We start from the raw sequence: 144,179 nt of genomic DNA on the forward strand, positions 1-144,179 counted from the left end.
CTCCATGTTGCAGCAATGCAACTCTTCCCTCTGCTCCGAAGTGAGGGCTTGATGTTCATACTCGTCATGAATGTACGACGGGCCATCACCGCCGCCACCACCATTGCGACTTAACCCAGGCGGACTATGAGGCGTGTCGACCATGAGCACTTCTGCTGCGGGGTCGCTGCTTCCGCACTCTGAAAGAGTGTCCGCGGAGCAAGTCGAATGGATCGTAGAGAGATTCGTCGGGCTCGATTGCCGTGACCTGAGGGGTGACCGACTGGCGGGCCACCGCATGCTTCACCCACTGCTAGAGCCGCAATCGACCAGATCGCTTGCGACGGCGTACAGCTGGACGAGTGGTCGAGGCGAGAACCGACCGATACTGGGTCGATGGCTGCCGCAGGAGGACACCACAGGCACTCGCATGGAAGTGCGCCGCCCCGCGGATGGGAAGGGCCTCAACGTCGAGGGGGGCCTCTTGGAGCCAGGTAGAGTCGTCGGTGATGAAAATGAGCGCGCCGAGACGGATCTCGTGACTCAAAGCCAAACCACCGCCGGAAACCATGTTGATGGAGATGGGAAAAACCGCAACCTCACGGGAAATCGCTAAGACGCCTGCCCCACGGTGGGCGCCAACTGTTGTGGGAGCAAGTCTGACAGTAAGAATAGGGGTTACGTAGGAGAAGGCAAGGCCCTAGCTATGGCGAGGTTGTGCACGCAAGGTTTACGAGTTCAGGCCCTTCTCAAAGGAAGTAATAGCCCTACGTCTTGGTGCCCAGAGGATTAGTCAATTGGATTATGCGCGAGAGTTACAGGGGGTGCGAACCCTTGTGCCAGAGGAGGGGGTGGCTTATATAGATTGTGCCGGACCCCTCCAGCACTCAGTTACACAGGGTTCAATGTACGTTAAGACAGGGCGTTACTGGTAACGCTAGATATAAATCACTATTAATGATCTTTAAGACTACTGAGTGAACGCCTGATCGTTGCCATCCTGGGGTGGCTTTAGATCTTCTGTAATCCGAGTGATTCTTTGTGTGGTTGAGTGACTCTATCTTGGTCAAGTGGAATTGGGATATCCGAGTGGCATTGCTGGTCAAGTGGATTGCACTCCAAGGTGATTTCAGTCGGTATCTTCTGTTGTTCTTTGAATGTTCTCGACTCTAGGGTAATGTCCTTGGGTAGGACGCCTAGGTCAGGCCTATGACCCTACCCTAGGTACATGTCATCGTCACACGCCCTCCTCGCCCTCCCCCTCCCTCAGCATTCTATCCATGCGCACATTCATTGTTTTTCTTTAGGTCGTTCTCCCACAGTCTCTACAACTCCTTTCCGACACACACCAATCGATAAACCTCTCCAGCGATGTCTGCCTACAACATACACACGCACCTTCCATCTCCTCCTTTATGTGTCCATACCTCGTGTCTCTCATACGGTCCCACACACGTGTAAACTCTCGCCCCTCTTTTCATCGATCTCACAATCGCACACTCCTCCCCCTATCTATCTAGTAGCTAGGCCTCTCACACCACCTCCTAGCTCCATTCTCTCTGTCTATCCGTCTCGCTAGGCCTTATTTGCCTCTAACAAATGGATGTACACCGACCGATCTCCCGCTATACATATAGCTAGCTAGGTCATTATAACTCGTTTTTTCCCACGCGTCGATCGATCTACCTAATTAGTTATGTCTCTCCCTTCCTCCGACAAAAAACAATTGATCTACCGATCTAGTTAGGTTTGCTTACCAAACACATGGTTCCCCTTCATCAACCATGCATGCGTCCCGACACATGTATCACGCACAGGCACACACAGAAACACATCCCCACTCTTATTGATAATATTGCAGTTCTACCCTCAGTTTGTCTAGTAGGCCTCTCCCACCATCTTCGAGAAGCAACTCCATCACCCATCCAGCACTCTACCCCTCTCCCTCCATCTCTCTCCTCTCTCTCTCTCTCTCTGTCCCAACCTATTTCCCGTCCTTCAGTTATGTATGGATGTCGACCGATCTCCCTCAAGACATAGCTGGGTCTCTCCTTCTTAACACATATACGAGTCATTCTACCTCTCTAGTTAGGTCTCTACCTCCCCCCACCCCCCACACACACACACTGATACATCGAGCGCTCTAGTCATGTCTCCCTGCCACACACAAACTTGGCATGTGCCCTCTGACGTTCCGGTAGGTCAGTCCCCCTATATCTTTGACTTGCACACACACCATTTCGATGGCTCTCTTCATCGATCTCGCACCCACCCACTTGTCGACTCTATCAATATCTATGACCCCTCCCTCTCTTCTCGTGGATCGCCCCCTCTATATATGATATATATAGGCCTCTATTTCACACACATTGCATGTGTCAAATTTTTGTTCGAGATATCATCGACACATATTCCCACAAATACATCCACGAAATCCCCCCCAACAAAAAACACTCACGAACGCACACGACATCTTTCTAGGTTTGAATCTCTCTCACACACACACCCACGTAGGTGGGGGACGTGCACGAAGAGAAGAGGTGGACGCACGACGCACGTACTCCCGTCTCTTTCCCAACCACACCCCCGTGGGTACACGGTGGAGCTCATTTCTGTACGAAAAGGCAGCCCACGTGGTAATTTGACACGTGTACTTGTTGTCCACTTGATGGAGGATCATCTACCACGGGTAAACAAACAAATTGCGACTTGACGTGTTATGTTAAAAAAGAGGCAAACCATGTGGGGCCTACGTTAGAGGCAAGGCTCTATACACTGGAGATGGTGTGTACGCATTACTTTTGATGTGTCCCGTCAACTCGTAGAAGGAGGAGAAGCTTGCTTAGTACGCCGTCTTCTCCGCCCACGGGCGCGGTGGCTCGCAGGATGAGGTGAAGCCCGCTCCCTCGCCCACGCGCGCGGTGGCTCGCAGGACGAGGAGAAAATTTTACTACTCCCTCCGTTTATTCCTCCTCCCTACCTTGGTTAGAGAGATTATCATATTGTTTGAAATATATGTCCTTTAGTAGATTTCAATATGAACTACTAGTACATACTCCAAACACTGATGTATATAGACTTATTTTAGAGTGTACATTCACTCATTTTGCTCCGTATGTAGTCCATATTGAAACGGACGTAATAGTAAGCACTCTCCCTCACCCCTCGACCCTCGCCCACATGGTGGACGTGCAGCAATACATTCGGTATCAGATAGCAAGAACGATATATACTACAGTACCATTATTGCTCGACTTCCTGAAGAGGCGAAGAGCCAATCGCAAGGTTAATATTTTGGAGATGCCAAGCGCAAGGTTTATAGGAGAACGAGTAGTAGTAGTACTAGTAGTACGTACCAGTGGTACATACTGTGAGGAAGAAGGCAACAAGATGTATGTTTTGCGTGATAGTCTCTTCTTACAGGATGTGCTAGACCTAGTGGACCTCATTTTTGCAATGGGACTACTCCCTATCATAGATGGCACGATTCAGAGTGGTGGGTAGCGGGCATAATTCAGAGCTGCTTAGTCTTAATCCCCATGAAGAAGTACCATCGAAAGGAATAGCCATCTGCTACAAGTGCTCCTATGTAAAATGAATAAATGAGACAAAAAGAGGAAGAGACAAAGTAAAAAAAATCACCAGCCTTAGATCCAGCCCTATTGTATCAGTGAATGATATTTCTACGTCGTGATTGACATGGCTATATTACTAACCATGCTACGGAGGTAGAAGCGGATTTTTATTTATTCACGGAGGTAGCGGCGGATGGATATTCAACGAGGAGTAAAATGATGGTTGCTTCCTCGGTCAAACATAGAGAAAGGTGGGCCTCGTGGTTTCACGGCTTATTAGTCATTATTACTGCTTATACTCTTTGCCCATATATAATAACCGCGTGGTAGTACAGTAGTGGGTTATACTTTTAATAACCATACTCGAAGAGAAGAGGTGCACGCACCCACACACATAGTGTACTAGAAGCACTCTTTGCGTCTTTTGCGTCTTCCCCAACCACACACGTGACAAGGTGGAGCTCATTTATGTAAGATAATGCAGCCCACGTGATAATTTGACGCGTCTAGTAGTAGTTACTCACTTATAAATAATGGAGGGTCGGGAACCACGCATGATCGGTGCCGTGTCCTTTAGAAATAAAGTTTTTTTGTCTTCAGTGGCACGTACGCAATATAAATAGGTTCATATGGAGAGAAAAGGAAACCGCTCCACTATATACATAGCCAGGACGAGCCTACACGGTTGCTTGCTGGGGTTGCTCTCTTCACACTCTCTCGCACAAAACAATGGTGGCCACATCTCTAACATCTGGGCGGATCACGTCCACCGGGGGAAGGGGTGGATGCTTAGTGTAGATGTGGTCGCCGTCACCGACGGCGAAAACCCACTGTCGGCACGTCCCGATTAGGGGTCCCCGCCATTCTCTCTCACAAAGCTGGTGAGGTTGCCTTCGTCCCTTGCTCACTGCCGCGACATGGGCAGTTGCCACCTCCCGCCGCCCTCCTCTAGGTTGAGCTCCGTCCCGACATCCCTCAGGTACAATTTCCTTTACAGCCGGCTTGCACCACTGCCCCAGCTACCCACATCACTCCATGTGCATATTTCTCTACTTCTTTGCCCCGCACATACCTCTACTGGCTTATACGTACTATATTTGTGATGAGTTTATGTCTCATCAACTAGTCCCAGTAATCTTATTCTAATCACGCTTCTTCAATTTCTTTGCCACAGGGATGCTCATCTCGATTTGGGTGAAACTGCACAAAATGATCTGATAGTCAAAGGGTTGCAAACTCCATTTCTTGGGAAGGTCCAATGTTGCCAGCAAATTAAAGCCTGGTTAGGGTTTACGGTTCACGGGCTAGGGACTGCATGGATCGTTTTTTTCTTTAGCTGCCTCTGTTCCAAAATAAGTGTCAACTTTAGTAGTAGTACAACTTTGTACTAAAGTTTGCATAAAGTTGAGAAACTTATTTTGGAACGGAAGGAGTACATATTGGCTATGATCTGTCAATCATTGAGATGCAATAGCATGCATGTTAGTCTCCTTCGTATTCGATGAAATGTTGTAACAGGCAACCTTGGACGCAAGATACATGAAACAGAAGCTGGAAGCTTCATAGCACTGTACAAATTTATCTCGCTGAGAAATTACAGTACGTACTATACTAGTACTATGTAAAGAGTTAGGTGTCGCACGGTGTCCAGAAAATATGGTGATAGTGTGAGGTGGGCCATGTAATCACTGAGCCTGCATGTTTTCACTGCTTTCGCACTCCTCCGATGTAAGAATGGAGAAAATTGTAATCTAGTACCTCCTTTCACCGAAAGCGTGGGACATCCAGTAGTCGTACCACCTCAATAATAATGACCAATGAGCCGTCAAATCACATAGACCCGGCAGTAAGTTGGACAGACGAAGCAACCATCACTCTTGAATCTGATTCTCCCTTCAACGCAGGCGCCAGTGAGAGGTCGCGTCCGCTCTGCCTGGGAATGAATGCGGCACCGATTCTTTGGAGCAGTGCAGATTGTTTCGGGCGGGAAGCACACGCGGGCAATGGAGGGGCTTTGGGTGGGCCAGGTTGGTCAGGAGCGGCCGTGGCAGCTGTCCGCCTGTCCCGACCGGACGCCCGGAAACGGGAGGATGCACCGACTCTCGTGGCTAAATCGTACACTACACACCATCTCTCTATAGGAGTAGGTAGATGTGTCCGCCCACGCACACAGGTTCATAGAATAGGAATATCATGCGAGTGTGAAGCCACAGGACGTGAGATACAAATGGAGTACGTACAAGAAGAGAAGAGCTGACGAATATTCCATCAAACCTAGACTGAGGAGTAGTACTCCCCCCGTCTAGGTGTTAAGTCATCTTATGAAAATCAGATATTCCCAAAATGTTTACGTGTCGTCCACTAACTTCTCATCTCAATCCCCTCCTGGCCTCGTTGCTAGCGAGCGTTGTTACTTAGGGAGTGTTTGGATCCTTAGCAAGAACAGTTTATAGCCTAGCCGGGCAAGGTTAGGCGTTTGGAACTATTAAAATATGTTAGCTTTTGTGGGCCAGCTAGCTTGGGTGTGCTAGAAAAACCTTGCTAGCTCAGGAGAGCCAGATCTGCTCGCTTCCGACAGCAAACTTCGCTCATGGAAAAATCGGCGACCCACTAATGACAACAATTTTCACGGGGTAAGTCTGGTAAGAAAAAGAACTAAACCGTTTGACCAGGCAAGGTTGGCAAAGCGAAAGCTGGCTAGCTAGGCTAGCCGAGCAATTTCCTTACTAAGGCAGCCATAGTGGGAGTAACTTAGGTAGTAACATAGCACATGCCAAAAAATTGCTTATGTGGCATGGAGTTAATGAGGAAAGAGATGCTTGTGGTAACATAATATGTTACTATAACATAACACACCCCGAGGTAACATGAGTCTATATCTCAATTAATGAACACTTGCATGTTACCATCCATATGTGACTACTCACTATGAAGGTAGTAACATAGACTAGTAACATATGCATGTTACTAGTCCAAGTTACTCACCACTATGACCAGCCTAAGCAATGTAACCAAATGCTCCTTACTCTGCCTTGTTATCTCCCCCGGAAACCCAATGCATGGAGCGCAACTACGCGTTGATCAGTCGAGATATCAAAGTCGGCTTGCATGCGAGTTAATACGTGGCCCAGCACGGTAGCTAAAACGGCATCTCTTACTCCCTCCGTTCCAAAATATAGTGTGTCCTCGGTTTTCATGCTTCAACTTTGACCATAAATTTAACCAACGAGACCGACTGCGGCAGGAGTAAAAGTTATACCAATGAATTCGTATTCAAAAGAACTTTTCAATTATATAATTTTTGCTCCTGCCGCAGTTGGTCTCGTTGGTTAAATTTATGGTCAAAGTTGAACCTCAGGAAGCGTGGGCGCACTATATTTTGGAACGGAGGGAGTGTGATTAATTGTTGTGTTTAGAGATAGAAATGAGGGCTTTGATTGGAGGAAGGACCGATCAAGTTTCTCCTTCTCCTCCAATCTGCTTGCACCTTGGTCCTGCTGCACCTTCTAACGTGACTTATTACACCTAGACGGAGGGAGTAGTACGAGATACGGTGGCACACTGCACTACAAAAAAATACACTTCCGTGATGATACGTGTTTGTCACAGTAGGTCGCGTTTTTTGTCATGCATGTACATTGCTACCTCTTGAGCACTGCGTTGGTTTTCCCTTGAAGAGGAAAGGGTGATGCAGCAAAGTAGCGTAAGTATTTCCCTCAGTTTTTCGGAACCAAGGTATCAATCCAGTAGGAGGCTACGCGCGAGTCCCTCGCACCTACACAAACAAATAAATCCTCGCAACCAACGCGATAAGGGGTTGTCAATCCCTACACGGTCACTTACGAGAGTGAGATAATATTTTTGGTATTTTTGTGATAAAGATGCAAAGTAAAGTAAACAAAATAAAAATGGTAAAAGAAATAGCTAAGTGTTGGAAGATTAATATGATGGAAAATAGACCCGGGGGCCATAGGTTTCACTAGTGGCTTCTCTCAAGAGCATAAGTATTTTACGGTGGGTGAACAAATTACTGTTGAGCAATTGACAGAATTGAGCATAGTTATGATAATATCTAGGTATGATCATGTATATAGGCATCACATCCGAGACAAGTAGACCGACTCCTGCCTGCGTCTACTACTATTACTCCACACATCGACCGCTATCCAGCATGCATCTAGAGTATTAAGTTCATAAGAACATAGTAATGTTTTAAGCAAGATGACATGATGTAGAGGGATAAATTCATGCAATATGATAAAAAAACCATCTTGTTATCCTCGATGGCAACAATACAATACGTGCCTTGCTTCCCCTACTGTCACTGGGAAAGGACACCGCAAGATTGAACCCAAAGCTAAGCACTTCTCCCATTGCAAGAAAGATCAATCTAGTAGGCCAAACCAAACTGATAATTCGAAGAGACTTGCAAAGATAACCAATCATACATAAAAGAATTCAGAAGATTCAAATATTGTTCATAGATAAACTTAATCATAAACCCACAATTCATCGGTCTCAGCAAACACACCGGAAAAGAAGATTACATCGAATAGATCTCCACGAGAGAGGGGGAGAACATTGTCTTGAGATCCAAAAAGAGAGAAGAAGCCATCTAGCTAATAACTATGGACCCGAAGGTCTGAGGTAAACTACTCACACTTCATCGGAGAGGCTATGGTGTTGATGTAGAAGCCCTCCGTGATCGATACCCCTTCCGGCGGAGCTCCGGAACAGGCCCCAAGATGGGATCTCGTAGGTACAGAAGGTTGCGGCAGTGGAATTAGGTTTTTCGCTCCGTATCTGATTGTTTGGGGGTACGTAGGTATATATAGGAGGAAGGAGTACGTCGGTGGAGCAACATGGGGCCCACAAGGGTGGAGGGCGCGCCCAGGGGGTAGGCGCCCCTCTACCTCGTGGCTTCCTGCTTGATTTCTTGACGTAGGGTCCAAGTCCTCTGGATCACGTTCGTTCCGAAAATCACGTTTCCGAAGGTTTCATTCCGTTTGGACTCCGTTTGATATTCTTTTTCTGCGAAACTCTGAAATAGGCAAAAAACATCAATTCTGGGTTGGGCCTCCGGTTAATAGGTTAGTCCCAAAAATAATATAAAAGTGAATAATAAAGCCCAATAATGTCCAAAACAGAAGATAATATAGCATGGAGCAATCAAAAAATTTAGATACGTTGGAGACGTATCAAGCATCCCCAAGCTTAATTCATGCTCGTCCTCGAGTAGGTAAATGATAAAAACAGAATTTTTGGTGCGGAATGCTACTTGGCAAAATTTCAATGTAATTCTTCTTAATTGTGGTATGAATATTCAGATCCGAAAGATTCAAGACATGAAGGAAATATGCCCTAGAGGCAATAATAAAGTTATTATTTATTTCCTTATATCATGATAAATGTTTATTATTCATGCTAGAATTGTATTAACCGGAAACGTAATACTTGTGTGAATACATAGACAAACAGAGTGTCACTAGTATGCCTCTACTTGACTAGCTCGTTGATCAAAGATGGTTATGTTTCCTAGCCATTGACATGGGTTGTCATTTGATTAACGGGATCACATCATAAGGAGAATGATGTGATTGACTTGACCCATTTCGTTAGCTTAGCACTCGATCGTATAGTATGTTGATATTGCTTTCTTCATGACTTATACATGTTCCTATGACTATGAGATTATGCAACTCCCGTTTACCGGAGGAACACTTTTTGTCCTTCCAAACATCACAATGTAACTGGGTGATTATAAAGGTGCTCTACAGGTGTTTCCAAAGGTACTTGTTGGGTTGGCGTATTTCGAGATTAGGATTTGTCACTCCGATTGTCGGAGAGGTATCTCTGGGCCCACTCGGTAATGCACATCACTTAAGCCTTGCAAGCATTGCAACTAATGAGTTAGTTGTGGGATGATGTACTACGGAACGAGTAAAGAGACTTGCCGGTAACGAGATTGAACTAGGTATTGAGATACCGACGATCGAATCTTGGGAAAGTAACATACCGATGACAAAGGGAACAACGTATGTTGTTATGCGGTCTGACCGATAAAGATCTTCGTAGAATATGTGGGAGCCAATATGAGCATCCAGGTCATGTCTACATAGTTCTCGAACTCGTAGGGTCCGCACACTTAACGTTTCGATGACAGTTATATTATGAGTTTATTTGTTTTGATGTACCGAAGATTTTTCGGAGTCCCGGATGTGATCACGGACATGACGAGGAGTCTCGAAATGGTCGAGACATGAAGATTGATATATTGGAAGCCTATATTTGGATATCGGAAGTGTTCTGGGTGAAATCGGGATTTTACCGGAGTACCGGAGGGGTTACCGGAACCCCCGGGGGTTAATGGGCCATAGTGGGCCTTAGTGGAGAAGAGGAGAGGCGGCCAGGGCAAGAGCCGCGCGCCCCTCCCCCCTAGTCCGAATAGGACAAGGAGAGGGGGGCGGCGCCCCCCTTTCCTTCTTCTCCTCCACCTCTTTCCCCCTCTTCTCCTAATCCAACAAGGAAAAGGGAGGGAGTCCTACTCCCGGTGGGAGTAGGACTCCTCCTGGCGCGCTCCCTCCTGGCCGGCCGCACCTCCCCTACAGATACAACAATTGATTGTTTGATCTTTTAGCCGTGTGCGGTGCCCCCTCCACCAGAGTCCACCTCGATAATACTGTAGTGGTGCTTAGGCGAAGCCCTGCATCGGTAGAACATCATCATCGTCACCACGCCGTCGTGCTGACGAAACTCTCCCTCAACACTCGGCTGGATCGGAGTTCGAGGGACATCATCGAGCTGAACATGTGCTTAACTCGGAGGTGCCGTGCGTTCGGTACTTGATCGGTCGGATCCTTAAGACGTACGACTACATCAACCGCGTTGTGCTAACGCTTCAGCTTTCGGTCTACGAGGGTACGTGGACAACACTCTCCCCTCTCGTTGCTATGCATAACCATGATCTTGCGTGTGCGTAAGAAATATTTTCAAATTACTACGTTCCCCAACAAGACAAAAGTTCAATATTGACATAAAAATAATAATACTTCAAGCATACTAACTAAGCAATTATGTCTTCTCAAAATAACATGGCCAAAGAAAGTTATCCCTACAAAATCATATAGTCTGGCTATGCTCTATCTTCACCACACAAAATATTTAAATCATGCACAACCCCGATGACAAGCCAATCAATTGTTTCATACTTTTGACGTTCTCAAACTTTTTCAATCTTCACGCAATACATGAGCGTGAGCCATGGACATAGCACTATATGTGGAATAGAATGGTGGTTGTGGAGAAGACAAAAAGGAGAAGATAGTCTCACATCAACTAGGCGTATCAACGGGCTATGGAGATGCCCATCAATTGATATCAATGTGAGTGAGTAGGGATTGCCATGCAACGGATGCGCTAGAGCTATGAGTATATGAAAGCTCAACAAAAGAAACTAAGTGGGTGTGCATCCAACTCGCTTGCTCACGAAGACGTAGGGCATTTTGAGGAAGCCCATCATTGGAATATACAAGCGAAGTTCTATAATGAAAAATTCCGACTAGTATATGAAAGTGATATCATAGGAGACTCTCTATCATGAAGATCATGGTGCTACTTTGAAGCACAAGTGTGGTAAAAGGATAGTAACATTGTCCCTTCTCTCTTTTTCTCTCATTTTTTTATTTGGGCCTTTTCTTCTTCTTCTTTTATGGCCTCTTTTTTTTCGTCCGGAGTCTCATCCCGACTTGTGGGGGAATCATAGTATCCATCATCCTTTCCTCACTTGGGACAATTGTAACACTCCAAAAAATTTGATTTGGCTTTTTCTTTATTTGATTTAAAGGATGTTATTTGAATTTTTCTAAAAGAGGGACTCTCCTTCTCAAATTTTTTTATGACAGATATTTTCTTTAAAAGGGTCCTTCTCAATATTAATTTGTGGTCTTGAGGGTTTTACATCTGGTGTTGACTCAACACAAATATTTTATTTGGGAAAGTTTTTTGAAATCCTTTCTTTTAAAAATAACCCTATGACTTATGGATTGATTCTTCCTCATTCAAAAATTTTCTTGCCATGACCTAGGTTGAACATTTTATTCCAAAACCCCTCCCTCCACTTTGGGTCAAGCCAAGCATCCTATTCCAGCAAGTCTCAAACTCTTTTAAATTTTATTCCTATTTATTTTATCCTCAAAACAATTTCTGACTTTTATTTTGGGCCTTGATGAGTTACAAAGGAACCACCAGATCCCTTTTGAGTTTTGATTCCAAACAAACTCCTATGCCTAGTCCTTAGAACCCTCAACCAAGATCCATGAAGATCCACTGGTCCACAGTTCAAAATTTTCAAAATTTGCTTACTGCAAGTTTGGATCAGATTTGCCATTTTTGGTGAAATTCATTATTTTTCTTCCCCAAAAATTCTGAGAAAAATCATGAGGCCTCCAGATGCAACAAGAGACCTCTCCACCAAAGATCAGCTCAAGGAAAATTTTCCACATGCCAGAATCATTTCATCGAACAGTTTGCATGCACTATTTCTGTGCAGATTCAGAGTTTAGTGTTCGGTTTCAGTCATCGGTGTCGTTTTCTTCAGAACCACGGCGTCCATCTCGCCAGTGCTCGCGCTGGCCTCTTGCTCACCACTCCTTCTTCTTATCCATCGTGCCGCACGGTCGTCTGGACGGGCGTGAGCGTCGGCGGTGAGCTGGCAGGAGGAACACCGCCCCCGTGAGCGGCGACAGCCACGTCCGCTGCGGCTGTCAGAGAAGCTCAGTAGGGAACGGCGCCGTCCAGCACCGCCCACACCACCAGGAGCCTCCGCGTGGCCGTCCTCTTCTCTGGACGCCCTGCAGCACCGTCGCCGTGGCCTGAGTGGCGCAGAGCGCGCCCACTGTCGCCGACGAGCCTGTGAGGCCGTTCCGTCGAGGGCTGGAGTATCGCCCATGTCCGACCGAGTTTAACTGTGAAACGGAGTCAGTGAACCAATCCGCTGCTACCCAGCCCCCTAAACCTCTCGTCCGACCACTGCCTCGCCGTAATCATCACCGGAGAAATCACGGTCATGGCAACTGCCTCGGATTGGCTATAAAAGGAAGCCCCGAGCTCGATCTCGACCAAGCACCATCACTCCACCTCACCAGAACCACGCCCAGCCACTGGGGAGACCTCGGGGAGGCCTTCTTCCCCGACTCCGGCCGCCCCGACCCGCTTTGGGATCGGGCAAGATTTGCTCAAGTGCGTGCACCCCCGCCTCTCAAACCATGCCAGTAGCCTCCTAGTGCAACCACTTCTCTAACCCGCACCCTAACTTGAAGGTTGCAGCTCCCGTCGGAGAGTATCATACTCGCCCGAACCACCGTCCGCCGGAGTTGAGGCCACCGTCAACGTGGTGCTCGCCGACGACCAAGTCCACCACCCACCGACGCGGAAGGACACCGTGAACCCGTAGGTACCCTCCGATCCCCCTGCCTCGCCGTGGATCAACGCCCGCGACCACCGCGAGCCTTGAGCGTCGGTGAGCTCTGTTTCAAAGTTTGAACCTGACGGGTGGGAACCCCTCGTCAGCCTCTTCTCTTCTGTTTTGAAACGTTTTCTGAAAACGCCTTCGGGCAAAGTACGCTTTCCTTCTGGGCTGGCGTATTTCCAACCAAAACGTTTTCTGCTTTTTCAAACTAGCCCCTGGGTCTTTTCTGTTTCATCACACATTAGTCCTTGGACTAAAACCTTTATATCTTTTAAACAAAAGATGCTTTTTAGTTGATTCTTTTTCTGTCAGTTTTATATTTTTGTCTAGTTTTTTATAATATTTATTTGAAAAATATTTCGAACAACTTTTATGCACACTTAGTATTTACGTTAGTACGCGTTCTCTTTATACCGTAGATACCGGAGGAGGTGACGGAGCCGCGAACTTCGCCGAGCTAGACTCCGACTACTCCGAACCAGGCAAGCATGTTTGAACCTTTGATATGATGACTGTATTGCATGTTTGCTTGAATAGTTAGTGCATGGCATGTTTATATGAGCATCAGTGAGTGTTATATTACATGCAAGGCAACTACCAGTATGCTTCGAAACTTGATGTGATCATTTGATGGGAGATAGCATGGTCATGTGGTGACATGAAAGGTGGTAAGCTGGTATTGTGGAAGCATGCCAGTCTTATGTCAACCGTTAAACTCCAGTGTTAACGTGGATCAAGCCACGTTACCGTCCATCCCCTTTTCGTGCTGCCACATGTTTTCTGCAAAGAATACGGTTTAGTAAGTTGCAAACCTCTTTCCTTGTACACACCAAATAGAGGGGTCGGGATGAGGGTTCCATGGCCCTGGATTAAAGCCCGTCATCCGGTCAGGGGGCATGGGTGTTTCCGGTTGGGACCGAGAGGGGGGCACCCCTTAGAGCGCGCGATATAAATTTGATCCCATGCTACGCGAGGTTGTAGCCTCCCTGTCTTAAGGTTTTTCTTGAACGTTGCCTAGGGTGATTCCTGGCAGCGGAATGTGGAATGGGTGTGTACTGGTTAGATGTGTTTCTCCTAAAATACCGTAAACAGAACTAGTCCTTGTGACTACTGAAATCCGTTGGGTGTGGTTAAAAAGTACAAACTCTGCAGAGTCAAAACCCATCCGAGTAACCGTGTCCATGGTCAAGGATCTTGGTCAACATATCCATATCAGTATCAGTCTCAACGTCCGTCTCAGCGTCTGTCTCTGTGTCAGTCTCAGTGAAAATCCCCGGCGAACAAACATGAGTGGTAAACCAGGTTGAATGTTATTCCTATGAATGGACTAACCAGTTTATTATTACGTACGTGAGCATTTCCTTGAGATGATTTAAATTCATGAGCTACTTGAATTCGAATAATGAAATATAAGCCCTTTATGTGATGTCGCTCAGACGTCCGACTGTGGCACTCTTGTTATTTACTTTTGATATAAGCCCTTTAAGTGATGTCGCTGAGACGTCCGACTGTAGCACGCACTGTCGTTTATATTCCAATATGTGCCCTTTATGTGGTGTCGCCCTGACGCCCGACTGCGGCATTGTTAATTTATTTTACCTTTCGAGGCGTCGCTTCAGACACTCGATTGGTCTTCAGTTATTTCATTGGGATTTCGGGAGGACTACCTCCTGACTTCCTTTTTATTTATCATGCAGTGCAATTTTATTATCTGAGTGCGCATTACTAATCTGCTCATGTGCATCATGTTTGCATTTGTTATATCTTATGTCCAAACTGTCTTGCGAGTACTTTCAAAGTACTCACCTGGCTTGTTGATTTGGCCAGATATTGACGAAGGCGATCTTATGGATGAAGAGTTCGATAGCGAGTCCGACGCCTAGAGGAGTCCCAGTCAGTCCCGTGCGATCCTGGAATTGGTCACTTGTATTATATACGCTTCCGCTACCCAGAATAAAAGTCATCGAGCCTCACTCCGGCGCTCGATGAGTTGTGGGATTTAGGAGTCATGTCACCCACTTCACTGTGACATATCCACCACCACTTTTATTACGAGTCAGTAGTTATGCCACCATACTCCTTGTGTCATATCCGCCCTTATGTATAATATCGGCGTGCTTGTAATAAATTATTGAGCAGCCTCAGCTCAACCTTGTATAATATTTAGTACTTCTGGATTTCTGTATCAAGGATTTGTCTACCAGTAAGAAGGATTCTTCTATACTGGTCCGATAAAAGGGTCGGTTTCTCAATAAATATTTTATTGGAAAACCGGTCCTGACAACAATGCTCTAAAAAAATGATGATCATCACACTTTTATTTACTTACAACTCAACAATTACAACTCGATACTTAGAACAAAATATGACTCTATATGAATGCCTCCGGCAGTGTACCGGGATATGCAATGAATCAAGAGTGACATGTATGAAAGAATTATGAATGGTGGCTTTGCCACAAATACAATGTCAACTACATGATCACAATATGACAATGATGAAGTGTGTCATAATAAATAAAACGGTGGTAAGTTGCATGGCAATATATCTCGGAATGGCTATGGAAATGCCATGATAGGTAGGTATGGTGGCTGTTTTGAGGAAGGTATATGGTGGGTGTATGATACCGGCGAAAAGTGCGCGGTATTAGAGAGGCTAGCAATGGTGGAAGGAAGAAGGGTGCGTATAATCCATGGACTCAACATTAGTCATAAAGAACTCATATACTTATTGCAAAAATCTACAAGTTATCAAAGCAAAGTATTACGCGCATGCTCCTAGGGGGATAGATTGGTAGGAAAAGACCATCGCTCGTCCCTGACCGCCACTCATAAGGAAGACAATCAATAAATAAATCATGCTCCGACTTCATCACATAACGGTTCACCATACGTGCATGCTATGGGAATCACAAACTTTAACACAAGTATTTCTCAAATTCAAAACTACTCAACTAGCATGACTCTAGTATCACCATCTTCATATCTCAAAACAATTATCAAGCATCAAACACACTCATAAGAAATTTTGTTTTACTAATCTTGTATGCCTATTATTGTTAAAGAAAACTACCATGCTGTTTTGTAGGATTCTAAAAATAATCTAAGTGAAGCATGAGAGAACAATAGTTTCTATAAAACAAAAATCACCACCGTGCTCTAAAAGATATAAGTGAAGCACTAGAGCAAAAACTATATAACTCAAAAGATATAAGTGAAGCGCATAGAGTATTCTAATAATTTCCAAATCATGTGTGTCTCTCTCAAAAGGTGTGTACAGCAAGGATGATTGTGGTAAACTAAAAAGCAAAGACTCAAATCATACAAGACGCTCCAAGAAAAACACATATCATGTGGTGAATAAAAATATAGCTCCAAGTAAAGTTACCGATGGAAGTAGACGAAAGAGGGGATGCCTTCCGGGGCATCCCCAAGCTTTGGATTTTTGGTGTCCTTAGATTATCTTGGGGGTGCCATGGGCATCCCCAAGCTTAGGCTCTTGCCACTCCTTGTTCCATAATCCATCAAATCTTTCACCCAAAACTTGAAAACTTCACAACACAAAACTCAGCAGAAAATCTCGTGAGCTCCGTTAGCGAAAGAAAACAAAAGACCACTTCAAGGTACTGTAATTAACTCATTCTTTATTTATATTGGTGTTAAACCTACTGTATTCCAACTTCTCTATGGTTTATAAACTATTTTACTAGCCATAGATTCATCAAAATAAGCAAACAACACACGAAAAACAGAATCTGTCAAAAACAGAACAGTCTGTGGTAATCTGTAACTAACGCAAACTTCTGGGACTCCAAACAATCAGCCAAAATAGGAAGACCTAGACAATTTTTTCATTGATCAGCAGCAATTGGAATAAATATTTTATCACGTTCTGGTGATTTTTAACAATTATTTTCGTGAACAGAAAGTTTCTGGAATTTTCTGCAAGATCAAATAACTATCATCCAAGAAGATCCTATAGGTTTAACTTGGCACAAACACTAATTAAAACATAAAAACACATCTAACAAGAGGATAGAACAAATATTTATTCCTAAACAGAAGAAAAAAGAAAGAAAAAAGAAAAAAAATTGGGTTGCCTCCCAACAAGCGCTATCGTTTAACGCCCCTAGCTAGGCATAAAAGCAAGGATAGATCTAGGTATTGCCATCTTTGGTAGGCAATCCATAAGTGGATCTCATGATAGATTCATATGGTAATTTTATTTTCTTCCTAGGGAAGTGGTCCATGCCTTTCTTTAATGGAAATTGGAGTCTAATATTCCCTTCCTTCATATCAATAATTGCACCAATCGTTCTAAGGAAAGGTCTACCAAGAATAATAGGACATGAAGGATTGCAATCTATATCAAGAACGATAAAATCTACGGGCACATAGTTCCTATTTGCAACAATAAGAACATCATTAATTCTTCCCATAGGTTTCTTAATAGTGGAATCCGCAAGGTGCAAGTTTAAAGAGTAATCATCAAAATCACGGAAACCTAACAAATCGCACAAAGTTTTTGGAATCGTGGAAACACTAGCACCCAAATCACACAATAGCATTCATGATATTTAATCTTAATTTTAATAGTAGTTTCCCACTCATCATAAAGTTTTCTAGGGATAGAGACTTCCAACTCAAGCTTTTCTTCATAAGATTGCATCAAGGCATCAACGATATGTTTGGTAAAAGCTTTATTTTGACTATAAGCATGAGGAGAATTTAGCACGGATTGCAACAAGGAAATACAATCTATCAAAGAGCTGTTATCATAATTAAATTCCTTGAAATCCAAAATAGTGGGTTTATTAATATCTAGGGTTTTGATCTCTTCAATCCCACTTTTATCAAATTTAGCATCAAGATCTAAAAACTCCGAATTTTTAGAACGCCTTCTAGGTAAAGGTGGATCATATTCAGTCCCATCATTATCAAGATTCATATTTCAAAACAAAGATTTAATAGGGACACATCAATAACTTTTAGATCTTCATGTTTATTTTCATAGAAATTTGAAGAACACGCTTTCATAGAGCAATCTTTCTTAGCACGCATCCTAGCGGTTCTTTCTTTGCACTCATCAATGGAAATTCTCATGGCTTTGAGAGACTCATTGATATCATGCTTAGGAGGAATAAATCTCAGTTTCAAAGAATCAACATCAAGAGAAATTCTATCGACGTTCCTAGCCAATTCATCGACTTTAAGCAATTTCTCTTCAAGCAAAGCATTGAAATTCTTTTGCGAATTCATAAACTCTTTAACACTAGTCTCAAATTAAGAGGGCATCTTATTAAAATTTCCATAAGAATTGTTGTAGGAATTACCATAATTATTAGAGGAATTGCTAGGATAAGGCCTAGGATTAAAGTTTCCTCTATACGCGTTGTTACCAAAATTATTCCTACCAACAAAATTCACATCCATAGATTCATTATTATTCTCAATCAAAGAAGACAAAGGCATATCATTAGGATCAGAAGAAACATTCTTACTAGCAAATAATTTCATAAGTTCATCCATCTTTCCACCCAAAACATTAATTTCTTCTATCGCATGCACTTTTTTATTAGTAGATCTTTCAGTGTGCCATTGAGAATAATTAACGATAATATTATCTAGGAGTTTAGTAGCTTCTCCTAAAGTGATTTCCATAAAAGTGCCTCCCGCGGCTGAATCTAAAAGATTTCTAGAAGCAAAATTCAATCTAGCATAAAAATTTTGTATAATCATCCACAAATTCAAACCATGAGTAGGGCAATTACGTATCATTAATTTCATTCTCTCCCAAGCTTGTGCAACATGTTCATGATCAAGTTGCTTAAAATTCATGATGTCGTTTCTAAGAGAGATGATCCTAGCGGGAGGAGAATATTTAGAGATAAAAGCATCTTTGCACTTATTCCAAGAATCAATACTATTTTTAGGCAAAGACGAAAACCAAGCTTTAGCACGATCTCTAAGCAAAAAAGGAAATAGCTTCAATTTAACAATATCATTGTCAACATCTTTCTTCTTTTGCATATCACACAAATCAACGAAGCTATTTAGATGGGTAGCGGCATCTTCACTAGGAAGGCCGGCGAATTGATCTTTCATGACAAGATTCAGCAAAGCAGCATTGATTTCACAAGATTCAGTATCAGTAAGAGGAGCAATCGGAGTGCTAAGGAAATCATTATTGTTGGTATTGGTAAAGTCACACAATTTGGTATTATCTTGAGCCATCGTGACAAACAAGCAATCCAACACATGAGCAAACAAGAGAAGGGCAAAAAGAGGCGATCGAAAAAGAGAGGGCGAATAAAACGGCAAGGGTGAAGTGGGGGAGAGGAAAACGAGAGGCAAATAGCAAATAATGTAATGCGGGAGATAAGGGTTTGTGATGGGTACTTGGTATGTTGACTTTTGCGTAGACCTCCCCGGCAACGGCGCCAGAAATCCTTCTTGCTACCTCTTGAGCACTGCGTTGGTTTTCCCTTGAAGAGGAAAGGGTGATGCAGCAAAGTAGCGTAAGTATTTCCCTCAGTTTTTGAGAACCAAGGTATCAATCCAGTAGGAGGCTACGCGTGAGTCCCTCGCACCTACACAAACAAATAAATCCTCGCAACCAACGTGATAAGGGGTTGTCAATCCCTACACGGGCACTTACGAGAGTGAGATCTGATAGATATGATAGGATAATATTTTTGGTATTTTTGTGATAAAGATGCAAAGTAAAGTAAACAAAATAAAAACGGTAAAAGAAATAGCTAAGTGTTGGAAGATTAATATGATGGAAAATAGACCCGGGGGCCATAGGTTTCACTAGTGGCTTCTCTCAAGAGCATAAGTATTTTACGGTGGGTGAACAAATTACTGTTGAGCAATTGACAGAATTGAGCATAGTTATGATAATATCTAGGTATGATCATGTATATAGGCATCACGTCCGAGACAAGTAGACCGACTCCTGCCTGCGTCTACTACTATTACTCCACACATCGACCGCTATCCAGCATGCATCTAGAGTATTAAGTTCATAAGAACAGAGTAACGCTTTAAGCAAGATGACATGATGTAGAGGGATAAATTCATGCAATATGATAAAAACCCAATCTTGTTATCCTCGATGGCAACAATACAAAACGTGTCTTGCTGCCCCTACTGTCACTGGGAAAGGACACCGCAAGATTGAACCCAAAGCTAAGCACTTCTCCAGTGTAAGAAAGATCAATCTAGTAGGCCAAACTAAACTGATAATTCGAAGAGACTTGCAAAGATAACCAATCATACATAAAAGAATTCAGAAGATTCAAATATTGTTCATAGATAAACTTGATCATAAAACCACAATTCATCGGTCTCAGCAAACACACCGCAAAAGAAGATTACATCAAATAGATCTCCACGAGAGAGGGGGAGAACATTGTATTGAGGTCCAAAAAGAGAGAAGAAGCCATCAAGCTAATAACTATGGACCCGAAGGTCTGAGGTAAACTACTCACACTTCATCGGAGAGGCTATGGTGTTGATGTAGAAGCCCTCCGTGATCGATGCCCCTTCCGGCGGAGCTCCGGAACAGGCCCCAAGATGGGATCTCGTAGGTACAGAAGGTTGCGGCGGTGGAATTAGGTTTTTGGCTCCGTATCTGATCGTTTGGGGGTACGTAGGTATATATAGGAGGAAGGAGTACGTCGGTGGAGCAACGTGGGGCCCACGAGGGTGGAAGGCGCGCCCAGGGGGTAGGCGCGCCCCCTACCTCGTGGCTTTCTGCTTGATTTCTTGACGTAGGTTCCAAGTCCTCTGGATCACGTTCGTTCCGAAAATCACGTCCCGAAGGTTTCATTCCGTTTGGACTCCGTTTGATATTCTTTTTCTGCGAAACTCTGAAATAGGCAAAAAACAACAACTCTGGGCTGGGCCTCGGGTTAACAGGTTAGTCCCAAAAATAATATAAAAGTGAATAATAAAGCCCAATAATGTCCAAAATAGAAGATAATATAGCATGGAGCAATCAAAAATTATAGATACGTTGGAGACGTATCATACATCCATGACAAATTTATGACATAATCAAGATAGTCATACCTGTGCTGTCGTAGAAGTGTTCCATGACATTACCAAAATTATCATCACAGAAGTGTCCACTTCGATGACGATAAATTGCGCGTCACAGAAGTGCCTTCGTCAAGGGTGACCGACACGTGGCATCCACCGTAACGGAACGCCGTTAAGCTATCGGGTCCGGTTTTGGATCCGATAACCCGTTAACAACCCCGACCAATGGGGATTTTCCACGCATAAAATCATCATTGGCTCGAGGAAACACATGTCGGCTCACCGTTGGGATAGATGTCATCCACTCATTGGACCCAAAGCGCCTATGATACATCGACACGTGGCACGGCCCAACACTGGCCCATAAAGTTTAAATGGGCCGGCCCAACTAAAGGCCCAAAAGATTTTGCGGACCATAATGGGACGGCCCAGCTAAAGGCCCACAAGATTTTGCGGGTCATAATGGGCCGGCCAAGGTAAAGGCCCACAAGATTTTTGCGTGCCATAATGGGCCGGCCCATTTGAAGGCCCACAAGATTTTTGTGGACCATAATGGACCGGCCCAGCTAAAGGCCCACGAGATTTCGCCGACATTAATGGGCCGGCCCAGCTGTAGGCCCACAAGATTTTGAGGACCCTAGTAGGCCAGCCCATTAACTGGCTGCCATGTTTTGGGCCAAATGCCGGCCCATATTTGATCCGGTCCATTAATGGCCTGCCACGTTCCGGGCCTAATAATGGCCCATATGAGATCCGGCCCGTTAAAATCCTACCATGTTCTGGGCCAAATTACGGCCCAAATCAGTTCTGGCCCTTTAAGAGGCTTTGGGCTAAATTATGGCCCATATCAGATTCGGTCCGTCAACTGGACGCTACGCTTTTGGGCCCATTTGCTAAAGGCCCATTTAGTAATTCGGCCTGATATTAGTTTCGGCCTGTTAAGGGACCGTTTAACATTTCGGCGCTATATTAATTATGGCCTGTTAAAAGCCCGTCATATAGTTGGGCCTAACTACGTCACGGTTTGCATCCGGCCTCCTCGCAGCCGATAATCTGATTGGGCCAAACAAGGACCGAGACAATTTTGGCCTGTTATAAGCCCAGGATTTGATTGTCACATTCATGGGTCGGGGTCTATTTCGGCATGCTGCCGGCCCGTGAGCTGTTTGGCACGTTTCAGGCCCAACCTACTTTTCAGCCTCCTAAAGGCCCATTGAGTTTTCTTGGGAAAATAGGGCCGGCGGTTTACTCGGACTATTAAAGGCCTGAATATACTAGTGGACCAGTTTACATTTAGGCCTGTTAACAGACCAAGATGAAGGGGCCCATGATGCGGATCATACTTTGTGATTTGCATGACGGCCCGATTATGTACCGTAATTTTACGGTTTGCTCGGTTTACTGCGAAGACAGGATATATATACAGTAAAATAACTAAAGCATCGTGAATAAGAAAAAAACCTAGACTATACAATAAAGAAATTACGGCATATTACATCCACTGGGCATCAAAGTTCGCCACTATGATAATAAAGCACAAGCAGACAGCAGATTACATACACTGGGCATCAAAGGTCGCCACCGGTGCAACTAAACACGCCGACAAAATAATATACAAAACCGACAGCCCTTCAATAGAGTTCAAGAAAGGATAGCCCTGCTCGGGAGCTGCAGCGCAAGTAGCTGAGCAAGCTGGTGAGACTGCACTTGTTTGACACTTATATCCTCCTCACTCTGAAAGATAAACAAGCAGACAGATGACAGGTTTTGCACATACAAGTATCAGTGCTGACAATTCATCACATTTCTTACTGACAAATAAAGTGACACAGTTTAAAATAGCATTAACACAATATGGTATTGTTCAGGTCAATACATGGCAGGAAATGACATTGTGAAGGAGTTGGCAGCTTCACGACACCACTGGATTACAGATCAAGAACTCATAAGTATCAATGGTTAGTGTGCTGTCAATTTATCCCATTTCAGATTGGCAAAATAAGATCACTTGCTCTGTATAGTTTAATTTACATGGTATGATGAAGGAACTTGGTTGTACAACTAAAAACTTAAATTGAGAAGGACAAACTTTTGTTTATGAACTGGAGTACATAATAAACTTTAAACATGCAATTTGATGCAAACACCAAAAATAAACAGCTGTTGCAGTCATGCCTAACCAAATATACACAACAAAGTTTGAAGGCTTGAGAAGGACAAACTTACATTATTGGTGAAAGCAGGCTCTATAAAGCCCTTGTCCATGCTGATGGGGGGCAATTCAAGAAGTTTACAACAGAATCTTCTTCATAAGCATTGCCTTTATTCTACATTTTGTTAAGAGTAAATATAGATGTGACAATATAAGAAAAAATGGAGAATATTTAAGATAAGATGAAGAGTGATGCTACATAACCAAGTAGCTATAAATGTAAGTACAGCGATACAGGCAAAAGGTACAGCCAAGAGCAATGCAGACTTCTTCAGTACCATCGGTGTTATCCAACCTTATGGTAAGAGTAAATATAGATCTTATGTGTAGAAAATGGAGGGCAAAGGAAAATAAGCTGCAGAGTGATGGTACATGAACAACTACCTGTCAATATAAGTACACTGATAAAGGATAGCAGGTACTTACAAGAACAATGCAGAGCCAAAAAAATTCAATGGCATTGGATATATTCTACACTAATGTAACCATTCATACAGATCAGATAATTTGGAGCGAACAATTGATAAGCAAGCTATCATGCATACTGCTGTCACATAATGAACCAGGTATGTATGCAAGTACAGTGATACAGGACAACAGTTACTAACAAGAGCAAAGCAGCGGGCAGCATATTTGCGATATCCTGTCGTTCTTTTCAAACCGGAATTCTTTTTCGAGCAGATTTCCTGCAAAAAAGATCCGTAAGGCACATGCGAAAAAGTAGAAGTTCAAATTATCATGCGATATCATAGACAGTACCTCATCCTCGGAACGAGACCAGTGCATAACAAGGTTTTTCCATTCAATGTCTTCTAAATTTAGCACAGGAGACTTCACCAGAAATTCGTATATAGACTTGCCATCAAAGTGTGATTTCCTCAGGTAACACCAATACTGCTGCAATGCTTCCTTGAAAAGCGCAAGCAAGCTTTGCTCGTCATGACTATCCAGATTGACCGTCGCCTACTTACAACAATGTAATGTAAATCATTGATGTGTTCAATCAGCAGAAAACAGGAAAATAATCACCATGAATAATAGCACCTACACGTAAGTGGGACAGGAAGATGTGAAAATGGTGTTTGTCTTCACTATAATCTTCCAATGATGGGAATATATGCACGTAGTCCCTAACAACATTGAAAGCATTGTCTTTTAAACTGGGAATAACTGGAATGGGGTTCCAATCTGCAGGAATTGGCCGTCTCTGCAGTTGGGATAGGTCTTCGGCCGGTGGACTTGTTGTACTGTTTGCTGGAGTGGGATTTTTCTGTGGTACGGCTAGTGCTATGGCAACTGAAATCGGCATACCTTTTGCTGGAGTGCAGGTCATGTGTGGTGGGGCTAGTGGTGTGGCCAGTGAATTATGGGTACACTCTGCTGGAGTCGGTCCTACGTTTTGTGTCACTGGTTGTACAGCCAATATAAGTGGGTGCTGTCTGATTTCTCTGGCACAACCATGTTTTTCAAGGACTTTGCTGGTGCTCCTTCAGGTTCGGCAATCACCCTCTTTCTTTTTGATGTTTGATGCACAAGAACAGCATTTGAGTGGAAAAACATGGTACGATGACAGATGGAATATGTATTGATAATGGATGGGCATGGCATCTCGACATATATGATGAGTAAACTAAGCAGATGGCGGTGCAACAAAGTAGAAGAAATGCAAGACAACATATGCAAGATACGCGCAATCAATAAAACCTTGCCAAATTAGAGCAGGCACCTTGATGGGTGAACATGATAGGCCATCTGCCATTGACTCCTCGAGGTTAGAATAGTCATTAGGATCATATTCTGAACAAGAATCTACAGGTGGGGAGCGTATGAGTTTCATTGCATCCAGAATGGCACTCAATGCCTTGGTGCCAATTTTGTAAGTCATTGCAGTGTTCCACAATATTCTTCTGATGCGCGGATTCTGATATTCACTGTAATTACGTATAATATCTGAGAACCATGAAAACATAAATAGTTGTGAGATTATCTTTGTAATGCAGAGGATATTCTAATATAGGGGCGCCCCTGTAAACACTTGTGTGCTATCACTGGATTCTGATGAGAGAGCTCATGTGTGCTGTAATATGGTGCGTGCATTTATATAATCTGGCACAAGTACACAAAAAAATAGGCTCCAGAAGTAAGGATACTTGGCAGATGATAGGTTCAAAATATACTGTATACAGAGTTTATTGCCAAACCATGATAACAAGAGCACACAGCAACTAGGCAGATCATAGTGTACATAAAAGGGGTACACCATAACCACGATATATAAATCGGGAAAGTGGAACTGGCTTGAAAATACGGTGTTGTATTGCCACTAGTAATTGAAAGCCTATCGATCAAGTACATGCCAGCTCTATCAGCTGTTGACTGCAGATGTCCCTGCTCCCCTTCCTGATAAGGAACATACTGTACGTACTAAATACTCCCTCGGTCCCATAATGTAATACGTTTTTTTACACTACAATAGAGTCAAAAAAACTTCTTACATTATGGGACGGAGGGAGTACAGAATAACAAAAGAGGAACATGTTAAAGAACAGAAGAGGAAGCATATTCTTGAGGTTCCGCTTAATTGCATACAATGTTGGTTGCCCACTCATGATGAATCACAGCGCCCAAAGAAATGCAATTCCATGTTGTCTCTCTATATGTGGCAATTTTGAACAAGAGTCATTAGGATCATATTCTGAACAAGAGTCAACAGGTGGGGAGCGTATGAGTTTCATTGCATCCAGAATGGCACTCAATGCCTTGGTGCCAATTTTGTAAGTCATTGCGGTGTTTAGCTTCAAGAGTGGACTGCTGCTAGTGCGACACAAAGCAGCTACATAGATCATAGTGTAGATATAATGGGAAAACCATAACCAGCAGAGTAAAATCAGCAAAGTGGAACTTGCTGGAATATATGTGCTAGTATTGCCGGTACGGCTAGAAAGGCTTCGGATACCAGCTCTCTTCAACTGAAGGTGCGGTACTGTTAATATCAGTGTAACTCTCAAAGGCGACACAGCTCCCCGCATTTTCTTGCTATTCTTATAGGATTCAAGTGGACAGGCCACTACAAATCCTATTCCCATGTTTACAAAATCCTACGACTCAAAGAGGCCCGACGAGTTCAAAGTGTCCATACCAACCGACCGTATAGACCTCTACACTGCAAATGTCCCTGCTCACTACAAGGAACATACTGTACTACTATCATACTCCCTTTGTTCCAAAATATAAGTTTTGGTAGAGATTTCCACTATGGATCACATATAGATATATCCAGATACATTTTAGAGTGTAGATTCACTCATTTTGCTCCATATGTAGTCCATGGTGGAATCTATACAAAGACTTGTATTTAGGAATGGAGAGTATACTTATTAAAGAAGAACGGAAGAGGAACATGGTAAAGAAGAGCAAGCAGATTTTGGATAATAAAATGTTCGTTGCGCAGTGCCCACACATGATGAACCAGAGCGCATTAAGAAAGCAACTCCCTGCTGTCTCTCTATATGTGGTGCACGTGCTTTTTCGAATGTAAAGTAGGAACATTAGCTGACCAATTAAATGTTATCTATTTTAGTAATATCAGCATCATATCAGATTCGTACTTGAGCAACAAGTTTGGAATTATGAGTGGCACGTTGTTTAGCTTGATGGATTCAGGAGCGGTGCTAACAGGTACGACGATGGTACTGAATATAAAGGCATGTCTGCATTTGGGTCAGTCGACCATTTCAGGTGGTTGGATGAAGATCCTATGTCTCCTAACCCTTCTTCTTCCTCGTCTCTGATTCTTCCCATATAGAACACCGCACGGGCCGCCGGCCGGACCATCGGCCCCCACCGCATGTGTTCCTCCGCCACCCCCACCCCCCACCCCCACCCCCACCCGCGTCGAGTTTTCTTCGTTCGGCGAGGCCCCACCCCCCACCCCCCACAACAACCAAAGTCCCCACCCGAGCCCCTTCATTCGCACCGGCGAACTCTGGCGAGCTCTGAAAAATCGACTGACACAATTTTGAAATTTAGTCTACTGTGATTTAACTAGTGTGGAATATAAAAGGGGAAACCCATAAGCATTGGGAGTATAGTGTTGAGCGTGCCATGGCGGATCTGGAGGTGCAAACCGGACAAAGGCAACTTCGCAACCAATGTTTGCTCTCAACTAGCAAGTAAGTGATGGAGGCGATATATTTTCTTGCTGCGATAAATAAGTTGAGCAGATACGAAAGAGTACCGCCTCTGGTGCGGCGCCGTGTATGCATCTGCTGAGAATTTGATGGTGTCACGGTAGCGATGGCTGTCGGTGGCGTGGAAGCAGATCTAGGAGGGTAGACGGTGGCGGCGGGGCGTGGTGGACGAGACGGTCGTAGGAGCGGCGCCGGCAAGGTGGACGACGGCGGGGATGAAGCGAGAGGACGGGATGCAAGGATCCCGGTCCGAAGCCGTGGATGACAGAGGTCGATCTCTTGTAATGGACGGCGGCGTCGGGGTATCAGCTCCGGCATGGTGGAGGAGGACGGCGGTGGATGGGGTGGCGGACGGAGGAGGCTGGGGTGGAGAGGGAGTTTTGGCGCCCACGGAGTACGAATGGAGAAATGGAGGTGGAGAGGAAGGGGGGAACCATGTCTTCAGGGCACGCTTGTCTCAAATGCGAGGAAATTTACAAACTTAGCCCCTGCTTTAAATTTTCTAGATCACATCAATAGTAGTCGGTTGGGGATAGGACGGTAATCTCGCATACACCGAATATTTGCCGACGAGAGTTTGTTTTTGGCGCCCACCGTGTATGAATCGGGGAGGGAGTCGATTTCGGCCAAGGACACACTGTGTTTTGTCGCCTACCGTGTATGAATCCGGGTGAGAGGCGGTTATTTCACGTTCGAGTGAAATTACAAACCTACCCCTATCAAAACCTATAGAAATCGAGCAGATAGGCTTTGCGTGGCAGGGATAGGCAGTAGTAATTTCCATCTCGCAGATTTTGGTTTCGGGCGGTTACTGCAACTTTCCCCGCTTCGTTCAAATTTTGCAGAGTGCACGTTTACCGTGCCAACTCAATTCGAATCCCGTTTGTATTATATGTTTTTCGGGCGGGGTCCATTTTCGATTGGAATAAAATTCTATATACATCAATTTTTTTATATATACTTTCAAAAGCACAACACCCTTTATACATAAATATGGTTTACAAATGGCATGATCTCAGATTCATAAGGTTGTATCCATCAATTTGGATTTTCAAATATTTGAAACCACTTTATGTTGAAATCCAATGTATGCATTCCTCGCTAACTGTCTCCAATTAATGTGTGTTTCATGCAGGGTTTTTTTTACTTCTCAAACATGTATTATGTGTTTCACACACACAACATATAGTGTATCCCGTTTAGACATTAATTGCACATAAACCATGCATTGTTTCTAATTAAAGAATCTATGGATCACCAATATTAATAAACTATATAACATTACACGTGTCCCGAAATTCAAATGAATATGCATGTTTGATACACCAATTTGCGTTATGATATTATCGATGTCGTGATCTCCAGTTTAAATATTTGAATCCCATTTAATCCAGATATTCATCTCATATAACTATCACTCATGCTTATATAGGACTATCTCTCTAGACCTATACGCGTTCATCGTCTCTCGGGTATCTCTCGTGCTACCTGTATGTCGACAATGATCTTTTATCTTCGTAACACACTGACGGTACTCTCTCCCTCGACCTTCATCACTCTATCTATCTCTAAGTATATCTCGCTCCCTGCTATGTGTCTCTAACTATGATTCTCCATGTGGAATCTCTTTCTCTCACACAAACACAAAACTTTGTCTTCTGGGGTCTCATTTCTCTCTACTATTCCCCTATGTGCAACTCGCACACCCCTAATACAGAGATGTCTTTCGCTCCTTAGGTATGAGAACCTACGACTCTTCCTCTTAAATATCTCTTTCTCACACACAAACACAAACTCTGTCTCCCAGGGTCTCATATTTCTCCACTGTTCTCTTGCATGTCGCTCTCACACACTGTCTCTCCCTAGAGATATCTTGCGTTCCCTCATATGTTTCTCTAGCTATCACTCTCGTTTTGAAATATCTTTCTCTCTCGCAGACACAAAACTCCGTCTCTCAGGATCTCATTTCTCTCTGATGTTTGTTTGTATGTGAGTCACATGCACCCTTTCTTCATCTCTCTCACACCCACACCCATAACTCAGCCTTCTGATCCACTCGACTCCTATCTCTAACGCACACTAGCTAGCATCTTCATCTTTCTATTTATCTGTTTCTCCATCAACCTTCTTTCATTTATAGATTGATCTCTTTTGCACAATCGTTGTGCCTCACTCCCTCTGCTCGCCATAGATGCATGCTCCAGCCCATGCCACTATCTCTTAAAGACAAAAACACATGCTCAATTGTCGGGCCTTCTTCCCTGCATTCTCGCATGCATGCATATTGTCATACCGATCCGTCTCTCCCATGTCGTTGATCTTAGCTTATGACTTATGTCTTCTTTCTTTTATCTTGATCATGCGCGCGCGCACACACACACATCCCACGCATACATCTATACCTCTCACACATGCACGTTGAAGGTCTCTATGTCTCCATACGTAGTTAATTACCCTCAACCCTAGTGCCACATCGAATCGCTCTCTTCTTGTGTGCACATAACTTCCGCCTAGATGGGTAAAACACACACTCACACTTAGCAATCTTCTTGTAGCTACCCCCTCCCCCCCTCTCACTCTTCCACTATATCCCCGAAACCAATAAGACCATCCCTTCATTTAATTCCCGCCTACATGAACCATCGATATTGTTGGAAATATGCCCTAGAGGCAATAATAAATGGTTATTATTATATTTCTTTGTTCATGCTATAATTGTCTATTGTTCATGCTATAATTGTGTTATCCGGAAATCGTAATACATGTGTGAATACATAGACCACAACGTGTCCCTAGTAAGCCTCTAGTTGACTAGCTCGTTGATCAACAGATAGTCATGGTTCCTTTGGATGTCATTGATAACGGGATCACATCATTAGGAGAATGATGTGATGGACAAGACCCAATCCTAAGCATAGCTCAAAGATCGTGTAGTTCGTTTGCTAGAGATTTTCCAATGTCAAGTATCTTCTCCTTAGACCATGAGATCGTGCAACTCCCGGATACCGTAGGAGTACTTTGGCTGTGCCAAACGTCACAACGTAACTGGGTGACTATAAAGGTACACTACGGGTATCTCCGAAAGTGTCTGTTGGGTTGGCACGGATCGAGACTGGGATTTGTCACTCCGTATGACGGAGAGGTATCTCTGGGCCCACTCGGTAATGCATCATCATAATGAGCTCAATGTGACTAAGGCGTTAGTCACGGGATCATGCATTACGGTACGAGTAAAGAGACTTGCCGGTAACGAGATTGAACAACGTATTGGGATACCGACGATCGAATCTCGGGCAAGTAACATACCGTTTGACAAAGGGAATGTATACTGGATTGATTGAATCCTCGACATTGTGGTTCATTCGATGAGATCATCGTGGAACATGTGGGAGCCAACATGGGTATCCAGATCCCGCTGTTGGTTATTGACCGGAGAGGCGTCCCAGTCATGTCTGCATGTCTCCCGAACCCGTAGGGTCTACACACTTAAGGTTCGGTGACGCTAGGGTTGTAGAGATATGAGTATGCGGAAACCCGAAAGTTGTTCGGAGTCCCGGATGAGATCTCGGACGTCACGAGGAGTTCCGGAATGGTCCGGAGGTAAAGAATTATATATAGGAAGTCAAGTTTCGGCCACCGGGAAAGTTTCGGGGGTCACCGGTATTGTACCGGGACCACCGGAAGGGTCCCGGGGGTCCACCGGGTGGGGCCACCTATTCCGGAGGGCCCCATGGGCTGAAGTGGGAAGGGAACCAGCCCTTAGTGGGCTGGGGCGCCCCCCATGGGCCTCCCCCCTGCGCCTAGGGTTGGAAACCCTAGGGTGGGGGGGCGCCCCACTTGCCTTGGGGGGCAAGTCTCCCCCTGGCCGCCGCCCCCCCCCATCCAGATGGGTTCCTAGCCGGCGCCCCCCCTCCCAGGGGGCCTATATAAAGGGGGGGAGGGAGGGCAGCAACAACAACAGCCTTTGGCGCCTCCCTCCTCCCCTGCAACACCTCTCCCTCTCGCAGAAGCTCGGCGAAGCCCTGCCGAGATCCCGCTACATCCACCACCACGCCGTCGTACTGCTGGATCTCCATCAACCTCTCCTTCCCCCTTGCTGGATCAAGAAGGAGGAGACGTCGCTGCTCCGTACGTGTGTTGAACGCGGAGGTGCCGTCCGTTCGGCACTCGGTCATCGGTGATTTGGATCACGGCGAGTACGACTCCATCAACCTCGTTCATTGGAACGCTTCCGCTCGCGATCTACAAGGGTATGTGGATGCACTCCTTTCCCCTCGTTGCTAGTATACTCCATAGATGGATCTTGGTGAGCGTAGGAAATTTTTAAAATTCTGCTACGATCCCCAACAGTGGCATCATGAGCCAGGCCTATGCGTAGTTACTATGCACGAGTAGAACACAAAGCAGTTGTGGGCGTAGATGTTGCCAATTCTTCTTGCCGCTACTAGTCTTATCTTGTTTCGGCGGTATTGTGGGATGAAGTGGCCCGGACCGACCTTACACGTACGCTTACGTGAGACATGTTCCACCGACTGACATGCACTAGTTGCATAAGGTGGCTAGCGGGTGTCTGTCTCTCCCACTTTAGTCGGAATGGATTCGATGAAAAGGGTCCTTATGAATGGTAAATAGAAATTGGCACATCACGTTGTGGTTTTACGTAGGTAAGAAACGTTCTTGCTAGAAACCTATTCAAGCCACGTAAAAACTTGCAACAACAATTAGAGGACGTCTAACTTGTTTTTGCAGCATGTGCTATGTGATGTGATATGGCCAGAAGATGTGATGAATGATATATGTGATGTATGAGATTGATCATATTCTTGTAATAGGAATCACGACTTGCATGTCGATGAGTATGACAACCGGCAGGAGCCATAGGAGTTGTCTTTATTTTTTGTATGACCTGCGTGTCATTGAATAACGCCATGTAAATTACTTTACTTTATTGCTAAGCGTGTTAGCCATAGAAGTAGAAGTAATCGTTGGTGTGACAACTTCATGAAGACACAATGATGGAGATCATGATGATGGAGATCATGGTGTCATGCCGGTGACGAAGATGATCATGGTGCCCCGAAGATGGAGATCAAAGGAGCAAAATGATATTGGCCATATCATGTCACTATTTGATTGCAAGTGATGTTTATCATGTTTTGCATCTTATTTTCTTAGAATGACGGTAGTAAGTAAGATGATCCCTTATAATAATTTCAAGAAAGTGTTCACCCTAACTGTGCACCGTTGCGAAGGTTCGTTGTTTCGAAGCACCACGTGATGATCGGGTGTGATAGATTCTAATGTTCACATACAACAGGTGTTGACGAGCCTAGCATGTACAGACATGGCCTCGGAACACATGCAATACACTTAGGTTGACTTGACGAGCCTAGCATGTACAGACATGGCCTCGGAACACGGAGGACCGAAAGGTCGAGCATGAGTCGTATAGAAGATACGATCAACATGAAGATGTTCACCGATCTTGACTAGTCTGTCTCACGTGATGATCGGACACGGCCTAGTTAACTCGGATCATGTTTCACTTAGATGACTAGAGGGATGTCTATCTGAGTGGGAGTTCATTGAATAATTTGATTATATGAACTTAATTATCATGAACTTAGTCTAAAATCTTTACAATATGTCTTGTAGATCAAATGGCCCACGTTGTCCTCAACTTCAACGCGTTCCTAGAGAAAACCAAGCTAAAAGATGATGGCAGCAACTATACGGACTGGGTTCGGAACCTGAGGATCATCCTCATAGCAGCCAAGAAAGATTATGTCCTAGAAGCACCGCTAGGTGAAGCACCAATCCCAGAGAACCAAGACGTTATGAACGCTTGGCAATCACATGCTGATGATTACTCCCTCGTTCAGTGCGGCATGCTTTACAGCTTAGAACCGGGTCTACAAAAGCGTTTTGAGAAACATGGAGCATACGAGATGTTCGAAGAGCTGAAAATGGTTTTCCAAGCTCATGCTCGGGTCGAGAGATATGAAGTCTCCGACAAATTCTTCAGCTGTAAAATGGAGGAGAATAGTTCTGTTAGTGAGCACATACTCAGAATGTCTGGGTTACACAACCGCTTGTCTCAGCTGGGAGTTAATCTCCCGGATGACGCGGTCATTGACAGAATCCTTCAGTCGCTTCCACCAAGCTACAAGAGCTTTGTGATGAACTTCAATATGCAGGGGATGGAAAAGACCATTCCTGAGGTATATCCGATGCTGAAATCAGTGGAGCTGGAGATCAGAAAAGAACATCAAGTGTTGATGGTGAATAAAACCACTAAGTTCAAGAAGGGCAAGGGTAAGAAGAACTTCAAGAAGGACGGCAAGGGAGTTGCCGCGCCCGGTAAGCCAGTTACTGGGAAGAAGTCAAAGAATGGACCCAAGCCTGAGACTGAGTGCTTTTATTGCAAGGGAAGTGGTCACTGGAAGCGGAACTGCCCCAAATACTTAGCGGACAAGAAGGCCGGCAACACCAAAGGTATATGTGATATACATGTAATTGATGTGTACCTTACCAGTACTCGTAGTAGCTCCTGGGTATTTGATACCGGTGCGGTTGCTCATATTTGTAACTCAAAACAGGAACTGCGGAATAAACAGAGACTGGCAAAGGACGAGGTGACGATGCGCGTCGGGAATGGTTCCAAGGTCGATGTGATCGCCGTCGGCACGCTACCTCTGCATCTACCTACGGGATTAGTTTTAAACCTCAATAATTGTTATTTAGTGCCAGCTTTGAGCATGAACATTGTATCTGGATCTCATTTAATTCGAGATGGCTACTCATTTAAATCCGAGAATAATGGTTGTTCTATTTATTTGAGAGATATGTTTTATGGTCATGCCCCGCTGGTCAACGGTTTATTCTTGATGAATCTCGAACGTGATGTTACACATATTCATAGTGTGAATACCAAAATATGTAAAGTTGATAACGATAGTCCCACATACTTGTGGCACTGCCGCCTTGGTCACATTGGTGTCAAGCGCATGAAGAAGCTCCATGCAGATGGACTTTTGGAGTCTCTTGATTACGAATCATTTGACACGTGCGAACCATGCCTCATGGGTAAGATGACCAAGACTCCGTTCTCCGGAACAATGGAGCGAGCAACCAACTTATTGGAAATCATACATACCGATGTGTGCGGTCCAATGAGTGTTGAGGCTCGCGGAGGATATCGTTATGTTCTCACTCTCACTGATGATTTAAGTAGATATGGGTATGTCTACCTAATGAAACACAAGTCTGAAACCTTTGAAAGATGACATACTATTGATGGGAAATGATATAGAATTCTTGGAAAGTATAAAGGCCTATTTGAATAAGTGTTTTTCAATGAAGGACCTTGGAGAAGCTGCTTATATATTAGGCATCAAGATCTATAGAGATAGATCAAGACGCCTCGTTGGTCTTTCACAGAGTACGTACCTTGACAAGATATTGAAAAAGTTCAATATGGATCAGTCCAAGAAGGGGTTCTTGCCTGTATTGCAAGGTGTGCAATTGAGCACGGCTCAATGCCCGACCATGGCAGAAGATAGAGAAAAGATGAGTGCCATCCCCTATGCCTCGGCCATAGGGTCTATTATGTATGCCATGCTGTATACCAGACCTGATGTAAACCTTGCCGTAAGTTTGGTAGGAAGGTACCAAAGTAATCCCGGCATGGAACACTGGACAGCGGTCAAGAATATCCTGAAGTACCTGAAGAGGACTAAGGAAATGTTTCTCGTTTATGGAGGTGACGAAGAGCTTGTCGTAAAGGGTTACGTCGACGCTAGCATCGACACAGATCTGGATGACTCGAAGTCACAAACCGGATACGTGTATATTTTGAATGGAGGAGCAGTAAGCTGGTGCAGTTGCAAGCAAAGCGTCGTGGCGGGATCTACATGTGAAGCGGAGTACATGGCAGCCTCGGAGGCAGCACAGGAAGCAGTCTGGATGAAGGAGTTCATTACCGACCTAGGGGTGATTCCCAATGCGTCAGGCCCGATGACTCTCTTCTGTGACAACACTGGAGCTATTGCCCTTGCGAAGGAGCCCAGGTTTCACAGGAAGACCACGCATATCAAGCGTCGCTTCAACTCCATTCGTGAAAGTGTTCAAAATGGAGACATAGATATTTGTAAAGTACATACGGACCTGAATGTAGCAGAACCGTTGACTAAACCTCTCCCTAGAGCAAAACATGATCAACACCAGGACGCAATGGGTGTTCGATTCATCACAATGTAACTAGATTATTGACTCTAGTGCAAGTGGGAGACTGTTGGAAATATGCCCTAGAGGCAATAATAAATGGTTATTATTATATTTCTTTGTTCATGATAATTGTCTATTGTTCATGCTATAATTGTGTTATCCGGAAATCGTAATACATGTGTGAATACATAGACCACAACGTGTCCCTAGTAAGCCTCTAGTTGATTAGCTCGTTGATCAACAGATAGTCATGGTTTCCTGACTATGGACATTGGATGTCATTGATAACGGGATCACATCATTAGGAGAATGATGTGATGGACAAGACCCAATCCTAAGCATAGCTCAAAGATCGTGCAGTTCGTTTGCTAGAGCTTTTCCAATGTCAAGTATCTTCTCCTTAGACCATGAGATCGTGCAACTCCCGGATACTGTAGGAGTACTTTGGGTGTGCCAAACGTCACAATGTAACTGGGTGACTATAAAGGTACACTACGGGTATCTCCGAAAGTGTCTGTTGGGTTGGCACGGATCGAGACTGGGATTTGTCACTCTGTATGATGGAGAGGTATCTCTGGGCCCGCTCGGTAATTCATCATCATAATGAGCTCAATGTGACTAAGGCGTTAGTCACGGGATCATGAATTACGGTACGAGTAAAGAGACTTGCCGGTAACGAGATTGAACAACGTATTGGGATACCGACGATCGAGTCTCGGGCAAGTAACATACCGTTTGACAAAGGGAATTGTATACGGGATTGATTGAATCCTCGACATCGTGGTTCATCCGATGAGATCATCGTGGAACATGTGGGAGCCAACATGGGTATCCAGATCCCGCTGTTGGTTATTGACTGGAGAGGCGTCTCGGTCATGTCTGCATGTCTCCCGAACCCGTAGGGTCTACACACTTAAGGTTCGGTGACGCTAGGGTTGTAGAGATATGAGTATGCGGAAACCTGAAAGTTTTTCGGAGTCCCGGATGAGATCTCGGACGTCACGAGGAGTTCCGGAATGGTCCGGAGGTAAAGAATTATATATAGGAAGTCAAGTTTCGGCCACCGGGAAAGTTTCGGGGGTCACCGGTATTGTACCGGGACCACCGGAAGGGTACCGGGGGTCCACCGGGTGGGGCCACCTATTCCGGAGGGCCCCATGGGCTGAAGTGGGAAGGGAACCAGCCCTTAGTGGGCTGGGGCGCCCCCCATGGGCCTCCCCCCTGCGCCTAGGGTTGGAAACCCTAGGGTGGGGGGGCGCGCCACTTGCCTTGGGGGGCAAGTCTCCCCCCTGGCCGCCGCCCCCCCATCCAGATGGGTTCCTGGCCGGCGCCCCCCCTCCCAGGGGGCCTATATAAAGGGGGGAGGGAGGGCAGCAACAACAACAGCCTTTGGCGCCTCCCTCCTCCCCTGCAACACCTCTCCCTCTCGCAGAAGCTCGGCGAAGCCCTGCCGAGATCCCGCTACATCCACCACCACGCCGTCGTGCTGCTGGATCTCCATCAACCTCTCCTTCCCCCTTGCTGGATCAAGAAGGAGGAGACGTCACTGCTCCGTACGTGTGTTGAACGCGGAGGTGCCGTACGTTCGACACTCGGTCATCAATGATTTGGATCACGGCGAGTACGACTCCATCAACCTCGTTCATTGGAACGCTTCCGCTCGCGATCTACAAGGGTATGTAGATGCACTCCTTTCCCCTCGTTGCTAGTATACTCCATAGATGGATCTTGGTGAGCGTAGGAAATTTTTAAAATTCTGCTATGATCCCCAACAGATATATAGTAGTCTTCCTTGGTGTCTCTCGAACAAACACGTTCTCTCGATGTCGACTACTCTCACGCGCACACACCTTCTCTTCCCTCCCTACGAGCATTTTCTCTCTCGCACCCCATCGTTGGTGGCCTCTGCCATACACATCACCTCTGTATGATGAAGCCATGCACACTTAAATTACATCCGCCACCGAAGACCCCGCGACACACACACACACGCACACACGCACGCACGCACCCTCCCACCCACCCACACGCACACACACACAGTAAGACTCCATTACACAGACACGCACACACACACGCACACACACTAAGACTCCATCTCTCTCTCTCTCCCACACACACACACACACACTGAGACTCCATCTCACACACACATGCTCTAGGCGGAGCATTTGTTCCTACCACCCTTCATCCACCCTTACCCGTATGATAAACAATCACCTTAATTTACTTGTATAACATGGACAAATTCCACTTTACTTTAGTAGTTAGCAAACTAATCATTTGTACCCTTATAAAACACCGAGTTGGCGATGATGGTGTGCCTGCCATCTTGTAATATAGACCGTCTGATCTATATCTGACGGATAGAAAGCAAACTATGATAATTTTACAAAAGATAGCCGCACCTCTCTCCACATCCTTATCTCCCACACCTCATTGCTGAGCAATTAAAAAAGAAAGTCTCCAGAACAATCAAGCATGGTGGCCGCTGCCGCTTGCCGACGCCGTCCATCCCCATGCCTCCGCCCATTCTGACCACCAGTCACCACCACGCTCCACTCCTCCTCACCTTATCTCTCATCTTTCATTTTTTTGATGTCATACTCGAGATACCAGTTTTCCGATAAAATTCTCGAAATATCATTAGTTTTTACACATGGGATTACTCCTGCATGGGTAAATCACAACATGTGTTTTGTAAAAACATGCATATTGATGTTCCGTGCAATGCACGAGCATCTTGCTCGTAATTATATAACGCAAATCACGAGCAGGAAGTGACATTTTTTTTACACAACCACGTTAACATGGCCACGTAAATCACTAGCTAAAGTAAATACCATTATACTTATATCCCAATGCAAAAGGTTGAGTACATGTCCGAAGAGTAGAGTCGCACACACGCACTCTGTCTCTCAGAATCTCACACACACACACACACCAGTTACGTGACGCCCACTTAAGTAGACACGTATGTTACAATTTGTGCACCCGCAGGTACACGTGATGCTGCGCATTTATTTAAGCCGGACGTTGAACCCAAACAGTAGCTGCATTTATTCCCCTCCCGCCGCCTCTTCTCTGGTCGCCGTCGCCCGGTAGCCATGGCCCAGCCAAAGGTAACAACATACGCCATACTCCCGCTAGAGCGGCTGTTTAATCTGGAAATTTTAGTGGTCATGCATGCATCTTTTTGTGCTAGCACTCCTATATAAGGGTTGACCGGTCGCTTCCCGCAGACGTGCGCGGGCGGTGGAAGAGGAAGGAGAAGGGAAGCGGGCTGTGGAGTAACGTTTTTTACAACAATTTCTTAGGAAACTGAGTGCAATAATTGATTAGTTTTGCAAACTACCAGTACTACACATGAAACGGTTCAAAACCTATACTCCCTTGCCAGCGCGCGCTTCCCGCATGAAACAGTCAGCGTCGCCCTGGAGCGTCAGTGCCGCATTAATGCCCGGCCAGAGCGGAGGCGACCTCTCACTGGCGCCAGCTTTGAACTGGCGCGACGGCCGAGAGAGCGCCGCTTCCCGGTGCACCGACTGCTCCGCGTCGAGGCTGGCCATCGACCGGGGTGATACCCTCCTTCCCTTCCGCACTCTAATCTGGTGCATGACACGTATTACGTCGTCCCGGATGCTGCTGGCTGTCCCACATGTCGGCGAGGTAGTACGTAGTAGTAAGAAGAAGCAAAGAATCATGGGGTATAAGTCTTTCTAGAGATTCCAACAAGTGACTAGACTACACTGCATGCAGTATCTCAAATCTCAAATCTCAAATCTCCCTTCTGGTTTATAGGGCTCAAATCTCAAATCTCATCAACCAAGGCATTTTGCGATTGGAGGAATGTATCTCGTACTTTACAAAACTACCCTAATTAAACTCATGCATTAATTACGTAGTTTTCTCGTTTTCCTCTCCGCCTTGGTCGCGGTGCACAATATTGACCACTCCTATATGACTAGCCGCTCTATCTACATGCGGGACATCAAAGCATCCGGGCCCGCATGCCATGCACCAAATCACAGCGAGGTGCTACAGTCGAAACTCACCGGTCACCCCGGTGTGGCCATCATGACCCGTCATATCACAAAACCCACACCTTTACCAGCAGTGGTGAAGTGGCCTCGAAGTTGGACTGGACGAAGCAACCATAATTTCACTGGAACGCTCATTGAAGCCCTTTCTCCCCTTTCTTGCAGAAAACCTCACTCCAGGCTACTCACTTCTGCCATTTTTCTTCTGTACCGACGAAGGAAAGGTGGGCGAATCAGCGATGCTGCTATATTTTCATTCCAAGAATCTTCTTTTTGCGAAGCACCGACCGATTCTCACAGCCTATTCTTTTCCCGTTTTCATTGCAATTGTGGTTTCCTTTCGATTGAGTTTTGTTTGTCAGTTCATTAATGGATCCTGGAGCACTAGGCAAAGAGTTGCCGGCGGACAACCCACTGGAGACAGCGATCTCCAGGAAGCGAGCACCGACCAACGAGTTGAGCATGTTGGCGGGCCAACCCATGGAGACGAAGAACTCCAAGAAACAAGTACTGGCCAATGAGTTGACGACGCTGGCGGACGAACTCCTCAAAGAAAGTTGGAAGAACAGCAAGGGCCCCACCGTGCCTACCCCAGAAACTCTGATGGCCAGCTTTGCGCGGCTCAAGGCCGAGTTTGAGAAGATAGTCGCCGTTGAGAAGCAGTATTCCCCTGGCAAGGTGATGGCCCCCATCGAGGACGAGGAGATGGCCCCGGAGGGATGGGATCCCCCGGTGAGCTGCACAAGGTAAAAAATGAAAGTTGTGGTTTTTGATTATTTGCAATGTGCTTGCTAATATGTTAGGGTTGTGCAGGTGCCGGTGGACGTCCTTGATGATTCCGATGTCGCGGCCCGTCCTGTGGACAACGCCCCAGAGATCGTTTTCGATGTCGCGGTCCGTCCTGTTGGCATCGCCCCGGAGATCGATTCCGATGCCACTGTCCATCCTATGGACATCGCCCCAGAGATCGATTCCGATGTCGCGATCAGTCCTGTGCGCATCGCCCCAGAGATTGATTCCCATGCCGCTGTCCGTGCTGTGGTCATTGCCCGAGAGATCGATGACAAGAAATAGTTGGTCGCGCTAATCCTTCAGGGTAGTTTGCATTGGCCCGTGTTTAATTACCAGAACGATGCGTGTTATCAAACCACCTTAGGGCTAGTGCACTGTCTTGTGTGGGCGGTACTTGCTACTTTTGTTTGATAGTGAATCATGCGAACCCTCTCCGAGTTATGGAAATAGATGTATCCTCACCATATTTTGATGTAATATATGGCATGCTTAGATGTAAGTTTGAACTTTTTATCATATCAGCAGGGCTTATTTGATGATTCTTGGTGTTAGTAGGCTAGCTACTGTGCGAGCTATAGTACATGCAAAACACTCACCGAAGAGAAATTTTGGGGCTGATGAGCTCGTGGTACGCTTATATTGATCCGTCGTCGATCGGCCAATAGCCCAAGCTCCTAAAATTGTAGGCTTAGCGACCGATCAGACAATAGTCGACACGGATACATTCAGGCCTCATTTGGTTCATAGGTTAGGAAAATTGTAGCAAAAGTACATAGACGTACAACACAAAATCATAGCAGTACAGAGATGTCCCTCCGTTTCAAAATAGATGAGTCAACTTTGTACTACTAACTTTGAAACGGAGGGAGTACAGATCCTAGGCGGGCTAGTTTGGCCTAGTGGGTTTTAGTGATATGACGTGGTACAGTGTCGTCCAGTCTTCGCGTGTGGTAGCAGTACTGTGGGTAGAGTAAGTTTTCTTAAAGAAGAAGAATTCAACGTAGTCATGATGGTTCCTTCGTCCGACTAACTTACAGTGGGAAAGGCTGAGCCTGCGCTACGACCAGGGTGGACCAGGATAATTTTGTGCATGGCAGGTGGACCAGGATGGTCGACGTCCCACATGTCGGCGAATGAAAGTATTCTTTCCGATATAGTGGACGAGCAACGAGTATTCATTGTTTATTTTTGATGAAACCTATTGTCTCCACTGCTACGACGGAGGAGTGTGAAACACGGCAGCCCAGTGAACTTGGAGCACCACTCCCTCCTTCCTCATGTAATACCACCATAGTGTTGACTATGAGGTTACAACTTTTTCTCACTTTCTCTCTATCTATTTCCTCTCAAATGTTTTTTACCTTCCTTTTCTTAGACACAATTGTTTTTTATGCCTATTTTTTAGAATTAGTTTTTTATACCTAGGAGCACGTGTAGAGATGAGCTCCTGCAGATCCCACTCCTTGACTTTGTCAATGCCTCTCTCTCCTCCACATAAGCGGGCTTGTCGAGAAGAAGAGAGATGATCTCTTAGCACAATATGTTTCACCATGTTTTTAGGAATAACTAGTTATTGAAGATAAGGCTAAGTGATGATCCATTGTACACATGTTTTTTTGCCATCTCTAAATTACATGCAAGACTTATGATAAGACTATCTTATCAACCATTGTAAATGCCCTTTATAGCCCAGAATTTTACTGGTAGTGCTTGCTATGAATGCGGGCAGCTGGCCTCTGAGGGGGGAGCGCGCGCGGGGAGGTGGTGGGGTGGGGGAGGGGTTCTGGTGGGCCAGGGCGGTAAGAAGCGGGCTTGGAAGCGGTGCGGACTCCCGCATGGCCCACCTCACATTATCACCACATATTTCTTGGAGTCCGTGCACGGCGGGCAGGCGATCTCTTCTCCCTCCACCGTCTCTCTCCTCTCAGCCGACGCCCGCCGAGCGATTAGATTTCAGCTATCGACGGTTTATTCAATTGCAGTCCCACATGTCAGAGAAAATGCAAGACAACGTGTGTCCCCTCTGGTGAGCGGCATGCGAGCCGGACTGTCGGGGGTGCGACGTGAACGCGACGCGTACGAGTTGTAAGTGTGCCGCCTTAGACGTGAACATTTTCGTGCGATCGATTGATAGAAATCCAGAACAAAATGACAAGGGCGGTGCTTTCCCGCGCGTTAGGCAGGCTAGTTTGAGTGATATGACGTGCTACAGTACCGTCCACTTGCTCCATTTTTATGTAAGCAAGAGTCTACACTCTTACGAGGGAGGAGTGCGAAACACGGCGGATCTGATTTTGATCGAGGGATAACGGTTCTCTGTGAAATAATGGAGCACTGTTAGCAATTATAGCATGATAGTTAGGGCATCTCCAGTGCTGGCCCTCAAATTTACACCGACATCTGTCCGAGGACACTGGTGGATGCCATGCAATGCTGCCCGCATACCTTTCGACAACTATATGAACTAACCAAACAAAATTCGTGCAAACAAAGCAAATTTCAAATTGACCGGATGAAATTCATTACATTTCGAGAACTTTTCCTATAAACTGGACGAAATTCATTACATATTTCGCACAAACCGTACTAAAACCTACTGTAAACCTAATCTAAACGATCGTCGGACCCCGACCATCATGTCCGGCTCTGAACCCGAGAAAGCCGGCCTCTGCCTCCTCCTTATCCGCCTCGATAACCTCCTCCTCCGGAGCACAAGGTTATGTAGATTTCCGCCTCCACGTCACCGTCAAGCGGCTAATCAGCCGCCGATTTTTATCACACCAAGCTTGGCGTCGACTGAGTGGAGGAGCGGTGGCCTTCCTGGTACCAGAGCGGTGGCGACCTACCGTGTACTACTCTTCCTTGCTGCCGGCTGCACCCGTGCATGCGCGCCGGCTTCGTGGTCGTGGCGGCGGAGGGCGGCCGGGGGGAGCCGGCGATCTCCTTCGTCTGCTCCTGCGAGAGTACGTCCAAGAGAGCTTTGGTGCGCGCCCGGAGCGGAGCCACCGATGTCCTTCATCTGCTCCTGTGACAGTACGTCCAAGAGAGCTTTGGAGTGACCAGAGGCCATGGTTGGAGTGGTGCCAACAGAAGGAAGGGACCGGAGGAGAATGAGTGTGGGTCTTTGGCTATGGCTGGGAGCTGGGGCTCAAGTTAATATAGCGGGCGAATGGCAATGAGCCGCGGCAGACGGATGGACGGCTGGCACCGGAGTAGGTTCATCGGTAGCCGTGGTGTCATTAACCCGGAGCAGTCGCTTGCACTGGGATGCCGCGCGGGTGGCGCTCTCTCAGCCGTCGCACTGCTGCAATGCCGGCGCCAGTGAGAGGTCGCATCGGGCATGAATGCGGACGCTGCTTCAATGACTTAACCGCAGGTGCTTTGTCTCACTGACATGTGGGCCCAACGGGCATCAGGCCTGCATGTCAGTGACACACCAACTGCACCTGCAGTTAAGGGCGGTGAATGCGGCATTGACGTTCTGGAGAGACGATGATCGTTTTAGGCGGGAAGCGCGCGCTGGCGATGGAAGGGGTTTCGGTAGGCCAGGGCGGTCAGACGCTGGCGTGCTGGTAAAATGTGAACTCATGGATGACGAGCCTTTGAAGCGTATGTGGCACGTATTGACAACCAGGCGTCCATGCAACCGCTCTTGTCGCCAGCTAGCATTCGACAACCACCATTAGACACCACACAACCATACATAACTTACGAATAATTGACGAATCGATCAGACACACACTCGTGTGCGGTGGCACTATGATCGGTTGCTCACGATAGTACATACTCTGCACCATAGTACCCTCTCTAGCTAGGCTGTTTTATACATTGTCGTTGTGATGGACGATATACATGAGCAAGGCACCGAGTCACGAGTATGATCGTTGGTGTTGAGCCAGGTGAATACATGCTCGGTTTTCACGGAGGCCTCCAGCAAACGTCTAAACAGTAATGTCACATACGCATAATTTTGGTTTTTATTTCTTTCTCCACTGACAGGTAGGCCCGCACAGATAGATAGATAAAGAACACGAGCTGATGAGGCGCATGCGGACTGTTTGACTGGTCAACCAGACAAATACGGAGCTATACGCTGAGCCAGTGACCATATAATCACCATATCTCGTATACAATGATCAAAGTGAGCTATCAAGACAAGTTCAATGACCGCCAATGCATTTTACTCGGTAATAAATGGCCAGGATTGAAGGGGAATCCAAATTTCCTTCGTCTTCTGTCCTTGAGCTCTTGACAAACTAATGCACTTTACGGTTGTCCGGCCACTCCACCCCAGAGCTGTCACCAAGTGTCGTTCATGCCACCGCACCGCACACTAACCGGTAAGGAAGTGATGGCATCCCGACGTGCCGAGTTCCTCGCCGCCCACGACCGCACACAGAATGGTAGGCAAGCGGTGGCATCCTGTCGTGCCGAGTTCATCGCCGCTCGCGACCTCACACCTATGTGGGCGGAATTTGAAGCTGCCCAGGCCGAATGGGCGGTAGAGCAAGAGGCGGCCAAAGCCGCACAGAGGGAGCGGAAAAGTCATAAAGCACTCAAGAAAAGAAAGGCCCGCCGCCGCAAGAAAGAAGAGGACGCACGCGCTGCTGCGGAGAGGTCGGCAGAGATCCAAGCATGGTGGGGTGTCGCCAACAAAGCCGGGAAGGAGAACGACGGCGTCTGGCCAGCATGTGAGAAGTAGTAGTACTAGTAGTTAGTGTGTGTATATGTGTCACCCGTACGTTTCTTTAATTAATTACGAGCATGTAACAGTACTACTAGTTACTACTGTAGTTTTTAGAGCAAATTACCAGTACATTAGGCTAGACTCAATGGAAAAAATTCCTAACCTATGCATCAAATGGCATATCTTTCTCTATAGGAATTGAAATGCATGTCATCTCACTTTCTATGATTTTCATATTCCTATAAAATTCCTATCCTATGAACCAAAGGAGGCCTCTGCTGGAATAACTACTGTAGCTAGCAGTACTACTGGTACAGTAGTTTTCTTCAAGAAGCGGAATTCAAAGTCATGATGGTTCCTTCGTCTGAGCAACTTCACAGTGGGTAAGGTTGGGCCTGTGATTTGACGGCTCATTAGTAATTACTGCGGCGCGACAACCGGGGTGAGTCTCCCTTGGAGTTCTGCGGGCATGGCAAGTGGACCAGCATGGTCGACATCCCACATGTCGCCGAGCGAAAGTATTCTTTCCGATATCGAGGAGCAAGGAAACCGCGTGGTATAGTATCACTGGTGATTTATATTTATTTTTTATTTCTAATGAATGCTAGAGTTTCAACCCTTACGACGAAGGAGAGTGGGACATGAACAGCGTGGTAGAGCGTCTCCACTTCTGGGTCGGAGACCACACGTAGTAGTACTACTGTACTAGTGGTATGAACGATACAAAGTGCGACCTGGAGAGAAAGACACATCTAGTTGGAAGGTCTCGGGGCATACACGTAAAAAATATAAAACCTAATATGTGCCTCCAATTAATATAGTAGTAGTAGAGTACTTAGCCACGTACTCAAAAACATCACCGGACATTGCACGTACAACATTTAGTGGTAGTAAGAGACAAATGCCTATATGTCACGCATGTTCATACTATTTGTGCCTTTCTACTTCACTTACTGCGCTACGTTACACAGGTTCGCACGTCCACTCCTGGGTACAAATCCATCTCGTAGTTCCAGTCCCACATGTTTTTCATATAGATGGAACGATCCTTGCATGACACGTGCACCTTGATGCTAGATGTGTCGCGTGTTGGCAAAAGGATGAACAAAGCTCACGTAAAAAAATAGAGTGGAAGAACATAGATTCCCGATGATCGAGAAGGAGCAAGGAACCTCGGGGTGGAGCGTCTGCACTCATAATATTTTATATTATTCAGCAATATAAAATCAACCAATCATCTCCACAGTGGAATGGAAGAGTACGAAACACGGCAGCCTAGTGTAGTTACATCATACTAGTACATGGCTAACCCACGCTATCACCATATTTCTTGGCTTCTGTGTGACACCTATCTCTAGTAATCCAGCAGCCCGTATCGCTTCTCCCTCCTCGTCTCTCTCAAAGGCCCTTGTCGGTGTCAAAACCGGCGGATCTCGGGTAGGGGGTCCCGAACTGTGCGTACAAGGCGGATGGTAACAGGAGGCGGGGGACACAATGTTTACCCAGGTTCAGGCCCTCTAGATGGAGGTAATACCCTACTTCCTGCTTGATTGATCTTGATGATATGAGTATTACAAGAGTAGATCTACCACAAGATCGTAGAGGCTAAACCCTAGAAGCTAGCCTATGATTATGATTGTTGTTGTCCTACGGACTATACCCTCCGGTTTATATAGACACCGGAGGAGGCTAGGGTTACACAGAGTCGGTTACAAGGGAGGAGATCTACATATCCTAATTGCCAAGCTTGCCTTCCACGCCAAGGAGAGTCCCATCCGGACACGGGACGAAGTCTTCAATCTTGTATCTTCATAGTCCAACAGTCCGGCCAAAGTATATAGTCCGGCTGTCCGAGGACCCCCTAATCCAGGTCTCCCTCAGTAGCCCCTGAACCAGGCTTCAATGACGATGAGTCCGGCATGCAGATTGTCTTCGGCATTGCAAGGCGGGCTCTTCTCCAAATTCTGAGTACCTATCGAGTAGTGTCCGGCTTACCATGAATGTTGCACTACTTGGCTTCTGCGCCTAATAATGGCTATCCTCCACGTGTCGAGCGAATGCAAGAAGTCGAGGCATTTTTACACTTGCCACCCTAACCATGTAAGTAAATCGTCTATTTAAAGAGGCGGGGATCCCCAGATCCAGATCACATCGTCCTCCCACAGCGAGTATCCATCGGAGCGCGCCCGGAAAAGTCCATCCCATCATGGCCGGCCACCGCAGCTCCTCCTCTCGCTCCCGTAGCCCTAAGCCAGGCGATTGGAAGAAGTGTTCCATCCCTCACAGCCAATTAGTAGAGTTACGGACCCAGGGATTCCTCCCTCCAGCGTATATGGTCCACGTTCGAGCCGGACTCGCCACCTACAACGGCGGGGAGCAAGCGGAGAGCTTACCCAACCCATCCATGGGGGAGCGGGTATGCCTTGTCCCTTACTTATTAAGGGGGCTCGGATTTCCAATCCATCTGTTCCTCCACGGGCTCCTGGAGTTCTATGGCCTCCAGCTGCATAACTTTACTCCCGCCTCCATATTACACATCGTTGGCTACGTCGCCCTTTGCGAGCTGTTTTTGGGCTGCGAAGCTCATTTCGAGCTATGGAAGAGGCTATTCTGCCTCATACCCCATACACAGGAGGGGTCAATATATCAAGTGGGAAGAGCCGAGATATGGCGCATCGCCGGGACCGGATACCTGTCCGGTACTCCGAAGAAAACCTCAGAAGACTGGCCTTCGGAGTGGTTTTATATGGAGGACGTCCCCCTTCCGGAACCTATTCGGATGGGCCTTCCTAAGTTCGACAACGCTCCCTTGAAGAAACACCGCAGCTGGCACCCTCGGAGCCCCCAGGAGGAAGATAACGGAGAAGTCCTTTACCTGATGGGCCGGATAAAGACGCTGGCCAAATCAGGATTGACAATAAATCGAGGTTACGTCAATATGTATAATGCGGGGGCTGCAGCCACTTCAATATCGGGGACAACCCATGTGGCACTTCAATGGAGAAGACGATGCCACCCGCTGCGGTCGTAAGGGACCGGACTCAGTCACTGCTCTAGCGAAAATTCTGTCTGATTTGTACAAAGGAGAGGAAGAGGAGTTCATCCGCATTAAGCCACAGGATGGATTCTCCATGTACAACCCCCCAAGCTGGGTGAGCTGCTACTTTTTACTCCAAACCTTCCCGCATTCTTCGTCATAAGTATTTACCTTGCCATTTCATAGCAGGAACTTCAAAAAGCTGTGAGGGAGGTCCACATCCCGCCTCCACAACCAGAGGACCCTGACCGGGCCCTCGACCCCGGACTCGAAGAAGATCCGGACAGATTTGTGGAGCTTATTGACAGGACGTTCTATCAATTAAGCTGCGACGGTGCCATGGTGGCCATCATAGCCGATTATCCTAGACTACTCCCTACATCGCATGTAAGTAAAACCGGAGTCCCAACTTCCGAGAAGGATCCCTTTTTCTGCACTTCACCTACCGCACACATATGGTGTCTTACAGGGAAGGCCCTCAGGATGCCATGCCGAACCCGCAGTGACTCACCAACAAGGGGCACCGAAGCCGGGTAGGCTTAAAAGGAAGGCGGTCAGGACTGAGACGTCGTCGCAGAGGTATGAAAAAGAAGCCCGCTTCGTGGTTGTCGTCTTTTAAAATATAATAACGCCCATGTTTCCTAGTAGGAAAAACGCTCGCCAGACTATATCCGGAGAGGTTGCCGGCCACGCCTCCACCAGTCGGGCTCTAGAGCCAGACTTAGAGGCGAACGCTAACATGGGGCCAACACCGGGTGTTCCTCCTACAGAGGATGCGGATAGGCTGTCCGCTACGAATTCTGAAGTGGAGAGCGCCATGAATCACAGGCGTCGTCGGGCCGTACTCCGCGACGCTTGTTTCTCCAAAGAGGCGTTCGATGCCTTCAAATCAGGAGACGCGTACATTCGAGCTGCTCAAAATGGTCTTGCCAGGGCCACGGACTAGTATGTAAAGGATATACGGGTAAGAAAATCTAATAATTATGTATATCAGTAGCCCCTAAGACTTGAAACAGTTGGCACAATTTATTTAAGGATCATTGTTTGCATAGGTTCTTACAGAGAAGAATACCCAGTTGTCTCAAGAGCTGGAGGAGTGCAAAGCCCAGCTTCAGGCCGCAGTTGCCGCAGTGAAGGAGTCCGAGAAGGCCCCATCTGGTAACACTTGTTTCTATTGCAAAGAATGACATGTACCGGTTAGTGAGCGGCATGGCGGCAAATCTAACAATAGATTCTGCAGATGATCCTGAAATGAATCCAGAGGTCCTGCGAGGGGATGAGCAACACGCTCAACGACAGTTAAAGGCTGGCGAGCGCGTGCTTAAGAAGGTGAGGCGGGAGAAAACGATCTCCAAGATGCCAACATCCGGCTGAGTGTTGAACTAAAAGATGTTCGGGCCCAGCTTGCTGACTCTGTGAAGGAGAATAAGAGGCTTCAACGCGGCATTTTCAGTAAGTGCTTAAACAAAGTTTTATAGAGTTCGGTGAAGAAACCGGTTAACACAGTTATATCTGTAGGTATGCTGACGTGTCGTCCCGCAGAAGAGATGCTCGGGTCTGCAGGTGTTCTTCCCGAGCTCTCACAACTGCACGAACAAGTTCGGCAGGTGATGCAGGGCATTGCCCAGGCCTTGTGGCCATCTGCCTCCCTGCCAGGAGGCATGGGGGAGCTCATAGAGATGCTCAAGGGAGCGTGGCGGCGCTTCCGATTATGGAAGATATCTGCCTGCTGACAAGGTGCGAGGGAAGCATGGGCCATGGTGAAGACTCGATATACCAAGGCTGACCCGAACCATATGGCCGACGTCAGACCTGTGGGGTCTGATGGGAAAGAAATCCCCATCAGTTTGGTGTATGACCAGGTGAAATGAGCCGCAAAGTATTCCCAACAGGATTGTAGGCTAGACAGCCTATTGGATGGTATAGAAGAAGAATTTAGTCAGTCTAAGTGACTGTGTACTTCAATTGACATATATTGTCCCTAGCCGGATTGTAAATCATTTGTCATGGCAGACCTTTTCGCTTCGACCTCCGGACCCGACAGTCCGGAGTGTATCCGAATACCCGCTCAGTTATGTAAAAATCGGGGTACGCGTGGAAACCAGGCGTAGGGGTCATAAGTGCTTGAACAGACAAGTACCCAACTAGCTATGTTATCTTACATGGATAGTAAGAAACATCTTCTAGGGAGAATAGTTCCGTTAGGGGTTCCTTTCCCTGGGTACGCATGCATTAATGTGCATGTCTGGACTGCGAAAAGAGGCGCGGGATATAAACATCTGGGGGCATGTATTACAATAAGTAAAAGTCATCTTTTGTTCACCGACCGAATATTCCCTTAAGAACGCTAGCTTTCGGCTTCACCCAGTCTGAGGTACACATCCGGCTGACCCGGCAGTAACAATCACAGAGGTGCTCCCCTTATGCCCTAGCCGAATTAACGGGAACGTAGGGCATAAACACAAGAGCTAGGCAACCCAGCTTCGCCAAAAATTAAGTCATATCGATGCATATAGTGGCGAAGAAAAGGTACATGTGGAAAAGTAACACATGTGCGGAGGGCATAGAGCCCGAAACATAGCTATATTAAGCTTCTATATAAGAAGCCCCCAGGTATAATGAGCACGCCTAGCGCGTCAAGATTGTGTAGTCAAGACACATTTTAGCCTTTTAAGGCCTTGAAGAAAAAGGGAAGAAAGAAAGAAAGAAAAGACAGATAACGGATATATAAAAAATTGATGGAGGTAAGGAGATGAACACATAGTCCGGCTCTAGGCGTAGAACCTTCGGAGTCTGGCTGCGTTCCATGGGTTTGGCTCGAGTCGATTGTCCGATGCATCCCGCGGACGGTACGCTCCACCGGCCAGAACCTTGTCAATAACGAATGGACCTTCCCATTTGGGCTTGAGCTTGTTCTTTTTCTTCTCCGGTAGGCATAGAACGAGTTCACCAACGTTATAAGTTTTGGCCCGTACTTCTCTGCTTTGATACCGTCGAGCCTGTTGCTGATAGAATGCGGAATGGGCTTTTGCCACGTCACGCTCCTCCTCCAGGGAGTCCAAACGGTCCTGCCGATCAAGCTCGTCTTCTTTCTCTTTGTACATGCGCACTCGAGGTGAGTCATGAATTATGTCGCAGGGCAGTACCGCCTCTGCGCCATACACCATAAAGAACGGTGTGTATCCGGTAGTGCGATTTGGCGTGGTCCGCGGCCCCCATAGTACGGAGTCGAGCTCCTCTACCTAGTGCGTATCTGATTCCTTCAAGGATCGCACTAATCTGGATTTAATGCCGCTCATGATAAGACCATTTGCTCGCTCGACTTGACCATTAGTTTGCGGGTGATAGACAGAAGCATAATCAAGCTTAATGCCCATGTCGCTGCATCAAATTTTTAGCTCGTCGGCTGTAAAGTTTGAGCCATTATCGGTGACGATGCTGTGGGGAACGCCGTAATGGTGTACAACCCCGGATATGAACTCTATCACTGGTCCGGACACGGCCGTTTTAACTGGTTTGGCTTCTATCCATTTGGTGAATTTATCCACCATGACCAATAAGTATTTTTTCTTATGGCTTCCCCCTTTAAGGGGTCTGACCATATCAAGCCCCCAGACCGCAAAGGGCCAAGTAATGGGGATTGTTTGGAGAGCGGTAGGTGGCATATGGCTTTGGTTTGCAAAAAGCTGGCAACCGACGCAACATTGAACGAGGTCCTGTGCGTCTTCTCGGGCCGTCGACCAGTAAAAACCTGTACGGAAGGCCTTGCTTACAAGGGCCCGAGCTGCGGCGTGGTGGCCGCCAAGTCCATCATGAATTTCTGCCAAAAGTTGTCATCCTTCCTCTTCGGAGATGCACCTTTGAAGTACTCCGGTGGCGCTCTTCTTATAAAGCTCTCCTTCGTGGACCTTGTACGCTTTAGACCGCCGCACAATGCAACGTGCCTCGTTTGGGTCCTCAGGGAGTTCTTGCCTAGTTAGGTAGGCCAAAAAGGGTTCTGTCCACGGGGCGATGACAGCCATAATCACGTGGGCCGAAGGCGTTATTTCGGTGGCAGAGCCTCCGATTATGTCAGAGTGTTCGGTATCTGGTGTTCTGGCCAGGTCCGAACTGTTGCTGCCGGTCTCTCCTTCCCATACCACGGATGGCTTAAACAGCCTTTCCAAGAAGATATTAGGTGGGACAGGGTCGCGCTTAGCGCCGATGCGAGCGAGGATATCCGCCGCTTGATTGTTTTCCCGGACCACATGGTGGAATTCGAGCCCCTCGAACCAAGCTGACATTTTGAGGACGGCGTTGCGATAAGCCGCCATTTTTGGGTCCTTGGCATCAAAGTCTCCATTTATTTGAGATATTGCGAGCTTCGAATCGCCCCGCACCTCTAGGCATTGAATGCCCATGGAGACTGCCATCCGGAGACCATGCAACAGGGGCTCGTATTCTGCTGCATTGTTGGAGTTTGTGTATAAAATTTCGAGTATGTATTGGACCGTATATCCTGTGGGGGATGTCAGGACGACGCCTGCCCCCAGACCAGCCAGCATCTTAGATCCATCAAAGTGCATGATCCAATTGGAGTATGCGCCGTACTCTTTAGGGAGTTCGGCTTCTGTCCATTCAGCAACGAAATCAGCCAGTACTTGTGACTTGATGGCTCACCGTGGTTTGTATGTTATGTCGACCGGGAGGAGCTCAATGGCCCATTTAGCAATCCGGCCCGTGGCATCGCGGTTATTTATTATGTCGTTGAGTGGTACTTCCGAGGCCACCGTAATTAAACACTCTTGAAAGTAGTGTCGTAATTCCCAGGATGCCATGAAGACCGCGTATGCTATCTTTTGATAATGTGGGTACCGTGATTTGCATGGAGTGAGGACAGTGGATACGTAGTATACCGGCTTTTGAAGCGGGAACTTATGTCCTTCCGTCTCTCGTTCGACGACGAGTACTGCACTTACAACTTGGTGTGTTGCCGCTATATATAACAGCATTGGTTTGCCGACATTTGGCGCGGCCAAGATTGGGTTGGTGGCAAAAACGGCCTTTATTTCTTCCAATCCGGCCATGGTCGCATCCGTCCACTCGAAGTGTTCGGTGCGTCGAAGAAGGCGATAAAGGGGTAGTGCCTTTCTCCTAATCGGGAGATAAAGCGGCTTAAGGCAGCCACGCATCCAGTTAGTTTCTGGATTTGCTTGTGGTCTGTTGGGATAGACAATTGTGACAGAGCTCGGATTTTAGCCGGATTTGCTTCAATTCCTCTACTAGAGACGATGAAGCCCAAGAGCTTTCCGGCGGGCACGCCGAAAACGCATTTTTCCGGATTGAGCTTGATGTCATATGTTCGAAGATTGTCGACCGTGAGCCTCAAGTCGTCTATTGAGGATTCGACGTGTCTGGTTTTAATGACCACGTCGTCTACGTATGCCTCCACTGTTTTGCCAATTTGTGTTTCCAGGCATGTCTGAATCATGCGTTGATAGGTTGCACCGGCGTTTTGAGCCCGAAAGGCATGGTGTTGAAACAGAAGGGGTCATATGGAGTGATAAATGCCGTTGCGGCTTGATCGGACTCTGCCATGTTAATTTGATGGTATCCAGAGTATGCGTCGAGGAAACACAATGAGTCGTGTCCTGCGGTAGCGTTGGTAATTTGATCGATGCGAGGGAGGGGGAAGGGATCCTTGGGGCAAGCCTTGTTAAGGTCCTTGAAATCGACACATAGGCGCCAGGATTTGTCCTTCTTTGGTACCATCACCAGGTTTGCTAGCCAGTCCGGATGTTCTATTTCTCGAATGAATCCGGCCTCAAGTAACTTGGCTAGCTCCTCTCCCATGGCTTGTCGCTTAGGCTCAGAGAAACGCCGAAGAGTTTGCTTGACTCGCTTGAACCCCTTTAGAATGTCAAGGCTATGCTCGGCCAGCCTGCGTGGGATTCCTGGCATGTCTGAAGGATGCCAGGCAAAGATGTCCCAATTCTCGCGCAAGAACTCCCGTAGTGCGGCGTCTACTGTGGGGTTTAACTGTGCCCCGATGGATGCTGTTTTTGTAGGGTCTGTTGGGTGGACTTGGAATTTAACTGTTTTGTCCGCTGGTTTAAAAGAGGTGGACTTGGGTCTTTTGTCGAGTATCACATCGTCCCTGTCCACTGTGGAGCGCAGCACGGTTAGTTCTTCGGCCGCAAGGGCTTCGGATAACGCCTCGAGGGCTAGTGCGGCGGTTTTATTTTCGGCGCGGAGTGCTATGTCCGGATCACTAGCTAGAGTGATGATTCCATTAGGCCCGGGCATTTTGAGCTTCATGTACCCGTAATGGGGTATAGCTTGGAAGATCGTGAATGCCTCCTGCCCTAGAAGGGCGTGGTATCCGCTACTGAACGGGGCCACTTGGAATGTGATTTCTTTGGACCTATAATTCTCCGGCGTGCCGAATACCACATCTAGTGTGATTTTTCCTGCACATCGTGCCTCCCGACTAGGGATGATCCCTCTGAAGGTCGTGCTGCTTTGCTCAATGCGGCTTCTGTCTATTTCCATTTTTCAAAGAGTCTCCTCATAGATTAGGTTTAATCCGCTGCCACCGTCCATGAGCACTTTAGTAAGCCGGAAGCCGTCTACAATTGGACTAAGGACCAAGGCGACTGGTGCCCGGGCTGTTCAGAATTTAGGTTCGTCACTGGCATTGAAGGTTATAGCCGTATTGCTCCATGGATTTATTGCTGCCACGTGGCAGACTTCGGCAAGGCTGCGGAGTGCTCGCTTACGCCTATTATTTGAGGCGAAGGTCTCGAAGACTGTCAATATTGTATTGTTATTGTCCATGGGATGGTTCTCTGCGGTATTGTTGATGAGGAGATCCTCACCGCCCTTGGCCACCTGCCGGAGTATCCAACATGCTCTAAGGCTATGAGTTGGCGTGGTATCCGGTGTACTGTGAATTTTGCATGGCCCGTTGAGCCATCCCTCCAATATAGTTCCACGCCCTGCAATGGGCTTTTGTTTCTTTGTGATTAGATCGGATGACTTACGAGAGTACACCCTTTTAGTTCGGACGGGGGGTTTAGTGAGAGCCGGAGGATCCCAGAATTTTGTTTGGGTTTTCCAGGCGCTTTCCATCGCACAGTACTTCTGTACTATGGCCGCCAAGTCAGCGAAGTGTGCTATGTCACGGCGACCTATGGCGTTGAGGATTCCCTTGTCTGTGCAGTTTTTGCAAAAGAATGAAATTGCATCTTCCTCGCGACAGTCCTTGACCTTGTTCATTACAAGGAGGAATCTGGCCCAATAGTGATGTACTGTCTCTTGGGGCTCTTGTCTAATGTGGGAAAGATCACTTATATCTTGGTGGGTGGGTAGATTTAAGTCCGAACCCTGACCCGATCTGAGACCCGGGGGCGGAGGAGTTTCCGATTTTAGAAGTTCGGGCTCCGGGATGTTGCCCAATAGGTCTGGCCCGCTGTCTGATTCTAGGTTCAAAGCTTGGGCCATGTCCTCCCGTAGATGGGTATCCGGCTCGGAGAGCTCGGGAATCCGGACATAGTTTGTCCTCAAGATAGAGGAAGAATCGCTGCGTTGCTCCTCCACCACCGCTATCTGATGGGTGACCGGCGGAGAGTTAATCTCCCTTTGGTCGGGTTTATGCCCGATGCGATCATAGTCCGTAGCGACTCCCAAGGCGGCAATGCGATCCAAGAGCTCGTTCAAGGAAGAGAGCTCCATTGGATCCATCTGCTCGGCGAATTCCGAGCCGACGCGGAGGCTGTTTTCGATGACCCGAGAAGTCATCGTCGGTGCAACGGCCGAGCGGGCGGTCATGACGACGAGACGAGCCATCAAGCCTTATGATGACGGCACAGTGGAACTCTCAATGAAAGCACCAATGTCGGTGTCAAAATCGGCGGATCTCGGGTAGGGGGTCCCGAATTGTGCGTACAAGGCGGATGGTAACAGGAGGCGGGGGACACAATGTTTACCCAGGTTTGGGCCCTCTCAATGGAGGTAATACCCTACTTCCTTCTTGATTGATCTTGATGATATGAGTATTACAAGAGTTGATCTACCACGAGATCGTAGAGGCTAAACCCTAGAAGCTAGCCTATGATTATGATTGTTGTTGTCCTACGGACTAAACCCTCCGGTTTATATAGACATCGGAGGGGGCTAGGGTTACACAGAGTCGGTTACAAGGGAGGAGATCTACATATCCGAATTGCCAAGCTTGCCTTCCACGCCAAGGAGAGTCCCATCCGGACACGGGACGAAGTCTTCAATCTTGTATCTTCATAGTCCAACAGTCCGGCCAAAGTATATAGTTCGGCTGTCCGAGGACCCCCTAATCCAGGACTCCCTCAGCCCTGTTTGGATACTCTAACTTAGTTAAAGGTTAGAGTTAGATTCTAATCCTGAACTAACCCTGAAGTAACTCTAGCGAAAGAGGTGTTTGGATGACAGGGTTAGATGGAGCGCGGATACGGTGAGGTGCCTTGATGGGCGGTGCGAGAGGGAGGGAGGGAGGGAGGGGACGAGAAGCTTCGAGGAAGTGGGGAGGGATCTGCTGCGGGGAGAGCGAGAGAAAAATGTGTTTTTTAGTGTCCCGAGAAGAACTAACCCAAATAAGCACCTCTTCGGTGGGTTTTTTTTGGGTTAGTTGAGTTCAAACTAACTCTAACACGTGGATCCAAACAGTAACCCAAGCTAACCCTCCTATTTGGATATTTTTTGGTTAGTTCAGTTCAAACTAACCCAAACTAACCCTGTTTGGATATTTTTGGGTTAGTCGAGTTCAAATCGCACAGCCCGACCTTTCCAGGAGTAAGTAAGTTGAATCCGCTACTCCCTCACCCTCCTCGCCTCTCTGTCAAACCGCCTGCACGAAAACTGCCGCGCGTACTGCCCGGGAAAAGCCCCGCCCTCAACTTTTAACTACGCGAAAATAGTTCGAGCTTGTTCGTTCTATATAAATACTAGTACTGTATGTTTATTCACCCGTGGGGTTGTTCAATGAATGGAGGGCCGGGAGCACAAGTGAACAATACTACTACTAGTAGTAGTAAGTAGGAGTCGTATAGGTAGACACCTTAAATAGAGTTTCATTTCTTTAATGCCACGTACACAAATTGAAACGCTTGTTGTGGAGAGAAAAAGATAATCACTCCACTATATATGTACGCAGGGGCCTGAGCGCTTGCTTTACTAGGGTTGCTCTCTTCATTCTCCCATCCTCTCCAGATATAAACAAGACAGCGGTAGCGACATTTTCTCTCTGCTCACCGCTGGTCACAGATCCGTCCAGATCCCTTCGGCTGGTGTGTGTAGAGCACTAGGTGCATCGTTCACGCGGTCATCACCGGCGAGGGAGGAAACCCACAGCTGCCGAACGGGCCTGATCCTCTGCCCGTGTTGTTCTCTCCGACACAGCGCCAGCTCGGGAGGTCCTCCGACCCTTCTTCCTCCCTGTCGTATTGTCCGCAGATCCGACCTACCGCCGCCGACATCCCGACGACCCTCAGGTATAAGTTCTTCGAAAGCGGCCTTGCTCTACTACCCTAGCTCCCCACGTGTCTGCATGTGCATCTTTTTTACTCCCATCAGCTCTTCCAAAGCCACCTAAATTTTTAGTATTATTAGAGGTAAAGCTACTTCATGCATTCGAATCTAGGGCTTTGTTCAAACAACGAAGAAAGGGGGGAAAGTTGTAGCATGAATCTAGGACTTGATTCAAAGAGGAAATAATATGGTGAAAGTAGTAGAGACCGGATACCCAACCGGTCTCTTGGTTGAAAAGGGAAATAATGGGAAAACGCAGTACAAACTGGATAAGGAACAGATCTATTATTGGTTGAAGAAAGGATAGAAAGTGGCGGTTGGTGGACAAGTCAACAGAGTATGTCCAGGATTAGATTTGTTGCCCTCACATAGTAAAAGGTCTCCAGGATTAGAATTGCTGCCCTCACATAGTAAAAGGTCTCAGGATTAGATTTGCTGCCCTCACATAGTAAAAGGTCTCCAGGTTTAGATTTGCTGCCCTCACATAGTAAAAGGTCTCTAGGATTAGATTTTCTGCCCTCACATAGTAGAAGGTCTCCAGGATTAGGTTTGCTGCCCTCACATGTAAAAGGTCTCCAGGATTAGATTTGCTGCCCTCACATAGCATGAACAAACTCTGCATCACCACTTTATGCCTCCTTGTAGGTACATTGTGCTGATGCGTCCACTGTCGCATGTCCTTATACCAACCTTTTGCTGTTGTTAATGTAAGGGCGCATGTAAAATGAAGCGATCACACTGTTACCTTAGGGACATGTCTAACCAGTGTTATTGTTAATCTAATGCCTCCAGTGATAAGATGCAATTAAACTGTGTTACAAATGGCACTCCTGCTGTTTTCCCTAGTATGATAAGTAAGTTGCTCCTTTACGCTGCTCAGCGTCCTGGTGTCCCCACGGTCCCATGCCCTTAAACCAACTCTTTAGCTGCTGTTGATTTACTGTATCTGGTAAACAAGCAATGCCACCATTAAAGTAATCCCATATTTGAGGAATCTCATTGTTGATCGTAATGCTTCTGGTAACATGAAGCATTGCTGACGTTTTAAAATTTCTACTGTCCTTGCGTGATTGCCATGAACATAATTAAGATGCTTCTTTTCATTTCGTATATGTTTTGTATATTCTTATTGACCAGCAACTGTTTACTTTCTATCTTTTTGTGCAGATAGGGATATCCATTTCACCTTGTTGCTATTGTGACCTTTTGGTGAACTGCACAAAACACTTTTTTTGGAATGAGTGTTTTGTGCAGTTCAACTAAAATGTCACGTGGGCAACATCTCTCAATTTTGGTGGAACTGCACAAAATGGTGATTGGAGTTTCCAAAATCTCCGTCAAGTTCTGCTGGTAATCTCGTGCAACATTTTATTAGCCTTTGCAAGATGAGCCGTCACTGTCACCACAATGGCACTTTATTTTAGTGGAACTGCACAAAAGGATAAGAAAATTATAGTTGCACCTTACATGAGCCGAACAACCAACCTTAATGTTCCTCAATTTTAGTGCAACTACTAAAGAAGAACCTGCCAGCTCACGAGAGCAAGTACTTCTTGCTAGCTGAATGATGTAATCTTTGCTTCATTTCAGGTGAACTGCAGAAAAAGGCGCATGAATTGAATCATGGAACTCCAGGCAGGCCTCATCCTAGTGGAGCTGCAGGTTGAGTAAAGGAGGCCACTATTAAAGTGAAATCATGCTCTCCTGGTTTGTGGTGTGCAAACAGGAATACTCAACTACAGATGTTGTGACGGTCAAGAGCATTCGCCAAGTTCTTCGATTGTATGACATGGCTAGCCAAGATGGATTTAATCCTGATATTCACTTTATCAAAAGGCTCTAATTGGTTGGTTCTGAATCTTGCAAGCTGGGAATCAATGAGATGTGTAGGCATCTTTGTTGTACTTATTATTTGAATCTTATTTGTTGGTTCTGAATCTTGCAAGCTGGGAATCAATGAGATGTGTAGGCATCTTTGTTGTACTTATTATTTGGATCTTATTTGTTGGTTCTGAATCTTGCAAGCTGGGAATCAATGAGATGTGTAGGCATCTTTGTTGTACTTATTATTTGGATCTTATTTGTTGGTTCTGAATCTTGCAAGCTGGGAAACACGGCATGATGATGCAGAGGACAACAACCATAACAAACAGTTCAAACTTGGTAGTATTATCTTTGTGAAAGTGCAACAAGCTTGTCGACATCCAGAAGCAATAGGCAGGAGAAGGACTCCGTGATTGACCTCGCCGAGACCATCATCGACCCCTGATATGCCAACATGAAAGAAGACAACGATACCAAGGACCTGAACACGTGGGAGGTACCTCTGAATCTAGCCTACATAACCTACGCGGCCAAGGACGCATACGCATGCTACAACATGTACAGGCAGATCTTGGACATGAGGGCGTGTCTGCTTCCCGTAACCGACGAGTACACGGACAGTCGCAGCGTCATGATCAAGCATGCCAGGAAGGTCTAGATGTTGTACTTTATCTGTTTATAAACACCTTTATCATTTGAGTGTTTCATGCATTAGCCTAAGTGTCGTAATTATCTGTTTTGTACGAATTTTTTCTTTTAAGAACCCATTAACCTGTTTGCTTTTTTTAGTGGCTATTTGCTTATGTATGTAACTAGTTCACTTGTCCGTTAAAAAAAACTAGTTCACTCGGCTGCCGTGCTTTGAATCTCCTTCCTCCCAACATATTCCCCTCCTCAGGTGGACCCAGCAGGTCTCGTACACAGACATATGGGACCAACCACCTATCCATTTATATTTCTTTATTTATCTTAATCTTTCGTCCTCTTCCTATACAGCTCAGTTCTATTTTTCGTTTTCATTAATCCTATATCTGAATTTTCTCCCACTTTCTTTTTTGATGTAAACTGAGTTTTCTCCTAGTACTTTTCCCTAGAAACAACTCAACTGTCCCACGTCTAGCCTAAAAACTAATAATACCCCACGTACTATTAACTCATCAAATTTAAATGATATTTTATTTCGTAAGTTGAAAGTTCTTACAAAATAACAATAGTAATTGTTTATATATAACTTGGCAAGTTAACTCCTAGTGATTGCGTACATAAGCTTGCAAAGATTTTACTGACCAATGCAGTAATAGACGTGCAATCATGTGTTTATGTTTTTATAACATTTCTCCGTCTAGCCCAACATGATATTTTCACCCAGCCCAGAAAGTCCGCGGATTTCGAGAAAAATGCAAATGGGCTTTAAATTCTACCATACATATAAACGGGCTGCATAGATGCTACATCATTGTTTCACCCAGCCCACCAAATGGACTAAAAAAACAAATGGACTGGCCGACATGTGGGCCAGTAGGTCGAAGCCTAAGAAGGCGTTGGATTTACATCCAACGGCCGGCATTCTTCTTCAATCTCTTGTCTTCTTCCCCTAGCGCTGCCGGGACCGCCTGCTCCAGCCTCTGGCGTCCAGCGGCGTTATTTTGCGCTCCTCGGTGAAACGCTACCCCGCCGACGGCTAGGCCATCCCTCCACTCCGCACCTCCTGTTATTCTCTGCCGAGTGTAGGCCCACCCCGCACCCGAACCAGTCAAGTTTCCCACTCCTCTCCATGTGCGACTCCACTGCCGCGTCTTCCCCATCTCCGGGTCGTTCCAGTCTGGGGCCTCGCCGTCGTCCATCGCCTCGGTGCGCTCGGCGCGGCGTGGTCAACATACGAGATTCATCGGAAGAGGACTGTACATGGAGAGCCTGACGGCTGGGACCCACGAGGTCCATGGTCGCACGCAAGGATAGTTCCTCCTTATTACGCACTGTATGTGGACTATATGTGGGAAGGGCTTCTGTATTTCGCGAAAAAACATTCCCCCGCTGACAGGTCGGACCCACCAGCTATATCTTCGCACGCAAGGAAGTGCCTCCTTATTACGCACAAAAAAATGAATACCCCCCTGCTAGCTGGGACCCACCATAGTGGGTGGCTGACTTGTGGGCCTACTAAGTTGACGGGGACGGCGGGCTTTGTCAACTTAGTCAATATGAACGATTCTAGCTCCAGTGACCGTACGATGTCCATCCAATGGCCATAGTGCTTCTTCAACCTCAGGTCTTCTTGCTCCAGCCGCCCAAAGCAGTGTCGGCCGTGCCGCGTGCTCCTGCCACCCGTGGCCGGCTGTGATGCCGCGGAGGCCTCACCGCCCCTACTACTCCCACCACTAGCCAGGGCATCCCTCTACTCACCCACACCCCCTGTTATTCTGCGGCGACGGCAGCCTCACGCCGCAGCCGAACCAGTGAACCCTCGTACTCCTCTCCGCGTGGGCATCCACTGCCGCGTCTTCCCCAGCTCCGCGTCGTCCCCTTCCTAGGCCTCGTCGTCGTCCACCGCCTTGGTGCTCTCGGCGCGGCGTGGTCAATGTGGTCAACGACCGACTTCCATCGGAAGAGTACTATACGGGGAGAGGCTGACAGCTGGGTCCACGGCCGCAGCTGGGTCCACGGCCACAGCCCATTTTTTTTGTGATTTGCCAAGTAAGTCGCTTTGTCAGGCCTGTTGGGCTGCAAATATTTCAAGACGAGGAGAGCTTCATTCGGCTGGCCGAGAAAATGGCCTATCAGTAATGAGAAATGGGTTGTACATTTTTAAAACACATCAAACCGGCAATTAGTTTCAAATTTCTTTTTTTCATTTCGAGATTTTAAATTGCATTGATTTTTATGCGTGGACAATTTGTTGGATTTTATATTGATATACATTTATTTTGAAAATCAGTTTGAATGTGACTCGAAATTTCAGGATTAAAAACAGTTCGGACCGCACCGAAATATGCAAAATTTCGTATAATTTTTTAACCGTGGCCACAATATCGGCTGTAATGCTAACAAAAAGAATATGGGCTCCAAAAAAACCTTAAGAATTAGCAAATGGGCTGTAAATTATTAGAAATAATGGCAGATGGGTTGTATGTTGTTTTCCACAGATTTGAGGCTTTCCTAAAAAAAAGGTTGACGCACAAGCAGTGACTGTTGGATTTCCATCCAACGGCCGTCGTGCTTCTTCAATATCTGCTCTTTCTGCTCCAGCCACTCAAACAAGCGCCGGCGGGACTGTTTGCTCCCTCCTCCCCGCGGCCGGCTGTGCTGCCACGCAGGCCTCACCGCCCCATTGTACTCCCATCGCTGGCCTAGCCATCCCTCTAGTCACCCACACCTGCTGTTATTCTCCGGCGACGGCAGACGAACCAGTAAACCCTCGTACAGTCGTACTCCCCTCCGCGTGGGAAACAACTGCCGAGTCTTCCCTGCCTCCGTGTCGTTCCCTTCCTAGGCCTCGTTGTCGTCCACTGCCCTGGTGCTCTCGGCGCGGCCTGGTCAACGTGGTCAACGACCGACATGCATCTGAAGTGGACTGTACGTGGAGAGGCTGATAGCTGGGTCCACGGCCGCACGCAAGGAAATGCCTTCTTATTATGCGCAAAATAATGATTCCTCCACCTGACATCTGGGACCCACCGAAAGGGCCTCTGTAATTCGCGAAAAAATCGTTACCGCCGCTAACATCTTGGACCCACCAACTATATCTTCGCACGCAAGGAAGTGCCTCCTTATTACGCACACATAAATAAATACTCCCCCTGCTAGCTGGGACCTAGTATAGTGGCAGGCTGACTTGTGGGCCTACTAAGTTGACGGGAACGGAGGGCTTTGTCAACTTAGTCAATATGCACGATTCTAGCTCCAGTGACCGTACGATGTCCATCCAACGGCCGTAGTGCTTATTCAACCTCTGGTCTTCTTGCTCCAGCCGTCCAAACCAGTGTCGGTCGTGCCTCGTGCTCCTGCATCCCGTGGCCGGCTGCGATGCGGTGGAGGCCTCACCGCCCCTACTACTCCCACCGCTGGCCAGGCCATCCCTCTACTCACCCACAGCCCCTGTTATTCTGCGGCGACGGCAGCCTCACACCGCAGCGAACCAGTGAACCCTCATACTCCTCTACGCGTGGGCATCCACTGCCGCGTCTTCCCCGGCTCCGCGTCGTCCCCTTCTTAGGCCTCGCCGTCGTCCACCGCCCTGGTGCTCTCGGCGCGGCGTGGTCAACGTGGTCAAGGAACGGCTTCCATCGGACGTGGACTGTACGTGGAGAGGCTGACAGCTGGGTCCACGGCCGCAGCAAGGAAGTGCCTCCTTATTACGCGCAAAATAATTATTCCTCCACCTGACAGCGGGGACCCACCGGACGGGCCACCATATTTCGTGAAAAAAAACGTTTCCCCCTGACTGCTGGGACCCACCAGCTACATCTACGCACGCAAGGAAGTTCATCCGAGCAAAGAAAAACGATTCGCCCCCTGACTGTTGGGACCCACCAGCTACATCTTCGCAGGCAAGGAAGTGCCTGACAGTTAGGACCCACCTGGTCGAAGCGTACGTAGCGTTGTCATTCTAGTCGCGAACGTGTACGTACATACTGGTCGTTGTAGAGGTGCGCACGTGTCGTAGTAGAGGCGCGCACGTAGCATGTACACATACCTACAGCGGCCAGGGTGCAAGAAAGAAAATACGGCCACATACGTACATATGGGCAGGGTCTCGAACGCCTACTCATGCATATGTACGGCCAGGGCTCGTGTACATGGCTTGGTCGGAACGGAGAAACTGCGTCGTCGTCGTGTTCATGGGGAGCCAACCGGCTGGGTCGAAACGGAATGCGTCGTCGTGTTCATCGGGAGGGCTTGGATGGAACAGCCAATGGAAACGAGGCCTGGCGTACCGCGGAATGGAGGAAACGGCCTTGTGTTCGACCGGCCACGTTTGAAACGGGATCCTGTTCATCGGGAGGGGTCTGGTGTACCGCAAAACGGAGGAAACAGACCTCCTACGGTCGAGATGGGGGTCCTGTTGTTCGGGAGGGGTGTGCCGTACCGCAAAACGGAGGAAACGGACTTGTGTTGGAGCGCTACGGTCGAAACGGGGGTCCTGTTCGTCGGGAGGGGTGTGGCGTACCCCAAAACGGGACTCCACGGGATACTGTTCATCTCCACCGTCGACCCCCTCCAGCCTCCACGGGCTACTGTTCATCCACCGTCGACCTCCTCCAGCCTCCACCTGCAACTGTTCATCCATGGGCCCCTGTTCATCCAGCCTCCACCACGCGCTACTCCACCGGCTACTGTTCAACCAGCCCTCTCCACGGGCTCCTGTTCAACCACCCCTCCACAGGCTACTGTTCATCCTGCCCTCCACCGTCTACTGTTCATCCTGCCCTCCATGGCGTGGTCCTGTTCATACTACCCTCCACGGGGTCCTGTTCATCCAGCCCCAACCGGCTCAAACGATCGGGGTCCTGTTCATCCACCCCCACCGGGAACTGTTCATCCAACCCCCCCCCCCCGCAATGCTCACTGTTCATCCAGAGGCAGCATCGATCGGCTTCAGTTAGCAGCAGTAGCGAAGGAATCACTCGATCGGGTTCAGTTAACAGCCATCGATCGATTGCTCGGGTTCAGTAACGTGTAGCCAGCAGTGCAATCGCTCGGGTTCAATTAGAGCCTAACGCCTCACACCCACGCGCGTGCGTGTATGAGAGAAACGCGCATCGCTCGGCCCCGACCACCCACCGTAACCGGGAACACCCCGATATTTTCCTCGCCCTTGCTTCTACCATGGTTTTTTCCGTCATGGACGGCCCAAAGAATATCATGCAGCTGCGTCTCCAGCCTGCCCAGGACGAAAAGCCCATTTTCTGTCATGAATTTTTGTCATAGAAGTAGGACCCCACCACATCTATGATGATACCGTGTTTTGTCACAATTATCATCATAGAAGTGTCATAAGTATGACAGAAAAGATTTTCGTTCGGCCCAAAATGTCATGGATGTGTCTTTTTTTTGTAGTGCTGACTTAGGTCGAATACAAGTGCTCAAAATTATTGGAAGAGAGCAAAGTGTAAAAACTAAATAATTAAAAGAGTAAAATGCACTGTTGGTCATTGAACTTATCGTATAAGTTCACTTTGGTCACTGTACTCAAGAATACGGTCGATATGGTCACTATATACGAGGTGATTATACGGTCACTGCAAGATCGTATAGCTCTGTATTCATCCATTTTATAACCAGTCAAAGAATCCTCCTGGCGCCTTGTCAGATCAGTTTTCTCTCTCTGTCATGCGGGTCCTACCTGTCATTGGGTGGAAGAAAGAAGTTGAACGAAAATAAAAATAAGCACGGGGGCGTGGTTCGAACCCTAGACCTCACGCTTTATACGGGCAAACAGGCTAACCAGCTACACCAACCTCCAGTTGTGATTAACTAGTGGCAAATATAGTTTTCTACCTTTAGTAGCAGCACACGCATGCAGCGTGCAGCTTGGAGTGCATGCACACGCACTAGCACGGACTCAAGTCGCACGATGGCCTCTATTGCCGCAAGTTCGTGCAGTACCTCGCCTGTTGCCCTGGCACCTTAGGTCTTGACCGTTGCTCTATCACTACGCCAAGTCCGAGCTTTCGCTGCTTGTGGCGCAACGCATACGAACTCCATCTGCGTAAGATGACATGGCCATCAATGATGATTATGATGACACCCACACTAGGTCGCTCTACTCGCCTTGTGTGCATGATTGCCGTGCGGCTGCCGAAGTACGACCCTGCGGCCTCAACATTCTCGTCGGTCGTCGGTCGCCGGTGTGTGCGTGCTATGTGCTAACTAGTGTGTGTCTGCCCACTGCGTGCTAGTGTGCGAGTGCATGCATGTGTATTGTGTGCATGTTATAATAAGGATTCACTTAAAATAGTACGTGAGCGAACATAGGGATCAATTGGACAGTGTTCACGAGCAGTAGCGAGATGTGTGAGGTAAGATACACCGCTGGAGCTTTTAATTTTCTTATTAATTTGTTTGTTTCACCCTCTGACTAGTGGGGCCCAACGTACTATGTGGAGAGAGGTAAGGTGACTAAGGTTGCATTATTTCTGTACTACCAACACTGCTTTAAATCCCAAAAGACCTTACCACCAAAGCCACATGACACGATTATGATTTAAATCCCAATGACTCCCACGCAAAAAAACACGGCATGCTTGTCACATGAATGCAGGAATGTATAAAAGGTTATTTTCCTCTCGTTAAACATAACGTGAGGGTGGTGTAGCTGGTTACCCTGTTCGCTCATCAAACTTGAGGTCTCGGGTTCGATAATCGCACTTGAGCATAATTTTGTTTTTGTTCGACTTATTTCTTCCACCCAATGATAGGTAGGCCCCGCACGACAGAGAGAGAAAGTGATCTAGGGCGGTGCTAGGAGGATTCTTTGACTGGTCAAAATGGATGGATACGGAGCTATACGATCTTGTAGTGACTGTATAATCACCTCATCACGTATACGTTGCAGCCTCGGCGCTTGTTTTCTAGGGTTTGCACTCTTCACACTCTCTTTCCACTATATATATGCACGCTGGAGCATCAGCGCTTGTAGTTGCTCTCTTCACACTCTCTCACCCTCTCCAGATCTAAACAAGACTTCGTTGGCCTCTCTCTCTCCCCTCACTGCTGGTCAAAGAGCCAGCAGGATCCGTCCGCCGGGAAGGGAAGGAGGCTAAACGCTGTCGCCGTCGGCAAGGGAGGGAATCCACTACCGGTGCAGTTGTTCTCTTTCACCCAGCGGCGGCGCGGGAGGGCCTCCGACCCCTTCTTCCTCGCCGCCGTACATAGTGTGGGCAGAACGGCCTCCGGTCGCCCATCAAACCACACCCCAAGAACGTTAAGGAATAATTTACTTATTCCAAATGCATTGCTCTAGCTGCATGTGGGCTTTTTCCACTTCTACACTCGAATCTAGGTGTTGGATCAAACAGGAAAATAGTGGGGAAAGTTTTATAGCATGAATCTAGGACGTGGTTCAAAGAGGAAAGGAAGGGGGAAAGTTGTGGGGAAAGTTGTATAGCATGAATCTAGGATGGTTCAAAGAGGAAAGGAAGGGGGAAAGTACTAGTACAGACTGGCTATCCAGCACCTACGTTGGTCAAAAAGGGAAAACAATGACAAACGCAGTACGCACATCTCTAATGAAGTGATCTTTTTGTTTTGGGGGACAAGGCTGTAGAGTTTGAGCAGGACTAGATTTGTTGTGCTCACATAGGGAAAGGTGTCTAAAGATAACAAAACTGGGACCAGCACAAATATGCTCCTTGGTTGTTTGTTCTTTGTTGCAACAGACTGTGCATCACCCCTTCATACATCGGTAGATGCACATGGTGCTGGTGCATCCATTGTCTCGTGCAACTCTTTAGCTATTGTTAATCTAAGGCCCTATTTGGTTAAAAAGTCCTAGGACTTTTTTTAGTCCCAACTAAAAAGTCCCTAGTCCCTACCTGCTTGGTTCCAGGGACTAAACATGGACTAGAGGTTATTAAATGACATGCTAAAATACCATGTTACCCCTAGTAATGAACTAATAAAGATAAGGTGTGATGCGGGGCAGGGGCAACTGTTGGAAAAAGTCCCAAAAAGACTCTCCCTCAGGGTCTTCTTTCTTTAGTCCCAAATGCCCACTTTTAGTCCCTAAAAGTCCCTCCTGTTTGGTTTAGATGGGACTGAAAGGGACTTTTTTAGTCCCTACACCAAAAAGCCCCTGTAAACAAACACCCTCTAATAATGTCGCTGGAAAATTGATGCAATGCCACAGTTAAAAGCAAATTACATGTTTAACAAATTTTATTGTTAATATAATCTCTCTATTAATATGAATCAATGCCATCGTTTGAGAAATGCTACTGTCTTGCTTTCTTTCCCATTTAGATGAGTTAGATGCTTCTTTTTGTTGGCTTCTGTGATATCCACCGTTATTGACCACTAGTTGTTTCCTTTGCACCTCTGTGTAAACAAGGTTATCTACTTCACCTCATTGCTATTGTGACCTTTTGTTGCACTGCACAAAACACTTTTTGTTTTAAGAGTGTTTTGTGCAGTTCAACCAAAATGTCACACCGACAACGTTCCTTGATTGCTTGATCTTAGTGGAACTGCACAAGAGGAGATCTTACTTCCTATCCGTGTTGGCAAATTTGGTTCAGATCTTCTTCTTGTGAGTTGTTTGAATACCGCGTCATGAGAGGTCAGTACTAGCCTTCTTTCACATGATTGTGCAGTTTGCTTTCATATGTTGTGCTACTTATATGGTAATGTTGCTTGATTTTAGTGAACTGCACAAATGGAGACAAGACTTCCAATCTGTATGTGCACCGTAATATCCCATTGAGGTAAGATAAGCATATTTCGAAATGTTGGCATGTACTTTGCCACTTTCATCAGAAAATTAATGTCGTTGTTTAGTGCTATACTTGTGCTCCCTAATTGATGTGCCAAATCTTACACTGAAGGCGAAGCTTGTCCGTTATTGAACCAAGTGATGAAGGGGAAGAACAAGCGGAACAAAAACAAAAATCAACTTCCAGTGCTATAATGAAGCACTGGAACTGTGATGACACAAGTAATGATATAGTTTTGCATCTTAATTTATTGCTATGGCTGGAACGAGCAATTGTTTTGCCACTAATTTGATGCCACTCTTAATATAATATGTAACTATCTCTACTTGTGCAAACAGGGATCTTCTTTGAAGATAACATATATTTTAGTGGAACTGCACAACAAGATGTTGGAAACATTAAACTAATCGAGGAGTATATAGTAAGCATGGCAACCACAGTAGATAACAACAGATGGTTCTCGAGAAGTGCTTGATCTGTATGCTCTACACAATAAGCCTCCTGAGAAAGCTTGGTACTCGCCCACGGATTTCATCCATATGATTGAGCTTTGTCATCTCTATTGGTGTTGTGCTACTGTTTAGATACTGTCATGAGAAAGTGGTATTGTCCTTGGGAAGTGCTTCATCTGTGCTGTTTTTAAATATTTCATATCCTTTTTTTCGAGCAAACAGGGATGCTAGCATTTAGTTCTCCTCTTGTCTTTGCACAACAGGACCATCCTCCTCTGAAGAAGAATATGGAGTACGTGAAGTGACTAGTTCCGATTATGCCAGGATGAAGAAGCCCAGTCTATCTTCTCATCAGAAGGAGCAGTTGAACGAGGTTACATTACTCCCCACAAGACCAAACTAACTTCAGCTCAGAAGGACTGACAGATCTCCATCTTTTTTGCTGTGATGCGCAAGTACAATGTTGTTCTAGGATTCTTTCCGGTGAGTTCCATTTTTTAAAGTGTGCTCTACATGGACCATGTAGGTGCCTGTTTAAACTGTCAATTCATAGTATAGTTTGCTTTATACTAATCACTTTTTTGTATTTGAGCAAACAGGGGTGCTCAACTTGATTTCAATGGGAACTGCACAAATGTTCATGAATACATCGAATCATTCATTTCCACCACAAGCAAGGAGGTGCCGATATGTTCAAGGCGTTGCAACACATAAAGGCGAAATCATACAAGCTACGCGCGAATTTGGTTGATTTTGGTGGAACTGCACAAAAAGAACAGTTGGCTTATTTAGCACGAGGTGCCATGTCAATGTCCGAACTGATGGCAAACCCTGCCCATTCCACAATCGTAGGCATTTGATATTTTGGAATGGGAAAACTTTTTCAAAGTTTGCTCATTGATGTACGCAAAACAACACACATTTGACATTTTGGAATGGGGCAACCTTGTCAAATTTTGCTCATTGATGTTAGCAAGATGACATGCGTTTGATATTTTCAAATGGGATGCCCTTTTCTGTCAGCAGCATCGATCGAGTTTTCTTTATTCTTTAGTTGTGAAGTAAATATTGGCTCTGACATGTGAATCGCTGAAATGCATAATCATCGATTGTTTTGAATGTTCTCTATGAATTGCCAGGCCTGTGTGTTTGATTGCAATGTACAAGAATGCTAAAAAGCTGCTCAAACTCTTTGTACTCCCTCTGTTCCTTTTTACTTCGCATATTAGATTTCTTTCAAGTCAGTTGATTTTACATTGTGAATGTTCATACTTTTTCTATAAGATTGGTCAAAGTAGAGATACTTTGCCTACAGACAAAACTTTTATGCAGACTAAAAAGGGCCGGAGGGAGTACATGTGAAACTGCTGCAAACGAGGTGATCACCCTAGGAATAATGCTAGTACGTATTTTTTTGCATGTTCATCCAATGCCAGTGATACAAGAATTCGAACTAATCGAACTAAATTCATTCATACACGGTCAGATTTTTCATATAAACAAGCCGGATTTCATTACATTTCATACATTTTTCAACTAAAAAGGGGTGCGCTGGAGGTATAATTAATTAACCGAAGCTACCCACCTGTGTCCGGCTAAGCCGAACAGAAGCTTCTTCTCTAGCAGACTGAGCTTCAGTGACTTAACTACAGGTGCAGTTGTGTAACTGACATGTGGCCCAGATGCCTGTTGGACCCACGTGTCAGTGACCCAACTGCACTAGCAGTTAAGTAACTGAAGCAGCGTCCTTCTCCAACATAGCTCTCCGACTCCGCGTCGCCGCCAAGAAACTAATCGGACGTCAATGGTCAACCCGCCTAGCTTGGCTTCAATCGGAGGGTAGCAGCGGTGGCCTTACTTGGACCCGAGCGGCGGTGACCTACCGTGTTCAACTCTACCTTGTTTTCTATGTGGCGTGGCCTCGTTGGCAGCGGGGCGGGGCCTCGACGGAGCCGGCGATGTCCTCTGTCTCGTTGCCAGCGGGGTGGCGCCTCGGTGTAGCGGGGGAAATCCTCCCCCTCGTTGCCGACAAGGTGGGGCCTCGGCTGAGCCGGCGATGTCCTCTGCCTCATTTTTGGCGGGGCGGGGCCTCGGCAGAGTAGGGCCTCGCCGAAGCCGGTGAGGTCCTCTGCCTCGGTGCCAGCGGGGCGGGGCCTCGGTGGAGCCGGCGATGTCCTCTGCCTCGTTGTTGGCGCGGCGGGTCCTTGGCGGAGAAGGGCCTCGCCGAAGCCGGCGAAATCCTTCGCCTCGGTGCTGGCGGGGCGGGGCATCGGCGGAGCCAGCGGTGTCCTCTGCCTCGTTGTTGGCGCCACGTGGCCTCGACGGAGCAGGGCCTCATTGACGCCAGCGGAGCGGGGACTCGTCAGAGCCTGCATTGTCCTCTGCCTGTCCTCTGTCTCGCCAAACAGCGCCTCGCCCGCTTCATCGCCCTCTTTATAGGCGGCCGCAGCCTCCGCCACCCGCATGCGGTACCGCCAGCGCTCGAGGCATCCCTCGCGGGCGGAGCGGTACGAGTCAAGCAGCGCCTCCTGCTCTGCCCACTTCACGGCGATCTGCTCCTCCGCCTGCAGGTGCTCCTGGAGGAGATGGTGGTTGTAGGCGGCATCGGCCTGCGCCTCCCGGAACTGCTCCTAACGCTTCTGCCTCACCGTGTCCATGTATTGGGCATAGGCCTCGCCGATGGTCATGGTGCAATGCACCGGCGAGGATAGCGTGGAGGAGGGGCTTGCGTCGACTACCATATTCTCCACTGGGACGTCGTCGTCCTCCGGCTGCCTGCCGGCCAGCCAGTCGGCAGCAATGGCTGCCATCTCCTTGTGGTCCGTCGTCCACCCGTCCCGAAGAGTGCTGGAGCGCGAGGAAGCCATTGTGGGCAGTAGTGGTGTGGACAGGAGAAAGGGAACGGAGGCGGATGACTGCGGCTATGGCCGGCGCAGCAGTTTATATAGCAATGGTGGGCGGCGGAGGGACGGACTTGTGGCGCTAAAGTATCCGCCTCGGCAACCGCATATCATTAATGTGGGCGGCAGACGGACGGACGGAAGGCACTTGTGTCGTTTGAAGGCGAAGCAATCGCCTACACTGGGAAGCGGGGCGGGCGGTGACGGTGTCCTAGACGAGGGGGTACTCACCACGTCGTCTCCCGACCAGCTGGATCAGGCCGAGGACCCCCCATGGCGGTTCATCAGGGGCCACTTCGGGCAGCCCATGCCGCATACAAGGAGGTTTCCACAAGACTTGGCGCCTAAGACAAGGACTCTCCTAAACCCTAGGCCTCCGGTGTGTTATATAAACCGAGGCCAGGCTAGTCAATAGACAATCTCATATTCATTACTACAATCTCGTGGTAGATACATGTACTCTGTACTACACCCATATGAATACAATCAAAAGCAGCATGTAGGGTATTATCTCTTCGAGAGAGCCCGAAGCTGGGTAAAATCCCGTGTCCATGTTACCATCGCTCCAATACGCCTAGCTTAGGACCCCTACTACGAGATACGCCGGATATTGAACCGACATTGGTGCTTTCATTGAGAGCCTGCTGGGCGTTCTCCGCGGTTCGATGGCTTACTCATCTACATCGGTTCTGACCTCGTTGATTGAGATTGAAAGAAATTTCGGCCGCAACATGAACCAGGTGATATTCTTCTGATTAAATCGTTCTGCAATGAATAATTTATTTTGAACCCTGCTGCTAGTTTGCACTAATCCTTCGTAGATCAAAAAGCGGCCGTGTTCATGAGTGGCGTACGCCACCGTTTCCTGATGACCCAGTCATGGGCGCGTGGATTACCACGCGGTAGTGGCCGATTGGCCGTGAAGCATGTACAAGAGTATCAGCTGAATACTAGTACAACTGGTGGTCAGATCCGAGATGATCCGCCCCCACCTTTTTCCTTCACCGGCCGAATACTAGTACAACTGGTGCGATATTTTAGTGAAGTCCCAGGCCAATTCTCTTGGTCGACGCCCTGCTACTAGCACTGTCCCCGTAAAAGAGATTTTACTCCACATGGAGCATCAGGGAAGTTAATCAATTTGTTAATTGGTATTATTAGTCTAAGTGCAGCACGATCTCCGAGGCTTAATCATTGAATAGTACATCTTGCTTTTCTTGCTCACGTGAAGGCCCAATCTAACACTACTTGATTTTGGCTCTTCCTCATCAATTGATGTTGCAATCTCCTCGCTGAGGTCTATCTGGCTTAATTAATTCGGCGGCCGTACAAGAGCAGTCGACTCTCCATCGATCTCCAACTGCTACATGATTCCTAAACGCAAGCTCTTTGGTTCACCGCAACCCGCGGGATAATCACAGGTTTTATTTTTCCTAACTATTCGGTTAGCTCCCAAAATTATTGCACACAGAATATTTTCTGTTGTTTTGCAATGCATTATTTTTGCAGCGGTATTTTGTCGACACCTGTGCACGACGTCGGTCTAGCCGGCGTCTCGCCGTCACTGAGGTTGGCCGACTTGTGTCGACATCGCCGCGCCACAACGCCATCATACCATCGAGCTAGCCTCAACACTAAGGCCATATTTACCAAAAAAAATTCGCATAAATTAATTATGCACCTTTTTTCATTATTATTATTTCTTGGTTGCACTATGTTGTGCGTGCAGGCAATCTATTTAGGTTGGGCCGTGCCAACACCTCGGCAAGCCGATGTCGTCGTCCCGCCTGCGTCGACCAAGTCATTGCGTCACGTCAACGCGTGTCCCTGTGTCAACTTTTCCGCATTGCCGCTCCGCCAGGCTGACCTTGTCGCCCATGCCATATATATTCAATTTTTTACTTCACTTATGTCAATTAAGTAGAAGATTTTTTATTTTTGGACTACACTATTTTACATCTGTAGGTAATCGACTTCGACTGCGTCACGCGGTCACTTCGGCAAGCCGACGTCGTCGTCCCAATCGGCATAAATCGGCTCGCGTGATCATCTTGTTGGTCAAATTGCCATACCGACATGTTCGGTTGCCTCGGGGACTTCGGCATCGTTGAGAGAGCTCTACCTCATTGAGTGTTCGGCACACGGGTCATATTTCTTTTATTACTCAATTTGCATAAATTATTAATTATGCAACTAATTTTTAATTTATTATTATTACTATTATCTCCGGCTTGCACTGTTTTCCGTGCACAGATAAATGATCCGGGTCCGGCAGCGCTGTCACCTCGCCGTACCGACGTACCACGTCACCTTGGCTGGACCGGGGCTTCGTCATCACTTCATTAACCCACGCCGGGGACTTTGGTGTCTTACTGCCGGCCTGCTCCGTCGCCTTGGTCGGACTGGGGATTCCACCTCGCCACATTGGTTGTGCTACGTCGCCACTTCAGAGTGCCGGGCTCTTTGCTCCGCCACCTCAGGACCGGCTCGGGGGTTGGGACCTTGTCCCGCATCAAGCTCGGACCGCGTCATCAACACGGAGCACATTAACCAGCTAAGTCGCTTTCATGCTCAAAAACTGTTTAGTTTTAAATTTTGTTCGGTTCGACCAAGCATTATACTTTTTTGGCAAAAAGTCGTTTGTGGAAAACTTCCTTGTCAAAACTTTGTTTGTGACACACAAATTCAAATACCCCGTTTACTTGGGGGCCTCCTTTATGAAGCCTTTCCTCTTGCATATGATTATACTTGTATGACTTTGTTCCTTGTTCGTGTATTACGCCACAATATGCACCATGTTGACTTAAGTGTTCCGCAAGCTGGGTTTCCTTGCTCCTATGTTTACCCCTACGTTCCCAATTGTTCGGCTAGGGAGTAAAGGGAGCACCTCTGCGATTGTCATGATCGGGTCATCCGAGCTCGGACCTCAGGTTGGGTGAAGCCGAAAGCTAGCGCTCTTATTGTTTTCAGTCATGGTCAGCACACAATGGAACTCATGAGTACAAAAAATCTATTGCACAAGTCTCATAGTAACAATGAGCAACCGAAGAAAGGTATCGGTGGGGGTACTATTTTCTTCGAAGATGCTTCTTACACTTCGTCAGTAATATAGCATAAGTTCCCTGAGCGCGCTTTGTCTGTTACAACCTTATGGCCTGATTGCCTGCTTATCGGAAACACTGTCGATATTCTCGACAGGTGGAGTACATAACACTTTTTGGCCCTTGACCGAAGAGGGAGAAGCCGACGGTCGGTTAAGACGCGTTTAAAGTTCGGGTGAACACAGATATGATATTAGTACTTTGGTACATACAATCATTATACATAAAATTCTTTTACCCAAGTCGCTTGGGGGCTCTTGAATTAGTATGGGCCGTTTTTATTAGTCGTTGCATAGTCTTTTTCTACCACTCCTTTCTCGACCCAGGTGTATGATCAATAGCCGGGTAGCCTGGTTTCTCTCTAAAGCCGCTCGCGTTTAGTTCGCTAAACTGGCCTGAGAAACACTCCGCCTTCGGGATAGGGAGGTTGAAGCCGAGGGCTGGCCCACTTGAAGTCTAGAGATCAGATGTGTCATGTCAAAGCACGACGAAAGAAGCGGGACATTCTCTTGGTTGAGGTGTTTGGCGTGAAACTCTTTTCTAAAACTATAGTTCGGCATCTTTCCTGCTGAACTCCACCTCGGTATTGTCAAAACATACATGACAGTTGAACTTGTTCCCGAGGAGGTACGATCCTAGGGTCGGCCATTTTGACCAACCCAATTCTCGGGGGCTACTGCATTAACAATCCAATGCAGAAAATTTAAGTGCAATATAGCTTTCGAGGAGATTATGATCCTCAGGTTGGTCGGCCGCACCCAACCTGAGTCTCGAGGACTTTGCACACCACTTTTTGTGTCCTGAAGTATTCTGCCGAGCTAGGCGTTGATCCTCAGGCTGATTTTGTGAATCAACCTGAGTCTCAGGGGCTACTGGGATCAGCGGTCTTATGTCATCCTTTAGGTGCATCTCGGGTTTTAGACCGATACACACCTTGAGGGCTACTGGCTATATATCTCGACAGAGAATAAATTGCACCAATCAAAATATTGACAAAAAATCGGCCCGCAGTCAGGGTGGTGCACCACCTCGGAAGCGGTCCGGCATAAAGCTCGGGCGCCAATGGCTGGCTCCATAGAGGGCATTTCCGACATTAAGCTCGGCTAAACTCCATCAACTTTTTGAACCAAGGTGATTTATGACACCTCGGATATAGTCCCGCGTTGGAGCTCAGATACAGTCCGGCATTGGAGCTTGGACATAGTCCGGCATTGGAGCTCGGATACAGTCCGGCGTTGGAGCTTCGACATGGTCCGGCATTGGAGCTCGGATACATTCCCGCATTGGAGCTCGGAAGCGGTCCGGAGTTGGTGCTTGGCTGCAAAAGATACCTCGAATGCAGTCCGGCGTTGGAGCTCGGATGCAAGAGGACGCTGCCGCCCGGGAACATCTTCAAACCCGAGGTGTGGCATAAAAATAACAAGGCATTGATAAAGGCCGGAAACTTAAAGGGGCTCCTCGGATACCTCCCCCTGACAGCTGGGACCGAGCAGCTATATCTTCGCACGCAAGGAAGTGCGTCTTTATCCTCCCTGACCGCTGGGACCCACCCGGTCAAAGCGTATGTAGCACCGTCTGTCTGGTCACGAACGTGTACGTACATACTAGTTGATCGGTCTCTCTGCAAGTATGAACCATGGCCGAGTAAGTAGCGGCACGTGTCGTTGTAGAGCACCCGACATAGCAGTTCACGCAGTCCCATCTAAGTCCTGTAGACGTACGTACAGCTGATGACACACAAGTATAGGGGATCAATTGTAGCTATTTTCGATAAGTAAGAGTGTCGAACCCAACGAGGAGCAGATGGAAATGACAAGTAGTTTTCAGTAAGTTAATGTCTGCAAGTGTTGAAACGGTAAGTAGCGAGTAATTTGATAGCAAGATAATTTGTAACGAGCAAGTAACGATAATAGTAACAAGTATGCAGCAAAGTAGCCCAATCCTTTTGAGGCAAAGGACAGGCCAAAACGGTCTCTTATGATGAGCAAAGTGTTCTTGAGGGTCCACGGGAATTTCATCTAGTCACTTTCATCATGTTGGTTTGATTCATGTTCGCTACTTTAATAATTTGATATGTGGGTGGACCGGTGCTTAGGTGTTGTTCTTACTTGAACAAACCTCCTACTTATGATTAACCCTCCCGCAAGCATCCGCAACTATGAGAAAAGTATTAAGAATAAATTCTAACCATAGCATTAAACTTTTGGGTCCAATCGGTCCCTTACAGAATAGTGCATAAACTAGGGTTTAAGCTTCTGCCACTCTCGCAACCCACCATCTATTTACTACTCCACAATGCATTCCCTTAGGCCCATATATGGTGAAGTGTCATGTAGTCGACGTTCACATGACACCAGGGAATCACAACATACATACCATCAAAATATTGAACACATATCAAATTCACATGATTACTTGCAACATGATTTATCCCGAGACCTCAAGAACAAAAGTAACTACTCACAGATAATAAACATGCTTATGATCAGAGGAGTATTAAATAGCATCATGGATCTGAACATATAATCTTCCACCAAATAAACCATATAGTAATCAACTATAAGATGTAATCAACACTACTAGTCACCCCCTAGCACCAATCTATAGTTCCGGTAACAAGATTGAATACAAGAGATGGACTAGGGTTTGAGATGAGATGCTGCTGGTGAAGATGTTGATGGAGATTTCCCTCCCCAAGATGGCAGAGTTGTTGGTGGTGATGATGACGATGATTTCCCCATCCGAGAGGGAAGTTCCCTTGGCAGAATCGCTCCACCGAAGGGCAAAAGTGCTCCTGCCCAAGTTCCGCCTCGAGACGACGGTGCTCCGCCCCGAAAGTCTTCTCCTTATTTTTTCTAGGTTAAACTTATATACCAGAAGATGGGCACCGGAGGTGGGCCGAGGGGGCTACAACCCACCAAGGTGCGCCTGGGCTGCCTGGCGCGCCCAAGTGGGTTGTGCCCACCTGGTGGCCCTCCCCTGGTAGTTATTGGCTCCAATATTTCTTATATATTCCATAAAAAATCTCCGTGAAGTTTCAGCTCATTTGGAGTTGTGCAGAATAGGTGGCCTGGCGTAGCTTTTTCAGGTCCAGATTTCCAGCTGCCAGAATTCTCCCTCTGGGTGTGTGCCTTGCAAATTATGAGAGAAAAGGCATTAGAATTACTCCAAAAAGCATTATTATGGATAAAAACAATATAAATAACAGTAAGAAAACATGATGCAAAATGGACGTATCAACAGCCATAGGGCAAAAAATACAGCCACGTACGTATATACGGGTGGGGTCTTGAGCTCATACTCGCGAATATATACGGACGGCCAGGGCTTGTGTACATGGAGAGGCAACAGTCGGCAGCAAAGGTGTCCTGTTCATCGGGCAGCGAACCGGCTGGGTCGGAATGGAGAAACAGCGTCCTGTTCATCGGGTGGAAACCGACTGGGTCGGAACACGTCGTGTTCATCGGGAGCCGACCGGCTTGGACGGAACAGCCGATCAAAACGAGGCCTGGCGTACCATAGAACGGAGGAAACGGCCTTGTGTTCGACCGGCCACGGTCGAAACGGGATCCTGTTCATTGGGAGGGGTCTGGCGTACCACAAAACGGAGGAAACGGACTTATCTTGGACCTCCTACGGTCGAAACAGGGTCCTGTTGATCGGGAGGGGTGTGGTGTACCGCAAAACAGAGGAAACGGACTTGTGTTGGAGCGCTACGGTCGAAACGGGCGTCCTGTTCATCGGGAGGGGTGTGGCGTACTGCAAAATAGGACTCCACGGGATACTGTTCATCTCCACTATCGACTGCCTCCACGGGCTACTGTTCATCCATCGTCGACCTCCTCGAGCCTCCACCTGCGACTGTTCATCCACGGGCTCCTGTTCATCCAGCCTCCACCGCTCCTCCACCGGCTACTGTTCGACCAGTCCTCTCCACAGGGTCCTGTTCAACCACCCCTCCACGGGCTACTGTTCATCCAGCCCTCCACCGGCTACTGTTCAACCAGCCCTCCACGGGGTCGTCCTGTTCAGCCAGCCCTCCACGGGGTCCTATTCATCCACCCACAACCGGCTCGATCGATCGGGGTCCTGTTCATCCAGCGGCAACGGCCTCTACTACCACGGGGTCCTATTCATCCACCCCCCCCCCCCACCGGGAACTGTTCATCCAACCCCCTCACAACGCTCACTGTTCATCAAGAGGCAGCATCGATCGGCTTCAGTTAGCAGCAGTAGCGAAGGAATCGCTCGATCGGGTTCAGTTAACAGCCAGATCGATCGATCGCTCGGGTTCAGTAATGCTTAGCCTGCAGTGCAATCGCTCGGGTTCAGTAGGCGAACGCCTCGCTCGGGTTCAGTTAGAGCCCAACGCCTCGCACCCACGCGCGTACGTGTACGAGAGAAACGTGCATCGCTCGGCCCCCGACCACCCACCGTAACCGGGAACTCCCCGATATTTTCCTCACCCTCGCTTCTACCACGGTTTTTTTGTCATGGACGGCCCAAAGAATGTCATGCAGCTGCATCTCCGGCCCGCCCAGGACGAAAAGCCCATTTTCTGTCATGATTTTTTATCATAGAAGTAGGAGCCCACCACATCTATGATGATATCGGGTTTTGTCACAATTATCGTCATAGAAGTTTCATAAGCATGACAGGAAAAAAATTCGTTCGGCCCAAAAAATTCATGGATGTGTCTTTTTTTGTAGTGTATGCAACTTTATCCCGGTAGACATTATTGGGTCTCCAACTGCAGAGTTTTGTAGGACAGTAGCAAATTTCCCTCAAGTGGATGACCTAAGGTTTATCAATCCGTGGGAGGCGTAGGATGAAGATGGTCTCTCTCAAACGACCCTGCAACCAAATAACAAAGAGTCTCTTGTGTCCCCAACACACCCAATACAATGGTAAATTTTATAGATGCACTAGTTCGGCGAAGAGATTGTGATACAAGTGCAACATGGATGGTAGATATAGGTTTTTGTAATCTGAAATTATAAAAACAGCAAGGTAACAAGTGGTAAAAGTGAGCGAAAACGGTATTGCAATGCTTCGAAACAAGGCCTAAGGTTCATACTTTCACTAGTGCAAGTTCTCTCAACAATGATTACATAAGTAGATCATATAAAAATCCCTCAACGTGCAACAAAGAGTCACTCCAAAGTCACTAATAGCAGAGAACAAATGAGGAGATTATTGTAGGGTACGAAACCACCTCAAAGTTATTCTTTCTGATCGATCTATTGGGCTATTCCTATATTTGTCTCAAACAGCCCTAGAGTTCGTACTAAAATAACACCTTAAGATACACATCAACCCAAACCCTAATGTCACCTAGATACTCCAATGTCACCACAAGTATCTGCGGGTTTGATTATACGATATGCATCACACAATCTCAGATTCATCTATTCAAACCAACACAAAGAACTTCAAAGAGTGCCCCAAAGTTTCCATCGGGGAGTCAAGACGAAAACGTGTGCCAACCCCTATGCATATGTTCACAAGGTCACAGAACCTGCAAGTTGATCACCAAAACATACATCAAGTAGATCACGTGAATATCCCATTGTCACCACAGATAAGCACATGCAAGACATACATCAAGTGTTCTCAAATCCTTAAAGACTCAATCCGATAAGATAACTTCAAAGGGAAAACTCAATCCATTACAAGAAGGTAGAGGGGGAGAAATATCATAAGATCCAACTATAATAGCAAAGCTCGCGGTACATCAAGATCGTGCCAAATCAAGAACACGAGCACTACAAAAAAATACACTTCTGTGATGATACGTGTTTGTCACAGTAGGTCGCGTTTTCTGTCATGCATGTACATCCATGACGATTTTATGACAGAATCAAGATAGTCATACCTGTGCTGTCATAGAAGTGTTCCATGACATTACCAAAATTATCATCACGAAAGTGTCCACTTCCATGACGATAAATCGCGCGTCAGAGAAGTGCTTTCGTCAAGGGTGACCGACACGTGGCATCCACTGTAACGGAACGCCGTTAAGCTATCGGGTCAGGTTTTGGATCCGATAACCCATTAACAGCCCCGACCAATGGGGATTTTCCACGTGTAAAATCATCATTGGCTGGAGGAAACACGTGTCGGCTCATCGCTGGGACAGATGTCATCCACTCATTGGACAGAAGGCGCATATGATACGTCGACACGTGGCACGGCCCAACAGAGGCCCATTCCTGTGAAAAGGCCGGCCCATTTGACTTGGTCAAAAGGTGGCGGGCCGGCCCATGGAAAGCCTGTTAACGGCCTGTTCGCATATAGCCCATTTACAGCCCGCTAACCCAAGGCCAGTTACGCCCTATTCGAATTAGGCCCAGTAGCGTCATCTGGGCCATCCAATATGATTCCACCCCGTTTTCACTTCTGGCCCATGTATGGCCCATGACGTCTTTCGGCCCATATGAGGTCTTATGTAACTCTTGGCCTATTAACGGCCCGTGGTGAAACTGGCCCGTAATGAACAGTGTATCACTTTACACCCATTAACGGCCCATGCTGAAACTGGTCCGTAAAGAACAGTGTATCACTTTATACCCATTAACGGCCCGTTATTCCATTGGGCCGTTTCCAGCCCATGTTATCTTTCGGCCTTCTCAGAGCCCATTTATTCTTGGGCTATTTTCCAGCATTCATTTACTTACGGCCCGTTACTGTCATTTTCTGCTTGTGGGCCAAATTCAGCCCGTGGTTACAGTCGGCCCATTTGTGGTCCGTTAATACGTTGGGCCGTTTTCATAGCGTCATCAAATACGGCCTATTAATGATGGCCCGTTATGGTCGGCCCATGAACGGACGATTCCAAGTCTAGCCCGTTTAAGGCCAGAATGCGGTCTGTTTGGCCCATGTTTGGCCAATCGGTCATACGGCCCGTATAAGGCCCATTGATGATGCGGCCCGTATAAGGCCCATTGATGATGCGGCCCGTATAAGGCCCATTGATGATGCGGCCCGTATAAGGCCCATTGCTGATACGGCCCATAGAAGGCCCATTGTTTCTACGGCCCGTAGAAGGCCCACTGTTTCTATGGCCCGTAGAAGGCCCACTGTTTATATGGCCCGTAGAAGGCCCACTGTTTCTACGGCTCGTAGGAGGCCCAGTGTCACTACAGTAAATATTAGCCCATGGTTATTGTGGCCTAGTTTTAAAAATAGGTTATTGCAGCCACTAGCAAACCGCAGAAAAAGAACTGCACTGACTACAAGCAAACAAATAAACAAGACAACAAGGAAATAAATAAGCAAGCAACTTACACTAGGCTATCACGGCTATTACACATATTACATCCACTGGGCATCAAAGTTCGCCAGCAGTGCAAATATAGGGAACACAGCAGCATATAAACGCCGCAGCAAAACAAGTCCAGAACTGAAACCACTTCAGAAGAGCTCAAGAAACAATATCCTGGGTACCCATAATGCTGGCAAGATGCTTAGCAAGCTTATTAACTTTCTCTTGTTTGGCGCTTAAGTCCTCCAGCGCTTGCTGTTGCACCAGAAAGTATGCATCTGAATTCTGCAGGGACTTCCTCAGTCCTTCGGCTTCCTGTCGCATAACATCTGATCGATGTCTTTCAACTTGAAGTTGAGGCTCAAGAAGCCGAACTGATTCAGGCAACGAGTTCGAAGAGCTGGTGCCAGCAGTGGTAGCCAGTAACTCGAACACTACATCAAGACAGGACTTTGGGGTTGTCTCAGTGTCTTCAATATAGTTTTTATCAGCTTTCTTGGAGACCAATAGGGATGTCTCACTATCTTGAACCTTATCTGCATTACTTCCTTTACCATTGCATAACAGGGTACTCTTCTCCAATATTTTATCCGCATTATAAAAGAGAAACAAACAAACACATCTCACATTTACAATGTAGTATATGAAACTCATTTTGGTAAACCAGTTCAGTAGTAAGGTGGACAGGATAACAGCATGAAACAAACATATATCTATGTAGTATGGTCACTGTATGGTCTATATCATTCTAGTTTATGTTGCCAAATCAAGATAGATACAGTTCGAATCATATCTATTTAAGACAAAGCAGCATAGACAGAATATAAGTGTGGGAAACTACACAGCAATAACAACACTTGTAATGTGCATGGCATGAGAAAATAACTGTTTATTCAATTGAAATTGAAATCAACATAGAGCAAATTACAACAGCAAACAGCCAAACACATTGAAGAAACAGGTTTAAAACATACCTGTTGCACCATTGGAGTTTCAATTGCATCCTTCAAATTTGAAATTAGTTGGTATCAGTAAATACAATGATGCAAGAGCAAAGTAGTATGAACCATAGCTACGGAACCTGACCTGAGAACAATTCTTCTTCTGCTTTAAGCGTTGACTTCGGGTTTGGAGTGGTGGTCCTCGTGATTTGGGCACTGCAGTTGCCTTACTAACTGCTCGTGTTTGGGTGCTCTGTGGTGGAGACGGTGTTGTGTCAATGGGGACTGGGTGTCTATCTGCTGGGGTTGGGGTTAGAAGGGGTGTAGCTGGTTCTCTGTCCAACTGGGTAGGGGTACAATCTGCATGAGTGTGGGTTATGTGTGGTGGGGCTGGTTCTTGGGCAAGTACAACCGTGGTTCTATCTGCATCGACAGGTAGCACGATCTTTTCTGAAGACCGTGTTTTTACTCCCACAGATACTGCCATCACTCCCTCCAATTGAAATGGCTGATAAACAAGAAAAGTAATTGAATGTACAGACATTGTAAGATAGACAGGTGCAATGGATAGTAGGGAAGAAAACAGGGCATGAAATAATTCACATTTATGTTGTCTAAGCAAACAGAATAGCAGGACATAATTTCACATATATGATGGCTAATTAAACAGGATAGCATGACACAATTTCACATGTATGATGGCTAACTAAATAGGATAGAATGACATACTTCAAAATATGATGACTATGTAAACAGTAACTATACGATGTGTCTATTAAAGTGGTTGGCATGCCATAAATCACAAATATGCCGTCGATGGAAACATGATGGCATGATATAATTCACGGATAGAATGACATAATTTAAAATATGATGACTATGTAAACAGGATGAGATGATATAACTATATTATGTCTTTAGAAAATGGGTTGGCCTGCCATAATTCAGATACATGCTGTCTATGTAAACATCATGGCATGACATAATTCAAATATATGATTTATATACTAAGGAAGTGAGCAGAAGGCAATCGCATATATGATGTGTCAACTAAGGAGATGGCATTCAATGTTGTGTATATGATGTAAAAACTAAGCATTGCAATACAACATATGCATTATATGAGTAATATAACCCTGCCAAGTTTGAGCATACACCTCAGGAGGATAATAGGACTGGTCATCTGCCTCTGAATCCTCCTCTGAAGAGCTATCTGTAACCAGCAAGATATCTGCTTCAGCAGGTAGCATTGTCTGCTCTGAAGACCTTGTTTTCACTCCAGATTTCTCCATCACCAATTCAAATGGCTGATGCACAGGAAGAGCAGTTGAATATACAAACATTGTCGACAAAAGCAATGAGAAATACAAAAAAAGGACGGCATGATATAATTCACATATATGACGCTTGCCTAAACAGCATGGCATTGCATAATTCACATACATAATGCCTTGCAACAAGATAACATTGCATAATTCACATATATAATGTCTTGCAACAAGACGGCATTGCATAATTCACATATATGGTAATTAGACACTAAACAGGTGGCATTCACACAAAGCATGTCTAAACTAAGCAAATGACATAGCAATGCAAGATACCATACGCACGATATGAGCAACATAACCCTGCCAAGTTAGGGCATGCACCTCGGGGGGGAAATATGACTGGTCATCTGTCTCTGAATCCTCCTCTGAGGAGCTATCGGTAACCAGCAAGACATGCGCTTCGTCAGATAGCATTGTCTGCTCTGAAGACCTTGTTTCCACTCCAAATTTTTCCATGACCGTGCCGAATGGCTGATGCACAGGAAGAGTAATTGAATGTACTAAAATTGTTGACAAATTTAACACGTAATAAAAAAATGATGGCATGATATAATTCACATATAAGATGACTGGCTAACCAGGGTGGCATTGCAAAATTCACATATATGATGCCTGGCTAGACAAGATGGCATTGCATGATTCACATATACGATAAAGAAACTAAACATATGGCATTGACACAAAGCATGTCTAAACTAAGCAGATGACATCTTTAATGTATATAGTAAGCAATGCAAGGCACCATATGCATGATATTACCAACATCAGCATGCCAAGTTAGAGCGAAGACCTCATGGGGTAAATAGGAGGGGTCTTCTCCTTATGAATCCCCCTCAGAACAGTTATCTTCCTCTTGATTACGATCCGAAAAGGGTGGAGGGGGGCTGCCTTTGCGCCCACCATGGAACGACGTCTGCATGAAATTTTATTGCCACACAAGGCTCGTCTCTTTTGCTCTACATGATCAGTTCCATTGTGTACAATAACTGGCATGCATAGGAATAAAACATAGTGAGATTATGTAAGGAGTGCATGCACAAACCCAGAGTGATGGTAGCAAACTGTGGATAGACCCAAAACTAATTATAGCAGGCAGATAATAGCTTTAGTTAAAAAATACAGATAATGGCTCCTTTAATGTTTGTTTGCACCCAACATGAAACTCGTAGTAGACACCGGAGATTAACCAGATAGTAGACAGATAGTACTGATTGCTGCCCCAATATGTACCCCACAACCATTTAAAAACTCAAGTTTCAGCATTAGTTTGGACCTGACTCGGAGTCTAATAGGTGAACACGACGATAATGTAGCATGTCATCATATTAAGCGACGCATAACGTAAGCAGACACGGAAGAGTGCGACCTCTCTTGCGGACCCGTGTAGTCCTCAAGGTCATCTGCTCAGTTGATGATGGTAATGCAGTTGCCATGGCTACCGGCGGCGGGGAAGAAGATCTGAGGCGGCGAAAGACAGTCTGGAGAGCGGATCCCTGCTGTGGTGAACCCTTCCGTCGTTGGAGCAGCTGAGCTGGGGTGGAACACAGCGCCGCAGGAGCAGGACAAACCACACAAGGTTTTCTTTGACACATATCTGTAACAGAAGTAATTGAGTAAGGGCTTGTTTGAATTTGAGGATTCTAACAATGCAGGGATAGGAAATAGACAGGAATAGGATAGGAATGCACGTGCAAAACAGAGAATTTAAAAACACAGGATTTCTGCCAATCTGGGTGTTTGATTCACAACAATTGGAAGATCACAGGATGCAAAAAAGCATGGTGAGATTAAGTCAAACCACAAGAAAATGTACGGTTATAATGCTATTATGCTACTATCTCTTAGTCTTGTGCTTGATGAATAGGAATATGAAAAGGAGGAGAAGTGGAAATTAGAATTCTACGGTTTTTCTTTCAAGGAGACACTAAAGGAACAAATCCTACAGCTTTCCTTTGCTCCATTCCTTTGCACCAAGTTCATGAAAAGTAGTACCATAGGAAACTTTCCAATTCCGATGTTTTTCATTCACTTTTCCTTTCAAGCACTGGCGATTCTAGTAGGCAGGCTTGAGCAAGGAAAATCCTACACTAAAAAAATGATTTTGTGCTACTTCTATTACTTTGGACCCAGGCCACTGCCATACTAGCTCAACTCCCAGGCCCATTGACAAATGCACAGCAAAAACGCACAGAGATAAATAATGATGGCGTTCAAGAGAGTCCATCACGGATAGCTAAGTTGCCTGGTACCTCACTGCTTGTCATATAGTAGGATAAAATAATCGTATTTCCCGTTACTACGAGTGCTCAGTGGACAATATATATAACATTTAGAGTAAAAAAGAGATGCAAGAAGTGTACAACCTCTTTGGCGAAGCCATGTCGATCTCAGCGTGATTGGGTTGGCCGGTGAGGATGCTCCGGCTGACTTGGCTGTCGGAGGAGGGGAAGAAGATCTTAGGCGTCTGGAGATGGAGCCCGAGGTACTGCTCCGCTGTGATGGAGGGTTTCGTCGTTGGAGCAGCTCCGGTGAGTTGTACGACGCCGAGGCTGAAGCAGGACAAGAGATACAACGAACAACGTTAACCTGAGTGGAATTCTAATAGCATCTCCAATACATGACGTAAAATACATAACCACAAAGTGCTAGATGTAAAATACATCAGCCGCTCATCTTTGAACTTAACTGTCGAAACTGAATTTAACTGTCGAAACTGAACTTAACTGTCGAAACTGAACTTCACTGTCGAAACTGAATTGCTGTCGAAACTGAATGCACTAGCAAGGTGAGGCTACACGTCGGTCGACTGACTTTTTCATCTCTGGTCAGTCGATTTTGCAGCCGTTGGATACGAAATCAAGGGCCTGCGGTTCATCTTCAACCTCCACCCCCCTGAGCCGCCAGCCACCACCGGCCAAACAGCAGCCCCCCGCCGCCCGCGGCCGGCGGTGCACCGCCTCGCCTGCCCCGAAAACACTCCCCACCGCCGGTCCGCCGCCGCCCCGGCCATCCTTCTAGGCCCCCCCGTGCCGAGCTTTTTCTCCGGCGATCCCCACTCCACCGCCCCGCCACCGCCGGCGACCACCGCCCCCATCCTGAACCCTAAGATAGATAGTGGGGTACCTCTCCGGCGAGCCCCCCTCCCCGCTGCGGCTGGTTCTTCCTTCACCCCGGCGAGCCCCCCCCCCCCCACCCCCTGAAAATTGACTGACCCAAAAGTCGATTCGGTCGACTGAAGTGTAGCTAAATCGAAGCAGCATCGCAAGCAAGAGCAAGAGCGAGAGCAGCAGCGCGAGCAAGAGCAATAGCAAGAGCAGACCAGGCAGGGGACTGAGAGCAAGAGCAGAGCAGCAGCGCGAGCGAGAGCTAAAGCAGCAGCAGCTCCTACTGATGTGGACGTCGCCGCCGAGGGAGCGACACCGTGGAGGAAGTGGTCGGCGACGCCGCCGTGGATGGAGTCGCGCCGTGTCAGCTCGGGACCGAGCGCCGGCAGCACCGTGAGATCGAATCAAGAAGAAAATGCAGCGATTAGTGTACAACCTCTTTGGTGGCGCCGATTAGGCCGCAGCTTCATCCGAGGAAACGGTGATGATGATGCTCTTCCGGTGGTGCAGGTGAAGACGGAGGTGTGGGAATGGAGGTGGCGCGAAAGACGAGGGGAACGTCGGGGCAGCTCCTTGGAGGTGGAGGACGGGGTGGCTGAACTGGGGGGACGATGAGATCGACGACGGATCCTCATCCGGTACGGTGGATGAGGGACGTCGAGGTGTTGTTGTGGACGACGTCGTCGGGGAAGAGGCTCCGGCTGGGTGGCGGATGAAGCAGGGTGTGGGGTTTCGTCGCGGGTTTTCGCGGCCTCGGTGTACGAATGGGTGGGCGGATGGGATGGCAGTGGGGAACCATGGCTTAGAGACGCGCTTGTCCGAAATGTGGGGTAAGTTACGAAAGTACCCCCACCGATTTGAGGCGGTTCTTTCGGTTCAGGGGTACCACGGGCATTTCATGTGTCGGGATTTCACAGGAGGTGGGAGTTTTCGCGCGCGTTGTAATTTCAGAATAGCAAGGCGCGGGTTGAGATGGAGGGAGTTGTCGGAGCACAACAAGAAAAAGATATGTCTTAAATATTTCGGGCTAACAAGGCGCGGGTTGAAGAGGCGGGAGTTTTGCAGCACGATAGACAGAGACGCTAGCTTGAATTTTCGGCATAACAAGGCGCGGCTTGAAATTTCGAAAGAACAAGCTTAACGTGTACCCAAAAAAAGACAATTTGCACCTCAACACGCACAACACACACACAAACACCATTTAGACTAGAGTAAGGTACACGTGCATTGCACGCATGAGATTTGGCAACCAAATTATGAATAAATACCACATTATAGCATGCAAGCTTTGAGTCATATATGCATGATGTAGATGTTCGTTTAATTCTTATAGTTCATTTCATTCAAAATCATCTAGTTTTTATAAGAAAGCTAATCTATTTTAAGATTCATGGAATTGCGTCGTAAGACATAAAGTAAAAACAAATAATGGCAAATCATGTAGAAAAACATTTGGGCAATTCTGATACGGAAGATTCTAGAACAAATAAGAAGTGATTGTGTTTTGATGTTTGTGCATTATGCTTAAGTTCAACCATGGAGTCTTCTAGATTATACATGTGGCGAAATCTGGTGGAATCTAGATGATATCCAACAGCCAGTAGTGCTCAAATTTGCCATCTTTGGACCATTGGATTCGCCTCATCCAACGACCATCTTTCAAAGTTAAAGTTACCCGCACACAATATAAAAAAATATAATATATAATATATATATATAGGGGTATAGATATAGATATGTGATGCGAAAGCCGCCCATCATCTCCAAATAGAATAGTGTGTCCATGCACGGATGCGACGTGGCCAAATGATGTCTGCCATCGGTATGTCAAATTCAAATCAGTCTGACCTTGTTCAATGTGTATACATTACAACATGCTCGTTTCCAAACAACACCGCGCAGATCTCCGTTATATTCATGCATGCATGGGTTTCAAACATCAGGATCTCTTATTCAAATATTTGAATTCAACTTTACATTGATTATGACCTCACCTATTCTTTTACACCCACACAGTAGTCTTCTCTTTATAATTGTACCACTAACTTTCTCTCGTGCATGCATGCACACACACTACCAGTCGGCATTATCAATCGCACGCATGCAATCTTTTTCTTCAGGTCGGTCTCCCATGAAGGCACACACCCACACACATCCCCCTCTCCATCATATCGGGCATTCTTTATCTCTCACGCGTGCATGCGCAACGATCGATGTTCCTCTATGTATGTGTGTATATAGCTAGGTCTTTCATAGTTTTCCACACAAACCGATCAATCGATATATCCAGTGAGGTCTCACCCTCTTTCCCACGTCCACATTGATCAATCTATACCTCTATATATAGGATTAACATATATAGCTAATACACCCACATTAATTATATATCCAACGTCCCCCTCTCATCATCCATGCCTTCCGCTTCATCTCTCATACGCGTGCACAATGGCGAAGATAGGGGGCAGTAAGGGCCCTGCCCCCCTCCCCCCCTAACATCACTATATATCGAGGCTAATATGAATGTGATCATTAGACAATTGCTGCAAAAAATGGTTTAAGTTCATGAATTGACCCTCCTCGTAAAGGATTAGCAATGCTTGGCCCCCTAGCTCATTTATTTTTCATGGCTCCGCCACTGCGCGCAACAGCGCACGTGTTCGCCCCCTCTCTCTAAATATCGATCTCGCACTTGTGCATTCCTTCATAGTCTCCCTCCACTCGGCCCCTCGCACCATCTTCTAGCCCCCCACCGGATTTTGCCACATGTACAATCTAGCAGACTCCATGGTTGAACTTAAGCATAATGCACAAACCTCAAAACAACAGTGGTTCTCTTTTGTTCTAGAATCTTCCGTATCATAACTGCCCAAACTTTTTTCTAGTTGAATTGCCATTATTTGTTTTTACTTTATGCTTTACAATGCACAATTCCATGAATCATAAAATAGATTAAGGGCTTCTTTGATTCAAAGGATTCTCAAAGGAATTTTGGAGGATTCTAATCATTAGGAATTTTTCCTATCTTGGTTGTTCGATTGTAAACCATAGGAATTTTTCCATATGATTCATTTGCACTAGATTTCATAGGAAACATCCCATCCACTCAAACCTCTTTGAAAGAATTCTGCGTTTTTTCTATGCACAATCAAACACTCGTACAATCCTATAGGATTCAAGACGACATTCCACTATAATCCCATGTTTTTCCTATTCCCGCGTTCTTAGCTTTTTTATAAAAACTAATTGATTTTGAATGAGATGAACTATAAGAATTAAACGAAGGGCTACATCAGGCATATATGACTCAGAGCTTACATGCTATAGTGTGGTATTTATTCATAATTTGGTTGCAAAATCTGATGCGTGCAATGCACGTGTACCTTACTAGTACTTCGAGTATGTGCAAAACACGTAAATTAGAATACCAATGGCACGCTACACAGTGTCTCTCTTACAGTTCATGAAGCCACGTGGCACATGTGGAGGCGTTGTCGCGACCTCCTTGCGTGGATTGATCACAGTGACGTGCTGCTGGTTCTAGAAGAATGTACTCGTCCTCCCTGAGCCATACTGGCGGTACATGCATGAAGCGAAGATGTACACGCACGCCACGCACGCACTCATTCCCTCGCACGCACATGCGGGTACACGGGCGGACGCAATTTTGTACCAAGATCCACCCCATGTGATAATTTGACGCGTGTAAAGTCGTTCACTTCATTGATGGTCAATTAATACAGCGCATGCAAATTGAGTGGACGTGAGGGCGGAAGAAAGACATTATTACTCCACTGCACGCATGCGAGTAGTTAAATGTGGGTTGCTAGTAGTACTTCCATTGGTCTCCTTCGTATTTTGTGCCAATTTTTTACAGTAACATAATATTTACGCATTTGAGCAGTGTAGTACTTGAAATTTATGTTCCGCTAAACTCATCGGGAGCCGTTTCGGGCCTCGAAACCAAAACCATCGATTAATCTTTACCTTTTTCCCATCACATTCAAAAGCCTGCTCACACCTACTAGTACGTACCAAACCTGAACGTGTTCCCACTATGCAGGTATTAGTACTAGTGCTAGTACTTAGGTTATAAAAGGGGGAACTACCTAACCGAAAATTACTCTACCTTTCCTCCTCATAAGTGCTTCTTCTTCGTCCGTCGTTGCCATGGCCGGTAAGCAGAGCTCTAGGTCGAGAACTACTCGTAACAAGGGAGCGGCAACCAAGGCTGCGGAAAAAAAAAAGAGGGCTCGCCGCCACGCAGAGACCTCGAAAGATCTCTCACGGGCAGGCGATGGCTCCCAGGAGCGCCCTAGCCGCGGAGGCGAACATGCCGAGCCGGCGAAGCTGGAGTCGTTATCCCTCGATGGCATGCCCGATCAGCTCAATAAGCAGAAGGAGTTCATCCAAGGCTTGATGGAGTTGTTGAAGGAGAGCCTCGACGACATGCCCGCTGAGCTCAATCAGCAGGGGGAGTTGACCGCCGGCTTGGTGATGCTGCTGAAGAAGAGCATTGCCTCGGAGAAGAAGGCGACCGGCGAAATCCTGCGACTTCAGGAGGACAAGGCGAAGCTCTGCCACGAGATCGACCTGTTGAAGGAGAAGAACGCCGACTGGAAGAAGCTGCATGAGAATAGTAGTTCCTCGATGAAGATGCTGCAGGCTCTCGTCATGGAACAGAAGGAGGAGTTGGCGAAGCTCCGCATCGAGCACCCGGCTGCTGTCAAGGTACGTAATGCGGCCGTGGAACAGATGATGAAGGCTCGCGTCGAGAAATCCCGCGTCATGGACAGAATGAAGAAGATGGCGTAGGAGACGCGCAAGGAGATGGAGGTCGTGGAGGCGATGAAGAAGCAGTTACGACTCCGCGGCGAATTAGATCATTTGGGGTGATAATCTTCCTTCTTCTTTTGCTCCTGTGTTTCATCTTTTGCTTCGGGTGTTTCGCCGCACATGTCATGTTCTCTGCGAGGCATGAATAGAACAATGGTTTTTTTAGGGAATGAATAGAACAATGCTAACAATGAGATGACTAGCAAATTAGATCATTTTTTATCGCCATATGGCACTGGGCTGCCGTGTTTCGTGCTCCTCCGTTGCAGTACTACTCCAGTGGAAAACTTGAGTATACCGCATGGTTCTTTGCTCCTCCTCGATCTGGTCGTCGGCGCATTTATACGAGCAGTCAAATCACAAGGCCCCGCCTTCCAGCAGTAATGAGCCATCAAATCACAAAGGCCCTCGCCTCTCGTGAAACCGACCAAGCTAGACTGCCCCGCCCTCTAGCCTTTTAAAAAATGTATACTTTTGTACAGCAGTAGTATCGATGGATTGCGCAAAACTTGAAATTAAAGAAAAGGTGGTACATATAGAGAGCGCTCGTCGCCAAATTATGCATATAGTACTATTAAAAAGGCTAGTCACAATAATGGTGTCCAGCACAACCCACCCCTCAAATAAAACTAAGAGGGTGCTTGGATACGTTTTAGTCCCATGACTAAAACTAGTGGGACTAAAACATGCTAGCCTCACCCATGCTTGGATCCAAATAGTAAAAAGGCTAAAATCAAGTTAATGAGCATTTATTATCCTCCAAACCCTCCAATCCAGAACTCGCCTGTGTTAAAGGAGAGGAGTTAAATGAGTAGAGAGAGGACTAATCCACATTTTAGTAGGGGTACCCCTGACTAGAAAATTTTAGTCTCAAGACTAGTTTTAGCCCCTCTTTAGTCAGGGGTGCTTGGAACTTTAGCCTCTTAAAGAGACTATTTTTAGTCAGACTAAAATATGTCCCTTGGATCCAAGCACCCTCTAAGCATCCTGGAATTCTTTGACAAAACTAAGCACCCTGAAATTCTTTGACAACTAAACTGCTGGCTATATGATGTTGGCCATATATATTGTACGTATATAATGTGAAGAAACGAGTGGTAGTACTATACCAACTAAAAGATGAAATGTAAGAAATACTAGTATGTACGTACTGAAGAGTTAAAGTAACGAGAAGAAACATAACATAGTTCTGCTGGGGGCTCAGCACAACACACCCCTCAAATTAAATTAAGCACACCTGAAATTAAACTTTGCAACTATTCCGGTAGACACTGCATTAGAACCACCATGAGCAACGACACTACCACCTTACTCAAAGTCCTTGTCCACATCCTCGACTTCGTCCTTGTCCCTCTTCCTCTTGGCCGATACTTCTTTGCTTGAACCGCACACTTGGCTGTTGCTCTTCATCCAACCCTTGTAGATATTGAAGCAAAGGTAGCCATCCATTGCAGCGTAGTGGATGTGGTCTATATCTAATACATTCCGCTGCCATGCATGGCGATGAAACGTGTATGGAGGTTTCTCCAGTTTACCGTACGAAAGATGAACCATGGCTCCTGCCAGGGTCAGCATTGAAGGCTGACGAGAGGACACCAACCGATTCTTCTGGAGGTCGAAGGTGTTGCCTACAACGAGGCCTATCCGACGCAGGACTTCTTTGTCGTTACCAAAGTCTACAGTAACGAATTTGACTAGGTTGCTCTCGAGGAAGTTCTTAAAATCCTGGCACTCAACGTCAGCATGGCATATGTGGTAGACCAAGCAAACGTTATGTACGCAAACCTGGATCACGGCGGGCTTCTTCCTCTCTTCGTCCTTTAGATCCTTCTCTCGTCCCAGGACTGTGGTGCACTCAACATCTAGCCCAGTGACCCACTCATCATCTGAGTTTTCGAACATGCGTCTTAAGCGAGAAAGGCATCCTTTCACCGTCGCGGAAGAACGGGTGTAGATGACGTCGAACTCATCGCCGGTGATGGTTCTAACCTTGTACTCACCGCCGATCGTGGAGATTTGGGACGCCATGGATTTGGGAGGAGGGTTAGGATTAGTGGAACTGTCGTAATGTGAATGGACGGGACGACTAGGAGCGAACCGCCGTAGTATTGAAGGACGTGCGGGACGAGTAGGAGCGAACTGCCAGCGTGCGAACGGCAGGGTAGTGGCTTTCCATTCTCCCATGATACGGGCTTCCGAGAGCCCTTGGATCTGAGATCGAACGGTTGCATGGCGTGATTCTAGACCTATGGGTGAATATCCTATCTTGGAGGGTTATTCTGCAAATTTTCAGCAACTTAGCATGCGACCGTTTGATCTCAGATCCAAGGGCTGCCAGCAGCCCGTATCATGGTCGCGCCTACCACGACCGTCGCGTCGCTCGCGCGGTCGCGCCCTTGGAGATTTAACACGGTGCGTTAGGCTATCTGATGTTGGCATGTCATACATAGTCATCACTTAGTCACTCATACTACAACAAGGTTGGCTATAAGTGTATTTTTTACTCCTCTCTATCTCTTTCTTCGTACTCCCTCCGTCCCATAATATAAGAACGTTTTTGCCACTAGTGTAGTGCCAAAAACGTTCTTATATTATGGGACACAGGGAGTACTAGTATTTATTGCATTTGCCAAGGAGTGACCTCTTCCAATGAAATGGTGTTGCTAAGTTTGCTTTATTTAATTAGCTATAGACTCAAAATTGTCTTTTCACCTAGGTGCACACGCTTAGCACCGTTTCTTCCTTGGGTCACCAAACTAGTCTCTCTCTTCTTGATTAACTTGCCACATCAGACTTTATGCCTATGTGGCAAGCTTAAGCACCTGTAGGAGCAAGTAAAAGTAAGTACAATAGTGCGCTTTACATGGCATTTTTGCATATGTGGAGGAAAGAGAGGCAAGGAAAAAGTGGAGAAGTGGGCTCTCATGCAAGAGCCAGCCTTTACTACATGGTGGAGCATTGGGAGAGGCACCGGTATGGAGGTGGTCAGGAATCGGGAGACTCACGCCGGTCGTAGCGCCGCAGTTAAAATGATAATGGCAAGTCAAATCACGGGGCCCCACCTGTCTAGCAGTAACTCGCTGTCAAATCACACAGCCCTACGTTTGCAGTAGCCTACTCCCTTGTCTTCTCGCGTCTCTGTCGAACCGACTAGGCGGAACTGCCCCGCCGCCTCCACGGGCTCTTGTTCATCCAGCCTCCACCATGCGCTACTCCACCGGCTACTGTTCAACCACCCCTCCACGGGCACCCCTCCACCGTCAACTGTTCATCCAGCCATCGACACCACGGGGTCCTGTTCAACCACCCCTCCACGGGCACCCCTCCACCGTCTACTGTTCATCCAGCCCTCCACACCACGGGGTCCTGTTCATCCAGAGGCAACGCCACCGCTCACTGTTCATCCAACCCCCCCCCCCGCAACGCTCACTGTTCATCCAATCGATCGGCTTCAGTTAGCAGCAGTAGCGAAGGAATCGCTCGATCGGGTTCGGTTAACAACCATCGATCGATCGCTCGGATTCAGTAACGCGTAGCCTGCAGTGCAATTGCTCGGGTTCAGTTAGATCCCAACGCCTCGCTCGGGTTCAGTTAGAGCCAACGCCTCGCACACACGCGCGTACGTGTACGAGAGAAACGCGCATCGCTCGGCCCCCGACTTCCCACCGTAACCGGGAACTCCCCGAAATTTTCCTCTCCCTTGCTTCTACCATGGTTTTTTCCGTCATGGACGGCCCAAAGAATGTCATGCAGCTGCGTCTCCGGCCCGCCCAGGACGAAAAGCCTATTTTCTGTCATGATTTTTTGTCATAGAAGTAGGAGCCCACCACATCTATGATGACACCGGGTTTTCTCACAATTATCGTCATAGAAGTGCCATATGTATGACAGAAAAAAATCGTTCGACCCAAAATGTCACGGATGTGTCTTTTTTTGTAGTGGAGAGAGAGAGAGATCAAACACATAGCTACAGGTACATACCCTCAGCCCCGAGGGTGAACTACTCCCTCCTCGTCATGGAGAGCACCGGGATGATGAAGATGGCCACCGGTGATGGTTTCCCCCTTCGGCACGGTGCCGGAACAGGGTCCCGATTGGTTTTTGGTGGCTACAAAGGCTTGCGGCGGCGGAACTCCCGATCTAGGTTTATTTCTGGGGGTTTCTGTATTTATAGGAATTTTTGGTGTCGGTTTCGCGTCAGGGGGGCCACGAGTCAACCACAAGGTCAGAGGGCGTGCCCAGGGGGTAGGGAGCGCCCTCCACCCTTGTGGAGGCCTCGTGGCTCTTCTGGCCCAACTCTTTTGCTTCGGGGGCTTCTTCTGGTCCATAAAAAATCACCGTAAATTTTCAGCTCAATTGGACTCCGTTTGATATTCCTTTTCTACGAAACTCAAAAACAAGGAAAAAACAGAAACTAGCACTGGGCTCTAGGTTAATAGGTTAGTCCCAAAAATCATATAAAATAGCATAAAAATACATATAAAACATCCAAGATTGATAATATAATAGCATGGAACAATCAAAAATTATAGATACGTTGCAGACATATCAGTAAGACCAAGCACATCACATAAAGATTTTGGAATTGTAGAAACACTAGCACCCAAGTCACATAAATAAAAACACTCTTAATTTTTAATCTTGACTTTGATAGTAGGTTCCCATTCATCATGTAATTTTCCAGGAATTGAAACTTCTAATTCCAACTTTTCTTCTAAAGCTTTCATCATAGCATCAACAATATGTTTAGTAAAAGCTTTCTTTTGTTCATAAGCATGGGGTGAATTTATCATGGATTGCAACAAAGAAATACAATCAATCAAAGAGCAACTATCATAATTAAAGTCTTTGTAATCCAAAAGAGTGGGCACATCACTAGTTAAAGTTTTGACCTCTTCAAACCCATTTTTATCAATTTTCTCAACAAGATTTTCACCCTCCGAATTATCGGGACGCCTTCTAGCTAAAGTTGACTCTTCTCCAGTCCCTCTTTCATCAATCTTAATTCTTCTAAACAAGGAATCAATAGAATAAACACCAATCATTTTAAGATCTTCATCACTTTTATGAAAGCAATCACTAGAAAATGCTTTTTCTAAAATTTCTCTTCTAGCTCTAAGCATAGTGGTTCTTTTCTTACATTCATCCATACAAACATAAAGAGCTTTAATTGATTCCTCAACCTTAGGCACATAAATTTTCATCTTGAGATTTTCTACATCATGAGTAATTCTATCAACACTTCTAGACAAATCATCAATCTTATTCAACTTTTCTTCCATTGTAGCATTGAAAACCTTTTGAGTATTGATAAATTCGTTAATATTATTCTCAAGATCAGAGGTGTTTCTATTATTATTATAAGAAGGATTACCGTAGGAATTACCATAATTATTAGAGGAATTACTAGGAAAAGGCCTAGGATTAAAATTACATCTATAAGCATTGTTATTGAAATTGTTTCACGAGATAAAATTCACATCTACGGAATCACTATTTTGCTCAATCAAAGTAGACAAAGGCACATCATTAAAATCAATAGGGGCACTTTTATTAGCAACCAATTTCATAAGAGCATCAACTTTTTCACTCAAAGAAGAAATTTCTTCAACCGAAATAACTTCTTTACTAGTAGGAGCTCTTTCGGTATGCCCTTGTGAGTAATTTGCCATAATATTATCAAGCAATTTGGTGGCTTTGCCCAAAGTAATTTCCATAAAAGTACCACATGCGGTGCGATCTAAAAGATTACGAGAAACAAAATTCAACCCCGCATAAAAAATTTGTATGGTCATCCAAAGATTTAACCCATGAGTTGGGCAATTCCTTAGCATCAATTTCGTCCTTTCCCAAGATTGTGCAACATGCTCATGTTCAAGTTGCTTGAAATTCATGATCTGGGTTCTAAGGGAAATAATTTTCACGGGCGGAAAATACTTAGTAATAAAAGCATCTTTGCACTTATTCCAAGAATCGATACTATTGCGAGGCAAAGAAGAAAACCAAATTTTTGCATGATCTCGCAAAGAAAACGAGAATAATTTCAACTTCACAACATCATTGTCCACATCTTTTTTCTTTTGCATATCGCATAATTCCATGAATGTGTTAAGATGGGACGCGACATCCTCATTAGGAGTACCGGAAAATTGATCTTGCATAACAAGATTCAGCAAAGCGGTATTAATATCACAAGTCTCCACACTAGTGGTGGGAGGAGAAATCGGAGTGCTAAGAAAATCATTGTTGTTGGTATTTGAGAAATCACGCAATTTGGTGTTCTCTTGAGTCATTTTGACTACACAACAAGATTGCACTAAAGAAACAGATCTTACGAGAAAACGGCGAACGAAAAAGAGGGCGGATAAAACGGCAAATTCTTATGAAGTGGGAGAGAAGAAAATGAGAGGCAAATGGCAAATAATGTAAATTGCGAGGAGATGAGATTTGTGATTAGGAACCAGGTAGATGTTGATGATGTCGCCCCGGCAATGGCGCCAGAAATTCCTTTTGATGTCTGCTAGAATTACGTCGGTATTTCCCCAAAGAGGAAGGGATGATGCAGCACAGCAATGGTAGGTCCCTCAGTGATGATACCAAGGTTATCGAACCAGTAGGAGAACCAAGCAACACTACGTAAATAGCACCTGCACACATATAACAAATACTCGCAACCCAACGTGTTAAAGGGGTTGCCAATCCCTTTCGGCTAACGGCGCCAGAAATTGGCAAAGAGACGGGGTAAAGTTCTAATAGATTAGATAAATAGATCGCAAATCAAATAAAGTGCAGAAAGGTATTTTTGTATTTTTGGTTTAATAGATCTGAAAATAAAAGCAAATAAAAATAGATCGCAAATACAAATATAATAAAGAAGAGATCCGGGGGCCATAGATTTCACTAGTGGCTTCTCTCGAGAAAAATAGCAAACGGTGGGTAAACGAATTACTGTTGAGCAATTGATAAAACTTCAAATAATCATGACGATATCCAGGCAATGATCACTATATAGGCATCACGTCCAAGATTAGTAGACCGACTCCTGCCTACATCTACTACTATTACTCCACACATCGACCGCTATCCAGCATGCATCTAGTGTATTAAGTTGATGGAGAAACGGAGTAATGCAATAAGAACGGTGACATGATGTAGACAAGATCTATTTATGTAGAAATATACCCCATCTAGTTATCCTTAATAGCAACGATACATACGGGTCGGTTCCCCTTCTGTCACTGGGATCAAGCACCGTGAGATCGAACCCATCACAAAGCACCTCTTCCCATTCCAAGATAAATAGATCAAGTTGGCTAAACAAAACCCAAATATCAGAGAAGAAATACGAGGCTATAAGCAATCATGCATATAAGAGATCAAAGAAGACTCAAATAAATTTCATGGATAAAAAGATAGATCTGATCATAAACTCAAAGTTCATCGGATCCCAGCAAACACACCACAAAAAGAGTTACATCATATGGATCTCCAAGAGACCATTATATTGAGAATCAAAAGAGAGAGAGAGAGAGGAAGTCGTCTAGCTACTAACTACGGACCCGTAGGTCTACAAAGAACTACTCACGCATCATCGGAGAGGCACCAATGGGCATGATGAACCCCTCTGTGATGGTGTCTAGATTGGATCTGGTAGTTCTGGAACTTGCGGCGGCTGGAATTGATTTTCGTCGACTCCCTAGGGTTTCTGGAATATTGGGGTATTTATAGAGCAAGGGGCGGTGCGGGAGGCCATCGAGGTGGGAATAACCCACCTGGGCGCGCCTGGGCCTCCAAGCGCGCCCTGGTGGGTTGTGCCCCCTCGGGGCACCACCACCCCCCCCCCCCCCAGGTGCTTCTCCGGCCCACTGGATGTCTTCTGGTCCATAAAAATTCCACAAAAAGTTTCGCTGTGTTTGGACTCTGTTTGGTATTGATTTCCTGCGATGTAAAAAACATGCAGAAAGCAGCAATTGGCACTAGGCACTATGTTTAATACGTTAGTACCAAAAAATGATATAAAATGACTATAAAATGATTGTAAAACATCCAAGAATGATAATATAAGAGCATGGAACAAAAATTCTAGATACGTTGGAGACTTATCATTGCTTCCTTTAGTGGTGTCATGTGAACATCGACTACATGACACTTCACCATACTTGGGCCTAAGGGACGGCATTGTGGAGTAGTAATTAGATGATGGGTTGCTAGAGTGACAGAAGCTTAAACCCTAGTTTATGCGATATTTCGTAAGGGGGTGATTTGGATCCATATGTTTCATGCTATGGTTAGATTTATCTTCATTCTTGTTTCGTAGTTGCAGATGCTTGCGAGTGGGGGTAATCATAAGTGGGAGGCTTGTTCAAGTAAGAACATCACCCAAGCACCAGTCCACCCACATATCAAATTATCAAAGTAACGAACATGAATCAAATGAACATGAATCAAACAAACATGATGAAAGTGACTAGATGAATTCCCATGTGTCCTCAAGAACGCTTTGCTTTCTATAAGAGAAAGTTTCGGCCTATCCTTTGCTATAAAAAGTATTGGACTACCTTGTTGCACCTTTGTTACTATTGCTATTTGTCGCTCACTACAATTACTTTGCTACCAAACTATCTGTTAACGATAATTTTAGTTCATGCAGAAAATACCTTGCTGAAAACCGCTTGTCATGTCCTTCTGCTCCTCGTTGGGTTCGACACTCTTACTTACCGAAAGGACTACGATTGATCCCCTATACTTGTGGGTCATCATCAGGCCGATTAATCATTGTTGGCCCATTAACTTGTGGGCAAACAAAGCCCGGAATTTTGGCCCGTAACCCCTCCCATTCCCCTCTCGCTCGCCAATAGATAGGGTTCAACAAAATAGTAGCATATTTGGGTATATTACATACCTGGGAGCATGAGAGTATGGTATAATACATAAAAAAGACTAGACATATGTTCGTAAGTTCCTATTTTATCTACCGATTAATCCAGTTAATAGGCTAATTCGCCGATTAATCGTTACTCCCAAGCTGGCCGAGCAGCTACCAGTTACTGATTTCCTGAACAGTGGTCACCCTTGCTCTCTCATTTGACCAAATGTATCGTGTCTTCCATTAAGATAAGGCTCGTTTGGCTCTAAGAGGTTTAGCTCTACTCGAAAGCGAGCCAACATTCTTCTGTTAATTCTACTATTGCTCTTATCCTCTAGGTTGACCAGAAGATTGAAGTCTCCCACAACCATCCATGGTCCAACATGAAGGTCACGTATATCCACCAACTCTTGTATGAACTCCAACTTCTCATGTTCAAGTTGTGGCCCATACATGCCCGTGAACCACTATTGTGTCCCGGCAATCGGAATTAACCAGAGCCTGTTGGGGAACATAGTATTTCAAAAAAAATTCTACGAGCACGCAAGATCTATCTAGGAGAAGCATAGTAACAAGCGGGGAGAGTGTGTCCACGTACCCTGGTAGACCGAAAGCGGAAGCGTTTAGTAACGCGGTTGATGTAGTCGAACGTCTTCGCGATCCAACCGATCCAAGTACCGAATGTACGGCACCTCCGTGTTCAGCACACGCTCAGCACGATGACATCCCTCGAGCTCTTGATCCAGTTGAGGCCGAGGGAGAGTTCCGTCAGCACGACGGCGTGGCGACGGTGATTATGTACCGGCGCAGGGCTTCGCCTAAGCACTACGACGATATGACCGAGGTGTGTAACTGTGGAGGGGGCACCGCACATGGCCAAGAGAAGGCTTGGTGTGCCTTTGGGGTGCTCCCCTCCCACGTATATAAAGGGGGGAGGAGAGGTGGCCAGCCCAAGGGGGGCGCGCCATGGGGGGAGTCCTAGGATTCGACCCCCTCTTTCCTATTCCCACTAGGAGAAGGAGGGAAGGAGGAGGAGGAGAGAAGGAAAGGGCCCCCCCAACCCTAGTCCAGTTCGGTTTGGTCTTGGGGGGCGTGCGCCTCCACCTGGCCGCCGCCTCCTCTCTCCACTAGGGCCCATGAAGGCCCATTAACTCCCCGGGGGGGTTCCGGTAACCCCCGGTACTCCGGAAAATGTCTGAATCTTTCCGAAACCATTCCGGTGTCCAAACACAGCCTTCCAATATATCAATCTTTATGTCTCGACCATTTCGAGACTCCTCGTCATGTCTGTGATCTCATCCGGGACTCCGAACAAACTTCGGTACATCAAATCACATAACTCATAATACAAATCATCATCGAACGTTAAGCTTGCGGACCCTACGGGTTCGAGAACTATGTAGACATGACCGAGACACATCTCCTGTCAATAACCAATAGCGGAACCTAGATGTTCATATTGGCTCGTACATATTCTACGAAGATCTTTATCGGTCAAACCGCATAACAACATACGTTGTTCCCTTTGTCATCGGTATGTTACTTGCTCGAGATTCGATCGTCGGTATCCTCATACCTAGTTCAATCTCGTTACCGGCAATTCTCTTTACTCGTTCCGTAATGCATCATCCCGCAACTAACTCATTAGTCACATTGCTTGCAAGGCTTATAGTGATGTGCATTACCGAGAGGGCCCAGAGATACCTCTCCGATACATGGAGTGACAAATCCTAATCTCGATCTATGCCAACTCAACAAACACCATCGGAGACACCTGTAGAGCATCTTTATAATCACCCAGTTACGTTGTGACGTTTGATAGCACAGTAAGTGTTCCTCCGGTATTCGGGAGTTGCACAATCTCATAGTCAGAGAAACATGTATAAGTCATGATGAAAGCAATAGCAATAAAACTAAACAATCATTAATGCTAAGCTAACAGATGGGTCTTGTCCATCACATCATTCTCTAATGATGTGATCCCATTCATCAAATGACAACACATGTCTATGGCTAGGAAACTTAACCATCTTTGATTAACGAGCTAGTCAAGTAGACGCATACTAGGGACACTTTGTTTGTCTATGTATTCACACATGTACTAAGTTTCCGGTTAATACAATTCTAGCATGAATAATAAACATTTATCATGATATAAGGAAATATAAATAACATCTTTATTATTGCCTCTAGGGCATATTTCCTTCGGAGCCGTGAGACACGTTCGCCACCAAGGCATCCCAAGCCAACAAGATTCCATCATGTGTGCCCACGGCCGGCAAGTAAAAGAAATTCTCAAATTTATTTCCAAGGCAATGCCTCACCACATCAAGGGTTACAACCTCCATCTTTGTTTCTTGTAAGCAAACGATGCTTGGGTTCACTGCAAGGATCACTCGGGACATCACGTTGCTATGTTCCGGTGTGTTCAATCCCCGCAAGTTCCACACTAGGGTCTTGAAAGGCCGCTTATCCATTTGCATAGCCTACAATGAAACCACTTGAACCGGCCACTACTACCTCCAGAGAGAGAGAGAGAGGAGTTGGGAGAGAGAAGAAGACAAAGGAAGAGGGGGAGGGGGACACGCGGATGGCCTGGTTCTGCAGTGAGGTCTAGCAATTGCCAGCGTTGCTTCGGCAGCGCAGCGGGCCTCCTGGAGGCGTGGGAACGCTCAGGCGCGGCTGCGTACTCATGGGAGCGCATCTGAGTGCTGCCTCGGGCGCCTGACAGTGGCTGGGGGCAAAGAGGACAAGCGGACAATGTCCGGGGCGCCATAGGGAGCGAATCTAAGCCTCATATTGAGATAGATTGGAAGAGGGGATAGGGTTTTCGGGATTAGGATCGAGGTGCAGGCTAGTGAGGGTTTTTAGAGGGGGTGGTTGCAAAATGAGAGGGCGGGCTAGATGAGTGGGAGGTTGCCTTCAAAATTCGAATGGAGGGTCTATTTATATGAGGTGGCTTTGGGTGGTTTGCTCTGATTCGTTGGATGGTGATCCGACGGCTTCAACCTGAGAGGATGGGATGTGAAGCTAAGATGGACTATAGTTGTGCACTAGGAGGCTTCCGACCCAACAACATTTTTTATTCGCAAGTGTTTATTAATTAATCCGGCTACTACACCTTGAATATTTGGAAGTTTGGGTATCAAACGGACTCCATTTCGAATGAAATTTAAAAGGTAGCCTCACTAGACAATTATGAGGCCACACAAATAATTCCAACTATATCGAGGACCATTTGGTATATACTTAGAAAATACCTTCATTCATTTAATAAGCGGAGGGTTTGCATCACGGTGATATCTACCCTTGTGCTAACGTTGCAAAATAATTTGGGTTCCTCCCAAATATCACAACAAGGTAGTGTCCGATGGTTGGGGGTTGAATCTTGATCCAGAACAATGCAAGAGAGAAGGGGTTTTGTTACTCACCATTTAACAAATGACAAAATAGAAAATCCAAATTAATTATTCAATTAAACAAATCAAATTTTTAGTGAAGACAAAGCTACAAGATGTTACATATACTTCATAATTTTGTGTATTTGCTTCTAATATTGGTGTTCATTCTACCGGTGGCAACGGCGAATGTTGAGCGAGCATTTTTCCTCCATGAGTTTAGTCACTTGAGAAATGAGATGGATGATAGTCTTTTGGATGATTGTCTAGTTACGTATACATTCAGCGGTTACTTTCAGGCCATGCAAAAACGTAGGCCACAAACATAGTTTTCTTTAATTTTTCAAAGTATGTACCACGTAGACTTCTTTCATGCAAAATTAAGACTTGATTAGGAGTTTTATTACGATTGTAAGACAATATTGATCTATTTATATGTGTTTATTTGGAATCTACTTAGAAAGTTCACATGTCATGTTTTTTGTAAAAAAAAAAAAAATAGGACCACCCTAGCTTCAAATCCTAGACGTGTCACCGATGAGTGGAGCTACAAAAAATCATTGTGCATGGACCCACAAACATAAATTAAGAACTAAATCACATAAACGAGCTTCCAGATTGCGAACTAATAGTGTGTGCGATCAAAGTAGGTGTTCAGTTTTCATACTACTCAGACGCTTTTGTAGTCGACAAGAATGTCTCGTTCTATTGAACAAACATCGTCGAAAAGACTAAAATAACTTTAAAAAAATGCGAATATGAGTATCGAATTTAGGACTTGAACCCTGTTGGTCTGGTCCAACCACAAAAGAACCTAACCGTATGAGCTACAGTCAGCTCGTCCGACGAAAAGAAGATTGCACTTGGATTAATTAACCGTTTCCATTTGGGACCTCTTCGATTACACCGGCCTGTCACCGAAACCTCTCTGGCTAGATCGAGGACGGATATTAGGAGGGGCAGAGGCAAGTTCGACAAAGCTGGCTGCACAACGTCTCGGTCCTTTCGATGCCCTTGCCTTCTTGTACACATCGATAGCTGTTTTTGTTTGCGTGAAGTACGCATCGGTAACTCAAACCAAGGAACGACGACGGAGGAAACTAAGCGCCACCTGATCGACCCATACTGCCATAACTGCTTTTGCTTGTGCTTAATTACCATGCGATGCTCTCTTTCCTTCTTTGTTGCCTTGCAACACGCATGGCAACGCCGGACTCGACAAAGCAGTACCTCAAGGGAGCGCGGCCGACGGCGCCCATCACGTACCAGGCCGGTGCAGCACGCCGGGCGGGTTCTGGCCGGGCAGCCAGGACAGCGACCACCTGGCCGGCGACTCCATGCTCCGCGTCCACCACCCGTCCCGGTTCATGGTCTTCTTCTACTCCAACACCACCGCGTTCGTCGCGTCGATGGTCGTCGTCATGCTGCTCATGAGCAACACCGTGATGCAGCAGCAGCAAATTCAGGTACTCGTCTACAACGCCATTCAGGTACTCGTCTTCTTGTGCAAGCCCGTGGAGAATTTGATCCACGATTGGCAACAAGCACTTGAAAGGTACCTCAACAAATTTGAGAGATTGGACTTGGAGCAGCAGCAGCAGCAAAGCAGAGCATCCGAGCACGGCAATGACGACGCGTACCAGATTCTCCGGAAGTCGCGGATGTATCTGCTGCTACTCCGGATTCTTGCGGCGAGCGTCACGTACCAAGCTGGACTGAACCTTTTCGCGAATACGCAGAGGATGCGTATCTTTTCATTGATAGGAGAAGTGTTGTACAGCATGGGATTACAAGAGCTCACTAAGCCATGTACGCAGGAAGGCATGGAAGTGAACTAGGAACAGAACAGACATGGGGTTGCTCAGCCCCAAAAGCCTAAAATGCTATCTCTTGGGAATGATGTTATGCAGTCCGGTGGCGCCGGCCCTGGCCCACATGCGCGCTTCGTCTTTGATGATGTCGGAAAGCCGGGAGATGGAGGGCTGCTCGCCATCGAATATGCAAGCGTTCCGGTGCTTCTAAAGCCATCAAGCGATGAGAATGATTAATGAGGCCAAACCCTTGTGCGCCAGGGATGGCGAACGGTTGCAGGACGTTTCCCACCAGGCGTAGAAGTCAGTGTCGCTGCTCGGGATGTCGGCAGTGGATCGAACCTAGATGAGGATCTCGTGCCGCATTTGGCGGGAGAAAGGGCAGCCCACCAAAAGATACTGGACAGTCTCCTCTTCTTGGTCGCATAGGGCGCAGGAGTCCTCGTGCGGAAGGCCATGTCGAGCGAGACATTCAGCCGTCCAGCACCGGTCTTGCAACGCGAGCCAGATAAGGAATTTTATACGAAGGGGGCCCAAGGCTTCCAAGTTAGCCGCCAATGTGGGTCCTGGCAGGCGCCTAAGCGCCTAGGTGGACTGAACCCGCCGGGTGGCTTCTGGCAAGGCGATGCCGCCACCGACGGTCAGTGGCGATTCTACCGTCCGGGCACCCTGGGCACGTGCCCGGGCTCGAGCGCTGCAGATCACAACGTACGATGTACGATCCAAAATACACCAACTTCTGGCTAGTCTGGGCATCGTTTTTGCCTTCTCGGCCGGCAAGTGTCCAAATCCGTGTACGTGTCCCTGCTGGTCGTTCCTGTGTTCCTCTACGTCGGCATCCATGTCGTGGTCTTCATGTTAGAAGTGTGGCCGGTTCGCCCGGCATGGAGCCGGCCGAGAAGGTGGAACAGTGCGCACCCAGCTGGCTCAAGGAGCTGTTCGAGCACCCCGAGAAGGGGGGTGAGGAGGCGGCGGACGTCGAACGGACACTGGAGAAGAGGCAGAAGCTTCTGCTGCTTCTTGAGATCCTTGCGGCGAGCCTCACCTACCAAGCCGGCATGAGCCTGCCGGGCGGCTTCTGGCAAGAGAGCAAGCTCGGCCATGTCGCCGGCGACCCGGTGCTCAACGACAACTACCCGCGCCGCTACGTGGCCTTCTTCTACCGCAACGCGACGGCCTTCGTTGCGTCCCTTGGCGTCATCATGCTGCTGGTGAACAGGAAGCTCTTGGCGACAGGGATACGGTCCCGCGCACTGCGGGTGTGCGTGATCCTCGACCTCGTCGGCCTCATGGGCGCCTTCGCCGCCGGGAGCTGCCGGAAGGTGTCAACCTCGATCTACGTTCTCGTTCTGACATTCGCAGTTCTACTCTGCATCGCTCTCCAGGTCACGCTGGTCTTGTCGGAGACGGCGTGAGGACTTGCGAAGAGGCTCCTGTCAAAGCTCGGCGCAGTCGAAGACCAAGCCGGAGGCGACGGGCGGCATGGCTCGGCCGTCGCCGCCGGAGGGGGAATTCCTCTGGGAGATGCGCAAGTACGTGCTGCTCCTGGCCACGCTCGCGGCTTCCAGAGGAACTCCGCCAGGCGGGTTCTGGCCCGACAACGACGCCGGCGAGCTCCTCGTCACCTACCCGCGCCTATACAAGGCCTTCTTCTACCTCAACGCCACCCCCTTCTGGGGGCACAGCCAGGCTCGTTTTTCTCCTCTCAGCCAGGCCCCGCTGAGAAACTAACCAAAGACGCCCTATAAATATCGATGCAGATCATATTTTCATATCACTCGCTGCACGGCACGAAGACGTGAAGCCGGCTAACCTCCCACTCGACTCATCGCGATGCGTGCGCCAAGCTAACTTTGGGTGCAGCCGCTTGCAGCCTCCTTCCTCACCCAGACGTCTTTGTTTGTTTGGGTAGGTTGCTAACTGCATTGTTCTCTATACATATCGATGCAGAGACAGGAAGTCCAATAGAGCTCGTGTGGTGGTGGTTCATGCTGATCTAAAACCGGCAAATACGCTGCTTGCGTTGATGGGATGTGGAAGGACTGCAGTGTGGCAGGTCAGGTACGTGCAGATCATATAGAGCCCGGAAGTTCGACAAGATGTGATAGCTGATTTTGCGAGCTGTGACATTATGACCAACAATGCAGAAAGCAGGTGCCATACGTCTATGGGGCTTCGAAACTGAAGGATTCTGAAGTAGGCTTCCGTGCTTCTATCACCGGCGCTCCTGCAGGCTCGTTCCTTCAACTACCCTTTCTGCAGATTCTGAAGCAGGTTCGTTCGTTCATCTATCCTTTCGCGTCAACTTCACAAGTCTGGTGCTAATGTAGCTAATGATATTAGTTGGCTTGTTAACACCATGTTTATCTAAAGCTTCATGCTAAGAAAGACACCTCATGTTACTCGATATCTCGATATGTAGAATCATTTGATGCTTAGACATCTGATACAGCTGTGGCACTTGTAAATTTTTGGAAACCCTTCAGAATCTGGCTATTGATATGAGTGTCCCTACAAAAATCGTATTAGTTGGCTTGTTGACACCATATTTAAGAAAGCTTCATCCTAAAAAAGACATCTCAGGTACCTGGACGATTTGTGGGATCATGTGCTGGTTAGTGGTCATAGCGGAGTTGTGTGGTTTATTCCTGGCACTTGTAACAACAGCACAATAAGATGTCATGGCAAAGGTGTGATAGCTCCCGGGGTACCGACACCCCTTTATCCTATCCGTCGAGTCCCCCCGAGATGCGTGCAGTGGCTTCACGAAGTGCAGACCACTTGCAGCGGCAGCTTGCTTTAGCAGACCATTTGACTGAACAAATACTCGTGCTTATGGGGCACATGTAGGCCACAGGATAGGCAGCAGACACTAGTCCTCTGGCGCCACTGTTGAAAAGACTAGCCATAGACGGTGCATGCAGTGTCCCGTATAGGACCAGGTCCTGCCACGTACCGCACCGCTCCTGCCCATCCTATTTTTGGTAGATTTTCTATTATTTTGGATAGATTAAGAGTACTCAAATCATCGATGTTGCAATGTTGACTGGCTGGCCACATAAGGTAAATATGAGTGGTCACATCTGTCTTTTAAGAGGAGGCTGACATGACAACCCTGCTGGACTGGCTGGCCACAGACGCGAGGGATTCTGCCTACAATGAACAGTGTGAGTCTAGGCTCATTTGCGTTTAAAATATTGTCAGCTATTGCGTTGAACGATCTTCAAGACCTGCTAATTAAACAGGTGGTACAGGACCTGACACGGATCTCAAGGAGCTGGTTTTGGACCGACGGCAATGATAGTGGGGTGCCTGGACACCCGGGTGCTAAAAAGCTTGTCTCAAGGTGTCATTTGTCCATGGGATTCGGAACCAAAGGATTCCGAAGTAGTCTTTCATGCTTTACCGCCGCACCTGCAGGTTTGTTCGTTCAACTACCCTTTCGCCTCAACTTCAAAATTTTGGCACTAATTAGTGCTAGCTATTGATACAGTATGAGTTTCCCTACAAAAAATGATATTATTAGACTTGTTGACACCATGTTTATGAAAGCTTCATGCTAAGAAATATACCTCAGGTTACTGGACGATGTGTGGGGTCATGTGCTGGTTAATTGTCATGATGGAGTTGTGTGGTTTAGCCATGGCACTTCTAACAAAAACACAATAAGGTGTCGTACGTCCATGGGGATTCGAAACTGAAGGATTCTGAAGTAGGCTTCCATGCTTCTACCGACGCTCTTGCAGGTTCGTTCTCTTCAACTTGCCTTTCGCCTCAACTTCAAAAGTTTGGTACTAATGATAGCTATTGATATGAGTTTGCCGATAAAAGTTATATTAGTTAGATTGTTGTCATCATGTTGTTGAAAGCTTCATGCTAAGAAAGACACCTCAGGTTACTGGACGATGTGTGGGGTCATGTGCTGGTTAGTGGTCATGGCGGAGTTGTGTGGTTTTGCCATGGCACTTGTAACAACAACACAATAAGGTGTTGTACGTCCATGGGGATTTGAAACCAAAGAATTCTGAAATAGGCTTCCATGCTTCTACCGACGCTCCTGCAGGTTTCTTCGTTCAACTATCCTTTTGCCTCACCTTTCAAAGTCTGGCACTAATTAATGCTAGCTATTCATATGAGTTTCCCTACAAAAATGGTATTAGTTGGCTTTTTTTTGCGGGAATATTAGGTGGCTTGTTGACACCATGTTTATGCAAGCTTCATGGTAAGAAAGACACCTCAGGTTGTTGAACAATGTTGCAGGGTCATGTGCTGGTTAGCGGTCATGGCAGAGTTGTGTGGTTTACCAGTGGCACTTGTAACAACATACGTCCATGGCGATCCAAAACCGAAGGATTCTGAAGTAGGCTTCCATGCTTCTACCGGCACTCCTGTGGGTTTGTTCGTTCAACTTCCCTTTTGCCTCAACTTCTCCGGCTTGTGATCATGGGATGCATAAATTTTGCAAAGCTGCCCTTTCATTGAACTGCTCAGTTGAAAACATTGTATGTGCCATTTTCTTTCACATTCTAAAGCCTTTTACTGATTACTTGTTTCAAGAAAAGCCTTTTACTGACTATTTTCCTGAGTATCAAGCGGCGGATACACCGATAAGAGAGTTATAAGCACAGTAGTGAGTATAATCTTAATTTTTTGTTTCAGGAAGGTTCGTGCTGAGTAACCCAAAGAGATTAGAGTTGGCGCCTAATATTTACAATCTTGTCGCAAAGTGGCAGGCTGTACATGTCATTGTTCTTGGGCTGGCTGGCCCTCGACAATGCTCGACAGTTTCCAAGCGCCAGCAAGGACAAACGATGATAAAATGACTGACTACAAATGCGTAGATCCTTTTACCTCCGAAAATACAGCACCATCACCATTTAGCTAGCTAGTACAACAACCAGATGGAGCTCCAAATGTTTCTCGCCATTAGTGTCGCGTACCTAGGTATAGGCAGACGGCTGTGGATCCAGGCTGAAATACAGCCCCTGCTGGGAGAAGAGTACTTGATCCCGGAAGACAACATCGTCCAGGGCGCCGCTGAGTTTTTCAATGTGAGTTTTTCCATGGGTGAAAGCGTCGTGCAAATCCGACTTGCATCGCGTGCCATCGAGCATCCACCGGGCGGCTGGCACGGCGGCGCTCTGGCGTGGTCCGTCGCCGCCGTTGTAGGAGCGGTTGCGGCGGTGGCGACTCTCGTTGCTCTATCATCGTCGTTTGCCTACCACCGGAGCTGCGGGTGCGCGTCCACGTAAATATGTAATTCTATTGAGAATGAATGTTCAAGAAATATACTCCGATCCTCTCAGTCAGCCCTCAGCCCACACAAATAAGATCGCCTTTTCTGTGATGTGTTAAGTTGTGTGTATGTACATGCATACGGTGCACTATAAGCCGTGTACAACTAGCAGGTTCTGCCTGCATGGAGTTGTTGTAACCGTGTGATGGTTAGGACTGAACTAAGCGGTTAGCTTGGTAAGCTGCCAACAAAAATTTGCAATAAATGATTGTAGTTAGGATTGATCTCTATCGTATCTAGCCTAACTTGGAGATCTATCCAGCTACTCATAAAGAACCTTGTAATCTGCTGATCGTGGTCGATCTTGTTACAGTTTAATTAACACATGTTAATTATGGGATAATCTCCCCTTGTCTTGTCCGGACCACTCAGATATCTGAAATCCCGCAAACTGGTATCAAACAAACATAGAAGAGATTTGGGGGAGATTGGATGTCTGCCACAAAGGACTCCGACACCGTTGGCCCCTAAAAAATACCCCACCGGGAGCTCTTTTTCCCACTCTGTCCCTCCTCTGTGCTTTGTATCCATATCTCTGAGACCGCCACCGCCGTTGTACCAGCCTAGCGGCCGCCCAGGCCTGGCCAGACATGTACCACTCCAGCCAGACACCCACCCGCCTTACGCTGCCGCTCCTACTGGCGCCCAGGTACCATCCGCCCCTACCGCCGTTGTCCATGGCAGACGCCGCACCTGGCAAGTGTTCGACCAAATGCCATCGCGAAATATTTTGACGTTGTCGTTGTTGACTTATAGTGGTTGTTTGGATAACAAATATTAGCATTGAGTTTATAGAAAACGAGTTTTTACATGATTTTTAGGAAAACCGGTTTTACTAACTTTTTTGTTAATAGTCAGTTTATAGAAGATCACGTTTGGGTCGAAAAGTGTGTTTGTCCAGTTCCCTATTCTCCGGCGATCTTCTTATTCTCGACTTTCCGTCAATGAAACGCAGGTAATGGAGCTGGGTAGTTGATCTCGCCGGACGGTCGCGTACACGCACACGTAGAAAGTTGCTACCATGGGCAAGCATCTGCAACCGGCTGCGAAATGTACGAAACGTTCCTTTTGGATCCACCTTCCTTTTGGTCGTTCACGCTGCATGCACGTCGGCGTTCATGGCCATGGCGCCCCTGCCTGTGGCTATGCACCCTCGCCGTTGGGGTTAAGGACGAGAAAAGCTTGTGCCCACTGGTGCAAACCCTTTGGTCGATGCCAAGCTGCAGCCATATATGTCTCCTCCTGCTTTGTTGTCGCGTGCCGGCGGCGGCGACGCTCAACGAGCTGACCTCGGCGGCTGCGACGACGACCAGGACGGACGACACGGAGGACGCGGCAGCCGTGGCGCGGCGGCCAGACGAGGACGTACGAGTACGACTACGTTGTACGACTCACCGGTGAGTCCATCACAGCCGCCGTCGTCTCACTGACCCTCGAGCAGGCCGGCGATATGTAGTGAGGACGTGGCAATGGCCACCAGCCTCGGTAGCTTCTCTTCGCTCATGAACGGGCCCGCCGGGATCGGCAACAAGGAACAAGGATACGCAAATCGAGTTTTTACAAAAACGACTAATATTCGTTTTTCCACAAACGCGAAATTCTGGGTTATAGAAAATTCGGTTTTCCATATCCACAGATTAGTTAGGCTAGCCAAACGTGGTTTTAGGTTGTTAGGCCGTTTTCCTAGTTTATATAAAACGGATTTTCTACAAACCATCTATCCAAACAACCCCTTAAGGAGACATGATGGCCGCATACTCACTGAAGAAGGATGAATTGTTGTCTGAGGCGTGCTTCACCACAAGTGTGGAGTTTCAAGACATGAAGCAAAATGCCATGACATTTTGGCAAAGTGTGCATGTTGTGTTCAATGATCAAAAGCACTACGCCCCCTACAACATGCAAGTAATACATGATCATGGTGCGAAGTCCCTGCTCCATCGATGATACACCATTCAAAAGGTCGTCAACAAGTATTGTCGTGCGTATGCACAACTGCAAAGAAGGTGACCGAGGAGCGTCACTCGAAGAATTTGTAAGTTTCGCTTCTTGGTTCTCTACATGTTGGTCATTTCATTAATTTGCTCAATTTGCAACTTGTTGATCACGTCATTGTCTAGCCCGGACAGGCGTGCACATTGTACTTTCACATTGTTGCATTGTTGCATGAAGCTCAATGGGCATAGCAACTGGATCAGCACGTGCCTATGAAGAAGTTCAAGCTCGAGGAGAGGAAGCCTTTCGAGGAGTGGAAAAATTGAGGTTATCGTGATACAATTATTGCTTGTGCAGGGCAGCCGCAGACACGTTAGTTCAGCGAGATTGTACTTATCGTGATACCGTTACTTGCTTGTCATTTGCTTGCTTGATGCCCTACTGGATACCATGGCTAATTCACTTGCTTATTTTAAGGACACTCGACAACCTTTTACCCTGCCAGAACAAGGTTTCGATGCTTCCCTTACACGGAAACAATTGGAAGAGGAGCATGGACAGCAGCTTGACATGTAAGGCATATTTGCTTCTGCTCCATTGGTTCTCATGATATCAGGCTACCAGCACACTCTTGACTATTCGGTGTTCCATACAGCGTTGTCGAGGATTTTTGTGTGTACCATATTTTTTGCAGAGTCGATAGAATTTGAACTGAAATCTACACGAAATTGATGTACATGAGAATACTTGCACTACCTTTCTTTGTTTGTTCAGATATGGCCAATTTATTTTCTGAATTCTACCTGGCATCAATCAAGTAATCATGTGACCTCTGTTTCCCTGCATAAAGAAAATATTTCCCGTGTTCGTTGTTTGCATGTTGTACAACAGCCTGCTCAACGTTCAGGGTCAAAATAATGAATATGTAGGGAAAATTAAATTGTTAGCGAGTAGTAAACGCTGGCTGCTATACATTATTCGTGTCAGAGTTGAAGAGAAGAATTCCTGAGAGGGAGAGAAGGCTAGCTTCACCATAGAAGAATGAAACTGGAAAGAAGATGATGAGATAATAAAGTTCATGACAAATTATACCAACAGATTGATTACAGAAAAAAAACTGTTACTACTACTGTATACATACTCCCTCTATCCCGAATTAAATGGCTTAAAAATCACACAATCGAGGGGAAGGGAGAAGAAGATACATATTCAATTCAGATGACAATTACAGTAGATGCATGCATGGTGAAAAATGCATAAAAATAAGTTCAGAGGAAGATGAAGCAGTCCATGGACATGAGGGGGTTCTTGAGGTCATCCACCAATTCGCCACTCCCACCGCCGGCGTGGCCCGTCGTTGCCCCGGCGATCATCCTCCTCCCGGCAGAATCTGCTGCTGATCGGCATGACGAGGAAGAAGAAGACGACGAAGGCCTCTTCTTGCTCCTGCAGGACGCCGAGCCTCCAGCCACTGTTCTCGAAGGCGGCGCTCGAGGGGGTAGCTGCCGCAGGCGCCTCGCTGCCGCTGTCGTCGCCGGAGCTATACGGCGGCTGTTGCTGCTGGTGCCATGCTTCTTCTTCGTCGGAGATATGACCACGGACAGAGTCGGCGGCGTTCTTGGCAACAACAGTGGACGTCGAGCGGCGGAGGCCGGCCGGGGGAGCTTCTTCTTCTTCTTCCTGTTGTTACTGTCGGTGTCGAGCACGACGACCTCCATGTTGTCCATGTCCCTGCAGGCCCGGACCTTGAGGTAGCCAGCCGAGAAGGGACCTGTACCTGACGACGACGGCGAGGAAATGGAGGAATGACTCGTTGCAGCCGAGGAGGAGGAGGCGGTGGTAGCCATGGAGATGGATGAGCTTGTTGCGGCCGACAGCAAGGAGGAGGAGGTTGATGTGGAGACGGCGGGAGAAGCGGAGGCGAGCGGGAGCGGGTGCACGGCGACGGCGTGCTTTGCGGCGCTCCTCGCGGTCGGAGAGCCGCCGCTGCACAAAGACAGGGAGTGGCCGTCGTCACCGGCGGTGGGAGAGGGAGAAGAGCAGGGATAGCATCTGCTCACACAGGTGCCCATCGAGCCCTGCTGCTCTTGCTCTGCTGCAACTCTTCAGACTTCTCTGTTCTCTCGCATTTCACAAGTGATGAGCATCTGTGTATTGTATTGTGCCATAAAGCACAACGTGCCAACCAATTAGTAGTAGACTTTTTGCGCCAAATTAAAGCTGGCATGGCATGGTCATTTGGTCAGACTCAGACCGAGCGCCAAATGTTTGAATCTGCAACGGCAGGCAGGCTGGCAAAGTACGCCACCAGCACAAACATGAACCATTTCAATTTCAATTGCATTAATCAGTTGCAACAACACCACCTCAACAGGCAGGCAGATGCAGTCCACTGGGCAGATGCAGTGTGTGCTCATGCACACATGGTAATTAAACATATATCCCAGAGTTATTTAAGGTGCTAGTTAGCTCTACTGAAGACACACGCACGCGCAACAGTTTGTAACAATGCCAAGGCAAAAAAAACACAAAAGCGCAATCTGAATGAACCCTGCAAACCAAAAAAATATGATAAAGGAAGTATATTAATATTGAGAAGATATCAATTACACCGAGCCTCTGCACAAAACTGACTCAAAAGCTACTCAAGTCATCAGAGGGCACACAACCAAATTGTTGCAAAAGAAGAAAAAAAGTGATCAACATAACAGCTACAGCAAACAATATAAACAACCATTAATGATGACAGCCTTAAGTAACAGACTAAGTGCTCCAACAATGACGCCTTTAGGAAGAGAACGACACATGAGCATCGCCATCGCCGGACCCAAACATTGTAGCTATATCATGGGTTTTCACCACAAAGAGGAGTCGCATGGGGCACCTCAGGCAAGGGCAGAACCCACGCATCAAGCAGAAGTTGATTAGTCTGATCTGCGCAGATGCCACCTTGGCTCATGTTGCACATTACAAACCTCTACACTGAGTGAGAGGTATACAATTACACGAGTGCGCCGCCAGGAACCTCTAATATGGAGGCTAAAACATGTCGACCTTGCGCTCCGTGGTTAGAGGCTTTTTGTTTTGCATGTGTCAGATGGGTTGATACATAAGCAAGTGTTTTCCTCTTAGTTGTACATTCTACATGCCCAGCACACAATTATAGTTGTACACATCTTCGGTAAGTGCAATAGGAGTTACACGTCCGCGTGGGTATGTACATCTAGTGTTGTGTGGGTCGAAAAGTTGAAAGAGGAGCAATTTTTTTTCCTTTTTCTTTTCATCCCATAGTGGTACGATCATGCAGCAGGTGTGCAAGTAACCCACACAATGATGGCTGGATATGTCGGAGTGGTATAGGAGTTTTCTCCTTAGTTGTAAATAGCACATGGCTTGCGTGAGGTTATAGTTACATATCTCCAAGACCCACAATTGCAGTGAATATCACGAGGTAACATTGTTAAGAAAACTGGTTAATGATCTAATTGTGCTAATTAAGATGATTTTTCATTGGATAACGAGTTAGCCGATACAAATAAAGGAGGAAAATCAAAAGGTGTTGTTGCTGGGAGCAAAGCTCATAGATCAGGTAACAAGTGCAGTGTTCCGCACTTCATAGGGTGGCGTTCTGGCCTTCTTCGGATCAGTGGCTCAAGATCTTCGTCGGCGACACAACCTAGTGACCATCAACTCTTGGGGGGAGGGGGGTCTTTTTTTGCGCATGGATGCCTCAGTTCTCATTTGATGTTCTCCTATTGTCTAGCGTTTGAGTTGTGGTTTCCTCCTAAGTTTGCTAGTGCTTGGTGCCCTAATATAAAGTTGGAGTCTACTTGTGTCTCCTGTTCTACTCATGTGCTCTCAGGCGCTGGATGATGGAGTTGTGATGTTGCTTTTTCTTGTTAGTTGGTCTCTTTAACAGAAATCAGAGGGCCGCTCTTTCATTCAAAAACGTGTGCGTTAAGGGCCGAGCTTGTCCACCGATCAAGACGCATGTCTACTGTGCATAACACTTGTAGGAAACAATTTTTCTTCTGCCTTAGGGCGTGGAACTTTAGGGAATTGGTCCATGTCACATGATGTGACGCCCCCGATTTGACCGTACACTAATCATACACACAAACGTGTACGATCAAGATCAGGGACTCACTGGAAGATATCACAACACAACTCTAAAAATAAAATAAGTCATACAAGCATCATAATACAAGCCAGGGGCCTCGAGGGCTCGAATACAAGTGCTCGATCATAGACGAGTCAGCAGAAGCAACAATATCTGAGTACAGACATAAGTTAAATAAGTTGCCATAAGATGGCTAGCACAAACTGGGATACAGATCGAAAGAGGCGCAGTCCTCCTGCCTGGGATCGTCCTAAACTACTCCTGGTCGTCGTCAGCGGCCTGCATGTAGTAGTAGGCACCCTCGGTGCAGTAGGAGTCATCGTCGACGGTGGCGTCTGGCTCCTGGGCTCCAACATCTGGTTGCGACAACCAGGTAGAATGGAAAGGGGGGAAGAGGGAGAAAAGCAACCGTGAGTACTCATCCAAAGTACTCGCAAGCAATGATCTACACTACATATGCATGGGTATATGTGTAAAGGGCCATATCAGTGGACTGAACTGCAGAATGCCAGAATAAGAGGAGGATAGCTAATCTTGTCGAAGACTACGCTTCAGGCCACCTCCATCTTGCAGTATGTAGAAGAGAGTAGATGGTAAGTTCACCAAGTAGCATCGCGTAGCATAAACCTACCCGGCGATCCCCTCCTCGCCGCCCTGTTATAGAGTGATCACCGGGTTATACCTGGCACTTGAAAGGGTGTGTTTTATTAAGTATCCGGTTCTAGTTGTCATAAGGTCAAGCTACAACTCCGTGTCGTCCTTTTACCGAGGGACACGGCTATTCAAATAGATAAACTTCCCTGCAGGGGTGCACCACATAACCCAACACGCTTGATCCCATTTGGCCGGACACACTTTTCTGGGTCATGCCCGGCCGCGGAAGATCAACACGTCGCAGCCCCACCTAGGCACAATAGAGAGGTCAGCACGCCGGTCTATCCTATGGCGCAGGGGTCTGGGCCCATCGCCCATTGCACACCTGCACGTTGCGAACGCGGCCGGAAGCAGACCTAGCCTAGAAGGCGTTCCAGTCCAATCCGGCGCGCGCCGCTCAGTCGCTGACGTCAAGAAGGCTTCGGTTGATACCACGACGTCGAGTGCCCATAACTGTTCCCGCGTAGTTGGTTAGTGCGTATAGACCAAATGGCCAGACTCATATCAAATACCAAGAACTTGTTAAGTGTGTTATTTTGAAGTAACCGTGGACGCCGACCAGGGCCAGGCCCACCCCTCTCCTAGGCGGTCTCAACCTGCCCTGTCGCTCCGCCACAAAGTAACAGTCGGGGGCCGTCGGGAACCCAGGCCCACCTCTACCGGGATGGATTCACCTGCCCCTTCAGCCCCCATCTCCGAACAGTATCATAAGTAATGTAACAGTATAAAGTATATAACATATGCCCATGATCACCTCCCGAAGTGATCACGGCCCAGTAGTATAGCATGGCAGACGGACAAGAGTGTAGGGCCACTGATGGAACACTAGCATCCTATAGTAAGCAGTAGGATAGCAGGTAAGGGTAACAACTGTAGCAACAATTACAGGCTATGCATCAGAATAGGATTAACCGAAAGCAGTAACATGCTACACTACTCTAATGCAAGCAATAGAGAGAAGGAATAGGCGATATCTGGTGATCAAGGGGGGGCTTGTCTGGTTGCTCTGGCAAGAAGGAGGGGTCATCTTCGGTGTAGTCGAACACACGGACATCGGCACCGGTCTCAGAGTCTACCGGAAAGAAGTAATGGAGGGGGAACACAATAAATAACAGAGCAATCAAATGTAACACAAAGCAAGACACGGCAATATGCGGTGCTAGGGGTGACCTAACGTAGTGGTAGGTGATACCGGCGAAGGGGGGAAACATCCGGGAAAGTATCCCCGGTGTTCCATGTTTTCGGACAGATGAACCGAAGGGGGAAAGTTGCGTGTTTGCTATGCTAGGGATGTGTGGCGGACGAACGGGCTGCATATCCGGATTCGTCTCGTCGTTCTGAGCAACTTCCATGTACAAAGTTTTCCCATCCGAGCTACGGATTATTATCTATGATTTTCTAAAGTTTTAAACATTTTCTAGAATTTATTTAACTAATTTAAATCCACATTATCCAGAATAGTATGTGATGACGTCAGCATGACATAGGTGTGACATCAGCAGTCAATAGTGTGGTTGACTGGAGTCAAACCTGACATGTGGGTCCAGTGGAACCCACCTGTCATAGACTAACATGTTAATTAGGGTTTAATTAACCAGAATTAATTAAGTTTAATTAAACTAGATTAATTAAGTTAATTTTTTTAAACATTCTAGCATGTGGGCCCCATATGTCATAGGCCCAGAGGGCCATACCGGGCGCGGGCGATGGGTTGGTCTTCTTCTTTTTTTGTTTGTTTTCTTTTTTTTTGCACTTTTAACAATAATCCATTTTTGTAAAATGTGTGGCTGGTCTTAATATTTAGTATTCAACATACCTCACTGTCACTAAAAGTTTGGGAGCGATTAGTAGTTGTTTTGTATTTTTATTAAATGGAAATGACCTAAATGTGGCGGTCTTGGTTACTGTTTTGATTTCCAGGGGCATTTTAAACCTTTAGAAAAATGTTGATTGATGCATGACAATTATCTAAGGAATATTTACAACCTAATGAACATTTTTAATTCACTATTTTATGAAACTATAATTTGATTTGTTATTTGAATTTGTATTTAATCTAATTTTTTAAACGAGCGAGGTTTAGCAAAACTTTAATTACGATGACCTAGCATCATTAACAGGGTTTACTGTAGCTTAATTATCCGGGCGTCACACATGACTTATTCCATTACTACTCTATGGGATCTTATGGAACCTGTTCATGAATGACATGGTTGGGGTATGATCATAGAAGATATTCTCCTGAAGTGAACCAGCTTATCCTTCCTAGGTAGGGGACTTGTGTGTTGATTGGATGCGGAGAAACCTTCCATTGTAAATTCTAATGTGGCAGATTCATTTCTTTATCTGGATGGTCAAATCAATAATTCAAGTCACACACCTGCATAATCTGCCCTTTGCTCTTTCGTTAAATTAGCTTTAACTATTTTTATTGTGTCAAAATACTTCGGAGTTGAAGAGAAGTAGCTCCTATACGATGCATTATGCGTCAAAATGCCAGTATTTTGCATGCGCCACCCCGACTGGGCCGGCCCAATAACAAGGCATTGTAGGGACATTGGGAGGCCGGCATTGTTATAACGAATTGTGACCCTGTAGCAGCACGACACTAAAGTGAACCGACACTGTGGCGGGTTTTTCAAATCAATTTATAGAAAACACAGGAAAAGAATCACAATTTTTTTCAGATGAGCGAACATTCCCTAATTTCTGAACAATTATTGAGATTTCCAAATACTTTTTGAGATTTCCAAAAATTTCAAATATTCTGAACATTAATTTCTAAACAAATTTCAAAATCCCAATGAAATTAGAAAAAGGGATAATCCTAAAAAAATCTAATTTACGAGCAAATTTGGAAATTTATAAACATTTTTTAAAAAATAAAAGCATAAAATAAGAACAGGACGAAAACTTTTGTTTCCAAAATCCAATTTCATTTTGTTCCCTCACTTGTGTGTATATTTAGGGCCTGTTCGGTAGCTCGCCAGCTCCCAACTTCCGCGTATCCGCGAGGGGAGCTGGCCCGAACGGCCCGGCGCCAGGAAGCTTGCCTCCCGGATCGAACCAGCATCCACGTACAAAAACTGGGAGCTGGTGTTTCGTCGATCCCAGAAATCGCAAGAGTTGGAGTTCAAGCTATTTACGGCGAGCTGCCATCGGGAAGTGGAAGAAAACGTTTCGTCAAGCGTAGAAAAGACCGGAGCGACTCCCTTCCCTCCCCACCAGGCCAGAAACGAGCTTACTGGGCCAGCCAGCTCCAACTTGGGCCAAGTTTGGCCTGTCCTCAACTCCCAATAGGCCAAAATCAATTGAAAAAGGATGCCAGCCCATGCGTTGCGAGAGAAAACTGGAGCTGGCACACCGAAAGGTTTTCTGATCGCTAGCTTTCTTTTGGGAAGCTGGCATACGAAACTGGAAGCTGGATTTCAGGATTTTCAGGAGTTGGGAAGCTGCCGAACAGGCCCTTAGTTGACTATTTGAAGCAAAGAGTGAAATCACTAGTTAGGGGGTATCCCTTGCAAAGGTGAATCCCACCTTTTCACGCATTGTCAAGTCACGCACTGCATCTGCGTCATTTATTGTAACCTGTGAGTTTTTTTCCTTTTTTTCGTAGATTCGCTTATTCAAAACGTTTTGTCTTGAACTTACCATAAAAATCCTGAACCGTTTGCACCGTTGCATTTATCTCGTTGAAATGTTCGGAACTGGTTTGCATATTAGTAAGTTTTGACGAACTCTTTTTTCATGAAAAAAGAAAGAAATAGACCGAAGCCGGAAGCGAAGTTTTTGTTTCAGTTATTCTTTTTCTTTTCCGAGAGGCTCATCTGGCTTCTCGCGTAAGCCAATCTGTGCCTCCATGTGAAAAAAAATCTATGCTTCTTGTGGAAGCAAAAAAAATGTATTATCACTTTCCGAGAGGCACAGCTCTGCTTCTCGTGGAAACTAAGAAAACATTTTTTCCCTTTTCAAGAGGCACAATTGTGCTTCTTGTAAAAGCAAATCTGTGCCTGCACAAGGAGCAAATATGTGCTTCTCGTGGAAGAAAAAAAACGTGTTTTCCCCCTTTCCTAAGAGGCACAACTGTACTTCTCACGGAAGCAAATCTACGCCTCCATGAGAAGCAAATCTGTGCTTCTCCTGAAAACAAAAAAAATCCCCCTTTCTGAGAGGCACAGCTGTGCTTCTCTTGGAAGCAAATCTATGCCTTCACGAGAAGCAATTTGTGCTTCTCGTGGAAGCCAAAAAATGTGTGTTTTTCCTTTTTCAAGAGGCATAGCTGTGCTTCTCACGGAAATAAATACCCCCCTCTTCGGTAAGCAAATATGTGCTTTTCGTGGAAGCACAAAAAAATCACGTGAAAAAAAATTAATTTTTTCTCAAAAACCTAGAAAAAACCGAGCAAAAACCGAAAGCCAAAAAAACGTCTCAAACCCGAAATCCCGTACAGATAAATTAAAAAAATCAAATCCTGAGGGAACGGTTAGCACGACACACGTGCCGACGGCTAGACGCACCACTTGGCACGCTCTCAGCCCACCAAAGTGACCCTTTCAGGGATCCCGCAAGGGTACCCATTGCCTAGTTGTTCTAGTCAAATAGAAAAAATACCGAAATTAAGTATACCTTGCATCTATCTCACGGGACTATTTCTCACCAAAAAAAATCTATCTCATGGGACCATGAGAGCTCCTATTTGCCGCGTAGGTCGGAAAATAGGCACTAATTGCATGCATTTTGGACCAGCCCATGTGCGGGCCAGGCACCCTTGTGTTTTTTCATTTTCCTTCTTTATTTTTTGTTTCTTTTTGTTTTTATTACTTCAAGAACTGTTCGATAATCTCAATTTTAAAAAAAATGAGTTCAAGATTTTTATTTTATTTTTATGAATTTCAAAGGTTGTTCATGAATTTGGAAAGTACAAAATTTCAAAAATATGTTAACGAAATTTAAAAAATCGTGATTTTATAAATATTCAAGATTTTGAAAACTGCTCAAAAATTTATAATTTGAAAACATGTTCTCCAATTTTAGAAAAATGTTCATGAGTTTGAGAATGTTCATGAATTCGAAAATAGTTCATAGATTAAAAATTTGTTCGTGAAATCAAAACGTGTTTTTGAATTTAAAAAGGTTTGTGAATTCTAAAAATGTGAATTAAAAAAGCATGATTTTTAAGAATGTTCGTGAATTAGAAAAGTGTTCACTATGTTCAAAAAGTTCATCATTTCTAAAAATGCTTGCAAATTCCAAAAAACGTTCGCTATTTAAAAAATATTCTAGGATATAATAATTGTCCAAGAATTCACATAATGTTCATTAAATGTTCACGAAAAGGAAAAAAGGAGCATGAAAAATAAAAAAGAGAAAAAACAATTAAATCATAGAAAAACAAAAAAATACCTATCTAGGAAGGTTCTAGAACCTTACCAACACCAAAATACGGAGTCTCCCGAAAACCTACATGTGTCGGCCGAGTATGAGTCATAGAGAATCAATAGGGTGTGTGTTTGCTCGCTACCCAGCGACCTCGAATTCACTAGTTAAGGGTTACCCCTTGCAAATATCACTCCATAGCTTCTTAGGTGCTGACAAGTGGCGCACTTCATGCGTCACCTATCATAACATCAGAGTTTTTTTGCAGATTCATTTATTCAAGATGTTTTATCTCTTGAACCGTACGTCAAATACCGAACCATTATCCCTGCAGGATTTGCAAGAGTTATTCAAAACAACATCTCATGTTAATAGGTGTCGTTGAACTTTACCGCAAAAAAAACATTTGGATGAAATTCTTTATGAAAAAACATAAACAAGGAAAAACATAAACCGAAACAACGATAACAAAGAAAAACGAAAAACAACCAAAACAATGAATACCGAAAAGGTTGCGATTTTCAACTTTTATTAGAAGCACATGCTATGCTTTTCCCTTTCGCGGAATCGATAATGTGCTTCCCGCGGAAGCACAACATGTACTTTTCCTTTTTGGGGGGAAGCATAGGTTGTGCTTCTCGCCGAAGCACGGGCTGTTTTGTCTTCATTTTTTTAGGGAAGCACAACTATGCTTTACCCTTTTCGAGAAACGTAACGGTGATTCTTGTGAAAGCACACGTTATGCTTCTGGTGGAAACACAAAATTATGCTTCTCGCAAAAGAAAATATATGATTTCTCTATTTCTCAAGAAGCATACTTAGTGCTCTGTAAAAAGGAAAAACCAAAAAAAGTTCCAGCAAAACATGCGGGAAGGAATCAAAAGCCGAAAACCCCGAAAAAGTCAAAAACCGTGAAAAAGTGTGCAGAAAACAAAAAACAAGTGTCACGTAGTCACACACGAAGAACGCTTCCACACACAAGAGCAGCACGTTACGAACGACGCCCGCTGATTAGTTACTTTCCAACCACCCGCGCGATAAATAGGAACTGCCCTGTCTAACCTGACTTTGATTTGCCCGTTTTGTGTGGGCTTTGGAGCTCGGCATATCCTATTTGGCGCTTCAGACGTTCATTACAGTGCATTTTGCAAACGGGCACACACACCCTTCGTACTGGGCTGGCCCATTTAGCATTTTATTTCTTCTATTAAACTACAAAAAACACAATAGTGAGGGCGGCTGAGGGATTAGAAGCCGCGACCTCTCAGTAGTAGATTAGCTGTAGTAACCACCATAGACACAACACATGTTGTTATTACTAACTAAGTTTTCGCCTTTTATTTCTTTCTCTCCGTTTTCTTTTCTCTTTTGTTTTTTGTTTTTTATTAAATTCGTGAATTTTTTTCCAAATCCTTGAACTTTTTCCAAATAGATGAACTATTTCCAAAATTTATGAGCGTTTTCCATTTTTCGTGAACTTCTTTTAGAATTGATGACTTTTTTCAAAAATAATTGAACTTAGTTTCAAATTTTTGAACTTTTTTTCAACTGATGAAGTATTTCAAATTTGTGAACGTTTTTCAAAATTGATGAACTTTTTTGAAAAAACCGATGAACTTTTTCCAGTTCGATGAATTTTATCAAAATTGACGGACATTTTTATCAATGAACGTTTTTCAAAATTGATGAACTTTTGTCAATTGTTGAACTTTTTTCAAATTTGATGAACTTTTCTTCAAAATCGATGATACCTTTTTCTCCAAATGGATGAACTTCTGTTATAATTTTCTTAAACCTTTTTTGATTTCAGATTTTTTTAACAAGTATTAGAAAACCGTCTTGGTTTTTTCTACAAGGCCAACACCACAAAATAACAAAAAAAACTAGTCCACGGACGAGCGAGCGAACATTACGGGCGTGCAGCTGGAGCGAAACGTGTTGATTGGCCGCAGCCCGCTCATGCGCACGTGAACACCAGTTGGCTCCAGGGCGCAGAAGGCGCAATATAGGAGCTCACTCATTCAAGTTCCAGCCGCTTTCAATTCACGTAAGCCGACAGAGAAAAAAAGACAAGCCCAAACGAATTCAAAATACATGAGACTACCTATTGTTTAGGTGTTGGTCTTTGAATTAATAAAATGCAAAGGCTGACGTGTTTCTTTGTTTCCACCGACTTATTTATTCTCGCTCCTATCTGACGCCGTCCAGGTCGCCTGCGGTCTTCTCCCTTGGCCGATGGCGTTTTCGGACGTGCCTTGTCTCCACGTTCTGCTCTTGCCGCTGCCTAATGCTCGTGTACCGTTGTCCCCAGGTCATCCTGCTACCCCACTCCTCCCTCCCTCTTCGATCTCTTATTCTCTTCGGCGTCGACCCCTTCCCCCTCCCTTCCCCGCACATAATCAACCTCTGACTCCCCTTCGCCTGGGACGTCGTTGCGTCATTCCAGACTCCAGGTTGCTCCCGTCCGGGGCCTTGCCACGAGACTCTCATCTTTGGTTCAAGAGCTACGCGGAGAAACGACCGACGGGAAAACGTGATTTTTGTCACGCTATAAGCAGTAAAACCAATAATAAATACGATGAAGGATGTAAAATCAAAGTGATGCTCTTTATGTATATAAATGTAGTGTAATACTAGTCCTGAACACAAGTTTCTTGTTTTCCTTTGGAGGGAGAGCACAAGTTTCCCTCCCTCAGCTGGCAAAGACAACAAATATGCTTGCGGAAGTTAGTGTCAACTGAGAGTTAATAAGTAGTATTTCATTTATTCATAAATATAAGATGTTTTGGATATCTCAATATGAACTACGTACGGACTGAAGTGAGTGAACAAGCACACTAAAACGTGTCTATCTGCATCCGATTCAAACAAAATATTAGAATATCTTATATATACGAACCGATGGAGTATTTTTTTGTGAAAGGAGGTAAAAGAGTTACCTGTCGACTAATAAGTTATAAGATAAATTTTTCATTCAACAAACCAAAAAACTAAACTGAGACAACTGAGATTCATTGTTGGGCCAACTGAGATAAAGATTTAAATCTCTCACTCAGCTAACATATAGTCGCACCCCTGTTTGCATTACATATATACAATGAAAGACGACCTTAAACAACAACATCCATGAGAGCATCTACAATTAGAGTCCTCATATCCTCCTCAAACATTCGGATAGACAGCCGGATCACTATCCGAACAAGACAGAGAAGAAAAAAACACCCAATCGGACCCCCCCCCCCCCACCACCACCACCACATTTTCTCCAGACGTGCCTGGGATGTCCACAAATCCCCATATCCAACCCATATATGAAGAGGGGGTGGAGATGTCTGGGCTTGTCCGGATAGTCCGCACGTAGGATGCAGCCCATCTTTTCTCCCTCTCTTTATCTCCACCAATCACGTGCATGCGACCGGACAATATGAGAAGTGTGGTTGGTTTGCAAGGAAAGGGGCGGAGGTGAGTCAAAGCAGACATGTCCGGAAACTAACCAAACGCGTCCGCAGATGTCTGAGAGGTCTGATTTGTGCATCATGGTTGAAGATGCTCTGAGATATATTTTCACGGTCTTCATTTGTACATGTCGTCCTGGCAAATACTTCACATGCATCTTCTTACCATTTATTTGCGGAAAGGCCAAATCTGAATGCCGCCTAGGAGTATTAAATAAAATAAGCCCTTGCAACAACTTTCTTAGAAGAAAAAGAAAGTCCTGGAGAACCCTTGGAAGAAATCAGCAGTATCTTCCTTTTGCATCCATTGGCGGTGTGTCGTGGGCAAAGTTCATTGTCCCTCTGAGTCACCATCTCAGCGGAGCAACCTGTTGAAGCCCAGGAGGTTATAAAAACAACAGTCGGGGAGTCATCAATGTAGACCAAAATATGCTAGTGACCATGAGCTGGATAGAACACTGCCCTAGAAAAATCGGCCCCGAGGAGAGGTAGAAGATAATCCCAACTCCAACAAGATAAAGAAGGGGAACACAAAACCTCACAAGTTCCCTGACAGAGTTTTATCTGGTAGAGTTTCATTGAGGGAAAGATAACTGGAGGACAAAAACATGCCGCAATGACATACCCTCTGAAGGATGTCGCCATCGTGAACAAACGCTAATCACGTTAGACTTGAGTGCCCAACGATCGACACCATCCTCCAACTTACCTACGCACTCCGAGAAAGGACATGGACATGGAAGATCTGGAAGAGCCCATGAGACACGGACATGGACGCTTAGATATGAGGATCCCCATCCTTCTGTCATCGTAGCGAATGGCGGAGACGCCAACGATTTGAGGGGATGAGCAACCTCCCCCCCCCCCCCCCCCCCGATCACCTCATGTTGGGTGGTTGCAGCAAGGGGCTGGAGGGTCTTGGATCTTCTGATTCAGCAACAATGGCGAGGTTGCCAATGATTCTGCGGCTGTAGGTGGGGGCGATAGAGCAGGTGGACAGTGCGGGCTGCCAGAGCATCCCAACTTGGAATTTGCCAGTGCACCTTCCTCCCATGATAATCTTTGCCGCAGGTGCAATAATGACCTTCACCACTCCGAGCCTTTCATGACGACCATCTCTTGTTGTGGCTCGATTGCCTGCTTGTGAGGGCATGGTATTCTGTTGCGTGACATCTCACGTTAAGATAACACATGATGTCTTTGATTTGGTCGTGTTTCTTGAGTATCCGGTCTCGAGCTCTGGGATGAAACCCTATGTCTAACCCTATTTGGTTATACCTAATAATGCCAGTGTTTCTGCATCGTTATCATGTTGAACGCATTGCTTGGACTTGATATTTAGAATGAAAACCCATGATCTAGCCTTAGGTGTTGGATTCAACGACGATGACGCTTGACGTCGTTTCCTTTCTGGATGTTCCTACTGGATAACTTTTATTGTTGTCTTTGTGATATCATGATGTAGTTGATGCGGATGATTGTTGATGTTGTTTGTCAATCATTGTTCTGATCATTCATAGCTTTTTTTCTCATCTGCCTAGGCATAGCGTTGTTCTTGTATAACTATGCTCTTGGTTGACGTAGTTTTGTAGGTGTACAAGTTAGTGTTGGTTGCATGCCTCTTGATCATGAAGAGACTAGGCATATTTTATTTTTACATAAGAGGTTAAGTGTATACTCATTGTGTTTGTATCCCCTTACTCCAGGACATGGAGTTTCTTAGCTCAAACTCATATGAGCTCGGTGAACAGTAAAATCGTAAAAAATTCTGAATTTTTTTTTGTGACAAACATTTTCAAAAGTTGTCAATGCCTGCAAAGTTTCATCGTGAAATAACATTTGTAGAAGCTGTGACAAAAAAATCGATGCTTCAAAAATGTCATTTCCAAAAGCATTTTGGAGTGACGATTTTTTTGTCACTCCTACAAATGTCATTTCACGTTGAAATTTTACATGCGCTGAAAACATTTGTCAATGCTCGTTAAAAAAATAGAATTATTTGAATCTGTTTAAAAAAATTCAATTTTACTGTTCATCCCGAGCTTATTTGAGCTCGAGATCAGAAGAGTACTTTCGCCTACTTCATTCCTTTATATAAAAAATCCATAGTGTCGTTATCGACAATATGCGGCCATTTCCTCGGAGAAAAAATCACTCATGCGTGACAAAAACAAATTCTATGTCATGCATCAAGTTTGTCAAGGAAAATCCAGAAAAACAAGATACTTGTATACTGATCTGACGGCTGCGGTTTCTTTATCAATCTGATTTGATGGCAGTTGGCCAGTTACTCCCTGGCCTGGCCGTAAATTCCGGGAGAGCAGATCAAATCAAGATTTCTGGAAGCCTTTGCGCTCAAGCAAGCGTCGTCGACACACGGCAGCGCCCGAGTGTCCGTGTCTCCGGGCGTCTCGTCGTCCCGCGCTCACCCCGTCCGTCACACGTCGCCCCCCCACTCTCGCTGTCCGTCCGTCAACCCGCGCGTCCATCCGCCGTCTTTTCCCCCGCGCTGCGCTCCATGTAATCGACAGCGTACGCAACCCATTCATTCGAGCCGATGGGTTGCGTGTGCATCTCGCGAAAAAATCTACCCTACGAGGGTTTCAGCGCGCGGCATGGACGACGGGGGCGGTGCGCGGCTCTTCCGTGGCTGGCGACGCTGTGGCCGTTTACCGGTCGACCGGCCGCCCAGCCGGGCGCATGGACGACGGCCTGCCTGCCGCCCTCTGTGTGTATGCTAAAGAAGTTGGTTGGCCTGCAGTTTGCTTACCCCCTCCGTAGACATCGACATGTGAACAAGGTGCCAAGGTCAGGTAGCGCGTATGTTTCTTAATCGAATGTCCAGATTAACAGAACGGGGTTAACAACCAGGGTTTGCTGGTTTGAAAAGGGTCGTGGGCTATGGCCTGCAAACTGACCTTGCAACAGCAAAATGGTGTTTTGTCAACGGTATAATTAAACCAAGGACAAACCGATCGATGTGAACTCGATCATTCTATAGTACTGCAGGAGCATTTAGTTTTCCATTTGGCGATTTGGCACGCGAGACGGCCATGAACCGGCAGCGACACGCTGTCCACGTGTGCAGGGCTATGAAGCGTCAGGTGAGCAGGGAGCAGGAGGTAGCATGAGATGAGAAGTCGCCCTCGTCACAGCCGTGACAGCCGCCTAAGTGGCCCGACAGGATGCAAGAGCTAAACTAATTAATCGTCCGGATAGACGCCACTGTTGCGGCCGCGGCATCTGCATGCCGGATGCTCTCCGCTTCGGCTACAGGCTTCCTTACCTCCAGCGAGCGAAACCATCTCCCGGTCTCTGCAGTCTCGACCACCACCATCTCTCTTCTGGAACGCGTATAAAAGGGGAGGGGGCGCCTCTGCCTCCTCTCCATCGCCATTAGTGCCTCACGCTCCTCAGTCTCAGTGAGAAGATAGACAGACTACACTGCAAGAAACACTCGAAGGATCAGCGAGGAGGACCGCGCTGGAGAAGCAGGGCACGTGCATGCATGCGGGCGTGCTCGATCTCATCCTGCCTCCGTCGGTGGGATCGGAGCTGCTAGCCCTGCACTGCACTGCACGTGTTCTTCTCCTCCATCACGGTCTTTCCTCGCTCCGGAGCCCGGCGCCGTCGTCGGCCCGCCCGCCCGCCGTGTGCCATCCGGTTCCATGGTCGATCCACGAGGTATGCGTCTTCAATCTTGAATCGTACTCCTAGACGTTGTATGCTCTCCATGGCCGAGTGATCCACAAGGTATGCACTAGCTAGGGCATCTTCAACCTTGAACCGGCCGCGTTAGTTCCACGCGGCGACACTGATGAACCATGCATCGAACCCCCGCCTGCGCGCGCTCAACTCCAGCCGACAAGGCAATGTATTTCTCGCATGTTCTTCGTGTTTTTAAGCTTTTGCGGCGAGCGTTTGCTTTCAGATCTAGTTGATTCGTACCGATCGATTGCGTAAGACCTGCTACGTACTTTGATCATTCATACTGCTTTTCGCCGGAGAACAGGCTAGCATGTTCCTGCAATCCTGCATATACCTTTTCTTTTAGAATAAATGATGGATACTTAAATATTTATACTGGCCCCAAAGGAATAATAGTACAAGTTCATTTCCATCTCTCTCTATTATAAAAGTACTCCAATTGGCATGTGTAGAAGAGGCAAGTGCACATATCAAAATTTTGCCTTTAGCGTCTCAACTTGTTTATAAGTAACCGAAGATTCAACGCGACAGACAGAGGAACCGACAAGTTCCTTGCGCGCGCTGCCTGCCCCTTGACTGTATCAAACTGGTGTGCGTGCGCGTGTTCTTCATACACTGCGTCGGTACGCCTGCCGATGCGAGCGTGCATGTCTACATGTGACGCACACCAGAATGCGCGTCGCAAACCAACCCTCGGCCCGATTGGCTACCCCGATGGCACCATCGATCGACCGGGTTAGTGTGGTGCACATCACGCCCTAGTTTATAATTACAGATAGATTGGGCGAGTAATTACAGACATCTACGTCAGGTACAACTTTTGGGTAACCGTCATTGTCCCGCGGATTCACGGTGGCCTGGTCGGATTTGCTGCTTTAACTCCTTTTGAAAGATGGTTTTCGTTTTGACATGACCACGCCGAGAGCTATAGGCTATGGCCCTTGCGGTAATCTCCGTTTTTCTCTATAGGGGGGGAGAAAATTGGCCTTTTGGCAGGAGGCTAGCTAGGGGCGTAGGAAAACTGAGTGTGACCTTGGCCCCTCTGGGTTGGTGGAGGGAGATGCGGATCCGATCGTGGAGGCAAGTGCACCGAGCAATTGCAACGACATTGGGAGCACTCGCCATTTGGTCGGATATTACCTCGGTCCCAAAATTCTTGTCGTGTTAGATACATTCACATTTAGACAAACCTAAGACAAGAATATGAGGATGAAAGTCCTTCAGCCGAAAATACTTGTCGAAGAAATGGATGTACCTAGACGTATTTTAGTCCTAGATATATTCATTTTTATCCATTTCTCTGACAAATATTTCTGGATGAAGGGAGTATATGCCAGAAGGAAAGCTTGCGATGACTGTAGTAGCAATTATTTCAGTTCAGTCTCTTTTCCAGCAAAGTGTTCTCCTCTTAGATTTTTGTATGGGAGTGTTGGTTGTCTTTTTTACCTCTCTACAGCTTACGACTCGATGTCACTAGGCACCAGCCCACTAGCAGCTAGGTGTGCTCCGTACGCGACGTACTACTGAGATCCAGCACGATTGCACGAATCCCTGGCGTAACTGAGATAGCGTAGAGAAGCATCACGCCAAGTTTTTAAGCAATTTATAACTTGTTTTACAACAAAATTGTTAATTAGTTTGTTTGAAACTTCGGCCAAATTAGACTCCATGCTCGGCGCAACCCTTTATGATGCCGAAGGTGTGTATATCCATGCATGCCACTTCTGCTGGCCGCCTCTCAGAGTGCCCCAGGCCCAACATTGTGGCTTGGTTGGGACCTCCGGCTTTAGATGTTAGGCTTTGGTGCAAAGTTTGTTTGGTATTCGACTCGGACTATCGACATCCCTTCATCAAGTGGATAGGAATAGTGACATATGTTGTCAAGATGATGACTTCAGACTTACTGATGTATTACCTTGTAAGGTCTTTGTGAATAATTAATAAAGTAGCCACATGCATCGCCCAGATGCAGAGGTCGGGGGTCATCCTCCTTTTCTAAAAAAATGCCACTTGTGCTGGCGCCAAGATAGATGTCATGCCATATTGCCATGTGATGAGGCGGAACCCCCTCGCGTCGCCACCCCAGGGTGACGCTACGGTGGCCCAAACCCTAGCGCCGCCAGCCCCTCCTCCCTGGCAGATTCCTACCGCCAGCATTGGCCGCGGTGGCGATGGCGCCCGGTGCGAAAGGTGCTAGGGTGGGAAGGTTGCGGTGGTTCCCCCATGAGGCGGCTAGGGCGGCTCGTGTGGGGTGGCCTTGAACGGCTGGCCTGAAAGGAGCTCTTGGCTGTGCGGCGGTAGCCGGTTACCAGATGGTCGGCGGGATGATCCCGTGGGCTACCCTGTTGTGTGATGGGTGGCGGCGGTGGTTGTGGATCTGGCGTCCCGGCCAAATCTATCGCGGCGTGGCTTTGACCGGCCGGCGGCGCGTGGTGGGATCTGTGTGGGTCACCTGGAGGCCCTCTATTGCCATTCAAGTGGTGTCGTACGCCCACATGGCGAAGCTGCATGCAGATCCAGTCGGCGGCAAGATATGGGTGGCGCAACTTTCGATGAAAATCATGCCGACTTCGGTCATGACGGACGATGACGGCATCTGCAACAGCGTTTCCTTGTTGAGACATCATCGTCGCAGGTTGCGTCATCACGCTCGGGATGTTCCAGAGGAAAACCCTAGATCTTGGTCTCCCGGGTCGGTCGATGACGACACCTTCCATGTCGTTCTCCCTCTTGGGGGCATCATTTTGGAGCACGTGCTGGCTGGAGGGGACAAGAGGTGGAACGGTGTTGCATCTTCAACATTGACGACAGCGGGTCTCAGTGGCGTGGCGCAGTGGAGTGTCGAGGCTGGATGCTTGTTGATGGGCGCGCACAGGAGGGTGGCGATCTCCGGCGTCGACGACAGAATGATCTGGCAAAGTCAACGCATTGGCCACTTCTGAAGATGGGACGGTGAAATATGATGGCAACGGATTATAGAGTGTGCGCCGGGGGTCTGCTAGAATGGTTGGCGCTCCCCGCAATTGGCTTGGTGAGGCTACCAGATTACTTGGTTCGTGATGGTGCGAGGTCATGGCACATCATTATAGGTAGGGCGACAGTGTTCACTAGAAAGATGGCTTTAGATTGATTCATTCATTTATTTTCATACGGCTTTGTTGAATAATATACTCTACTCCCTCCGATCCTAAATTTTCAGAGATTCCATAATATGGACTACATACGAAGTAAAATGAGTGAATCTATATTCTAAATTATATCTATCTACATCCGTATGTAGCTCATGTTAAAATCTTTAAAAAGACTTATATTTAGAAATAGATGGAGTAGTTGGTTTTGTTCATCACTTGATGCAGAGGTTGGGAGTTATCCTTCTTTTTGAAGAAAAAAACATAGATGCCATGCCAGCTGGGCCTGGGGCAATGATGACCTGGCTCATGGCGCTGCACGTGCCATGTCAACGAGAAAATAATCGGGACAAATACATATCAGTGCCTTCGAGCGTACTCCTCCTAGACATGATCATGATCATGTTCAATCCAGATTGATACTTGTCGGGTCATAAAATGACAAATAAGTTGAAAGATCAGCAAAAACTTCGGCATTAGTGAATTGGGGCGTATATAATCCTATACGTGATACAACTTGTGTAGGATTAGCGGCAAGCCATGCATAGAATCTTGGCGCCGCCATAGTTCATTTCCTGAAAATTGTCGCAAAAATGTTCAAATCTTACAGAACTTGGTCTGGTGCGCTCGTACGTGCGTGCATGGGCACCTTCCCCATCGGAGCGTCGTCGGGCAAAAGATCGCCGGTCGGGAGGAAACCCAAGCCAAGCCATGGAGCAGAAGAGAAGCAAGCGCAAGTGCACACGCAACGGCCGCGTACGAATCCATCCAAGGGTCCGGTCAGTTGGACGTCACCACAGCAGCACGGTCCACGGACGCGCGCTGGTTTCCATGCGCGTCTCCCGGGGGAACGACGGGCAGAGGAGAGCAGCGCGCGAGCCAGGCCGGCCGGCCGGGATTCGCGGGGGCGCCCGCGATCTGACGGAATTTACCGCTGCAAGCTAGCAGCTCCACGGCTGGGATTCAGAAACGTACTTCTCTACGTTTCCAGCGCCCTGCTGCACTGCTCGCAAGTACGTGCTCTGCTCTGGCCTCTGGGGCGCTGACATGAAGATTGGGGAAAGCTACTGCTGCCGAGAGTACAGAGGTGACGGTGGGCGAGCGTGGGAGGGGAGGGGATGGAAGCGCGTCAACTATGACACGCGGTGACGCCGCTTGATTGGCAGCCGCGGTCGAGTCTGTCGGGGGCTCTGTGCGTGCTGCCATCCCATGTTTTCTTTTTTTTAAACAAGGCAAAAGATTTGCCATTTTCATTGATTAAGAAGAAGAGAGTTGTCCGGTTAATTAGAGGAAAACCGGACGAAAACCTAAATTACAAACCCTACAAAGGGCACACACGGACGACCTGGCTACCAACAAAATCACGACACAACCAACGACACAACCGTCGAGAGGTAGCACCGAACAACAAAGCAACGCCAAATAGTCGACCGCAACGTCGAGGACATGGCAGCTCCGATTTTGCCGACGAGCATCACAGGAGAAAGCTACAAGCCTCGCACCGACCTAGTCCAACGCAACACCCGAAGAGCACCGCTCGTTGAAAACCGCCCTCATGGAGTCATCGTTGCCGCAGTGGCCCCGCCGCCCCCAGCTCCGACTTCTCTGTCATAGCCAGAAGCCAACATAGGCACACCCATTGGCGCACCGAACCTTCGGCATCAGAAGGACAAGTCGTGACCCGGCTCTCCTCGCCACCATCGTCGTTGCCACACACGTCGCAACGCCACATCACCTCATCGCCGGTCGGGCACCTGCCGACCGCAATGTAGTGCACATCCAGCCTGCAGGAATCACAAATGGGACCAAGATCTTCAAGACGGCGCCCCCAAGAGGGAATACGACGTTGAAGACGACGCCGCCGCCTGATCCAACCAGGATCATGACTTTCGCCCGAAGATCTTGACCCGAGAGTGAAGGATGCCCAAAACACCTCGACGGCGCCTCCAAGGAAGAAAGCGACGCCCACGGGCGCCGCCGCCGCCGGCCAGCAAGAACCGGCCAAGCTTTCGCTCGGATCATCGACACCACCACTCTCACGCAAGCAACTCCACTGACCCGCACACCCCTGCACAACCACAGCGCCATGACCGTGCAGGGACCACCACCACGCCTTGCTGTCGAGTCAACCACGACAAACCACCAGCACGAAGACTGACGCACGTCCTCCGGGCAGGGAAGGGCAGACTGCCACCCCGCATCCTCCCACCGGCCAGATCTGGTGGTCCAAAGACCACGCAGCACGCAGACGCCACAGCCCGAGCCGCCGGAGTTGTGACCTGCCGAAGAACCGTCGTCGCCGAGCTGCCTAGACAGGCAGGACGAGCCTCCCACCACCAGCACACCGTGGCCGCTGCGTCGCCCGCGCGAACTCCACAGCCGCCGACACGTCAACCACCTTCCCGGGCCGCCGCCCCGGATGACAGCCCTCGATGCCCGCCAGCGCTCACAGCTCCACCATGGAGCCGCCAAGCACCACGTCGTCGATGCACGCCGCCCGCCGCAGCCCTCGCCGGCGCCAACAACCCCTCCATGGAGCCGCCGAGCACCGGCTCGCCGATGCGTCGCGCGCCACTCCGCCGCAGCCACCGAGGGCGGAGAAGCCAGATCCGGCCAAGCCCGGCCAGGATCCAGCCGCTCCCCGCGCGAACGCCGTCCCCGCAACCCCGCCAGCCGCCCGCGCCGCTGAGAAGATGCAGCCGCCGCGCGCGCTACGCTGCGGAAGAGGAGAAAACGCCCCACCGCCACCCTCCCTGGGGCACGCGCGGGCTTCGCCGGCGGACCCCCGCCGGCGGTGCTGCGGAGGAGTGGGGGGAGGAGAGCATTGTGGCGGCGGCGCTAGGTTCCTCCGTGTCGCCCGAGCTAGGCGACGCGGGGGTCTTTTCCCCTGCACGTTCTGCTTGTGTTTGGTTGCAGTTGCCATCCCATGTGAAAATGAACAAAACTGGCCCTATCTGAAGTTTCAACATAAAATGACCCCAATCTGAACATACACGAAATGGCCCTCTTTTGAATGACGCCTGGGTTAGGGCGCCATGCTAGAGAGCATGACGTCCCCGGCTAGGGCGCCATGGTAATGACATGTAGCATGGTGTTGTAAATATGCCCTAGAGACAATAATAAAATGGTTATTATTGTATTTCCTTGTTCATGATAATTGTCTATTGTTCATGCTATAATTGTATTAACTGGAAACCGTAATACATGTGTGAATACATAGACCACAACATGTCCCTAGTAAGCCTCTAGTTGACTAGCTCGTTGATCAATAGATGGTTATGGTTTCCTGACCATGGACATTGGATGTCACTGATAACGGGATCACATCATTAAGAGAGTGATGTGATGGACAAGACCCAATCCTAAGCATAGCACAAGATCGTGTAGTTCGTTTGCTAAGAGCTTTTCTAATGTCAAGTATCATTTCCTTAGACCATGAGATTGTGCAACTCCCGGATACCGTAGGAATGCTTTGGGTGTACCAAACGTCACAACGTAACTGGGTGACTATAAAGGTGCACTACAGGTATCTCCGAAAGTGTCTGTTGGGTTGGCACGAATCGAGACTGGGATTTGTCACTCCGTGTAAACGGAGAGGTATCTCTGGGCCCACTCGGTAGGACATCATCATAATGTGCACAATGTGACCAAGGAGTTGATCACGGGATGATGTGAGTTACGGAACGAGTAAAGAGACTTGCCGGTAACGAGATTGAACAAGGTATAGGGATACCGATGATCGAATCTCGGGCAAGTAACATACCGATAGACAAAGGGAATTGTATATGGGATTGATTGAATCCCCGACATCGTGGTTCATCCGATGAGATCATCGTGGAACATGTGGGAGCCAACATGGGTATCCAGATCCCGCTGTTGGTTATTGGCCGGAGAACGTCTCGGTCATGTCTGCATGGTTCCCGAACCCGTAGGGTCTACACACTTAAGGTTCGATGACGCTAGGGTTATAGGGAATAGATATACGTGGTTACCAAATGTTGTTCGGAGTCCCGGATGAGATCCCGGACGTCACGAGGAGTTCCGGAATGGTCCGGAGGTAAAGAATAATATATAGGAAGTGAGGTTTTGGCCACCGGAAGAGTTTAGGGCGTCACCGGTAATGTACCGGGACCACCGGAGGGTTCCGGGGGTCTACCGGGAGGGGCCACCAACCCCGGAGGCCTGCGTGGGCCAAGTGTGGGAAGGGACCAGCCCCTAGGTGGGCTGGTGCGCCTCCCACAAGAGGCCCAAGGCGCGGGGAAGGGGGAAGGGGGGAAACCCTAGGCGCAGATGGGCCTAAGGCCCACCCTAGGGCGCGCCCCCCTCTCTCCCCCTCTTGGCCGCCCCCTCCATCCAATCTAGGGCTGGCCGCCACCCCTAGGGGGGGAACCCTAGATGGGGGCGCAGCCCCTCACCTTCCCCTATATATAGTGGGGGTTTTGGGGCTGCCATAGACACGAGTCTCCCTCTCTCTTGGCGCAGCCCTATCCCTCTCCCTCCTCGTCTCTCGCAGTGCTTGGGGAAGCCCTGCTGGAGTGCCACGCTCCTCCATCACCACCATGCCGTTGTGCTGCTTCTGGACAGAGTCTTCCCCAACCTCTCCCTCTCTCCTTGCTGGATCAAGGCACGGGAGACGTCACCGGGCTGCATGTGTGTTGAACGCGGAGGCACCGTTGTTCGGTGCTTAGATCGGATTCGGCCACGATCTGAATCGCTTCGTGTACGACTCCACCAACCGCGTTCTTGCAACGCTTCCACATCGCGATCTTCAAGGGTATGAAGATACACTCCCCTCTCTCTCGTTGCTAGTTAATCCATAGATTGATCTTGGTGATGCGTAGAAAATTTTGAATTTCTGCTACGTTCCCCAACAGTGGCATCATGAGCTAGGTCTATGCGTAGATTCTATGCACGAGTAGAACACAAAGTAGTTGTGGGCGATGATTTGTTCAATTTGCTTGCCGTTACTAGTCTTATCTTGATTCGGCGGCATTGTGGGATGAAGCGGCCCGGACCGACCTTACACGTACTCTTACGTGAGACAGGTTCCACCGACTGACATGCACTTGATGCATAAGGTGGCTAGCGGGTGTCTGTCTCCCCCACTTTAGTCGGATCGGATTCGATGAAGAGGGTCCTTATGAAGGGTAAATAGCAATTGGCATATCACCGTTGTGGCTTTTGCGTAGGTAAGAAACGTTCTTGCTAGAAACCCATAGCAACCACGTAAAACATGCAACAACAATTAGAGGACGTCTAACTTGTTTTTGCAGGGTATGCTATGTGATGTGATATGGCCAAAAGGATGTGATGAATTATATATATGTGATGTATGAGATTGATCATGTTCTTGTAATAGGAATCACGACTTGCATGTCGATGAGTATGACAACCGGCAGGAGCCATAGGAGTTGTCTTAATTTATTGTATGACCTGCGTGTCAATGAAAACGCCATGTAATTACTTTACTTTATTGCTAACCGTTAGCCATAGTAGTAGAAGTAATAGTTGGCGAGACAACTTCATGAAGACACGATGATGGAGATCATGCTGATGGAGATCATGGTGTCATGCCGGTGACGAAGGTGATCATGACGCGCCTCGAAGATGGAGATCAAAAGGCGCAAGATGATATTGGCCATATCATGTCACTTTATGATTTGCATGTGATGTTTGTCATGTTTACATCTTATTTGCTCAGAACGACGGTAGCATAAATAAGATGATCCCTCACTAAAATTTCAAGAGATGTGTTCCCCCTAACTGTGCACCGTTGCGAAGGTTCGTTGTTTCGAAGCACCACCTGATGATCGGGTGTGATAGATTCTAACGTTCGCATACAACGGGCGTAAGCCAGATTTACACATGCGAAACACTTAGGTTGACTTGACGAGCCTAGCATGTACAAACATGGCCTCGGAACACAAGAGACCGAAAGGTCGAACATGAGTCGTATAGTAGATACGATCAACATGGAGATGTTCACCGATGATGACTAGTCCGTCTCACGTGATGATCGGAAATGGCCTAGTCGACTCGGATCATGTATCACTTAGATGACTAGAGGGATGTCTATCTGAGTGGGAGTTCATTAAATAATCAGATGAACTTAATTATCATGAACATAGTCAAAAGGTCTTTGCAAATTATGTCGTAGCTTACGCTTTAATTCTACTAAGATATGTTCCTAGAGAAAATTTAGTTGAAAGTTGATAGTAGCAATTATGCGGACTGGGTCCGTAAACTGAGGATTGTCCTCATTGCTGCACAGAAGGCTTATGTCCTTAATGCACCGCTCGGTGTGCTGAACCTCGAGCGTGGTTTGTGGATGTTGCGAACATCTGACATACACGTTTTGATGACTACATGATAGTTCAGTGCGTAATGCTAACGGTTTAGAATTGAGGCGCCAAAGACGTTTCTGAAACGTCGCAGAACATATGAGATGTTCCAAAGACTGAAATTGGGATTTCAGACTAGTGCCCACGTCAAGAGGTATGAGACCTCTAACAAGTTTCTTAAGCCTGCAAACTAAGGGAGAAAAGCTCAATCGTTGAGCATGTGCTCGGATTGTCTGAGTACTAAAATCGCTTGAATCGAGTGGGAGTTGTCTTCCAGATGAGATAGTGATGGTTCTCCAAAGTCACTGTCACCAAGCTACTAGAGCTTCGTGATGAACTATAACATATCAGGGATAGACATGATGATCCTTGAGCAACTCGCGATGTTTGACACCGCGAAAGTAGAAATCGAGTAGGAGCATCAATTGTTGATGGTTAGTAAAACCACTAGTTTCAAGAAGGGCAAGGGAAAGAAGGGATACTTCATGAAACGGCAAATCAGTTGCTGCTCTAGTGAAGAAACCCAAGGTTGAACCCAAACCCGAGACTAAGTGCTTCTGTAATGAGGGGAACGGTCACTGAAGCAGAACTACCCTAGATACTTGGTAGATGAGAAGGCAGGCAAGGTCGACAGAAGTATATTGGATATACATTATATTAATGTGTACTTTACTAGTACTCCTAGTAGCACCAGGGTATTAGATACCGGTTCGGTTGCTAAGTATTAGTAACTCGAAATAAAAGGCTACGGAATAAACAGAGACTAGCTAAAGGTGAGATGACGATATGTGTTGGAAGTGTTTCCAAGGTTGATGTGATCAAGCATCGCATGCTCCCTCTACCATCGAGATTGGTATTAAACCTAAATAATTGTTATTTGGTGTTTGCGTTGAGCGTAGACATGATTGGATTATGTTTATCGCAATACGATAATTCATTTAAGGAGAATAATGGTTACTCTGTTTATTTGAGTAATATCTTCAATGGTCTTGCACCTAAAATGAATGGTTTATTGAATCTCGATCGTAGTGATACACATGTTCATGCCAAAAGATATAAGATAGTAATGATAATACCACATACTTGTGGCACTGCCATTTGAGTCATATTGGTATAAAACGCATGAAGAAGCTCCATGTTGATGGATCTTTGGACTCACTCGTTTTTGAAAAGATTGAGACATGCGAACCATGTCTATTGGTAGATATGCATGAAGAAACTCCATACAGATGGATCGTTTGAACTCACTTGATTTTGAATCACTTGAGACATGCAAATCATACCACATGGGCAAGATTACTGAAAGGCCTCGTTTTCAGTAAGATGAAACAAGAGAGCAACTTGTTGGAAGTAATACATTTGATGTGTGCAGTCCAATGAGTGATGAGGCACGCAGTGGATATCGTTATGTTCTTACTTCACAGATGATTTGAGTAGATGCTGAGTATATTTACTTGATGAAACACAAGTCTGAATTATTGAAACGTTCAAGTAATTTCAGAGTGAAGTTGAAGATCGTCGTGACAAGAGGATAAAATGTCTGTGATATGATCATAGAGATGAATATCTGAGTTACGAGTTTGGCACACAATTAAGACATTGTGGAAATTGTTTCACAACTAATACCGCCTGGAACACCATAGTGTGATGGTGTGTCCGAACATCATAACTGCACCATATTGGATATGGTGCATACCATGATGTCTCTTATCGAATTACACTATCGTTTATGGGTTAGGCATTAGAGAACCGCATTCACTTTAATAGGGCACCACACAATTCCGTTGAGACGACACCGTATGAACTATGGTTTAGAGAAACCTAAGCTGTCGTTTCTTAAAAGTTTGGGGCTGCGACGCTTATGTGGAAAAGTTTCAGGCTGATAAGCTCGAACCCAAAGCGGATAAATGCATCTTCATAGAATACCCAAAACAGTTGGGTATACCTCCTATTTCAGATCTGGAAGCAAAAGTGATTGTTTCTATAAACAGGTCCTTTCTCGAGGAAAAGTTTCTCTCGAAAGAATTGAGTGGGAGGATGGTGGAGACTTGATGAGGTTATTGAACCGTCACTTCAACTAGTGTGTAGCAGGGCACAAGAAGTTGTTCCTGTGGCACCTACACCAATTGAAGTGGAAGCCTATGATAGTGATCATGAAACTTCGGATCAAGTCACTACCAAACCTCGTAGGACGACAAGGATGCGTACTACTTCAGAGTGGTACGTAATCCTGTCTTGGAAGTCATGTTGCTAGACAACAATGAACCTACGAGCTATGGAGAAGCGATGGTGGGCCCGGATTCTGACGAATGGCTCGAGGCCATGAAATCCGAGAGAGGATCCATGTATAAAAACAAAGTATAGACTTTGGAAGAACTACTTGATGGTCGTAAGGCTGTTGGGTGCAGATGGATTTTAAAAGGAAGACAGACAATGATGGTAAGTGTCACCATTAAGAAAGCTCGACCTGTCGTTAAGATGTTTTCCGACAAGTTCAAGGAGTTGACTGCGATGAGACTTTCTCACTCGTAGCGATGCTAAGAGTCTGTTGGAATTATATTAGCAGTTACTGCATTATTTATGAAATCTTGCAGATAGGATGTCAAAACATTGTTTCCTCGACGATTTTCTTGAGGAAAGGTTGTATGTGATACAACCAGAAGGTTTTGTCAATCCTGAAAGATACTAACAAGTATGCAAAGCTCCAGCAATCCTTCTAAGGACTGGAGTAAGCATCTCGAAGTTGGAATGTACGCTTTGATGAGATGATCAAAGATTTTGGGTTTATACAAAGTTTATGAGAAACTTGTACTTCCAAAGAAGTGAGTGGGAGCACTATAGAATTTTGATGAGTATATGTTGTTAACATATTGTTGATCAGAAATGATGTAGAATTTTTGGAAAGCATACAAGGTTATTTGATAAGTGTTTTTCAATGGAAAACCTGGATTAAGCTACTTGAACATTGAGCATCAAGATCTATAAGGATAGATCAAAAACGCTTAATAGTACTTTCAAATGAATACATACCGTGAAAAGATTTTGAAGGAGTTCAAAATAGATTAGCAAAGAAGGAGTTCTTGGCTGTGTTACAAGGTGTGAGTATTGAGTAAGACTCAAG

At 46.7% G+C, this 144,179-nt stretch overlaps 1 pseudogene; it reads left to right on the plus strand.

Moving 5' to 3' along the window:
* Positions 1–685: 685 nt before the first annotated feature.
* LOC109746439 (uncharacterized) lies at positions 686–111,567 on the plus strand (annotated as a pseudogene).
* The last annotated feature ends 32,612 nt before the right edge of the window (positions 111,568–144,179 follow it).

The sequence above is a fragment of the Aegilops tauschii genome, chromosome 2 (assembly GCF_002575655.3).
Source record: "Aegilops tauschii subsp. strangulata cultivar AL8/78 chromosome 2, Aet v6.0, whole genome shotgun sequence".
NCBI classification, from domain to species: Eukaryota; Viridiplantae; Streptophyta; class Magnoliopsida; order Poales; family Poaceae; genus Aegilops; species Aegilops tauschii.